This window comes from Ammodytes marinus (assembly GCF_949987685.1).
Source record: "Ammodytes marinus genome assembly, chromosome: 1".
Lineage (NCBI taxonomy): Eukaryota > Metazoa > Chordata > Actinopteri > Uranoscopiformes > Ammodytidae > Ammodytes > Ammodytes marinus.
In genome coordinates this window covers 400496-522391 of record NC_137230.1, presented here as the reverse complement: position 1 = coordinate 522391, position 121896 = coordinate 400496, and the positions used below count along the sequence as shown (strand labels likewise).

The following is a 121896-nucleotide window of genomic DNA, read 5'->3' as shown; positions in this document are numbered from 1 at the left end:
GCTCAGTGTTGAACTTGGTTCTCTACAGGAAAAAGATAAGAAGCTGGCAACTCCAAAAATAACAGAATATTTAAAGTCAATTAGTGACAAAATTTTGATTATTTTTACAGATGGATCAAAAGATCCAGTTAGTGGGAAAGCTGGGTTTGGAATGTATGTGGAGCAGCTTGGGGTGAAGTTTGGTCGGCGCATCTCTAATGGGAACTCGGTTTTCACGTCAGAGTTAATGGCAATCTTATGGGCTTTATGGTGGGTTGAGGAAACCAGATCTAGAGAGGCTATCATCTGCTCTGCCTCTGCAGCTGCTCTGGAAGCCTTAAGAGGGGGGAAATCTAAGGCTAGACCTGACATTATTAGTGAGATTTTAACTGTGATTTTTAGAATTGGGTTTAGGTCAAACATCTCCTTTAGCTGGGTTCCTGGACATGCTGGGGTCGAGGGGAATGAGCAGGTGGATCAGATCGCAAAACAGAGTTTGGGTAGAGAAGTAGACGTTCATATATCACGGGGGAGAGTGGAGCTGAGAGAAATAATTAAAGAGGGTTTAGTGAAGGGATGGCAGAGAGGGTGGGAAAAAGAAAGCAGGGGAAGACACTATTTCTCTTTACAATCCCAAGTTAAAAAAAGAGGTATCTTTTCATTCCAGAAGGGATTCAGTTAAATGGTATAGATTAAGGCTGGGGCACTGTGGGTTAAATCACTTTTTGTTTATTGTTGGAAAACATGTGTCTGGGTTGTGTGAGTGTGGGACACCTGAAACAGTAAAGCATGTGTTTTTTGAGTGCAGAAAATATCGAGCAGAAAGACATTTATTATTTGATAGACTGTTAGGACTTGGAGTTGAGTTTTTTTCTATTTTTTCTTTATTTGGACACAGTGAGAACCATCAACTGAAGTCAAAAGCTATTCTGCAGTTCCTGCACAACACAGGGCTGTATGTACAAATTTAGGACAACGTCTGACCTGTGGAGGGCAGTAATACGCTAAACAGCGTCTAAAATGCCGGAATTCTAGAAGAAGAAGAAGAAGAAGAAGAAGAAGAAGAAGAAGAAGAAGAAGAAGAAGAAGAAGAAGAAGAAGAAGAAGAAGAAGAAGAAGAAGAAGAAGAAGAAGAAGAAGAAGGGGGCGGGGGATGTTATAGTTTCTTGTTCTCGATTGGCTGAGTGTCTGCTGTCCGGGAATATTTTGAAAGTAACTTGGTTGTGCTGTGAAGTTTGCGCCACTGCACTGGTTAACCCATTCAAATTTACTTTGAGAGTTGTGAAGTGGTTCTTTTTTAATTCTTCATGGAGCAAACATCACGAGAAAATCCGTCCTCTCGATTGAGGGAAGCTGGAAACGACATGACAGACGTTGCAGTCGTTGATTTGGAGTCCTACGTTAACGTTGAACTCCACATGGAAAATAAATTACATTTTGAAATGGGGATTGAGTCCAGTGTAAATCAAGGTATGGCATGCCTTTATTTCTTATTGATTGTTAAATCGCTGCAGAGGTAATTAATGTGAGTATGTTCGCTTAGCTTACTTAGCTTTACTAGTTAGCCTACACATAGTCTCGCACAGCCAGACCAAACTACAGCTAGTAGCCAACACGATACCGTTGACGTAAACCGATGAAGCTAGTTGGTGGGTCAGTGTGCGTCTTAACACTTTGTTTTCTGTGTTATCGAACTGCTGATGACAGTGCGTGCTAACTTTTTAAATTATATTTTTTTAACACAGCAATTTACAAATAGGGGGGAACATAGCATGAATTGCTTGATATCAGATCAAACAATTATCCAGAAAACCTTGGTGGAATGATTAAACATTTTCAAATAAAGACGATGATGATTGAAACATTGTAGTTGAATGCTATGCTAATGTGAAAGAGACATTGAAAGAGCTCTCTTCATTTTGTCCATACATTGTAGTGTTAAAATATTAAGCAAAATACCAAACATTTGTCCATTTACGAGTAGCCTATGAACAGTGATGCCGGTGTTGCACCGAGAGTTGCAACACCGGTGTTGCACCGAAAGCTGTGACCTGTCAGAATGTGTGACCCTAGAGGGCGCTGTTCTTATTTCTTAACTGATTTCAATAGACTGTAGGCATATAACAACCCAGTCTCACAGTGAAATGTTGTAATACTTATGTTGGTCCACAGCTGAAAACATAGTTTCACAAAAACAGCCCTGCAATTGAGAGATTATTAAATTGTTTGCTTCCAATTTAAAATGATTGTGCAGTGGAAAAAGTACAGCCTACACATTTCACTGTGATGGGTAACTAGCCTAACTAGGTTGGTTATTCACCTTTAAAAAAAACAATCTGACCATTTCAGTGCCAATTTTGAGAAACTTATACGATTTGTGCAATGGACCAACGTTTTTACATAGCCTATATTTCACTATGAGACTGGGTTAATCAATAAGAACAGCGCCCTCTAGGGTCACACATTCTGACAGGTCATAGCTTTCGGTGCAACACTTGTAACGCGTTACCGGCATCTGACCTCTTTTTTCAGTAACGAGTAATCTAACGCGTTACTATCTCCAAACCAGTAATCAGATTAAAGTTACTCATCAAAGTCACTGTGCGTTACTTTTCCTGTCATTTTCCTTAGTGAAACATTTTACATAACTGCGATTGCGATTTAATGTAAATAAATGTGCGCGCATGTGTCTCTAAACGCTCCAACTGCTCCTCTCGTCTTTTTGGTAGCGCCCCTCGTCTCTGACATGCAGCGTGTGTGTGGTGTCTGTGTGTGTGTGTGTGTGTGTGTGTGTGCAGCAGCATTACGGCCGGTGTTCTGACATTTTCTGCTCCCTCGTCAGATTTTGCTACCTATCAGAAAATGCTACCCTACGTCATGGTAGCGTATAGACAATTACCTCATCAAACGATGCATCCACTACAGAATCACGTTATTTTACACCACTACTCACCCTATGTAGGCCTACACACAGTGTAGCCTACACTGTAGGAATATGGGGAGCATATTTTGATGCTGTTAGTGTTTAATAGCCTAGCCTATATCAAATTATGCTACCCTATCAGAAAATGCTACCTCACGTAATTGGTAGCGTATTTGATCTGTAGACCCATTAACTATCAAATAATGCTCCCACTACAAAATCACGTTACTTACAACACCACTACTCACCCCATGTAGCCTACAATGAAAGCTGTATATTTTTATGCTACTTTATAACGTTATTATAGATTTAGTAGGGTATAATGTGAGATCAATTGTCTCTATCAAATAATGCTCCCACTACAGAATCACATTATTTTACACCACTACCTATGTACACCCCCCCCCCCCCCTCCCACCACCACCAAAGTTCACACATAGAAAAGCCTATAATTTTATTTCTATATTCATCAGCAGAGCCAGTGTCTACATGCTCACAGGTCAAAAGGCACAATTTAAACATATGTGTAGCATAATTACGCAGTTAAAAACATGTTTTGAAGAAAATACTCGGTAGCAAAAAAAGGTAGCAGAATCTGACGGCTGCTCACGCAGGATTGTTATTTTCGGAATGCGCATGGCAGAACCACTAGGGAGCAAAATCTGACGGGTAGCAGAAAATGTCAAGTCACCGGGTCTAAACTGAACTGTGGCGCAAAACAAACGTCCCCCCCCTCCCCCCATGAAATATAGCGTCTGGCGTCTGCTATGGGGATATTTAGGATTCGGGTACGGTGACGTTGAAGAGATAGAAGTGTTTAAAACTTGGAAACGTATAGTCACGTGGCGACCGGTGGCCGCACACACCCAGTCTATCAACACATGAGACATCGCAGTGAAAAGTCAAATTAATGCATGAGAGTGAAGGGCCAAGCACATTTAAGTTTAAAGACACTGCTACTGTCTTTGCACTTTGGAGGAATGCATTTATTTTCATGGGGGGGAAAAGTTTTTTTTTTATTACATTTTTCAAACCATAATTTTTATTATTTTGAAAACAGTATGCCTATAGGCTACTAGCCTACAAGCTTTATTTTATATATTTTCAATGATTCTTAATATGTGCATGTTTTAAATTGAGATATATGGGTTTCAAAACCTGTAAAGTAACGTTTAAAGTAACTTGTAATCTAACTTAGTTACTTTTAACATCAAGTAATCAGTAAAGTAACTAAGTTACTATTTTAAGGAATAACTAGTAATCAGTAATCGGATTACTTTTTCAAAGTAACTGTGGCAACACTGCCTATGAATATGATATTTTACCCAAAATAATAAAAAGGTGTATTACTTGTGTGATGCCCGTGCAAAATGTATTCATAATAACACTATGTAAACGAAGGAATGTTATACATTTGTAAAGTCATCCAGCTGTGGATATCTGACCAAAACGATTTCCTGTATGAACTGTCAAAAAAAATTATGTCCAACAGTTTCCACCTCCGAGGAACAAAATACACAAGGATGCACTTTTAGATTGAAATCTATTATGTAAAAAAATAAATCACTACAGGGGAGATAGCACATGCAATTTTGAAGTGTGTTTCTTTGATTTCAGGAGCAACAGGACAAGTAAAATGAGAGGGAAAAAACAGTATTTCACACATGTTAAGAACTTACTTTATGTGGTGGGTGGTGCGGAGTGTGACTACGCTGCATGTGATGGGTGGGCTCAATAATTAACAGGGTTGGTTATTGCTTGAATTTTATCGATTCCGTTTCTTATTCTGTTTCTCAACGTACCCGCGTTTCGATTCCTGTAACATAAGAAAGTGGTCAAATGTTAATGTAGGCTAACAAAATACTTTAATAATAAAAATATTTTTATTACATTTTTTCTTGTAGACAGGATTAGAAAAATTAAACCTACTGTCACAAGTCCTCTCAGAGCTTTTGGAAACATGTCCAATGAGTAAAAGTTAAACTGAATTATTACCTGAGATAGAGGTAGGGGTGTAGCTATACAAAAGTCACAGTTCGGTACGTACCTCTGTTTTGAAGTCATGGTTTGTTTCTTTATTGTACGGTTTTCAGTTAAGAGGAAAAATGCAAAAAAAAAAACTGCTTGCAACATTAACTAAAATGGCAGCCTATAGGTATTTTTTAGTATAGAAAAGAAAATACTGCTGCAAACACCAAGTTCTCCAACAAATAAAATACTTCTCAAATAAAAGTGCAAGTTCTGCACCGCAATCAACACTAGCCTGAACATTTGACATATTTACGTCATCTTGACGCCATTTAGACCATAATTATGTATTGCGGTACGGTACAGCCTGTTCTGTATACGAGTATGTGTGTTTGTTACACTCCTAGATAGAGGCAATATTGAAACTTTGTCTGGAAAATACTAGAGTCATCAATTAAGTCATATTTTAGATAATCAGAAGTAGGGCTGTGCCATAACATACTGTCCACGATAATACCTGTACGTGTTTACGTGATAAAAAGGGTCATATCACAATTGTGATGTAATGACGTATGACCCATTACATTATCTAACGCGCATGATGCTCAACAACAACAAACACACAGAGCAAGAGCAGCGTGTCAGCCCGGACAGCAACAGTGTTTTCTACTACTGCAATGCATACAATGTCCAGCTGGGTGAAAATAGTAGCTGACCGGGATGAGCAACGTGTCTGTACAAAAATAAACATTGCTTAAGTCTTTCTATAGTCTATTTATTTAATTGCCTTTAAACTTACTTACTCCTCTCCTATCTTGGGCCGCCTGTACATAGCCTGCTAGAGAGATGAGGGGATTTGTGGCAAGCTAAGTTGTTCGATGATATACAGACAGCTTTTTCTCTGGTTTGTTAGTAACAATCAGCTTTTAGCTGCTGAGCTAACGTGCTACGCTTGTGACTGGACAGACACCAGATTAAAATGGTGTTCAAATGTGGCCGGTGCTTTCCTTTTTCTGAGTGTTTAGAAAGAGACGGCAGCTCTTTGTACTTGAAAGTTAAGTTTAAACTTCTCAACAGTTGCTGATGAGAGAAAACCCGAGAGAAGATCCTCGAAAGCTCTTTGTTTAAACTTATGTTTTCCCAACAGCTCTGTTTCAGGCGGTTGAGGAGAGTGAAGAAGATGATGATAATGATGAAGACAACGGTGGCACAGAGAAATTAGGGACTCAACTCCAGAGATGTGAGCGCCATGGAGGAGTGGTTTCAAGTCTTCCAGATACCTTCCAGACCAGCCATCTGCTGTTCTATGAGAGGTTCAAGGCATACCAGGACTATGTGCTTGGTAACTGCAAGCAAACATGCAGTATTCCAAAATATAATAAGATAATAACCCTTCTGTGTCAATGTATTCTTGATTTCAGTCCTTTTATGTACTTGTGTCCATTGTGTATTTGTTTGTAGGAGACTGTAAGCCCTCGGAGGTAAAGCCCTTTACATCAGACTACCTGGAGAAGATGGTGGAGCCGTGTGATTGGTTGGCTTTGTGGTCTACAGATGTCTTTGATGTTCTGGTGGAGGTGAGACCAGCTTTCGTGTGTGTGTGTGTGTGTGTGTGTGTGTGTGTGTGTGTGTGTGTGTGTGTGTGTGTGTGTGTGTGTGTGTGTGTGTGTGTGTGTGTGTGTGTGTGTGTGTGTGTGTGTGTGTGTGTGTGTGTGTGTGTGTGTGTGTGTGTGTGTGTGTGTGTGTGTGTGTGTGTGTGTGTGTGTGTGTGTGTGTGTGTGTGTGTGTGTGTGTGTGTGTGTGTGTGTGTGTGTGTGTGTGTGTGGGAGCCATAGTGACTAACTATGATTGACGGATGTTAACTCCTATCATATGAGCTTTGACGGTCATTTGGCCAATCAGAAACAGTGTTTGTCATTGAGGGGCGGTGACATCAGTCAGTCAGAGCGTCTGCAGGAAAGTTACATTTTTTTTCTCTCCAAGTCATCGGAGCGTTCAAGTAGCCGCAGTACTATTATTTTACCGTGTTAATGTGCCTACTAGTGTTGCCACCCGTCCCGTTTTTCCCAGAATTGTTCTCTTTTTTCACCAGCTGTCCCGGGAAAAAATAAATCTCTCCCGGGACACAATTTGTCCCGTTTTTTTGGGGGAAATGCCAAAACCTCATTTGATTTCCTTCAGTAGTTAAGGCCGTTTCACACGGGCCGAGGCGTTTGTTGCGCCAACTAATGCATTCTCAATGGAGAGGCGAGCGGGGCCGGGCAGAGAGAAAGCGCAAGCGGGCAGGGGCGGTCTCAACGATCTCGGGGCCCCCCCACTTTTTTTTTTTTTTTTAAATAAATAATGCTTGTGCATGCTCCCCGCGAAAATAATAAAAAAAAGATTGTGGAAACCATTTGGTTCATAGATTATTATGAGATAATGGGTCCAGACTCTTAAAGCCCCCCCCCCCACTCCTCCCTATCCCTATTCAACAGATAAAGGGTGGATAGCTACGTTTTATGAACAGTATAGAATTTACACATATAAAGCTTATTACTGTATGTGTGAGGGGGCCTTCAAGGCCCCTCATGAAGCCCCTAAGACAGCAGTGTTTCCCACAGAATTTTTTGAAAGTGTGGGGGGGGGGGGGGGACCCCGGACCCCGGACCCCGGACCCCGGACCCCGGACCCCCCTAGGGTATGCTCCCCCGGAAGAAAATGTTGTACCTTTTAAATGTTAAATGCATCAATCTGGTGTACTTTGAGGAACACTATTCCTATATAAATGGTGATTAAGATGGAGTTTAACACACTTATCAATGGTTAATGGATAAATAATTTTCTATGATACACATTTGAGCCATCAAAAAAATTAAGCAAAGGTGGTGGTTACCTGTGGTTCAAAAGAGTGAACACAAGCGCCCTTTTGTTTTATTAGATTGTTGAATTACTAGTACTCAAATAACTGTGACTACAATCACGAAGGATAGCTCACAATATTCTTTCCAGCAGAGGGTGCTCAAAGAGCGCAGAATGAATTGTGATGGAAAAATTGCAGAAAATAGCTACTTATGAATACAGTCACCAGTGTTGTGCCTGAACGCGTTCAATGAACGTTCGTTCATGAACTCGTTCATATTGGGGGCGAACGTGAACTGAACGTATGTATTTCTGCCTCATGAACGTTTTTGCGAACGCGCTCATTCTGGCGTTCGTGAACGGCGCTCTTACAGTCGTTCAATCGTTCATCGAGTGCCCGATTTCCAAAGAAAACCCCCGCTAAAAGACAGCGTAAACAGCCCTTAATATGTAGCTGAAAAACACCCAATCTGGCAACACATGCCACCACAGCGTCGCACCGCCGCTGCGTCATCAAAATGCGAAACACCGCGGAAAAAAACAAAAACAAATGAATGCAGCAGCACTTACTCAGACCATGGACCTAGCCTCAGGCTATACCCTCTTCTTCGTATGATTGTTACCTACCTCAGATTGTGTTTGTGTTAATAAGTGTGTCAACACATTTTCTGGACTTTGTTGTTAACAGTAGGCCCTACACTGCAGTTTCGAATGGTCTCCTTGAGGGTTTTCCTAGTTTAAGTTGTAGGCTAATTTGTTTGTAGAACCTGCCTGGTATATTTTTCCAGTATTGCTTTCTTTGAATGAAATTTCATGTGAATTGTTTCCAGGTTTGGAAAATTATAAAAATGGGAAAACATTTGCACCTTAAAGCTACAACGAGTAAGTCGGCACGTTGGCGACACCTTTGAACAAAAGCGGTAGTATTTTTACGACGCCAGCTGTCGTGAAGCTCGTGCAGGGGGTGCAAGATTCAAATAATCAGGAAGCAATATAGTGTGTGTCCGTGTGTTGAAAGTGTGAGGGCAGCGGACTCTTTTCGGCTCGGTGAGAGTGGTTAGTGACACAGCATCAACTACACCTGATTGCAATGAGTTGATCCATTGTCACCTCTCACGGAGCTGAACGAGTAGGCTATGTGTCCCCACACAAAGCGAATGAACGAGAGACGGCAGTTAGTTATGGATCACGATGAGGTAATGTGTTTATGTTGTTGTAAATAATGACTATTTCAGATGAATAATGGTCATCTGATGATGCTGGTGAGGCAAAGTAAACTTTGTTTTAGTAGGCTACCGCTCATTCATTTAGGAGTAAACACTGCAGTCTAGGTTCACTCCGTGAAATTGTGTATACGTTGCTTGGCAACGCCCTCCCGCCCGCCTATCACTCTCCCTTTTTAGCTTTTCTTCATTGCATTTTCTTTTTTTTCTTTGATGGTTCAGCCCCGTTAGTCATTATGATGACAAATAACTGTCTCAAACAAGGCTCCCGCGGGACAACGTCTCAATTTGCGGGACGTGTGAAAAGTAATGGAAATGTAATCTGGTCACCCTAGAAGTTAGAAGCCTTGTTATTGAAAGTGAGCCCCCCTTTTTAAATGCGTGTTTTATAATCTGGCATTTATCCGATAGCTGTGAGGAGACAGCAGTCTCCGTTTGTCTGTGTGTGTGTATCGGGCTGGTGGGCTCAGTGGCTCTGTGAAGGTGCAGCCTGCAGTGCTTCAGCGTTTGTCTTACTGTTACTTCAAAATAAAAGCCAACTCACGTTTGTCAAGTGAAATGCTAATGTGAAGCCAGTGAAATGCTTTTAATGTGAAGCCGCAGCCTTAATGCTCTATTTGTTTAACAGTAGCTAACTTAACTGCTGCGCGCTGATCTAAAGATAGTGTTTTTTTAATATAGAAAGCCGTGTCTCTGGCATTACCGGTGGTGACACGAGTTTATTTTGCTAAAAAAACGGCACTTTGTCCCGCATTGTCCCGCACAAACGTAGTCTTTGTCCCACATCTGGTGAATTGGGATCTGGTCTCCCTATCCCCTTCCCTCACCTGGAGTGATAGGCTTCTCAAATCACGTTCCTGCGCCACACTGAAATCTGCAACCAATACGGATATGTGACCATAGAGCATGCACGCGTGAACCGAAAATCGGACTGGGTGTACGACCAGATCAAATGCAGTAATAAAAACTATATAAAAACGTATTTCTTTGCACTGATGGTCTCGTTTGCTGTTAAAGGTAATTTATGATTATGAGAGGAAACATGAGGCTGTTTAAAAGATATTTAAATGTTACTCGTTGCCGCTTTAACCGTTTTTGTTTGAATAATTCTTCATTAAAAAGATCATTCAAACAGCAACTTTTTCCTCATGTTTTTGAGAATATACTGTAGGGGTAAAAGCTGCAGCTGGCTTCTAGTGTGGACTGAATGTTATTGAAATAATTTCTGTCTGTGGTTCTATATGGTATGTGGCAATTATTTAGAAAAATAATAGCCTGCAGCAACATATAAAAAAAAAGAACTATGAACTAGTTCATTTTTGAACTGTGAACTTAGTTCATAATTTTGAATTATGAACTATGAACTGAACTAGTTCATTTTAAAGGGTGTGAACTGAACTTTGAACTAGTTCACGTAGAAAAAGAACTTTCCCAACACTGACAGTCACAGCGCGTGTTGACACCGCAGGGGGAGGGGCTGATTGACTCGGGGAGATTGAAGCCTCGATCCCTCAAGCGGCGCTTTGATAATACGTCCATGATTGAAGGAAATATTGTTTCTTGAGATCACAGCGCGAATCACACGTTAAAGATTTTTATGCGGAAATGCTATTGTTTCCAAGTGAAACTTGCGCATTGCAAATGAAATGTATACATGTATATTTTTAAATAGTAAAATATACATATATAAAAAATAAAAAATAAATAAAAAATAAAGTGAAAGTGAAAGTGTGGCGGGGCAAAATGAAAGTGTGGCGGCCCGCCACGGAATGATACATTAGTGGGAAACACTGTCGCTAATAATGCTTTAGTTTTGCACTTGCTTTTCTATTATTCACCTACTAGTTGAGGGGCCCATGATGATTTATTTCCTTATTTTAGGTGATTCCTTTTTGGACCCTGTTATTGACATGAGTGACTGAGCTCTTTGACAATGCGACATGTAAAGTTACTCATCAGTATTTCTGGTTTAGGGCCCCCCTGGGCCTGGTTGCATGCAATTTTCTTCTCAAAATGCACCAGATTGATGCATTTTACTTTAAAAGGTTGCATTTTTTTCTTCTGGACCCCCCTACAAGGTCCAGGGTTCCCACCTCAGTCTCCTTATATATCCTACTGTAAAAAGCACTGTAGGTGTTTATGGTTATTATAGGTCATTACACTGGTCAGTCTGAACTGGTAGCCTAATAATGCCCTCCGCCCCAAACATCAAGTGTCCCTTTTTTTTCCTAAATCCAAGGTGGCAACCCTAGTGCCTACTCGGTTTATGTGAATCACTTTTTAAATAAATTCACGGAGTTTGCCAACTGTTGTTTTACAGCCATTTGCATTGCTTTATGCGCGCGCTGATTAACAGCCGCGGTTGGCGGATTGTCACTGCAGATTAACGTGTCACCTCAAGTTAATAATGTGCTTTTGTCTATCGCTGTTTTCACGGTTTTTGAATGGTGCGTGGTGTTCTGGCCCACACACATGAGGTGAATGTAGTGATTTTAGCAGATCAGCGCCGAAACAACACACTCACCTGCTTCCTCCACTATCGTCCCAATTTGCACCATTATGTTCCTGCGCACGACTGAGGTGTGTGTGTGTGTGCGTGCGCGTGTGTGAGTGCGTGAACACGAGATTAACTATGATGACAGAGTGTATTCTTATGTGTTATATTGATGGTTGTGTAACAAAGATAAGGCAAATCCTGTTTGCCACAATATAAATAGTTAGTTTATTGTAAGGGAATTTGGTGTGATTGATTTGAGGCTCCATGTTGTTTTCTGTCTTATTTAAAGCTGGTTTTGCCAGCATTGTTAACCGTTTTTCTAAGCTGTTTTTAAAGTTTTGTTTGGTAAATAGGCTACCTACACACTTTGTATTGTAAACGTCAAGAAGGTTGGCTGAATAACTTGTTTTGCTCATTTTACTATTCATCTGACATACAAAAATACAACAGACATTTTGTTTGTACACATTTTGTGCAAACATGCAGACATTACAAAATACAATTAAAGAAAAATTCTACTGTTTTGGTGCAATACCATGCAGACACACTAAATACAAATAATGGACCCTCAACATGTGTATGCACATCAAAGTGCAAATTCAACTTTTTAAAGTTCCTTGGGGGGCTGTGCCTACTGTGATGCGATTAGCCTATAATTCATTTATGGTTATTATTAGCCTACTTGCTTGATTCATTTTTAAATACAGAGGTTATTGGTCATTTTGGAACATGTATTTCCCAATTTAAAACATAAAAATAAAGCAGCATTGAAAATTCAGAAAATAAATCTTGTTGGCCTACACTAGCATGCTGTTTTACAAATAACTCAATAGTTGAAAAATACATGACTAAATGCATTTCAAAGACAGTAACAGTGTGGCACTTCTGTAAACTTACTGAAACCTGCCTGGGCCATCACTCTCATGCATTCATCAGACTTTTCTCTGCGCTGTCTGAGCTGATAGAATAACTACGTGTTTCCACAGTGATGTGGAGTCTTAAACTAGTCTAGCTTGGCACAGCACTTCTTTCTGTTCAGCTAAATATCCCCAAAGAACCGCGCTGTGTTTATTTTCCCCACCAGTTCAATGTGTGCCTTCTTCTGCTAGTTTACCCTCCCGCGTACATGCCGTAGTCATGCTCAGCGCAGCACGGTTGTGCGCGCAGAGCCGCCAACACAGAGCAGCCCATATGCCTCGTTTCCACCAAGTAGAGCAGGTCGGGTCAGAGCGGCTCAGAGCGGGACAGCTCACTTTTAAGAATCCGGTGGCGTTTCCACCGCCGACCCTACCCTTACTTTTAGGGCGTGGTTTAGGCTGGACTGCGATAGCCACCGCCAGAATATGGGTCAAACTATTGGCTGTGGAACAACTGTGGTCAAGCCAGCGGTCTCTCGTTTTTGCTTGGTCAAACCAGCCGCTTCTTTATTTATTCCCCCCGTGTTGTTGTGAGCGTAAACGCACAGAGACGGCTCGGTGCAACTGATGGAGACAGTGAGCGAACAGCGCTGGCTGCGGCAGCTACGTGACATATTGCCTCGTTTCCACCGAGTAGAGCGGGTCGGATCGGAGCGGTTCGGTCCGGGTAGTTTGGCTTTCCATTTGCCAAAAGTTGGGTAGGGTACGGTTTAAGCGCACCTAACTGCTCTGAGCCGCTCCTAATCTCAGTACTCCTCCGTTGGGGTACTAGCCGCCTGAAAGGGTGCCGAAAAGGCGGAGCTACACACTGCCGTCATTTGATTGGTCGAAAGAATCCTTTCCGCCATGTGTAGTCACCTCGGCAAGAGTGAAGAGAGTCTTGTGTTTTGGCGAAAATGTGAGCACAGCACTGTTTATTGTGTGGTGTTTTTCCTCGTCAAAAAATTAATCAGTTGGTTACACTAGTGTCCCACTGCTAGTCACGTAGCTGCCGCAGCCAGCACTGTTCGCTCACTGTCTCTATGAGTTGCACCGAGCCGTCTCTGTGTGTTTACGCCATAGATAGTAAATACACGCTCACAACAACACGGGGGGAATAAATAAAGAAGCGGCTGGTTTGACCCTTTATTATATTATATATGGTTTGACCAAGCAAAAACGAGAAACCGCTGGTTTGACCACAGTTGGTCGAAAAATAATAATTTCCGCCGCGCCGTGTGTAGTCACCTCGGCAAGAGTGAAGAGAGTCTTGTGTTTTGGCCATAGATAGTAAATAATATGGATGTAGCATCCGGGCTGACCTCAGTTATTCACACGCCATCCAATAATCCTGGTTTGTGCGCGTCGCCATTTTGTGAGGGGGAGGGAGATAGCTGACGTATACCTCCGAGGCAAAGTGAGGGACAACGGGCGGAGAGCTGTCACTCAAGAGATCGCGCCAATACATTTTAACCTCCAAAAGAATAAGCGTGGGCCAAAAAAATTCACCCCCCTCAGTGTTGTCATGGAGATATGACCTAAACATACAGACTAAAATGGTTTCGTGGCCCAGGCTGTAAATAGGTTTAATAATGCTGTGAAAACGGCATGTTTAACATTGGAGTCAATGAGAGATGGCTATCTTCTGCTCCCAGCCCCCAGTGGCACTTCCTGGTTACTACAGTTGTGGTCACTTCCTTATTGGATGCTGGTAAAAATCGCTGAGGTTGGGGCTTGGTTTTGGCGAAAATGTGAGCGCGGCACTGTTTATTGTATGGTGTTTTTCCCATGGACCTATAAGGTTTTTCCTTGTCATTAAATGAATCAGTTGGCTACACTGTAGCTGTATCCCATTACAGAGACCACGCACTTGGTAGGATGCAGTCTCGCGGTCTATGAAGGCTATAGCCTATGAAGGCCGATTTTAAGGCCGGTTTTAAGGCCAACAAGCCTTGTTAAATGAGACGGTCTCCGCAGGTCTCGGTTTACGAGCATTTCCGGTTTACGTAACAAGCCGTTACCTTGCGTGACGACTCGCCGCTCCTGTGCTGCCTAGCAACCCTGATTGCTGCCAACGGAGACAGCCCTGTCAACGGAGGAAAAAAGAAAAAGAAGTTGCCTACCAGACGAAAAGAAAAAAAAGTACAAGAAAAAAAGAAAGGAAGATAAAAGTTAAGAAGATGGAGCAACGCGTTGCTGTTTTGTTATTTCTTATTTTATTTTATGCCATCTCTGAAAAAAACGCAATGAATCTTGGGATATGTTGGGCCGCGAAGGATCCATCTGATGCAGCCTTCAAAACCGTGAAACGAAGGCTGCATTTCACGACCGCATATGAGGAGCCTTGCAAGGAGCCTTGCAAATGGGAGAGCCTTTGCGCGCCGCTATGACGCAATCGGTCTTCAAATGCAGCCTTCGTAGGCTGCAATACCTGAATCAAGACACAGCCTCTGTCCCACTGCTACGATGTCACGTAGCTGCCGCAGCCAGCGCTGTTCGCTCACTGTCTCTATCAGTTGCACCGAGCCGTCTCTGTGCTCACAACAACATGGGGGGAATAAATAAAGAAGCGGCTGGTTTGACCAAGCAACAACGAGAGACCGCTGGCTTGACCACAGTTGTTCCACAGCCCGATAGTTTGACCCACATTCTGGCGGCGGCTATCGCAGTCCAGCCTAAACCCCGCCCTACCAGTAAGGGTAGGGTCGGCGTTGGAAACACCACCGAGATTCTTAAAAGTGAGCTGTCCCGCTCCGACCCGACCCGCTCTACTCGGTGGAAACGAGGCAGGCAATAGTCTGAGTAGAGAGAAAAACGCTTTGAGACACATGCGGCCATTTATTTACTGCAAATTGAGGCCTTTCGCGCAGTTATGACCATGAACAAGCACACCTCTCGCTTGCTAGCACATTAATTAAGCGCTAAAAAAAAACATTTACTATATCAGTGATTCTTGAGAACCGGGACAAAAGGCTGTCTTCCATATGTAACTGCTGTTATGTTTAAAACTAAAAATATTTAAAATTGTAGATGTTATTAAGGATTAAGAATAAAATGTCTGGAGCACAATTATCCCCTTAAATTTATTATTATGTCAAATATATGACACTTGTTATCTTCTCATGACGTCCAAAACAGTGTGTCCTCAGAGAAGGTTTCAATCTTTCATATGTAAAAAAAACCTATTAAAAATGTACTTTAATGATTTAAAAATAGCTTTTTTCATCAAAAGCAACACTAAATAATATCTCATATCAATAAAAACAGTTTTTCTTCAACACATGTTTTATAGGGATTCTAAGTGGTGGGACCACTTTACTGTAAGTCAACACCGTCAGACATTTCATTATGTAAAATGTAATAAAATCAGGCGAGGGCAGCTGTCACTTTGAAGGACCTCTTGTCAAATTCTACCTCTGCAGAGTACACTAGAGTCAGACAGGCTCTGATAAATGTTGTAGTTTTAGAATATTTTACATTCCGAATCTTGAAAGTCCTGTGTCACAACCGTGATATGTCAAAACCGACTTACAATTTCTGAGGAAGTTTATTTGAAATTTATTGATCATTTTATTTTCCTGAAGTAGTTCACCTAACATCAACAGAAAAACCAAATGGCACTACATAAATTCCATTTGTTGTGTTTAAGAAACGTTAAATCTGTCAACACCGTCAGACAGGAAATCTGACGGTGGTGATAGGCCAATGACGGTAAAAAAAAACAAAAGCTGGGAGGTTGTGTAGCTTAGTATATGTTGGATACATACATGTAATTTAATATGCCGAAACATAGGGATTGTATTTTTGTCCCACTTCTCAAGAATCACTGTATATCAAGTGTGTGTGTGTGTGTGTATATATATATATATATATATATTTTCTGTAATGTACTGATAAACATTAGACTTTCATATATTTTAGATGCATTACACACAACTGAAGTAGTTCAAGCCTTTTATTGTTTTAATATTGATGATTTTGGCAAAAAATTAAAGAAAAACCAAAAATCCCTATCTCAAAAAATTAGCATATTTCATCCGACCAATAAAAGAAAAGTGTTTTTAATACAAAAAAGTCAACCTTCAAATAATTATGTTCAGTTATGCACTCAATACTTGGTCGGCAATCCTTTCGCAGAAATGACCGCTTCAATGCGGCGTGGCATGGAGGCAATCAGCCTGTGGCACTGCTGAGGTGTTATGGAGGCCCAGGATGCTTCGATAGCGGCCTTAAGCTCATCCACAGTGTTGGGTCTCGTGTCTCTCAACTTCCTCTTCACAATATCCCACAGATTCTCTATGGGATTCAGGTCAGGAGAGTTGGCAGGCCAATTTAGGACAGTAATACCATGGTCAGTAAACCATTTACCAGTGGTTTTGGCACTGTGAGCAGGTGCCAGGTCTTGTTGAAAAATTAAATCTTCATCTCCATAAAGCTTTTCAGCAGATGGAAGCATGAAGTGCTCCAACATCTCCTGATAGCTAGCTGCATTGACCCTGCCTTTGATAAAACACAGTGGACCAACACCAGCAGCTGACATGGCACCCCAGACCATCACTGACTGTGGGTACTTGACACTGGACTTCAGGCATTTTGGCATTTCCTTCTCCCCAGTCTTCCTCCAGACTCTGGCACCTTGATTTCCGACATGCAAAATTTGCTTTCATCCGAAAAAAGTACTTTGGACCACTGAGCAACAGTCCATTGCTGCTTCTCTGTAGCCCAGGTCAGGCGCTTCTGCCGCTGTTTCTGGTTCAAAAGTGGCTTGACCTGGGGAATGCGGCACCTGTAGCCCATTTCCTGCACACGCCTGTGCACGTTGGCTCTGGATGTTTCTACTCCAGACTCAGTCCACTGCTTCCGCAGGTCCCCCAAGGTCTGGAATCGGCCCTTCTCCACAATCCTCCTCAGGGTCCGGTCACCTCTTCTGGTTGTGCAGCGTTTTCTGCCACACTTTTTCCTTCCCACAGACTTCCCACTGAGGTGCCTTGATACAGCACTCTGGGAACAGCCTATTCGCTCAGAAATTTCTTTCTGTGTCTTACCCTCTTGCTTGAGGGTGTCAATGATGGCCTTCTGGACAGCAGTCAGGTCGGCAGTCTTACGCGCCCCACACACATCCTGCGTCTACCTCTGGAGCGCGTCGCGTTACCTTACTGCTGCCTCTCTCGGACTTTTCTCGGACACACATGCAACGTCTCAGCAGCTGCTGCTGCAGCGCTGCTTCTAAAAGCCCTATCTTTCTACATAGAGTTTTCATAGATAATTCCCATTAAAAATGAAGTTATTTCATGTCATCTATGATGCATATGATTTATATTGAGTCTGGACAGTAATCCGTGCGCCCCATTGCCATTTTTTTTCTTTTTTTTTGCCATATTTTCGCTTGTTGGAAGTTTTATTTTGAAGGGGACACACCAGGAAATGGTGAAACTACAGCGAAAACTGCCAGTATGAAGTCAATATGACTCTCAGCAGAGTATTTCAAAAATCACTTTACTGATTTATACGGGAGAGAGAGAGGGGGGTGTGGTCGGGGAAGAAGAAGGCCGTAGACACAGATAGAGCAACGGAAAACTGTTGCGCTCATCATGATCTTTTTTATTTCTTCACTATATTGGATCTCTATATGTGTCATTTATCCAAAAATGAAATGCCAGAACTAATTGAAAATTAGGTTTTAAATCCCTCGGATTTTGATTGCACAATTAAATCGTGAAATAAAGGGATTATTTGCGTATACGACTGAGGGATGTTTTATTTTGAAATAAACACACCGGGTAAACGTGTAACTAGAGTGAATGCTGCTGGTGTGACTGTCAGCAGAGTATTTCTCTTATCAGTTAAAGCACAGAGACGCGAGAGAGACGCGCTGCTCTCAGAAAAAAATAGGCGAGCCTCCTGAGGTGAAGGGGAGCGTCGCTGCAGACGTGCCTCCGACGCGCCTCAGCAGTGCGTCTGAGGTTGGATGTGTGCTCGCTCTACGTTGATTTCACAGTCTGTGACCAAAAGTCAGACGCAGACGCGAGGTAGACGCGCAGTAGAGGTAGGATGTGTGTGGGGCGCGTTACCCATGATTGCGGTTTTGAGTAATGAACCAGGCTGGGAGTTTTTAAAAGCCTCAGGAATCTTTTGCAGGTGTTTAGAGTTAATTAGTTGATTCAGATGATTAGGTTAAGAGCTCGTTTAGAGTACCTTTTCATGATATGCTAATTTTTTGAGATAGGAATTTGGGGTTTTCATGAGCTGTATGCCAAAATCATCAGTATTAAAACAACAAAAGACCTGAATTATTTCAGTTGGTGTGCAATGAATCTAAAATATATGAAAGTTCAATTATTATCATTACATTATGGAAAATAATCAACTTTATCACAATATGCTAATTATTGTATATATATATATATATATATATATATATATATATAATTTCTCACCATATATATATATATATGTATATGTATGTATATATAATTTCTCACCATATATATATATATATATGTATATGTATGTATATATATATATATATGTATGTGTGTATATATATATATATATATATATATATATAATTTCTCACCATATATATATGTATATGTATGTATATATATATATATATATGTATGTGTATATATATATATATATATATATATAATTTCTCACCATATATATATATATATATATGTATATGTATGTATATATAATTTCTCACCATATATATATATATATGTATATGTATATATATATATATATATATATATATATGTATGTGTATATATATATATATATATATATATATATAATTTCTCACCATATATATATATGTATATGTATATATATATATATATGTATATGTATATGTATATATATATATATATATATATATATATATATATATATATATATATATATATATATATATATATATATATATATATATATATATATATATATATATATATATATATATATATATATATATATATATGGTCAGTAGTCAAGACGGGGGGCTGGCGTTGCTAAGGCGGCCTTAGCCATAAAGCACTGGGGGAAACATGTTTTGAAAATGTAAAAGGCAAGTTTCAGTAAGTTTACAGAAGTGCCACTGTGTCTTTGAAATGCATTTAGTCATTTCAAGGGGAAAACACAATGTATTATTTCAACTATTGAGTTATTTGCATGGATAGTATATATAATAGATGTAGCATCCGGGCTGATCTCAGTTCTCCCAGCAGCATCCCTTTTTCTTGGCTTATGCGCGTTGCCATCTTGTCAGAGTTTGACTCCGCCTCACTTCCTCGTATCAAAAAAGGGCATGGACTTAATGTTGGGGGAGGGAGATACTCCCATCTAGCTGACGTACCGTGACGTACACTGAATTAGCAACATTAGCACGACCGCCAGGAGCTAGGCTAACAGCTAACAGCATACCCTCTACTAAATAGCCTACCGGTAGACAAGCTCAGTCACGTCATTCGCTGCCTCCAGTTTGGTCCAACAACCCCAACAGACCTTAACAGTTTCTCAATATCACCTCCCAGCACCTGAGAGAGGGCATTAGAAGCTCATAGCTGAAACAAATGTCTCCTTCTAGTGTTGACTAATGGCTTAAACAAGCTTATCTCAATGTATTTGCAGTAATATTAATTTTATTTTGGTCTTTAATACAGACTGAAAATGTTATTAACAGTTATACATGACAAGTGAGGAAAAATTAAATCTATAAACAGATGAAAACACTAATTTAATAGCCTATAATTTTGAATATAAATACATATATTATATTAAATATTTAGAGCAGGTTTTATGTTAAGGTGCAACAGTTAAATTTAATGATTGAATACACTGTGTGGCTCCAGTAATGTTTTGGGTGGAAGACGGGACCAAAATAGCTCTTGATAGTACCATTTCTAGACCCCTTGCTGAGCTGTTGTAACTTTGCTCAAATACAAAAAAAATATCAGTTTTTTGTTAGTAGTCCAATATCACAAATTTGCTACAGTGGGCTTTACAGCCCATTGGTGGTGTAGAGTAGCTGAAAACCATACTTGAGTAAGGATAGAGATTCCATATCACACATCTATTTTAAAAAAAGCCCAGCAAGGACATGATCAAGAAGTTCAGAGTAAGGTACCATCTTCTGCTCCGCTTCTATACAGCCATCGTTGAAAGCATCTGGGCGACCGTGGCTCAGGTGGTAGAGCGGGTTGGCCAATGATCCAAGGGTTGGCGGTTCGATCCCCGCCCGGCCACCTGTGTCATGGTTGTTATGTCCTTGGGCAAGACACTTCACCCACCTTGCCTGGTGTGAATGTGTATGACTGCTGTATGTTTGAGGAGGTGGTCGGAGGGGCCGTTGGCACGGAATTTATTCATTAAGTTAGGAAAAAATCTACAGAGCAGGAATTCTTCTCCCAGGACGGATAGTACAGAACAAGATATATCACAAAAGATCACAATCAATGACAATTATCACAAGCAGATAAGATGAGGATAGTCTGAATGCAGTGTTGTGCCTGAACGCATTCAATGAACGATCGTTCATGAACTCGTTCATATTGGGGGCGAACGTGAACTGAACGTATGTATTTCTGCATCATGAACGTTTTTGCGAACACGCTCATTCTGGCGTTTGTGAACGGCGCTCTTACAGTCGTTCAATCGTTCGAGTGCCAGATTTCCAAAGAAAACCCCCGCTAAAAGACAGCGTAAACAGCCCTTAATGTGTAGCTGAAAAACACCCAATCTGGCAACACATGCCACCACAACGTGGCACCGCCGCTGCGTCATCAAAATGCGAAACACCGCGGAAAAAAACAAATGAATGCAGCAGCACTTACTCAGACCATGGACCTAGCCTCAGGCTCTACCCTCTTCTTCGTATGACTGTTACCTACCTCCGATTGTGTTTGTGTTAATAAGTATATCAACACATCATCTGGACTTTGTTGTTAACAGTAGGCCCTACACTGCAGTTTAGAATGGTCTCCTTGAGGTTTTTACTATTTTAAGTTGTAGGCTAATTTGTTTGTAGAGTACAACCTGCCTGGTATATTTTTCAGTATTGCTTTCTTTGAATGACCTTTCATGTGAATTGTTTCCAGGTTTGGAAAATTATAAAAATGGAAAAACATTTGCACCTTAACCGTTTTTGTTTGAATAATTCTTCATTAAAAAGACCATTCAAACAGCAACTTTTTCCTCATGTTTTTGAGAATATACTGTAGGGGGGAAAAGCTGCAGCTGGCTTCTAGTGTGGACTGAATGTTATTGAAATAATTTCTGTCTGTGGTTCTATATGGAATGTGGCAATTATTTAGAAAAATAATAGCCTGCAGCAACATATTTAAAAAAAGAACTATGAACTAGTTAATTTTTTAACTGTGAACTTACACTCAACAAAAATATAAACGCAACACTTTGTTTTTGCTCCCATTTTTCATGAGATGGACTTAAAGATCTAAAATTCATTCCAGATACACAATATTACCATTTCTCTCAAACATTGTTCACAAATCTGTCTAAATGTGTGATAGTGAGCACTTCTGCTTTGCTGAGATAATCCATCCCACCTCACAGGTGTGCCACATCAAGATGCTGATCTGACATCATGATTAGTGCACAGGTGTGCCTTAGACTGTCCACAATAAAAGGCCTCCCTGAAATGTGCAGTTTTGTCTCACAGCAAAATGCCACAGATGCCACAAGCATTGAGGGAGCGTGCAATTGGCATGCTGACAGCAGGAATGTCAACCAGATCTGTTGCTCGTGCATTGAATGTTCATTTCTCCACCATAAGGCGTTTCAGAGAATATGGCAGTACATCCAACCGGCCTCACAACCGCAGACCACGTGTAACCACACCAGCCCAGGACCTCCACATCCAGCAGGTTCACCTCCAAGATCGTCTGAGACCAGCCACTGAGACAGCTGCTGAAACAATTGGTTTGCATAACCAAACAATTTCTGCACAAACTGTCAGAAACCGTCTCAGGGAAGCTCAACTGCATGCTCGTCGTCCTCATCGGGGTCTTGACCTGACTCCAGCTCGTCGCCGTAACAGACTTGAGTGGGCAAATGCTCACATTCGATGGCGTCTGGCACATTGGAGAGGAGTTCTCTTCACGGATGAATCTCGGTTTACATTGTTCAGGGCAGATGGCAGACAGCGTGTGTGGCGTCGTGTGGGTGAGCGCTTTGCTGATGTCAATGTTGTGGATCGAGTGGCCCATGGTGGTGGTGGGGTTATGGTATGGGCAGGCATCTGTTATGGACGAAGAACACAGGTGCATTTTATTGATGGCATTTTGAATGCACAGAGATACCGTGATGAGATCCTGAGGCCCATTGTTGTGCCATACATCCATGTACATCACCTCACGTTTCAGCAAGATAATGCACGGCCCCATGTTGCAAGGATCTGTACACAATTCTTGGAAGCTGAAAATGTCCCAGTTCTTGCATGGCCAGCATACTCACCGGACATGTCACCCATTGAGCATGTTTGGGATGTGCTTGACCGGCGTATACGACAGCGTGCACCACTTCCCACTAATATCCAGCAACTTCGCACAGCCATTGAAGAGGAGTGGACCAACATTCCACAGGCCACAATTGACAATCTGATAAACTCTATGCGAAGAAGATGTGTTGCACTGCATGAGGCAAATGGTGGTCACACCAGATACTGACTGGTTCTGAGTCCCCAGACCCCCAATAAAGCAAAAAAATGCACATTTCAGAGTGGCCTTTTATTGTGGACAGTCTAAGGCACACCTGTGCACTAATCATGATGTCAGATCAGCATCTTGATGTGGCACAACTGTGAGGTGGGATGGATTATCTCAGCAAAGCAGAAGTGCTCACTATCACACATTTAGACAGATTTGTGAACAATGTTTGAGAGAAATGGTAATATTGTGTATCTGGAATGAATTTTAGATCTTTAAGTCCATCTCATGAAAAATGGGAGCAAAAACAAAAGTGTTGCGTTTATATTTTTGTTGAGTGTAGTTCAGAATTTTTAATTATGAACTGAACTAGTTCATTTTAAAGGGTGTGAACTGAACGTTGAACTAGTTCACGTAGAAAAAGAACTTTCCCAACACTGTCTGAATGTAGGTTGACTTCAGATGCTTCCAGATGAAGGGCCACACCGTCGCTCTTTCACGTAGAGATCAGGGAGACCAGAGGCACACATTCATTCCTCCACGTTAACCTGGAGGAGGACAAAGAGACAACCACTGAGTCAAACAATACAGAGAGATTCAAATAAAAGTAATGCACTAGACCAGGGGTGTCAAACTCATTTTCACAAAGGGCCACTCTACGATATGATAATCACTCTAAGGGCCAGACTGACATACCTTCTTTTTAATCGAAAAATAAAAAGAACATATCTAAGTAAGTATATAAACTGCGTACAATGGCTAGTTTTCGCTTCCAAATTTTCAGGGGACAAATGATAGGTGGAGGGTATGGGGGTGCTCCCCCCGAAATTTTTTAATGTCAAACACTGAATTTCCTGCATTCTGGTGGATTTTTATCCACCGATCAGTGCCTTTTCGGCATCAATTTATGTTGGAAATGTCTTAATTTCTGTAAAGGAAAAGACAACATTCAGGTTCCTGGTGAAACAAAGGACTATAATGCAGTAAGGCTCTCAGGCATTCTGGATTGAGCCACAATATTTATTCTCCTGGATTTTTCAAAACTTTCTGCATATTCAAAACATATCACATGTTTTGTTTTTTTAGGAATCATGACGCAGCACCATTGTTAGCTATTTATGACACTTTACATTGGTAATGAAATGCCAAGCCACCATTGGAAACAAAAGGGGAGGGCTATCGGCAGCTAGCTAACGTTAGCTAGTTGGCTATATTGTAACTTAAAGCAAAAGTTAGAAACCAGATAATTTTGGCATTAATCCTTTGACACTTGACACAATCAATCATCAATATTAGCATGCTATTTAGCCACATATGTTGGCCTACAGCCCTCAGAAAACTGACAGCTCTTCTTAGATTCATGGCTTAAAATCCTGAGCAGTGGAACTTTCAGCAGACATTCCTAGCTGTAAGCCACGTAAGTTTCCGAACAGTTGGAAGCGTATGCAACGTGCGGATATGGCACAGGCTCCATGAAGAATGAAAAAAAAAAAATATATGTTTTTTTTTTTTTTTTTTTTTTCTTTAGAATTGATTCAAATCGGCCGAATTGATTCGCGGGCCACATCAAAACGTGTTGCGGGGCCTTGACTTTGACACGTGCACTAGACGATCAATAATTTTTTCCAAAAATAACGTTTGGAATAAAGGAAGAAACCGCGACAATTGTATATTTATTTTTGAGTTAATGCAGATGTAAATATGTATGTATATTTATATGTGATAACCGTCGTAATATCCACGGATAACACAGCTGCGGAAACACAGCCACAATAGTATATTTGATTTGAGTTTATACGACAAAAGAAAAATTAGCGCAAACTTGTGAGCATACAGTATCTCACAAAAGTGAGTACACCCCTCACATTTCTTCAAATATTTCATTATATCTTTTCATGGGACAACACTGAATAAATGACACTTTGATACAATGTAAAGTAGCGTGTTTACAGCTTATATAACAGTGTAAATTTACTGTCCCCTCAAAATAACTCGACACACAGCCATTAATGTCTAAACTGCCGGTTACAAAAGTGAGTACACCCCTGAGTTAAAATGTCCAAATTGGGCCCAAAGTGTCAATATTTTGTGTGGCCACCATTATTTTCCAGCACTACCTTAACCCTCATGGGCATGGAGTTCACCAGAGCTTCACAGGTTGCCACTGGAATCCTCTTCCACTCATTCATGACAACATCATGGAGCTGGTGGATACTGGAGACCTTGCGCTCCTCCATCTCCTGTTTTAAGAAGCCCCAAAAATGCTCAATAGGGTTTAGGTCTGGGGACATGCTTGGCCAGTCCATAACCTTTACCCTCAGCTTCTTTAGCAAGCCAGTGGTCGTTCGGAGGGGTGTTTGGGGTCATTATCATGTTGCAGTACTGCCCTGCGGCTCAGTTTATGAAGGGAGGGGATCATGTTCTGCTTCAGTATGTCACAGTACATGTTAGCATTCAATGAACTGTAGTTCCCCACTGCTGGCAGCACTCATGCAGCCCCAGACCATGACACTCCAACCACCATGCTTGACTATAGGCAATACACACTTGTCTTTGTACTCCTCACCTGGTTGCCACCACACACACTTGACACCATCTGAACCAAATAAGTTTATCTTGGTCTCATCAGACCACAGGACATGGTTGCAGTGATCCATGTCCGTAGTCTGCTTGTCTTCAGCAAACTGTTTGTGGGCTTTCTTTTGCATCATCTTTAGAATAGGCTTCCTTCTGGGACGACAGCCATGCAGACCAGTATGATGCAGAGTGTGGCATATGGTCTGAGCATTGACAGGTTGACCCCCAACCCCTTCAAGACCTGCAGCAATGCTGGCAGTATTCATACGTCTATTTTCCAAAGCCAACCTCTTGGTATGACGCTGAAAACGTGCACTCAACCTTCTTAAACTGGGCCACAGGGCAGTATTGCAACATGATAATGACCCTAAACACACCTCCAAGACGACCAATGCCTTGCTAAAGAAGCTCAGGGTAAAGGTTATGGACTGGCCAAGCATGTCTCCAGCCATAAACCCTATTGAGCATCTTTGGGGCTTCTTAAAACGGGAGATGGAGGAGCGCAAGGTCTCTAATATCGACCAACTCTGTGATGTCGTCATGAATGGGTGGAAGAGGATTCCAGTGGGAACCTGTGAAGCTCTGGTGAACTCCATGCCCAAGAGGGTTAAGGTAGTGCTGGAAAATAATGGTGGCCACACAAAGTATTGACACTTTGGGCCCAATTTGGACATTTTTTCTTAGGGTGTACTCACTTTTGTTGCCTTCAGTTTAGACATTAATGGCTGTGTGTCGAGTTATTTTGAGGCGACAGTAAATTTACACTGTTATACAAGCTGTATACTGACTACTTTACATTATATCAAAGTGTCATTTCTTCAGTGTTGTCCCATGGAAAGATATAATGAAATATTTGAAGAAATGTGAGGGGTGTACTCACTTTTGTGAGATACTGTATATTTTATCACAAAAGTGTACCTACGCCATAGGTTTAACAGTCAGATTGCAGTTTTTGCATTTCCTGTCTAATTACACGCCCATTTCCTGGTGCGGTAAGGAAAGAGGAGAGCCTTGTGTGATCATGTCGGCAAGAATGAAGAGTCTTGTCTTAAGCGAAAAATGTCGGTGCCGACATTTTTCGCTTAAGACAAGACTCTCTTCATGCTTGCCTGTTGTGTAGTGCTTTTCCTCTTCATTAAATTAATCAGTGGGCTACACTGTCTCGCTGCTACGATGACACCATTCACGTAGCTGCCGCAGCCAGTGCTGTTCGCTCACTGTCTCTGTCGACTCGCCCCGAGCCGTCTTTGTGCATTTACCGGCGTTATACGCTCAGCAGGGGGGGAATATATTGGAGCGGCCACACAGAAAGTGTGAAAATGCATGACAAGTTTTAACCGCCGTCCGACCGCTGCTTTCAGCAGCGTGAGCGGTGGCTGTTCCAAAATAGCAGTGTACACTGTCGGACCTCTAAAGGCTACACTTTGTCCCACTGCTACGATGACACCATATAGTCACATAGCTGCCTTAGCATAGCCTATGCTTCCAATCCGCGGTTCTAGTCATTCTAGTGGGTCCCGAATCGTGAGGCTTGGTCCGTACAGATTTCGGATCAACCGTGATCCGTTGCACCACTAATTATCTCCATCAGTTTGTTGACACACATCATTATCATTGCTGCTGGCTGAGCCAGAGCCACCTGTTGGATTGACAGGAGGAGCTGGAACGTTACCGGTTAACGATGTAGACCATGGACATGTAGACAGCTGTTCTTCCGCTGAAGGTCCCGCTGCCACGCGCCGGGTGCTGTAAAAAAGCTTGATAGCTTTGGCAGCTTTGATATCAAGTCCTGCCTTTGGTCCTTCTTCTTTTTGATTTGTGACCCGCTCTGGTATGTTCCCTTCATTTTGGTTGGTAGGTTTATCTCGTCTCTCTCTATCTTCTCCAGCTATTTACTTTTTTGGATTTTACGCCACAAACGTGCAGCGTCATGAGCGTTATGTGTAATGGAATAGTCCATGTAGTGCAGACTGAAGTGGGGTGCACGGTTGGCAGAAAGGCTGTCAAAACGTGAGTAATTAGACATCCCGATGATACTATTGTGAAGAGATTTTTTATAAAAAACAATAAATATGGTGCAAAATATAAAGAGGGCATTTTGGGGGCTCCAAAGGGGCTTATGAGGCCCCGGGGCTCCAGGCATTGAGGCCTGTTTTGCCTCAATGGACAGCCCGCCTCTGATTGTGTGGCAATGATAATGAAAATCCTTTTTGCCACAATCTTAATAGTTTATTGTAAGGGACTTTGGTGTGATTAAGTTGAGGCTCCATGTTATTATTGATGCCTGTTTTCCCTCACTCGTTTTCTAAAAATGTTTTTATCAACAAGCTGGTTTTTGCCATTTCACAATTTTCTTTATTACCATTTTTCTTGGTAAATAACCACACACTTTTTATGGCTGACTAACTTGTTTTGCTCATGTTAGTAGTACTCATCTGAACTGAAATAAATGTTGTCTTTCCGTTAGTCTCTTCACAAAAAATACACTAAAATGGCTTCTATTACATGTTCAAATCACAAAAAAATCTTCTGAGGGTGATACCCCCAGACCTCCCTACAGGAGTTTAGTGTACAGATGTCATGTCACCTTCTTCATGGCTTATGACTTTGCACCCCTCCTCACAATAATTGTAGTTTTCAAGTGCAAAATGTGTTTGTATTAAGGGATATTTGTTAAAATAATGTTAATGTAATGGGCAGCTGGATTAGATACGAAGACAAAGATTTTATTAGAAGTACAAATTAAGGCGAAAAATCACACATGCACGATGGGGTACTTTTAACATGGCAACCAGCTTTAGGGGGTACACGAGTCAAAAAGTTTGGGAACCACTGCTGTACACGACACGAATGAGACTTGTAGGACAGCTAGCAGCTATATGGCCTAGTTAGCCAGCTGGGACAGAAATGATAGCGACCGATCACATTACAAGGACTGCACTGATTACCTCAATAAATTATTCAGGCCGAGACACGGCTTGCATTTGAAAACAAGTATCCTGAAACAAGCACTTAACAGTCAACTGTATGATGCTCGTGTTTACGTGCATAGGGATGTACGCAGAGGTGTGGACTTGAGTCATGAATTTGAGACTCGACTTGACAAAATGTTAAGAGACTTGCAACTTGACTTGGACTTTAACATCAATGACTCGTGACTGGACTTGGACTTGAGCCTTTTGACTTGACAAGACTTGCTAATTTCCCCAAAACCCAAAGATTAAAAAATATATTTTTAAGTACCGCTCTGGAGGCTCTGTATCTTTCATCATGTAGGCCTAGTGTAGCGGAGGAAACTGGTGGATGTACCGGTACCGCTCTGATCTGCTTATCACTTGTTTCACTTCAGAGGTGTCGGCCAGAACACCACTTAAGGCCAAACACGTCAGACTATAAGCATGAGACTAGGAGAGGAGGAGTATGGTGTATCCGCTCTTTATTTTCCTTCTTTCACAGGCACAGCAGCATATATCGCGGGAAAAGAACAAAAGCTTACATTCCGCTCATGAGGAGACGTTAGAACAGCTGTTGCTACCCGCGAATTGCGGCCGTTAATAACATCCATAAACTGTAACTTACAACAGCGATCGGGACTGCATGGAACCTACTTAATAACACACGGGTGATTCACATAAACTCAAATAAACACGTTTCAACTGTGGAATGATCGACTACTGCGGCAACATGCACGCTCACACACCTGACCGAGAGAGAGAAGAAAAGGAAACTTACTAAACGGACTCTCCGGCCGACTGACGTCACGGCCACTAACTGACAGCTATAATGTCATCCACACTGAACAAAACACATCTTAACACACTATAAGAAATAACAACACTGTAACCTTTAAACTTTGGGGCCTTTTCTACATGTAGCCTATGTGTGAATGTGCGTGTATGTGCTGTCGGCACAACATCCAATCAAATAAGACTGACGTTGTTTTGATCCGACAGCATTCATCCAATGACATTGCAGGACAACCAATGAAGAGGAAGTGCTGTCAAACAACGTGCCACTTGGAAAAAATTATACCAAAGATAGTAGCCTCGTTTGAGTAGGAGCCGTCTAGCTCAGACTTGCGCAATTATGACGCGCGTCTTGCTGAGCACACAGCATTTTTGCAGCATTTTTGCTGTGCGCTCAGCAAGACGCACGTCATAATTGCGCGGGTCTGAGCAAGACGGCTCCTACTCAAACGAGGCTATTTTTGTTCGGGTATAAAAACTACGAGGTGGTCAACATAAGATAAATTAATAAATGTGTTTATTCTGTAAAGGAGTGGTTTAAAATGAAGACTATTATTGCAAAATATGGGTTAAATGTTAAAAATCACTGGTAAATAGTGCAATTGGGAAATGCAATGTCTGTACAATTTTTTCCACAATTTCAATTGCACTTGTTTTAATAAATAAATATAGATTTTAAAAGCGTACATGACGTGGGTAAATATATTATTACTTTTTGGTTAAAAGGACTCGAAAGGACTCGAAGCTCAAACTGCAGGACTTGGGACTTGACTTGAGACTTGTCAGCATTGACTCTGGACCAGGGGTGGATTACTGCACGGGCACACCGGGCACAGGCCCAAGGGCTCAGGGGGGCCCTTAACCAGAGATACTGATAGTAACTTTTCATGTTGCATAGTCAAAGAGCTAAGTCACTCATGTCAATAACAGGGTCCAAAAAGGAATAGCCTAAATATAAGGATACTCATTAAAATTTAACAAGATAGAAATCATCATGGGCCCCTAAACTAGTGGGGGAGAAATACAAAAGCAAGTTAAAAACAACAGCATTAGTAGCTCTGTCTAAGGGGCTCCATGAGGGGCCTTGAAGGCCCCCTCACACATACAGAAATAAGCTTTATGTGTGAATTCTAAATTGTTCATAAAAAGTAGCTATCCACCCTTCATCTGTTGAAATGGGCCCTTTCCATCATAGAACATGGGTCTGCAGACCAATCTACTGTACTGTTTTTACAGTTGCAGAGTAAAGAGTGCTGCCTGTTTAAGAAAAATCTGAAAACTAATGTTCCTTCGGCATCTCAGGATTTGATAGCCTCTAAAATGTCCTCTCAAAGTGCACCAGATTGATGCATTTTACTTTAAAAAGGTAAAAAGAAATCCGGGGGGGCATGCCCCCGGACCCCCCAACAAGGTACAGGGTCCCTCCAACAGTATCCCAAAGTCCTGTGGGAAAAACTGACTTCCTTAATATGTTTTTGCCATTAATTGTATGTATCTGTGTGGAAAAGTCTGTACCTGACTGGATAGGGAGGAGTGGGGGGCCCTTTAACCCATTGATGACGGCTGCTGCGCGATGCCACATTGCCTCTCCTGCCTGATGCTGCATCGTGCAGCATTGTTACTTTATCTAATTTTCATGGCATGCGCAGCATAGAATGCACTGTCATTGGTTCAGATACACATGAGGTGGGTTTTGTTGATTTTTTTAAGACCACGTGACCACCCAAAAGTTGTGTGGTTTGCCGAAAATCACATCAATCAAAAAAATTAAAAATAAAACAAAATAAGAAAAAAAATAAGCCGGCTGTGTCAGCGATAGTGTATTACAGAACAGTTAGTGGCGTTTGGTGCGCAGAATCAAGGTCCACTATAGGCTACTGACGAAAATCACACTAAATATTTTATATTATTTATTCTTTTTTTTCTCCCCCATCTAATTTTGATGATTTTTAGAAAAATATGTTGGTGTGTAAGCGCTAAGGGAGCATTAAATAAAACCTGTGAACCTTAACTTTTAAATGTATTTTATTTCATGTTTCTATGTGCTACACAGGCTAAGATATTAAGGTTTTGGTAGACTTGACAATTCGTACTATTTTTTCAGAAAACCCTCAGGCATTAAGGACATGCGTCCTAGATTGCCATAGTCATCAATGGGTTAAGAGTTTGTGCCCGGGGGCCCATTATCTCATAATCCGTCTATGCTCGGGACTTGACTCGGGACTTGAGGGCAAAGACTTGAGACTGACTTGTGACTTGCTAAACAATGACTTGGTCCCACCTCTGGATGTACGTGACGCATCCCTACAGCTGACTAAGTGGCAGAGTCACACATCGGGACACCAATCCTCCATTTTAATGGCCCGTACCAATATTCTTGTACTTCTTTAGCAAACAGATACAAGGGGGGTATTTCTTAAACATTTTCCATACGTATTTTTGGCGGTTGGTTCAGTTAATAGCGCAACAACTGCTCGTAATTTCTGCTTTGCTACTTGGCTCCGGAGTCTGGCTTTCTGCCCCATTGACGACCCCGCCCACGTTCAGGAGGTACTATTTGCAGTGTAAAACGACCCGTGCTGCTACCAAAACCAAGTTGAGCTGACTCGAGTTGAGCTACTGTGCGATGGAAAAGAGCCATTAGCAATCTTATCTAGAACAATTTGTCATCAGCTAATATCTACTCACCATCCGCTTCTTGTGTGCACGCTGAAAAAAAGTTGGGTGTTTACACATACAGTGGAGGAAATAAGTATTTGATCCCTCACTGATTTTGTAAGTTTGCCCACTTACAATGAAATGAACGGTCTATAATTTTAATGCTAGGTTTATTTTATCAGTGATACACAGAATATCAAAAAGAAAATCCAGAAAATCACATAAAAAAAAGATAGAAATTATTTTGCATTTCATTGAGTGAAATAAGTATTTGATCCCCTATCAAAACATTGCTTAGTACTTGGTGGAGAAACCCTTGTTGGCAAGTACAGAGGTCAGACGTGTCTTGTAGTTGATGACAAGGTTTGCACACACCTCAGGAGGATATTTGGACCACTCTCTTAGCAGATCCTCTCCTAATCTTTAAGGTTTCGAGGCTGCCGCTTGAGCTTCAGTTCCCTACACAGATCTATTGGATTAAGGTCCGGAGACTGGCTATGCCACTCCATGACCTTAATGTGCTTCTTTTTGAGCCACTCCTTTGTTGCCTTTGCTGTATTTTTAGGGTCATTGACATGCTGGAAGACCCATCCACAACCCATTGTTATGGACCTGGCTGAGAGAAAGAGATTTTCACCCAGTATTTCATGGTACATGGCCTCATCCATAGTTCCCTCGATGCAGTGAAGTCCACCTGTCCCCTTAGAAGAGAAACACCCCCCAAAGCATAATGCTTCAACCTCCATGCTTGACTGTGGGGATGGTGTTCTTAGGGTCATAGTCAGAATTCCTCTTCCTCCAAGCATGGCGAATCACTATGATACCAAAGAACTCGATTTTGTTCTAATCTGACCACATCACCTTCTCCCAAGCATTCTCTTGAAGTTGTTCAGGTGTTCATTGGCAAACTTCAGACGGGCCTGTACATGTGCCTTTCTACAAAATGGATAAGTGACAAGACTTTTGTCAGGGACTGTAATTTTTTTTTTTTTTTTATGTTATTTTGTGAAAATAATGGAATACGGGTTTTATCTACTTGGGCGGGTTCGCCCAAGCCAAGCCAATAGCGAGCCACATTCTACACGTCTTAATAAAGCTTGGCTTACTAGGAACAGAGTGCGGGTACTAGACTGTTGAGAATGTCACAGTGTTGCTTCATTGCAATTTCAAGCAAGAATGGGAAATAATTTACCTTTTCAAAATGTCAACAATTATTGTCCTCAGTTCCCAAATGCTTACTTAGAGTTGTTAAAATAAAGCCTGATGTAATGCGGTGGTAAACATGCCCCTGTCCCAACTTTTTTGAAATGTGTTGCAGGCACAACATTTTAAATTTGTGTATGTACAAAATACAATAAAGTGTATTGGTTCGGGGGCGCCTTTAGCTCAGTTGGTAAGGCGTCCCCCTCCCGGGCCGGGCCCAGGAGCAGACCCGGGTTCGATTCCCGCCCGCGGTCGTTCTCTGCATGTCACTCCCCTCTCTGCCCCATTTCACCTCTGTCTCTCTGCACTATCAATAAAGCATAAAAATGCCCAAAAAATATCTTAAAAAAAAAAAAAAAAGTAAAAAAAGTGTATTAGTCATATGTATTAACAAATATATATGATGATGTATACTGTTCTATATTGAATAAATGTTGAAAAGGATTAGCAAATTATCACATTTATGTTTTTTTTTAACATTTTAAATAGCGTCCCAACTTTTTGGGAATAGGGGTTGTACAAAATAATGAATTTTTTGTCAATAACACTGGTCATGTTAGAACCAGAAGCTGGTGCTGACGACACATTGGTTTACAGAGCACAAAATGAATCGATGATTGACAACATTTTCCTTAAGGGGGCGTGCCCCCTAGATTCTAGAAGGTCCAGCGTCCCCCCCACAGTCTCCCAAAATCCTGTGAGCGAAACACCCTAGTATCCTTAATATTTAAAGTATAAAATAAATAAGAATGACAACAATATTTTTAGTTTAGGCACACAAATGTTGATTCCTTTTTAAAAGTTAACTGTTGGCCCTGAATAGCTGCCAATGATTGCAGGTGCGTGATTTGGACTTGAAGGATCTCAAGGCCTGTGTGAGGCTGGTGCTGCCTCTGCAGTGTGACACCAGAGGCTGTGAGCTGACTGAGGAGGCCATGAAGTACCTGCTGGAGGCCACCCAGCACAGAGTCCCTCTCCAGGAGCTTCAGGTGGTCTATGAGCACTCTGGGGACATGGACCAGACCGCCCTGGCTCTGGAGCACCTTAGGTGAGACTCTGCTGAACTGACCCTGTGCCCCTAGTTTACTAGATTTTTTTTGCAAGTTTCATAACGGTCTGAAAGTCCTTACTTTGATCATTACTTCCATTAGTGCCACCCTTTCCCTTTCTATCTGCAGGTTTTTCTATAAACAGATCTGGAGGCAATGGGATGAGGAAGATGAAGATGATGATTTTGACTACTTTGTTCGCTGTGTAGAGCCTCGTCTCAGACTGTGAGTATATGTATGTATACAGTCCCCTTCAAAAGTATTGGAACAGTTAGGACAATTCCTTTATTTTTGCTGAAGTCTGGAAACATTTAGGTTTGACAACAAAAGATGAATATGAGACAAGAGATCAACATTTCAGCTTTTATTTCCAGGTATTTACACTTGGATCTGATACACAACTGAGAAAATATCATTATTTGTAAAGGAACACCACATTTTTAGGTGAGCAAAATTATTGGAACAGATAGAATAAAATAAAGTGAATAAAACTCCTTTGCTTGCAATAACCACATCAAGCTTGTGACCCATCTCCAAACTTTTGCATTCTTCTTTTGTGATGCTTTTCCAGGCTTTCACTGCAGCCTCTTTCAGTTGCTGTTTGTGTTAGGGGGTTACTCTCTTAAGTCTCCTCTTTGGCAGGGAAAATGCATGCTCTATATTAGACCTGGGCATTTTGTGGCCCGCTGGCTGTCTCTGACTGGCCCGCTTGAGGTCAATGGAAAATTCATGGAATACAACGGCATTGCTTTTATTTTGAAGGCGAGTTTATATTTTGCGAGAGCGTATGCAGCTTACTGGGGTGGCAGTGGCGAAGTGGGTAGGGAGTTTGCCTCTGGAGTGCAGGGTCGGAAGTTCGATTCCCCGCCTACCCACATGTCGAAGTGTCCCTGGGCAAGACACTGAACCCCTAATTGCTCCCGATGGTTCAGACAGCGCCTTGCATGGCAGCTACTGCCATCGGTGTTTGAGTGTATGTATAAAAATGTGTATTGTGAAGCGCCTTGTGACCCTGGTCTGTGAAGGGCGCTATATAAATAAAGCTTACTTACTTACTTACTCTTCACTGGTTGTAAGTCGCAATTCAAAAAAAGGAGAAGAAGCTTGTATGTGCACTGTTTAAGTGCGCTGCCGTGAGCTGCGCTCTGAAAAAAAGTGACTCAGAGAAAGCTACATAGTCAACCTCCGCACTCAGGGATCGGCGCTTGGGTAAGGGTAATTATAGGGCGATAATATCAGACTGACAACCTGCTTGTACGCTCACCTGTCTGATATTATCGCCCCCCCTTCCCAGATCCCCAACGAGTGCAGAGGTTGGCTGTGTGTGGCTCGCCCCTCTCCTACGTGTGTGTGGAGGTGTGGATGTACGAGAGGGGTGCGCGATTTTAACGGGCGAACAAACAGGTAACGCAGGACACACCTCTTTATATTTTAGTGCCTATTCTAATTTTTATTCATTTTTCTATAGAAAATCCATCTCCCAGAAGGCTAAATGATGTCAGCCATTATCTCCAAATTGTAGACTACAAGACATGCAGGACACACAGGAGACAGTTGTTTACAGAGCACAAAAATCATCAGATTTAAACTTCCTCTCAAAGTCTACCAGATTGAGACATTTAACCTTAAAATGTAAATAATAGCCCAATAATAATAATACAAATATAATGGGGGGGGGGGGGGGGAGGGGGCAGGATCAGCTCTGTGGATTGTTTTATCCAGTACAGAGGACAATACAAGTAATAGATAATGAACAAAAGACTATTTGATATAGTCAAAATTTGTGTTGCAGTGTAGGATACTTATTTTTTATTTGTTGTTATTTTCATTATTTTAAAGTCACCATAATGCAGGAAACAGTGGCTTTGAAGCTCACATTTTCTCCCCAAACCCCTCCCTTTGGTTTCGGAATAACAGGTCTCTATAAGTTGGGAAGTATTGTTCACAATTGCTATCGTAAATGTTGATTAAGTGGTATAATGTTGGCATTTTCACTTTTTCTTTGCCATAACATTTACTGCAGTTTATCAAAACCAGACACTTTACTGCTTTTTATAAAGAGATTTGACTTATATTGACCAGAATTGAGTTTAGCCTTTTGGTCCGGCCCTCCACAACAGTCCCTGATTTCTGATGTGGCCCTTTGGGAAAATTAATTTAATTAATAAATTTAAGTGTGGAGATTGACTTGGCCAGTCTAAAACCTTTCACTTCTTGCCCCTGATGAACTCCTTTGTTGTGTTTTGGGTCATTATATTGCTGCATGATGGAGGATATTCCAATCAGTTTGGTTGAATCTTTCTTTAAATTGGCAGACAGAATGTTTCTGTAGACTTCCGAGTTAATTTTCCTGTTGCCGTCATGTGTTACATCATCAATGAAGATTAATGAGCCCGTCCCAGAAGAAGCCATGCAAGCCCAAACTATGACATTGCCTCCACCGTGTTTCACAGATGAGCTTGTATGTTCAGTGTTTCCCCCAGAATTTTTTTTCAGCAGCGGTGGCGTGGTCCCCGAACCTCCTAGGGGGGTCCGGGGGACCCCCCTAGGAGGTGCTCCCCCGTCCGAATTATTTTTGTACCCTTTACATTTGAATGCATGGATCTAGTGCACTTTGAGAGGAGAATATGCACTTATTACTATTTAGATACATGGGATTATTGGTGTTGTAACTTTGCCTTTTGCAGGGTTCAACATAACTTTTTTTTCCTACTGGCCCACCGGGCCAGTGGATCCGAGTTTTACTGGCCCCTTGTATATTTTCACTGGCCCTGCACACACTTTTTTTTCTTCATGTGTCAATAATTTTAATACCTGTATTAGAAAAATAACCATATCTAAAGGGAATATCTATACTGTAACAGTATAGATATTCCCTTTAGATTTGGTTATTTTTCTTTTAGTTAATTATATGAAATGTTGATATTGCTCATACACATAATATAAAACCAGGCAAACATATTGAATTTGAAGCCTACAACTGAAAGTATGTTGAAAGAGTGGGCCAGTATTTTAAAGTCCAGTTGTTTGATGAGTGTTTTTATTCTTGAATTTGGGCAGTTTAATGAATAGTTCACCTGCAGAAGTCATGTTCAAACATAAAAAAAAATAAGAGATGAAGGTCTGATCATTCTTTGTGGTGTGGTAGGCTGTTTTTATTACTTTCTCTATATGCATTAGGGATGTGAATGTGTCAACAGAATAACGGGTTTTCCACTTGCGCTCAAGTTGACTTTAAAAATAGAATAGAAATCCGAAAATCAGTGGGTTATGCCGTTTTTTTAAATGGGAGATTTCACCGTGTACGAGTTCACGTCTGGTCGTGAGCGCGCTGCAGGAGTGTCACTTCTCCATGAAGTATCAGCTTCACATAAGAGTCCGGTGTGGGACCATTTTTTCAAACTATTGATAAAAAACAATGCAGTGCAAAATATGCAGCATAAGTTAAACGCTCGTCTAAGACTATGACGTTAAATCACCTTAAACACACAATGCCTTCGTCCGATCACAGCAGCGTTTCACCGTGTGATCTCGCCAGCGAGTGAGCCGCCGGGCAGATGAACTGTGGTTTGTGGCTAAAATAATAACCGGGGATATTCCCCCCGTTAGCGATTTCAATGGGAAAGACTTCCGCGATCTGATTGAATGTCTCGAGCCTGAAAACACAGTGCCAAACTGCGCGACTATAGAAACTGTACAGTGAGCGGAGTCCCTCCGTTCGTTTCTGTCTACAACCGACACAATCACCGGAGACGCATTCACAGCGTTTAAATAAAGCCTCTCATTTGTATTACCATTGGGGCTTGGATGCAAATACTGTAACATTACGGCGGCAGATAAAGGAAAAGCGCAGTTATCATTTTCTGCACCTCAACCTCTGCTGTGGGAAGAAAGAAAGGGGGCAAAGCAAGTCGATTGATTTGTCGACTCGCAGGCGGACGGTAGGCAGCTCTGCCAACGGAGCGAGAGTGCGCCCGCTTGTTGCTCCGCCTGTAAAAACACCCACGCATCGTTTGTCCACTGACCTTTCATTAAAAAAATATATTTTATATTAGGTTTATTATATTGAGTCTTAAATAAACACTGCTTTCATTCCGACTCTCAACGCGCATTTCAATGAACCATGATGTAGTCTACAAAAAGATACTGAACTGTGATTGGCCAGTCACTGGCCCGGGCGGGCCAGTGACTGGCCAATCAACTTGCCCTGCATATGATTTTACTGGCCCCGGGCCATCGGGCTATACGTTATGTCGAACCCTGTTTTGTGTCTTTATTTCAGGGCTCCTGACTAACCTTTTTTACTAGGAGCACTGGCGCCCCTAACTCAGCATGTTTAGGGGTGCAAGCACAAAATGTAGGGGCACACCTTAAATGGACCTGCAACGCATTTATTCACGTTTCCCAATTTTAACTTTATTAGGCCTACTGATATTGTATTGCCAGCATGTTCTGGACCCCCCTGACAACATACACTCACCGGCCACTTTATTAGATACAGCGGTTCATTTTCTTGTAAACACATATAACTAATCAGCCAATCACATGTCAGCAACTCAATGCATTTAGGCATGTAGACCTGGACGGGACAACTTATTGAGGTTGAAACCGAGCAACAGAATGGGGAAGAAAGGGGTTTTAAGTGACTTTGAACATGGCAATGTTGAGGGTGCCAGGAGGGCTGGTATGAGTATTTCAGAAACTGCTGATCTACTGGGATTTTCAGTCTAAACCATCTCTAGGGTTTACAGAGAATGGTCCGTAAAAGAAAAATATCCACCGAGCGGCATTTGTGTGGACGTAAAATGCCTTTTTGAAGTCAGAGGAGGATGGGCGTACTGGTTCGAGATGATAGAAAGGCAACAGTAACTCAAATAACCACTCGTTACAACCAGGGTATGCAGAATACCATCTCTGAAAACAAAACACAAACAACCATGAAGCAGTTGGGCTACAGCAACAGAAGACCCCACCGGGTGCCACTCCTGTCAGCTAAAAACAGGAAAATGGGGCTACAATTCTCACAGGATCACCAATATTGGACAACAGAAGATTGGAAAATCATGCCTGGTCTGATAAGTCTCGATTTCAGTTGTGACATTCAGATGGCAGGTTCAGAATTTGGTGTAAACAACATGAAAGTATGGATCCATCCTGCCGTTCACCATCAAGCATGCCATGTTCAAAGTCACCTAAACCCCTTTTCTTACCTATTCTGATGCTCGGTTTGACTTAAGTACATTGTCTTGACCACGTCTAAATGCATAAATGCATTAAATTGCTGCCATGTGATTGGCTGATTTGCTTTTTGTTTTTATAAGCCATTGAACAGGTGTACCTAATAAAGTGGCCGGTGAGTGTATGATACAGTTAATTGTGTTTTTGATTTTGCATCACCATGTGAAATCCTTCAGACATTTCCTTTTTTACCCATTTTCACCACAACCCCTTCTACATCAGATTTTTCCTCCTCTATCTCTGCTGACTCCTCTGTAAGGAAAATAGTTATTGACCCAAAAGTAGCTTGTAGTAGCTTGATGACATTATCAACTAATTTGCATAATATGCAATTATGAAAAAGGCTGAATGAATAGAAAATGCAGGTAGTCTACAAATTAACTCCCACTTACATATTTACAAACTGATTTAGGCCTACACACTTTTTTTGTTGCCATATTACTATAAAGTTAGCTTTTTTATCGACCTACATATGCAGTGGCCTACTGAATGTGGACCTATAAAACAATTTACGTGTTTGCAAACGTCACCTGGCAGCTCTGTAACAGAGCGACACGGTGCTGTCTGTCTGGGGGCTGCTGCAGGGGCGGGGGGCTGCGGTGAGGAGGCGTAGACATCAGCCGTTCCTACAAGGCTCTGGTGAGCGTGTTTTTTTTTTTAATGTCGCAAGATGTGTCTGGTCTTTAACAGCTATTGCTGAAAATCGGCAAATACAGCGGAAAAAGTCGCCAGTTGGCAACATGTTGACTTGACGACAGCGGGACACTGAGATGAGAGTAGGTCACGTGATCCGAGCAGTTGTCAGTTGAGTGTCGCTGATCACTCGCGGACTGTCCATTGGCTCTCTCTCTCTGTCTCTCTCTCAAAGCACTAATAATAAAATAATGAAAGAAATGTCGGCAAATTTTTTTGCCCCTAGTTGTTAAAAAGCACTCGCACTGTCTCAAAAAATGCGAGCATTTGGTCACAGGCTGGAGCCCTGCTATTAGGGATGGGAATCGAGATCCGGTTCCTCTTCAGAACCGGTGCCGAGTCAACCAATTCCCTGGAATCATTAACATGCCTGCTTAACGATTCCGCTTATCGGTTCCGCTTGTTGCAAAAGTGTCATGACTTGACACTCGCGCTGCTTTGTTTTGGTTCAGAACGCAGCAAACATGGCGTTGAGACAGAATCTCTTTAAATGTTGGTTGTTTTTCACTTGAAAAGACGACAATACGGCCACTTGCAACAATTGTAAAGTTTCCATTTCGTCAAATGACACGCGCACAAGCACGAGCGCAAGCGAGCAGACGGCGATCGTGACGGTTAAACGTTTAAATGTCCGCTGCCTGTCTAGTCGACACCAGAATTGCCCATTGGACTTGAACATACAATGTGTGAGAATTAACGTGTGTGTAGGCATATGTGTGGGCTAATAAAAGAGGGAGAGAGATAAAAAGGTGAGAGCAGCATAAAGCAAAGCAAAAAGGTTTTCTTGACCGCTGCCTTAAACCCCGCAGTGTTTACTCACGTTCGTCAGCTGGTTTGCTTCTTTTTCCTCCCGTCAGCTGTTCTGCTGCCTTTACGCACGGCGGGTCGAGACGAACCCAAAACAACAAACAGCGGAACTCGGCGGTGATAAGGAAACAATAGTCTACACTTAAGTTTAACAATAAACTTCATAAAGACACACTTCAAATAACGATCTCTGCCCATACAAAAATCACTGACTTGGATAACTTGATGGAGCGATCGATGTGCAAAAACCATCCGGCACATGTCTGATGACGGGCCGTTATATTAATAATAAACAGCGGGCGGGCTTATAAAAAAGGAAGAGAGATAATGCACCGTTTTAATGCACCCTTTACGCACGGTGGTTGAGACGAACCCTACACTAAAGTTAAACATGACACTTTGTAACTACACACTTAAAATAACGATCTCTGCCCATACAAAAAAAAAGACTTGGATTACTTGAGGAGCGACCGATGTGCAAATGTGTCTGACGGGCCGTTATATTAATAATAAACAGCGCGCTTCACATTAGAACAGCATGTACATAAAATATCTCGTATCCTTCCTTAGGACAGTGCATATTAATCAACATGTCAGCCGAGCATCAATGTAAATATGCCAGAGTTAGCATAAATGCTAATTCGCATCCGTAGTCCTAAGGCAAGTCATAATACAATACATCAATATACAGCTACATGAAACAATTTTACACAGTTAATTCACAACTAGCTAAAATACAGTTTTACACTGACACCCAATCAGTATAGGCGGTTAGAAAAGACAAAAGAAACAAAACAACATCAGGAAGAAAAGAAGAGAAAGTTATGCATGAGAATGGTAAATGGACTTGTATAGCGCTATATCTCCGTTTATCACAGACCCAAAGCGCTTTACATTGTTTTTTTGTACACATTCACCCAGTCACACACACATTCATACACCGATAGCAGCAGCTACCACGCAGGGTAGGCTTAGCACTAGGGTGCTAAGCTAACTATCGGGAGCAATTCGGGGTTCAGTGTCTTTCCCAGGGACACTTCGACATGTGGCGGGGAGACGGGGGATCGAACCTCCGACCCTGCACACCAGAGGCGAACTCCCTACCCACTTCGCCACTGCAGCCCCAGAAAAGGTCTGGCTTGCTACTAACCACTCTTTGAGGGTCTTTTTAAAGGTGGTGTAGGTGGTACAGTCTCTGACTTAAGCTGGTAATTCATTCCAGGACTGTGTTCCTCTGATGGACAGGACCATTTGGCCAAATTTGGTTGTGCGCTGTTGTATTTCACAGTCACCTCTAGTTATTGCCCTGGTGTTTACTCTAGGGGATTTTTTCTTTATGTAGTTCTGTAGTGGTGGAGGGGATAGACCGTTTAAAACCTTATAAATTAAACAAACATCCAAAAACTGTTGAAAACTATCAAGGTCCATGATTTTATGCTTATTAACAATTTTACAATAGTGGTAGGATATGGGTTTTTTGACTAGTATTTTAAGTGTTCTTTTGAATAGAGATTTGATTGGTTTAAGGGTGGTCTCAGATGTGTGTGACCATGTTGTATAACAGTACGAGATATGGGCAAAAATCATTGCATGCATATAAGTCTTTGCCGTCTCCATGGTCAGGAAAGGTCTTATATGCTTGAAGTTGGATAAATTAAATGTAATTGTATTTCTAACCTTCTTAACATGCCACTCAAAGTTCAGACCAGAATCAAAAATGACCCCAAGGTGCTTAAAATGATCAACAACTTCAAGCCTTTCTCAACCCACCATGACAGAAGGTTGCTGTCCGCCTGTTGGCCGTTGAGAGAACAACATACAAACTGTTTTCCTTATATTCAAATGCAGACAGCAGCTCTGGAGCCAATGGGACACTGGTACCATAGCTCCTGAAAGCATTGCAGCAGCTTCTTGAATAGAGCTGGCATGGCAGTACAATACAGCGTCATCAGCATATAGTTGCATATTAATATTTCTACAGACATCTGGTAAATCATTGACATACAGGCTGAATAAAACAGGGCCCAATATCGAGCCCTGTGGTACACCAGCAGTACATGTGAGGTATGAAGACAGAGAATCACCAATTTGAACTGCCTGTTTTCTGTCCGACAGGTATGATTTTATCCAACAGAGGGCATTATTTGAGAAATTAAAATTAGTTCATTTAGCAATAAGCAAGTCATGATTAATGGTGTCAAAAGCACGCTTTAGATCCAAAAATACCGCAGCTACAAAGCCGCCCTGATCCAGCAGATTTTTTAAGTTTTCTAGGAAGTAGCAAGTAGCCGTCTCTGTTGAATGAAATTTCCTGAACCCAAACTGCATTGGATTAAGAGTGACATAGTTTATTTAAGTGTTCTGTCAAATTTTTGACGACCCATTTCTCAGCTACTTTTGAAATTATTGGTAAAATACTGGTATTATTATGTACAGAAGACTAAGACTGACATTTCACAGTCTTGATCAACTCACCAAAATCAGCGAGTCTCGCGAAAGATCAAAGAAACCGCGCCGAATATAGTTTTTAGTGCCATACTGCAGCGGACTGCTTAGGGACCGTCGCAAAAGGGCAACGTCTTTTTTTCTATTCTTAATAACTCACTGGAAATTCATCCTATCAACACCAAACCACTTCTGTTGTGTTTATGAAGTCATTTTGTAGTTACCACAACCCTTTGTTTTAAAGAAAAACCTTTGATTTTTTTTTTAAAAAGGGAAAATTATTCAGTGTGTATATTGCATCCATATTTAAGGCTCTTTTTTCAATAGCTCACTGGTTTTTAAAGTTATCAACACCAAACCAACTCTGGTGTGTTCATGAACTCACTGTGGAGTTCCCACAGCCCTTTATTTTCAAGGAAAAACTTTAAAACATTTTTTAAAGGCAAACGGAGTCAGATCATATATTTAATCCATATTTAAGGCTTTTTTTTCAATAGCTCACTGGTTTTTACATCTATCAACACCAAACCAACTCTAGTGTGTTCATGAACTCACTGTGGAGTTCCCACAACCCTTTATTTACATTAATTTTTTTTAAAGGCAAAAGGAGTCAGATCATATATTTAATCCATATTTAAGGCTCGTTTTTCAATAGCTCACTGGTTTTTACATCTATCAACACCAAACCAACTCTGGTGTGTTCATGAACTCACTGTGGAGTTCCCACAACCCTTTATTTTCAAGAAAAAACTTCTAATTTTTTTCTAAAGGCAAAAGGATCATATATTTAATCCATATACAGTCATATGAAAAAGTTTGGGAACCCCTCTCAGCCGGCATTATAATTGACTCTGCTTTCACACAAAAAAGATAAAAGTGGTATGTCTTTAATTTACCAGGAACAGCTAATTACTGGGATGTTTTCCAAACAAAGATTTTTTGAAAAGCAGTATTTAGTTTTATGAAATTAAATAAAATGTGAAAAACTGGCTGTGCAAAAATATGGGAACCCTTGTGGTCTTGCTGATTTTAATGCATGTAACAGCATTTAAAACTGAGGACTTTAAACACAAAGTTGGTTGGATTATGTTGTTAAGCCTTGAACCTCATATAAAGGTCTGTTTAATCATGATAAAAGGTGTTTTAGGTGCCTAAATGCAAGTTCCACTTCTCTTTGACTCTCTGCAGAAGTGAGACAGAATGCGATCATCAAAACAGCTCCCAAAAGATCTTAAAAACAAAGATTATTCATTGTCATGGTTTAGGGGAAGGCTACAAGAAGCTTTCCCAAAGGTTTCAATTGTCAATTTCTACTGTAAGGAACGTTGTCAGGGAATGGAAGGACACAGGCACAGTTGCAGTTAAACCCAGGTCTAGCAGACCAAGAAAAGTACAAGAGCGGCATATGCGGCGGATTGTGAGAATGGTTGCACACAACCCAAAGATCACCTCCAAAGACCTGCAAGAACATCTGGCTGCAGATTGTGTATCTGTACATGGTTCTACAATTCAGTGCAATTTGCACCAAAACATCTGTATGGGCGGGTGATGAGAAGGAAGCCCTTTCTGCGCCCACGCCACAGATACAGTTGCATGGAGTATGCAAAAGCTCATTTAGACAAGCCAGATTCATATTGGAAGAAAATGCTTTGGACTGATGAGACAAAAATTAAGTTATTTGGTCTTTATAAAAAGCCGATGTTTTGGTGCAAATTGCGCTGAATTGTCGCTCCTGTTTTTTTCTTGGTCTGCCATGCCTGGGTTTAACTGCCACTATGCCTGTGTCCTTCCATTTCCTGACAACGTTCCCTACAGTCGAAATTGACAATTGAAACCTTTGGGAAAGCTTCTTGTAGCCTTCCCCTAAACCATGACAATGAACAATCTTTGTTTTTCAGATCTTTTGGGAGCTGCTTTGATGATCCCATTCTGTCTCACTTCAGCAGAGAGTCAAAGAGAAGTGCAACTCGCATTTAGGCACCTAAAATACATTTTATCATGATTAAACAGACATTTCTATGAAGTTCAAGGCTTAACAACATAATCCAACCAACTTTGTGTTTAAAGTCATCAGTTTTACATGCTGTTACAGGCATTAAAATCAACAAAACCACAAGGGTTCCCATATTTTTGCACAGCCAGTTTTTCACATTTTATTTAATTTCATACAACCAAATACTGCTTTTCAAAAAATCTTTGTTTGGAAAACATCCCAGTACTTAGCTGTTCCTGGTAAATTAAAGACATACCACTTTTATATATTTTTTTGTGAAAGCAGAGTCAATTATAATGCCGGCTGAGAGGGGTTCCCAAACTTTTTCATATGACTGTATAACACCAAACCAACTCTGATGTGTTCATGGACTCACTGTGGAGTTCCCACAACCCTTTATTTTCAAGAAAAAACTTTTAATTTTTTTTAAAGGCAAACAGTCAGATCATATATTTAATCCATATTTAAGGCTCTTTTTTTCAATAGCTCACTGGTTTTTAAAGTTTCCAGCACCAAACCAACTCTGATGTGTTCATGGACTCACTGTGGAGTTCCCACAACCATTTATTCTCAAGAATTAAAAAAAAATAATTAAAGGCAAAAGGAGTCAGATCATATATTTAATCCATATTTAAGGCTCTTTTTTCAATAGCTCACTGGTTTTTAAAGTTATCAACACCAAACCAACTCTGGTGTGTTCATGAACTCACTGTGGAGTTCCCACAACCCTTTATTTACAACACTTTTTTTTAAAGGCAAAAGGAGTCAGATCATATATTTAATCCATATTTAAGGCTCTTTTTACAATAGCTCACTGGTCTTTAAAGTTATCAACACCAAACCAACTCTGGTGTGTTCATGAACTCACTGTGGAGTTCCCACAACCCTTTAATTTCAAGAAAAAACTTTGAATTTTTTTTAAAGGCAAACGGAGTCAGATCATATATTTAATCCATATTTAAGGCTCTTTTTTTCAATAGCTCACTGGTTTTTAAAGTTTCCAGCACCAAACCAACTCTGATGTGTTCATGGACTCACTGTGGAGTTCCCACAACCCTTTATTTTCAAGAATAAAAAAAATAAAAAAATGTAAAGGCAAAAGGAGTCAGATCATATATTTAATCCATATTTAAGGCTCTTTTTTCAATAGCTCACTGGTTTTTATAGCTATCAACACCAAACCAACTCTGATGTGTTCATGAACTCACTCTGGTGTTCCCACAACCCTTTATTTTCAAGAAAAAACTTTAAAAAAAATGTTAAAGGCAAAAGGAGTCAGATCATATATTTAATCCATATTTAAGGCTCTTTTTTCAATAGCTCACTGGTTTTTATAGTTATCGACACCAAACCAACTCTGATGTGTTCATGAACTCACTGTGGAGTTCCCACAACCCTTTATTTTCAGGAAAAACCTTTTCCATCTTTTTTAAAGGTAAAAGTGCGTATATTGGGTTCATATTTAAGGCTTTTATTTTGTAATAGCTCCCTTGTTTTATATATATCAACACCAAACCACTTCTGATGTGTTTATTAAATGTCGATATTTAACCTGCTATCGGTGTATGAATGTGTGTGCAATTGGTAACGTGTAAACGGGAACAGGTCTCCCTTGTAAAAGAGTCTCCGGTCTCAATGGGATTTAACTGTATAAATAAAGGTTTAAAAAAAATCATTGTGTAGGTTCCACAGCCCTTTATTTTCAAGAGAAACCTTTTCTATTTTTTTTAAAGGCAAAAGTAGTCAGTGCGTATATTGTGTTCATATTTAAGGCTTTTAGCTCCCTTGTTTTAGTAGATATCAACACCAAACTGCTTCTGATGTGTTCACAAAGTCATTGTAGAGTTCCCACAACCCTTTATTTAAAAAAAAAAACATTTCAATTATTTTAAATGCATAAGTAGTCAGTGCATACTGTATATTGCATTCATCTTTAAGGCTTTTATTTTGTAATCGCTCACTGGTAATTATAGATATCAACACCAAACCACATTTGATGTGTTCATTAACTCATTGTGGAGTTCCCACAGCCCTTTATTTTCAAGAAAAACCTTTAAAAAAAAATGTATGGCATCAGTAGTCAGTGCATATTTTGCATTCATATGTAAGGCTTTTATTTTTTAATAGCTCAATTGCTCAGTTTCCACACCCGTTTGGTTTTCAGAAAAACCTTTACAAGAGTTTTAAACGGAATAATTAATCAGTTTGTAAATTTGATTCTTACTTAAGGTGTTTATTTTTTAATAACTCACTTGTATTTCAACATTTCAGCACCAAACCACTTATTGTGTGTTAATTGACTTTATTTTATTTGCACACATTCATTAAAATATACAACAATACATCATAAAATGTTATGGTTTGTCCTGTTGCGTGTTGGTGAGTCTCGTCTTCTGTGTTACCCATGTTACCTGTCTTTTGCCTTTTTGCCCTTTGCCTTTTGGCCGTCCTGAGTTTTTTTTGTATTTTTTGTGGGGCAATAAATTACCTTTTTCTTTTTAACGTCTGCGTTTGGGTCATACTTGCCTGCCTGCCTACCTCACCATAACATAAAACTCAATAAAATTAAAAGAAAGGAGTGGAAGTTCAGAAACCCTTAGGGGCTTATAAGGGGATCTCAACAGGTCATAAAAAATAAGAAAATATTTACAGGTTAAAACTCAACTTCATGAAAAATACAATATAGTATTAACCTACCAGTCAGAAAAAAAATATATATTTTTTTTTACATTATTTCAATAACTGACATCGATCAGAATATTTATACACTGAGCACAGTTTTTCTTTTAGATGCTTTCTGTATATAGGTAAGTGCATAAGTATTCTATTGTATGACACCTCTGTATTTTAAGTGCTGCCCTCTGGTGGTAAAACGAGGAGCATGCAACAATTATCTCATTATGAGGCCATAAAAAAAATAAAAGTGTTTTCTTGAAAATAACACATCAGAGTTGGTTTGGTGTTGATAACTTTAAAACCCAGTGAGCTATTAAAAAAAGAGCCTTAAATATGGATTAAATATATGATCTGACTCCTTTTGCCTTTAAATTTTTCTTTTAAGTTTTTTCTTGAAAATAAAGGGTTGTGGGAACTCCACAGTGAGTCCATGAACACATCAGAGTTGGTTTGGTGTTGAAAACTTTAAAAACCAGTGAGCTATTGAAAAAAGAGCCTTAAATATGGATTAAATATATGATCTGACTCCTTTTGCCTTTAACATTTTTTTTAAAGTTTTTTCTTGAAAATAAAGGGTTGTGGGAACACCACAGTGAGTTCATGAACACACCAGAGTTGGTTTGGTGTTGATAGCTATAAAAACCAGTGAGCTATTGAAAAAAGAGCCTTAAATATGGATTAAATATATGATCTGACTCCTTTTGCCTTTAATTTTTTTTTTTTTATTCTTGAAAATAAAGGGTTGTGGGAACTCCACAGTGAGTTCATGAACACACCAGAGTTGGTTTGGTGTTGATAACTTTAAAAACCAGTGAGCTATTGAAAAAAGAGCCTTAAATATGGATTAAATATATGATCTGACTCCTTTTGCCTTTAAAAAAATAAAAAAATAAAAAATCTTGAAAATAAAGGGCTGTGGGAATTCTACAATGAGTTCATGAACACATCAGAGTTGGTTTGGTGTTAACTTTAAAAACCAATGAGCTATTGAAAAAAGAGCCTTGAATATGGATTAAATATATGATCCGACTCCTTTTGCCTTTAGAAAAAAATTTGAAGTTTTTTCTTGAAAATAAAGGGCTGTGGGAATTACACAGTGAGTTCATGAACACATCAGAGTTGGTTTGGTGTTGGCTTCCGGCTTAGCGATCAATGGAGTAAGACGTGACTTTGGAAGCTCCTGCAACATTCGCTTAATTATTTAATTTTGGCACATTTTTACTCTTTCTTTTGGTGTGAATTTATTTCCCAACACATTACTTTCGACTTTTTGCCTTCCAAAATGCCTCCTAAACCGAAACCCGGGAGCAATTTACCTCCACAACCACAAAGGCCTGCCGCGAATACGGCATCCCCGCCACACAGTGGCCATGCACGCCCGGACAGAGGCGCTAGCCCCCCGGCAGATATTGCTAGCTCCGGTTTTAAGGACGAGCTGCTCCGCTCCCTACGCAGCGAGATGGCTGCTATTTTCAAGACTGAGCTTCATACAGCTCTGGGCGAGAATTTATCTTCTATCAAGACGGAGCTGCAGGCAGTAAAGTCGGAGTTATCTCAAACTATAACCAACATCCAGTCCGAGGTAAACACTCTAAAGTGCACCGTAGGCGAAATGGAAACTTCCCTCTCCACTTGCACCGACGACGTTGCCGAACTTCAGGCTAAAGTGGACAATATGGCGGCCGAACTCGCAAGGTTGGACAATAAATGTGAGGATCTTGAGGCTAGATCACGGCGCAATAATATAAGGATCCTGGGTATTCCTGAGGGTTCGGCCAACTCTTCCACTACAACGGCCGTCTCTACTCTGCTCAAGGAGGCATTTAAACTTGACAAAGAGCCCCTCCTCGACCGCTCTCACCGCACCCTTCAACCGAAACCAGGACCCGGAGATCGCCCTCGCCCTATTATCGCTCGTCTGCATTATCACACGGACTGTGTCGACATCCTGAGGCGCGCCAGAGCCGAACAGCGGATCAAGATTGGTGATATGGTTATCTCTGTCTTCCCTGACCACACAGCGAAAACGGCCCGAGCTCGAGCCGCTTTTAACGACGCCCGCCGCCAGCTCCGCGAGATACCAGGGATTCGTTTTGGACTGTTCTACCCGGCGCGCCTCCGTATTACGCACAACGGTGCCGAGAGGGAATTCACATCGCCAGAAAAGGCCAAGGCGTTCATCTCAACATTGAGCAAGTAAGAGGACTGTCAAAAGAGTAATGTTGATGTTGCAGTCTACCTCTTAATGGACACTCGCTAATTATTTTATCTTCACACCAATTTAACGTTTAAGTGGACCTGTTTATATGTGCCCTATTGTTCATCACCGACAAGTTTGCAGGAGCCCAAGCTATTCTGCTCCTGTTAGTTCAAAGCTGTAAGTATGTTTCTTACTGATTCGACTCGCTGTGAGTCAGCACTGGGTTCTCCATCGTTTGAGGATGGGGTCGTTGTAAGTGCTTTGGGGTGGGAGGGAGGGAGGGGGGAGGAGGGAGGGAGGGAGGAAGGGGGGGCGGGCGTACTGTGTTTGCTATTTTGGCTGTTATGTCCACCTTGTGTTTACTTTTCTTTTGTCATGCCTTTTTTTTTTTTTTTTTTTTTTCCCTTTTTTTTTCCCCCCTTTTTTTTGGGTGGGTGTGGGGCTCCATGCTCATTGTTTTTCTTTATCTTAACTAATGACTGCTAATACTAGTAATTCGGGAATCCCTCACTTCGGCTCCTCAGTAAGGTTTGTGAGCTGGAATATTAAAGGTATGGGGAGCCCCATTAAGAGGTCGAGAGTATTTGCTCATTTGAAACGTCTAAAACCTGATTTAGTGTTTCTACAGGAGACTCATATGCGTACTAAGGACCAGGTCAGACTAAAATGCCCCTGGGTTTCTGAGGTATATCATTCAAATTTCAACTCTAAAGCCAGAGGGGTTGCCATATTAATTAGTAATAAAATTCAATTTTCAGCTTCCAAAATTATTTCTGATACGAATGGCAGATATTTAATCATCTCAGGTACACTGTCTCATGTTCCCATTTTATTGGTAAATATATATGCCCCCAATTTTGATGACCCACACTTTATGAATAAGTTATTTGAGCGCCTCCCTTTATTGAACAACACCCTGCTTATATTTGGTGGCGACATGAACTGTGTAATTGACCCCAAACTTGACCGCTCTAGTCCCCGCTCCCTGACCCCATCGTCAATGTCAAAGGCAATTTCTGACTTTATGTCAAAAAATGGTTGCATTGATCCTTGGAGATTCCTTAACCCCCATTTAAAAGAATACTCCTTTTTTTCACCAATGCATCAGTCCTTTTCTCGAATAGATTATTATTTTATTGATGCCAAACTGATTTCTAAAGTGAAAGCTGCTGAATATCATCCTATTGTTATTTCTGACCATGCCCCTCTCTCTCTGGATATTCAGCTTTCCCCTCAACCTAAGTATTCTGGTTTATGGAGGTTCAATACCTTACTTTTGTCAGACCAAAAATTCAACAAGTTAATTGCGACCACAATTGATGATTTTATGGCGACCAATCAGAACGAGTTGGAACCTATCTCTTCGTCATTGCTGTGGGAATCACTAAAAGCGGTCTTGCGGGGCCAAATTATTTCCTATTCTGCACATTTGAACAAAACCCGTAAAAATAAACTTCAAGAACTCTCCACTAACATTGGCAATTTAGACCATCAACTTGTTGCCGGCCCCTGTCCTAATTTGCTCAAACGTCGTGTAGAATTACAGACTGAATTTGATCTCATCACAACCACTGATGCGGAGCGTTTGCTTTTGCGCTCACGCTCTACATATTATGAACATGGGGATAAGGCAGGTCGACTCCTGGCTCACCAGCTACGCCGCCAGGGAGCCTCACGTGTAATCGCTCAGATAAAAGATTCGTCTGGCAATTTACATACTGACCCTACTTCCATTAACTCGGTTTTTTCATCTTTCTATTCCTCCCTATATAAGTCGGAGTCATCATCTGACCCCACCGAAACTAATTCTTTCTTAGACAGTCTAAATTTCCCTGTAATAAATCCAGACGTTGCCAAACAACTGGACTCACCACTCACCGTAGAGGAAATCACTTGCGCTATGAAAACCATGCAAAATAATAAAGCTCCTGGCCCGGACGGATACCCAGTTGAATTTTTTAAACAATTTCAGCTTAAACTGGCCCCCCTGTTGCATTCTGTTTACATTGAATCCCTACAGAATGGCTCTCTGCCTCCCACTTTGAGGCAAGCCTCAATAAGTCTGCTTCTAAAGAAAGACAAAGACCCTAAGCTCTGCAGCTCATATAGACCCCTCTCGTTAATAAATGTGGATGCTAAGATCCTTGCTAAGGCTCTGGCCCGTCGTTTGGAAAACATTCTCCCCACTATTGTCTCAGAGGAACAAACTGGATTCATAAAAGGACGCCAGCTGTTCTATAATGTACGCACCCTCTTAAATATTATTTATTCTAAAAGCACCACAACAGTTCCTGAACTAGTTATTTCTGTTGATGCCGAAAAAGCTTTCGACCGGGTCGAATGGGACTACTTGCTGGCTGTGTTGAACAAATTTGGTATGGGTACTATATTCAATTCGTGGATACGCCTGCTTTATACAGCTCCACAAGCCAGTGTCACTACAAATGGCATTCAATCCAGCTTTTTTACTCTGTCTCGTGGCACTCGGCAGGGATGTCCCTTGTCCCCTTTATTATTTGCCCTAGCAATAGAACCCCTGTCTATCTATCTCAGGTCCTCTCCCATTTTCACCGGTGTATCAAGGTCGGACATGGTATTTAAGCTTTCTCTTTATGCTGATGACCTATTACTGTATGTCTCGGACCCAGTTCGTTCTATACCAGCCATCTTATCCTTCCTAAAGACATTTGGTTCATTTTCAGGGTATAAAGTGAATATTTCTAAGTCTGAATGCTATCCTATTAATGCTTCTGCACTACAACTTAATCAGGCTAATATTCCTTTTAAGTTTAGCCCATCTGGCTTCAAGTATCTAGGGATCAATGTAACAAGAACATTAAAGTTACTTTTTTCTTCCAACTTTTCCCCCCTTCTGTCCAAAATCAAATCTGACCTTCAAAGATGGAGAAGTTTACCCTTATCTTTGATTGGAAGAATTAATACAGTGAAAATGAACATTCTGCCAAAATTTCTGTTTTTGTTTCAATGTCTCCCCCTATTTTTGCCTAAAAGTTTTTTTAAAACCATTGATCAAATTATTTCAGGCTTCTTATGGTGTGGAAAGGTTCCCAGAGTCCGTAAATCATTATTGGAGAGATGTAAATTTAATGGTGGTTTATCTCTCCCTAATTTTCAACTGTATTACTGGGCGGCACACATCCACAAAATTACATTTTGGTTTAATTCAAGTGATCCACCATGGTGTAAGTTGGAGGCTCAGTCTTGTTTTTTGTCTTCTCTATTGGCCCTACTTACCTCCTCTATCCCAACCAGCCCCTCTGGCTTCACAAACAACCAAGTAGTGAGTTCCACACTCAAGATCTGGTACCAATTCAGGAGACAGTTTAAATTTACTTCGGCTTCAACTTCAGCTCCCTTACTAAAGAATCACCTATTCAAACCCGCACTCATAGACTCCACCTTTTCTGTATGGCACGTTAAAGGCCTGATATTTTTTAAAGACCTGTATAGAGACGGTATTTTCCGTAGCTTTACAGACCTGTCTTGTGTATATCAGCTCCCTCCCTCTCATTTATTTCGCTATTTTCAAATCAGACACTGTGTCAAATCGCTATTTCCAACCTTCCCCTCCTTACCTACGGTTCAGTTGTGGGAAGAGTTTATCTGTTCCAGCCCCTTTCAAAAATCTCTTATTTCTAAAACGTATAACAAACTCCTGTCCTATGATAACTTACCATCCACTAAGGTCAAGACGGTCTGGGAGCAGGAACTGGGGCTGAACTTAGAGGATAGCTACTGGGAGTTAGCTCTTGACAAAATTCACAAAAGCTCAACTTGCGCTCGTTTGACACTCATACAGTTCAAAGTGATATTTAGAGTCCATTTTTCCAAAGCTCGACTGTCACAAATTTATCCCAGTGTCATCGATAGCTGCGACAGATGTCATTCTTCATCCTGTAATTTAACCCATATGTTTTATTCTTGCCCTCTACTATCTCGCTTCTGGCAGAACTACTTTGATACAATGTCAAAAATACTTTTGAGGACAATAACTGTGTCTCCCCATATTGCTATATTTGGGATACCTGTTGATTACAAGCGTTATACTTCCAAGCACTTAGACATTTTAGCCTTCACCTCTTTACTGGCGAGACGGCAGCTTCTCCTTAACTGGAAGTCAACTAAAGCTCCCTCCAGCTCTCGATGGCTCAGTGATGTCATGTCTTTCCTCAAGTTAGAGAAGATTAAATATTCACTGCGAGGTAACACAGACAAGTTCTACAACAAGTGGCAATCCTTCTTAACGTTTTTCAACTCGCTTTCTTCTATGTCTCTTGACTGATAGGCCCCACCCCACCCCACCCCCCCCTTTTATTTTATTTTTGTATTTTATTTTATTTTGGTGTGCTAATTGTTTTATTTGTGTATTTTTGTATTATTTACATGTTATTGTATTTTAAATATTATTACTATTATTATTATTTTTATTATGATGATTATTACAGCTTGATTATCCCTTCCTGTAATGTTTGTTAAAAAAAAAGAAAAGTCAGAAATATGGCATTTGTTTTGACTCGCTGTCAAGTTGACATTTCTATGTATGCACTGTGCCATATTTTCAATAAAAATATTGAAAAAAAAAAAAAAAGAGTTGGTTTGGTGTTGATAACTTTAAAAACCAGTGAGCTATTGAAAAAAGAGCCTTAAATATGGATTAAATATATGATCTGACTCCTTTTGCCTTTAAAAAAAAGTGTTTTCTTGAAAATAAAGGGTTGTGGGAACTCCACAGTGAGTTCATGAACACACCAGAGTTGGTTTGGTGTTGATAACTTTAAAAACCAGTGAGCTATTGAAAAAAGAGCCTTAAATATGGATTAAATATATGATCTGACTCCGTTTGCCTTTAAAAAATGTTTTAAAGTTTTTTCTTGAAAATAAAGGGTTGTGGGAACTCCACAGTGAGTTCATGAACACACCAGAGTTGGTTTGGTGTTGATAACTTTAAAAACCAGTGAGCTATTGAAAAAAGAGCCTTAAATATGGATTAAATATATGATCTGACTCCTTTTGCCTTTAAAAAAATAAAAAGATAAAAAATCTTGAAAATAAAGGGCTGTGGGAATTCCACAGTGAGTTCATGAACACATCAGAGTTGGTTTGGTGTTGATAACTATAAAAAACAGTGAGCTATTGAAAAAATAGCCTTAAATATGGATGCAATATACACACTGAATAATTTTCCCTTTTAAAAAAAAATCAAAGGTTTTTCTTTAAAACAAAGGGTTGTGGTAACTACAAAATGAGTTCATAAACACAACAAAAGTGGTTTGGTGTTGATAGGATGAATTTCCAGTGAGTTATTAAGAATAGAAGAAAGACGTTGCACTTTTGCGACGGTCCCTAAGCAGTCCGCTGCCGTATGGCACTAAAAACTATATTCGGCGCGGTTTCTTTGATCTTTCGCGAGACTCGCTGATTTTGGTGAGTTGATCAAGCCTGTGAAATGTCAGTCTTAGTCTTCTGTACATAATAATACCATTCTGGAGGAAATTGGTGCTGTTTTCGTGACGCTATTACAGTTACAACCCCGGAAAATAGACGAATGTCGAATATAAAACCAATTTCACCGCACCCGCTGACTTTCGACCATGCGTAGAGCACACCGCAAGGTTTTCCTGACTCGGGAATCAGCGACACTCAATGGCAACACCACGAAAAAAGCTCACTCATCAGAAAAACACACACATTACTGTGAAATGCTTGGCACCCAATAATCAATTCTATGTATACGCATACCTTTAGTTGCAAATAGGGTACTGTATTCTATGGTATGCAGTTATGATGTAGGTTGAATTACTTATCAAGTAGGTCTTAACATGTTTTGGTTATATTTTTAAATTGAATCTTATATCGCTATTCTATAATAATACGGCGGGAGGTGTGTACATGAGTGGCCAGCGGGAGAGCAAATATTCTATATTTTAGGGTGTGTGTGTGTGAAAAGTAGTTTTGTACAAAGTTAAGGCCAAAAATATTTATTAAAACTATATTTCGTTAGATAATGGAACTGGAAGTTTAAACTAATCTGGCGTTGTTGGAAATGTGTGGATCTCACGGGAGGGAAACAATGCTCTGGAATAGACTGTAGGCTGATGCATTGTTTCACTTCTCACAACACATTTTATATAGGCCTACATATAGTCCTACAGGTTCACTAATAAGTTATATTTCATACAGCACAAAGTTGGGCGAAACTGCTTTACAAAGACTATAATGACTGTGCAAATCATGATATGTGATCAGCACGCGCACGCATGTGTGTGATTGTGTGTCAGTGTGTGCCAGTTACAGCGGCGCATGGCACGGGCTTTCTTCCTTCCCAGTCGCTTTTTTTTGCGGCTGGTTACCTCCCTTTTCTCCTCATGTCAGCCAAAATGCCGTGCTTATTAATAGCGTCACAATATTCCGGAGCTATTTAGAATTCACCATTTATGGTAGATTGTGGGACCAAACTGGGAGGTGAAGTGGGAGGACACGGGGCAGAGATCGTTGCACAATTCACCGCAGGTGGGTATTTATAAAGAGAAGATTGTGCCACACAGTTTTATATATCAGATTTTTTTTTTGCACAACAAACTTGGTTTTGTGCAGACGCAATGTTTTGGGATGGATTCTACGCACACCTTTTATAAATGAGGCCCCACGTCTGGGATTTTATTTTGCATGATCTATTGCAGTGTTACTCATTGCGCAGTTATTTGCAGCTCGCATGGCAGTAAAAAAATACTGTGATATGATCATGCAGTTAGTACAGATATTTCATAAAACCATTAAAAACAAGTAGATCTATAACATTAAACCTGTTAAACTAACGTGGCTGCTCTCTTACAAATAAGTAATAAAAGTATCAGTCAACATCGGCATTACAAGGTGGAAATACAGACTAGAAAATATATTTAAACTTGCTCAGCCCTACGCTGACTGACAGCGGGGTTGCCAGATTTGCGGTTTTCATGCATTACAAGGGAGAATGTGCTCTTGGATAGATTGGGCTACTGTGGGGGGGAAAAATAACTCGAGGTCAATAAAAACGTTATGCATACCGTCTATCACAAGCATGCTCACGAATATGGAGTATATTTAATCATTTGCAAAAAATAGATCTCGTTTTATATCGCTAAATTGGAGAAAAAAAAATTAATTGGAGGACACTAACAACCTGGCAACCATACGCATGGTACCGCAACAACGCTAGCTTGGGTGCGATTTCAACATTTCATGCTGGTTATTTAACTGGAGTTATAAGGAATGAAATTGACTGAACATGTGCTGAAAATTGATAGATGTCTATTCATAACCAGTTGGGCACCAGGTGGACAGATACAAAGCTCCACAAACGAGGAAAATTAAGTGTTTTGGCTAAACTGCATATTGCATGTTCACTTTGATCAGACAGCATTCCCAATGTCTCTGAATTATTCCAGAAAATAATAGGCTGCTAAACGGCTCACATAGGACACAGTTGAATTAGCCTCTTAATTTTCCTCTCATAGTGCACCAGATAGATGCATTTACCTTTTGAAAGGTAAAAAAAAAAATGTATTCCAGGGGGGTATTATATGAACACACCCATTTTGATTGATATGTCATTCATAATTTTCATTTACAAATATTTGAATAAAAAGTAGGATAATAATTTATTCTTCAATAGCTTCGATGTTATGTGACCCAGTGTCTCCAAATTATTCCATATAATAGTACACAGTCAAACAACTCTTAATTTTCCTCCAAAGTGCACCAGATTGATGCATTCTGGGTTAAAAGGTACCACATTTTCTTCCGGGGAAGCATGCCCCCGGACCCCCCTAAGGACTGGGTTCCCTCAGTTTCACAAAATTCTGTGGGAAACACTGGTTCAGGAATTGCATATTAATAAGCAGGCATGCTTATGTATGATTGGATTTATAGCTTTTGATACGTTGCGGTGAAAATGGCTCTCCTGTTGACTTTGTCCTGTCAGTGTGGCTATCCTGGAAAAAATTGTGAATACCACTGATCTATTGCATTAATGCAGCATGGTATGGAGACGATCAGCCTGTGGCACTGCTGAGGTGTTATGGAAGCCCAGGTTGCTTTGATAGTGGCCTTCAGCTCGTTTGTATTGTTAGGTCTGGTCTGTCAAGCACAGTAATGCCTCGTTTCTACAGAGTAGAGCGAGTCGGGTCGGAGCGGCTCAGAGTGGGTCAGCTCGCTTTTAAGAATCTGTGTTGTTTCCACCGCCGACCCTACCCTTACTGGTAGGGCAGGGTTTAGGCTAGACGGCGATAGCCGCCGCCAGAATATGGGTTAAACTATCGGGCTGTGGAAGAACTGTGGTCAAGTCAGCGGTCTCTCGTTTTTGCTTGGTCAAACCAGCCGCTTCTTTATTTATTCCCCCGTGTTGTGAGCGTTTTATGCCGGTAAATACACAGAGACGGCTCGGTGCAAGCCTATAGAGACAGTGAGAGAACAGCGCTGGCTGCGGCAGCTACGTGACATCGTAGCAGTGGGACACAGTGTAGCCCACTGATTAATTTAATTACGAGGAAAACTCCACACAATAAACAGTGCTGCGCTCACATTTTTAGCCCAAACACAAGAATCTCTTGCCGGGGTGACTACACACGGCGGAAATGATTCTTTCAACTAATCAACAGACGGCAGTGTGTAGCTCCACCTTTTCGGCTCCCTTTCAGGCGGCTGGTACCCCAACGGAGGAGTACCGAAAATAGGAGCGGCATAGAGCGGTCAGGCTCGCTTATACCCGTACCTTACCCAACTTTTGGCAAATGGAAAGCCCGACCGAGCCGCTCCGACCCGCTCTACTCGGTGGAAACGAGGCATAATACTGTGTTCAGCCAACCAGCTGCTGTTGGTCCACTGTGTTTTACTGTAACAAGTCCAAAGTCAACACAGCCGTCTACCACAAGATTTGAGAGCACTTCATGCTTCCGTCTGCTGAAAAGCTTAATGCTGATTTCCCTTTCAAGCGTGACTTGGCACCTGCCCACAGTGCCAAAACCACTAATACCTGGGTCTGGTTGGCTGAACTTGGTATTAGTGTAATGTCAAGAGGAAGATGAGACAATGAAGGCCGCTATCAAAGCAACCTGGGCTTCATCTCAAAATATTAGAATATTAAAAATGGCCAATCAAAAAAAGGATTTATAATACAGAAATGTCGAAATTTTGAAAAGTATGTTTATTCATCCACTGTGGCTCTGCACACTCTTCACTTTTTTAAATTAAATTACAGAAATAAATGTGCTTTTCCATGATACTCTAATTATGAGATGCACCTGTGCATATCTATCTATCTATCTATCTATCTATCTATCTATCTATCTATCTATCTATCTATCTATCTATCTATCTATCTATCTATCTATCTATCTATCTATCTATCTATCTATCTATCTATCTATCTATCTATCTATCTATCTATCTATCTATCTATCTATAAACGTTTGTCTGTGTCCCTGTGGCTCGCATATCTCTCTGAGTTTTAGTCAGATCGGCCTGAGCTTCCGGATATTGCTTGTGCACGGCACGGAGGTGTGCATCCTTAATTTTGAAGTCTTTTGGACCAAATATGTAGAAGTTATCATATTTATATCATTCTGGCTGCAAATACGTGCGCACACTGAAGGCCACAGTGTGAACGGGCATGAAGTAATCCCCGACTAAACCCCGCCTCCCTCTGATTTGATTGGCCGCTGCGACCAAAACGAGTGGGAGTTGGGAGCTCAGGACACGGCAGGCACAGCCTGTTGCTACTTCCTCATTCCATGAAACCTCAAGTCAACGGTGACTGCCGGGATAACTTCACAAACAAAACGTTCTTAAACCTTTCTACAGACATCACCAACTCATCAAACCTGCCTGCTTCAGTGTTGAAGATCGCACTTTACGCTATTTTCACTGTAATACAGTTAATGTATGCTTAAACACTACTGCGACTGTTATGCTAATTTCAGTTAGCATTTCACACACACACACACACACACACTGTGGGTCTCACAGCTGACAGCTATTGGCAAGTTAACGTTACTTGACAGTTATCCAAACTCTGTCTTACCTTTTAAACTTCTTCTGTAGCTGGCAAATAAACGTATTCCATTCTCCTTGCTAACGTTGCATCCATCCAGCTTATTATAGAAAGACCAAAAGTGACTTTGTCAAGCGACGCGACAGCCAGTTCAATGACTGTCTGTGATCTGTTTCTGTGTCCCACTTTCATAGAAAGGTTACATTTAAGCATGCATAAGCTAATACCTGCTTCCTATGGCCACTGCACTATATTAAAATCTAAAGTGCTGGTTGATATCTGAAAATCTTTTTTGAAAATCTTTTTCCTCAGCTACTACGACATCTTAGAGGACCGAGTCCCAGCAGGCCTGGTGGCAGAGTACCAGTGCTTACTGGAGAACTGCTCTCAGGTCTTCCAGCTGTTCTCAGTGCTGCGCAGCGGCCTGAGCACTGACTCTGACTCAGAGCTAGACAATGTGTCGATGGTGGAGGGCCTGCAGCTCTACGACCAGCTGGAAACCTTTAAACGCAAGCTGCACATCATCGAGAACCCCCTGTTAAGGTAGGAGAAGTGTTGAGATCCTCCATTTCTAAGTAAGCTGCATCATTATCAACATTAGTTCTTCTTTGTCTGTCTCATCCAACCTTGCCTCCATATCTTTATCACATTACAGGGCTCCACAGTGCAAGTGTTTCACTTGCATTTGTGACTAAAACTAACGTTGGAGCGACTATAGTGCAGGGAGGGTGGGACATTCTGTGCATGCGTTAATTGCGTTAAATGAATGCATTCCTTCTAGAAATTAATTAGATAGGGTTAAGAGATTAGAATTCCATGATTGACCAATCAGAACACAGATGTATATAATAAGCTTGAATAATAGGGGATGCATTTCTGTGTAATAATAATGCAACCCCTCAAGTAATGAGAAATTGAGGGAACCAAATGGTATAAAAGGCAAATACAATGGCACAGGTTCACCTCAGGGTTGTCTATTGTCACCTCTCCTATTTATCATGTATACTGAATGCTGCTCAGGAAAACAGTCAACTTGTTAAAGGTGAAGTAAGCGATTTATTTATGTTAATATAAGTGTTAAATTGCTATTTATTCATATAGTGATCACTTACATAATGTCATAAAGCCGATCTCTCAGTCACCCGCTCTGCATGTAATCGGCAAATAAGGGTTAGGGTTAGGGTATCCCGAAACTGATAATCCAAAGAGAGAACGCTACAAACTGGCACCCGTCTCACTGCCAGTGCACGCTCAGAGCGACAGATGGGTGAATGTTTATGCGCCTACAATGGCTGGGCAGGTAAAAATCCTTCCCAATGTCTGTTTTGATGGTTTTTATCATGTTTTATCACACTTACTTATCTGAGATGATGCTAGACAACTCGCTGCTTGAAGACCGCAGTGCATTAATGTGGTGACATGGGGATGAGGGAGGGGACTGCTAACTACAGTCAGTGATAGCAAGTTAGCTAAACTGACCATTCCGCTTACTGAACCTTTAAGTTTTCTGTGCTTTTATCTTTACTCCACGGTTCAGTGTCTGATTATGGCCCTGCATTACCCGAGTTTGTCAAATGGTGTGATGAAAATGATCTTGACCTCAATAGGCAAGGCAAGGCAAGGCAATTTTATTTATAGAGCACATTTCAGGCAAAGGGCCACTCAAGGTGCTTCACAGGGTTAAAATCAAATAAACGCTGAATGCCGCCTCTCCCTGTTTAGTCCTAGCTCTGGGGACTTTTAAAAGACCTGTCCCAGACGACCTAAGGGCTCTGGGCGGCTCATAACGTATCAGCAGATCAGTAATGTATTTTGGCCCTAAACCATTTAAGGCTTTGTAGACCATCATCAATATTTTAAAATCAATTATTTGAGTGACAGGAAGCCAGTGTAAAGACCTAAGAACTGGGGTAATGTGATCTACTTTTTTGGTCCTAGTGAGGACTCGAGCAGCAGCGTTCTGAAAAGTCCTGCTGAGATATTAGCCCTTTAATTCTCGATATATTTTTAAGGTGGTAGTAGGCTGACTTAGTAATTGATTTAATGTGTTTTTTGAAATTCAAGTCGGAATCTATCACTACTCCAAGATTTCTAGCTTGGTGTGTGCTTTCTAAGATAACAGATTTAAGCTGTGCGCTGACTTTTGATTGTTCATCCCTGGCACCAAAGACAATTACTTCAGTTTTGTCGCTGTTTAATTGAAGAAAGTTTTGGCACATCCAGTCATTGATTTGTTCAATGCATTTACTTAGTGCTTGAATCGGACTATAGTCTCCTGGTGATATGGTTATGTAAATTTGTGTGTCGTCTGCATAATTATGGTAGCATAATTTGTTTTTGTTCATAATCTGAGCTAGCGGTAGCATGTATATGTTAAACAGAAGAGGCCCAAGAATGGAACCTTGGGGGACCCCGCATGTAATACTTCAAAAACAAAATAAATTATCGTCGATTTTAGATAACATTGAACATGAACTTAGTGTCATACATGGTGAAGGCGTCCAGATCGTGTCTTAACAAATATCTTGGTTTTTCAGTTTTAGATTGAAAACTGAAATTTGATAGTAACACCAAGTCTGTTGTCAAACAAGGACAACTGAGAAAGCTGAACTCTTTCAATGTCAGTGAGAGGATTTTAAATCATTTTTATTGCTCATTTATTGAAAGTCTTTTAACGTTTTATTTTATCTGTTGGTTCAACGGTTTATCAATTAAGCCTGCATAGCATCGTAAATATTTGTTTCAAGATTATTTGAGTCATGCAAAGAGACCTCTGGGAGAATCAGGTGGTAAAGAAGGCAAAGAACATTATCAGCCAACCTCAGCATGTCCTGTGCCCTCAGTTCTCTGTGATGCCTTCAGGTCGCCGTTACCATGCATCTCTAAGGAGAACTAACAGATAATCAAAATCCTTTATTCCTTCAATTAAGGTACTAAACTCAGAAGTTAGTCATTTCAAAAGACATTCGCCTATAACTTTTTTGTCAGTACCTTTACACATTGTTTTCCACTAGTGCCTCGGATGTCCAGCTGGGTGAAAATAGTAGCCAGCCGACCCAGGGGGTCCGGGGGTATGCCCCCCAGGGAGATTTTCTATTTACCTTTTTTAAAGTGAAATGCATGAATCTGGTGCACTTCAAGAGGAGAATTATGAGGCTAAATCTGAGGAATTTTGTGTGAACTGATTTCTGTGTAGTAGGCCTACTTATTTTTGGAATAACACTGGTTCGGATGAATTAGAAGCTATTGAAGAAAGACACATGGATTTACCATAAAAATATTAAAATAAACTAGAAAATCCCGCAGAGATTTTAAAAGTACGTGGCTGACCCCTACGGTCCAAGAGGCTTTATTCAGGGTTGCCGCGGATCTTGAAAAGCATTAAAAGTCATTAAATTTAAGTTTCAATATTCAAGGCCTTAAATGTCTTAAAAAGTCTGGAATTATTGGGTGGGCGGCATTAAATTTACTCGGGGGCAGAATTAATGAGCTTGCCTTATTTGTTTCATTCTAGTTTTCTAGTTTAATTGTTAGATTTCTATGTTTTTATTTTATCGGTGTTTTATATAGGCTACTTCAAAGATATCCGGCAAGTCCGACACCTACGCTAGAGGCAGTACGGCCGTGTGAGGCTGAGTACCGCATTTAAAACGTAGAAGAAGAATGTGTGTTCCCTGCTTTCGAATTTGAAGTCGGCCGCGGTAGAGCAAAAAAGGAGAGAACGACCCAGCGAAATGCATGCGCAGCTATTATAAATTCAGTGAGAGGTGGAGGGAGGACGACTGGCTGGCTTTTTTCACCCCGCGACCGCGACCACACACTGCCGCTGCTTGTAGGTGCGCAACCACCCGTCCGCTGATGATATAGCTAGGCTACTGTCGCAAATCACACAACACGTTGATTGTGTTTAGTAAACAATGTTTATGTATCTATATTTATAAATAGCTGCTCATCAGACGTTCATTCAGGTCGCGTTGACTTGGCGTGAGCTCATGGAGTGAGACGCGGGTCTCTTTCTGTCACTTTCTTTCTCTCCACACTGCACTCCCTTTCTGACAGCTAGATAAAAACTATTGCCGATCCTCCCATCAATCGCAGATAGTAGCCTACGTTTCCTTTGCCAATCGGTACAACTCTAATACCCCGCGGTTTATTAACCTGAACGCCTGCAACAATACTGTATGGAGAAAAAATTACTTTGCGCAAATTACCGCAGGTCTCGTGAGCATGGATGTAAATCTACAGTGGGCCAACATACATATACGATTTTGAAATTGCAAAAACCTCCCTTGACCTGTGGAACCAATTTTTAAACAGTTTCTGCCATAAGTTCTGAAAAATAAAGTTAATGGACTAAGTTTGTTATTTATTGAATAAGGAATTAAAATATGAAGAACATTCGGATTATTCTTCCCCAAAAAATATCCCATTTTTAATTTAGCCTAATTAAAATATTGTATGCTGCACCTAACACATATTTTCTAAATTGATCAAACTGTTCTTGTTACTCGATTAATCAGAAAATGTAAACCAACCAATTGATACAGTTCTGTAATTGGTTGAAAAGGTGGTAATGATGGGTTTTCAGGTTGCCTTTACAGTGATCTCTTACACTGTTTGTGCAAATTTTTTAGGCAAGTTGTATTTTTGAGGATTCATTTTATTATTGAACAACTACAGTGCTCTCGGTCAATCCAAAATGTTAAAGAACCTAAACCTGAATGTTTACGAAAGTAAAGGTGAGGTTTTGTCTTTCTTACGAGAATATATATATGTTTTGCTATTATTAGGTAACTATTAGTGTGCAGAATTATTCTGCAACTAAATAAAAAAACGAAAATGTTCCCATCTCACTTATTTATTTTCATCTGTTACAGTGAGAATAATAAAACAACTCAACATTTACAAATAAAAATGTCCGACATGTCAAAAAAAATAAATCAGTGACCAATATAGCCACCCTTCTTTTCAATAACTGTCACAAGCCTTCCATTCATGGAGTCTGTCAGTTTCTTGATCTGTTGACGATCAACTTTTTATGCAGCAGCAACCACAGCCTCCCAGACACTGTTCCGAGAGGTGTACTGATTTCCTTCACTGTAAATATCCCGTTTAAGCAGGGCCCACAGGTTCTCAATAGGGTTTAGGTCAGGAGAGGAAGGGGGTCATGTCATTATTTTTTCATCCTTAAGGCCTTTACTGGCTAGCCATGCAGTTGAGTACTTTGATGCATGTGATGGAGCATTGTCCTGCATAAAAATCATGGTCTTCTTGAAAGATGCAGACCTTTTACTGTACCACTGAAGAAAGTATCTTCTAGAAACTGGCAGTAGGTTTGGGAGTTGATTTTGAGGCCATCTTCAACCCGAAAAGGTCCAACTAGCTCATCTTTAAAGATACTAATAGTTCCCTCAAAAGATCAGCTAGTTGGACCTTTTCGTTTTTTATTTTCTGTAATTAGACAGCAGTTGTTAGCTAAAGTGCATTGAATATTTGGTAGTCAGATTTAATGTAACCCTTTACGGAGTATAGTGTAGTTTGTCGATTTCTGTTACCGCGGTATTGGTATTATTTTTTCATTTTAGAGGTCTTAAAAAGGTCTTAAATGTCTTTAAATTTGAACTTTAAAAATTGGCAGATACCATGTTTATTGTAGAGCACCATGAGCTGTACGTGTCTAATACATTTAAATTACTTCAGAGTCATGGGGCGAGGGGTGTGGCCTGTCAATATACATGATAAATAGGAGAGGTGACAATACACAACCCTGAGGAGAACCTGTGTTTGATACAGACGCTCTGGACATTTGTCCATTCACCTGCTGGACCCTTCCAATGAGAACATTTAAAATCAGCATGAGCAAGTCTCTCAATTAAAATATGAGGCTGCAGTTTGTTAAACGCTGAGGAAAAGTCAAATTAAAGGAATGGGGGTTTCTAGATGCTTGTACACAGTATCCAGTATAAAAAGTTTTGCATCTACGCCTCTATCTGGTTTGTAAGCAAATTGCAAAGGATCAAGTTTCCCATTTATAGAAGACACAATAATATTTTTTTAAATCTTCTCAAAATGTTACATTAGAAGTGATGTTTGTGCCACAGATTATACTCATTAAGTTATTTGGATTTATTTGATTAGGGAATAGGTATGATGGTAGACTACTTCCAGATTGTAGGTATCTGGCAAAGGTCGGCACACATCTGGAAGAGTCTGGTAAAAAGAAAAACACTGAGCTGATTGGCACAATAATGCAGAGTACGCCCACAAATAGGTAGCCTGGCACCGCCCGCCTACGTACTTCCGCTAAATTTTCATTTCCCTTCAATTGTCAGTCTGGGTTTTCTCCTGCCAGATTTTTGACCGTCCATTCAGCGAACAGATGGAGTGGCTGAGAACAATGACGTGCGCCAGTTTCAGTTGAAGTCAGAAGCAGGCGCATGACATACGTCGCGACCAAACGTTATGCGATTGGTTGGCAGATCCAATAGTTTTAAACGTCAACAGACACTTGCCTTCAAGTGAGTTAATGTTTGTCAATTGAGCAATTCCAGACCTTCTGTACAAATTAAATGAAGTACAATGGTCTGGTAGGACCAGGCTAACAAATCGCATCAGGACCAGCAGCTTTCCTAAACGTAACCCTCTTAAATAAGGCTCACATTCCTGACGATACACAATCTCATCTAGAGGCTCAAGGGATTTTTTATATAAAGAGACATTTACAGTGAAATCTGACTTTTCAAAGCGGGAAAAGAGTTAAAAATGTTAGGCAAGTTGAAATTATCCACTCCGTTTAACAGTCTTTTTGGTCTCATCGGTGTATGGATTAATTGAGGCCATATTCTTAATTCCTTGCCAGGCTTCTCAAGGGTTTCCATTGCTACACTGCATTTAAATTTGTTGGGCCGTGCAGTTTAGAACTATGCACAACAGTTGGATATACAATTTAAACCCCCAGTTGCTGAGAACATTCCCTTTCCCAATTTTCCCAAGTACTGAAATAGGCTACTGTACATACCATTTATAAAGTTTAAAGCAGTTTAGCAGTTTCATAAAACAAAATATTTAAAAAAATAAAATAATTTGAAGCAGCCCTTTGAAAGCCCTGCCTTACCTCCATCACCACCTCCACAGGTATGTGCTGGGCTACAAAGGTAACACCAGGCAGCAGGGTGTTCAGAGCCGTGGGCCCAGAGACTCTGGTCTGAAGGTGGTCCATGTGGTCACTGCCTCCTGCAGCACCATCCAGCTCCAGTCCCTTCTTACTGACAGACTGCTCATTCTCTGCTCCTCTGAGGACACGGAGATTCAGGTCAGAAGCACAGACAGACACATACACACTTAAATATGACCAGCTGCAATAGATATGTGATAGGCCGATTTTGGATCAGCTTGTTCTCAGTGAAATACCTGGACTCATGAAGCCTGTGTGTGTAGTTTCATAGAGACCCAGTATCCGCGGTGGATTCCTGCCATCAGGGTGACGTGGTGATTGTTCTCCCAGGGATCTACAGTGTCAGCAGGTCCATCTTCTTACTGGACTCCATTACTATAGAAGGTACAACATATTTCATCTTCTTTCCAATTTTATGAATTAAAAAGCTTATACTCCAGGGTCCTCATATTTGCCAGCCCATAGAGCCCTATTGTGAACCTCGGAAATGTTGTGTACCCCAAAAAACTTTTATGTTGAACTTTTACGCAAGCTAGCTTGCTGGGTGCCATTCCCCCTCGTGTCTTCTGCAGTTGTCTGTGTCAAACAATTCCCCTCGAGCTGCGCCCGTGTCGTATACCTCAACAACCATCCTAGTTTCTTTTGATTTTTTAATTACCTCCCAACGGTAACTAGCAGAAACATACAATGCTATGGAAAGCTGACACCCATGCCATTCCGATGGTGTTTTTATGCAGCCTGGAATAATTATGAAAAAATTAAAATGAAGTATCAATATTATTTTGAGTAATTATGTCAGACTTTTGCTGAGCCAATTTTCAAAGGCATAAGGTTTAAAATCCAGGGTCTCCTGCAGAGCTGTATAGTGTATGCAGTAAAATCAAATAAAAACGGTCCTATTTATAATTCTTCTGTGTTTTTTTGTTTTTGGGAATAAATTTAAGTGATTTCTACTGTATCTGAAAGTTGGGTTTTGGGAGGAGGCATCAGCTTGGTGACTTAGATCTTGCGTTGTTTGTGTGCCAGGCTTCGGGCTTCCTGATGAGGTCGTGATCGAGATGAAAACCAAGAGCGACTCATTTGTGGAGTCGACAGGAGCTGATGTCAGACTCTCCAACATCAAGTTCATCCAACATGACGCTATTGAGGGCATTCTGTGTGAGTAACCATGAATCCAGGCAGAAGGGTGTTAGGTTTCGTCTTCACTGATTTCAGACAAGAGTTTAGATACTGAATAACTTTTGGATTCACACCTTCAGCTGTCCACTGTAATCAACACAAACATCTCTGATTCATTGTTAATGTGTTTGGCTCTAACACTGCATTGATGAAGAAACACCATGGACGTATGAAAGGATTAATTCAGAATTCTTGTGTCCATGTTCAGGGTGTGACTTCTAATGTTTGCAGCTTCTGATTCTTTTATGCAGTTACCATCATCTTTATTATTATTCCTATATACAGAAGCGTTACTGTTTATTTTTATTTATTTTTTTAAGATATTTTTTGGGCATTTTTATGCTTTATTGATAGTGCAGAGAGACAGAGGTGAAATGGGGCAGAGAGGGGAGTGACATGCAGAGAACGACCGCGGGCGGGAATCGAACCCGGATCTGCTGCTGGGCCCGGCCCGGGAGGGGGACGCCTTACAGACTGAGCTACTGTTTATTTTTCCTAATATGTATTTTCTTGTTTGGTGTGTGTAAGGTGTGCGTCAGGGGATTCTCAACATGGAGAACTGTGTGCTTCAGTGTGAGACCACAGGAGTTATCGTAAGAACATCGGCCCATCTCACAATGAACATGTGTGATCTGTACGGCTCCAAGGTGAGTGGACTGGAAACTCCTCTGAAGCTTCACTTCACTTCTCTTTAGGGCTGGCCCAAATACCATTTTACAGGCTTCGAATACACGTTGGATTTTCCGAACGAGTATTCGAATACTGTAAAAAAACACCATCAAAACCAACATTAATAATCCCAATTTACTCCCTGAAACCGAGTGTGTGACCCGAGACAGCATGCTGAGTAGTTTGTTGATGCTTTAATAACTTTCGAACGGTAATAAAGTCGGAGTTCCTTACTTTTTCTCCGTGAAAGCGAACAGCTGTTGTTCCGTTCCAAATCAGCTGTCCTCTGTGCCATCGTAACCCTTACATGAGCTTTTCAATTCATCCTGTAAAGGCCAGGACACACCAGTCCGACTCGTTCCGACTACCCAAAAAATGGAGTCGCCGTTTCAGGAAGCTCCAGTCTTCCCGTCGCGGCCAAAAAACACACCGAGACGACTGCTTATTTTCCGTACGCTCTGCGCTTGCGCGGGACGTAATGTCTCCACAACAGCAGGCGGCGCTAATCTGTATTGTGGCCCGAAAAAATACGAAAGCCGGAAATGATGGGACAGCTCTCTAGAGCATAAACATAGATAGAAATACGTATTTATATTTATGGACCATAAGAGCACAATTTTTAGCAGAGAGTGTCGAGCAGTCAACAAGGGTTGATGCATGTGAGTACTCTCAAAACGAAATGAACAAACACATTAAAACGATGGCTAGCTGTTGTTAGCTGTTTGTGCTACCCGCCTCACTTCCGGGCTTCACTGATTCGCTAGCCCTCCACCAATCAAATTGCTCCAAATGAAAGACAGTCGGCCGCCGATTGAACATGAAAGCGTAATGCGGTATTTATTACTTATTACTGGCATTTCAAAGTAGTTAGTTACATTACAATATTACTGTCTTTGAATTGTAAGGCATTACACTACTTTTACATTACTTTTGCATTACTTTCACCAAAATAACATGAAATATGGATTTGGTGTTCTCAATAGATCTTCTTGTGTTCAATGCAGCTCATTACACAGCAGGAGGTGACATGGTATGGCATAATGACTGAGCTAGGCTTAAGGCTAACACAAGTAGGCCTATGCTATATAATATAATGGTCACATTTATGGCTCATGGTGCAATACATTTTATAATAGAAATACTGTATCTTTATGTATTTATTTAGCCTATATTAATATCAATAGAGCTAGAGCCTACTACTGTAGATTGAAAAAGTAAATTGAGCCTCAAAGATTTGTTTCTTGCGTTCTGGCGACTTAAAAGCACAAACAAGTTGTTCAGATCATCAACTTTTGCCTTTTTTAGTTGTTCCAAAGAATCTGCCTTATCATCTTGCCATCTAATCTAAATGATTACAGCCCATTATGTTTGTTTATCGTCTCTCTTGCGTGACATTTTATAATAACAATAGTAGCCTAAATATATATCTCCTTTGCTAATTCAAAGCATCCACTCATTATGTTGGGAGTCGACGTGTGTGTCAGAGGCATGAATCGACAAAGCGATCAACTCTTATTGTGACTTTTTTGCTGCAGCACTTTTAGTGCTGAGGAGAGCTTGCCAACTGCGCTGTCCTTTACGCACCATCATTGCCGCCGTTATGTTAAGATTTCATAATTTGCATCAAAGCAAACCCTTTAGGCGCCGGGTTTTATTTTTAAAAATTCTAGATTTTGACACTTAAATTTCAGAAGGCTCTGGATTGAAAGTGGTTTGAGATAGAGACAAAGTGTAAATAAGACAAATATTGAGAATGACCTAAAGTTTATCTGGGGAGTAAATTTTCCCGTCTAATTAGCATATTATGACGTCATATGGTGGTGGCCAGGCTATTATGTAATTTCCATGAAATACCTGATATTTTGAAAGAGAGTTGAACTTATTTAATCAGATTCACCCCTCCATCCATTTGTAATGATGTCCACTTTGTTGTAAGCCAACAGTTGTAAACTAGAACTAGAACTACACCACAAAACTCATATAAACAGTAGGCGTTTATGATTTTTTTTACCCACCACCATTTTTATTTCCTTTTTTCTTCTATTCTTCATTATTATTATTATTATCATCATTATTATCATTATAATATGATAATATTAATATATATATAATGCTGCGTCGCATGGCTGCACCACTGCTGCGCATGGACGCACCGTGACCGGGGCCGTAGAAAGAGTGAACACCAACTCCCTACTCGTCAACTTTTTGCTTGCCATATCTCTAAATAACTCCTAAATCCAGCAATACCGCTTCAGCATAAATAGCTTCGTGGCACACTATCTCCGATTTCGCACCTAACAACAGCGCGATTCATTTGCAGCCTGGACGCGGAGGTGTGTCACCTCTCTGCTCTGACAGCAGGCAGGGACTCGCTCCGAGGGGCTGCTCCGAGACTGACCGCCTCCGAGTGCTCTTAAACGGGGAGGGGCTCGCGGCAGCATCCGCTGCTCGTTGAGCACAGATTGATACGTGCTTTCACGTCAGAGTCTCCAAACACCACAAAAGTTAATAACTTGGGCAGTGAGACGGAAGCCAGTAGGCTAGCGCATCTTTGGAATCAATTGTAGCAGCAAATCGAGTTTTCTTCTAGCAGTAACATTAGCGTGGGTTTTTTTCTCCTCTGCGAAACTCGCAGTGTTGGCCAATTTGTATAAAAACAACAAACCAGTCAATTTAGGGTTTAAAATGCATTGTAACGCGCGTTTCTGAGCTATGTACCGCGTTACATATTACCATTTTTTGCTGTAATGCCTTACATTACCGCGTTACAGCAAAACGTAATGCATTACAGTAATGCATTACTTCCTGTAATGCGTTACTCCCAACACTGCACGGCACACACCAAACAGATTCGTGTCCCGACCCCCTACCGACACTACGACGGCGATTATCTGGCCGGTGTGTCCTGGCCTTTACATGCATGTTGTCGGGGATTTATAAATCCATACAAAGATCCAATATTGAAAGTAGTTTGTGTCGATATTATATACATTAATGACCGCGTATTCCCATGATGCAAGCCAGTCACTGTTGATGGCCGCTGCATAGCGAACGTACACAAACAGCTAAGCTAACGTTAGCATTTCGCCGAGCTTTCCCTTCCGAGATTGCGCTAATGTTGTGTTATAAAGTTTAGAGAAACACATATTCTATTTTTCCTCTATCTGTCTCTCCCCCTAGTGAGCTTGGTGCCGATTTTTAGTTTGCCTCACTCTGACAACGTCAGGTAGCCAACAGCTGGTATATCACTGGCGCTTTGAAAGGTCAATGGCAAACTAGGTCAAAGTTCAAATAATTGATAATTATTTAATTGAGTGTAACATTTGTATTCTAACAATTGTTCAGAGGTGGAAAGAGTACAAAAATATTCTACTCAAGTAAAAGTATGATTACTTGGATGAAATTTTACTTAAGTAAAAGTAAAAGTACTAGTCTAAAAATCTACTTAAGTAAAAGTGAAAAAGTAGCTGATTTACTAGTTACTTTTTAACAGCGGGAGGGGGCAGGGGTCTCTTCAGTGTTGGGCATTATATATATAGACAAGGGGATATAAATATCAAACTAGTTTTGTTTAATGAATGCAACACTTTTACAAATTAAAGTGCACAAATTAAACAAATCATGTCACCACACATGTATGGATGTATACTGTGTCATTATACTTTAGATAAGCAAATATGGAGCAAATAGTCTGTTAATGTGGGAATTTAACCGGTCTACAGACCTAAACAGACTGCAGCTGCAGTTCTAATAATGTAATTGTGTATAATTGATCTAAACCATGCTCGATTTTGACAAATTATAATCATGATTATTTTGATTGACATTGTGTAATCACAATTATTATAGACAATTATTCATTGATTTAAGAACTGCAACATGCACTTATTTAACATTTGAAACCATGACTTTGGACTTTAAAACATATCCTAATTGAACTGAAAACAAGGAAAATGCAAATAAGTAAAACATATTTTTAATAATTAAATAAAATAAGTGTCAAAATCAAAATAAACCGTTGCAAATGTTGTTGATAGGGCACGTCTTTTGCTAGCAGGAATGTGAGGGCATATTTTATTTATATCTCATGGAGCTGGCTGGATAAGCAAGTTGCATTGTAGGCTACAGTGTTCTTAATTGATGACTGTTGTGGTGGCAAGAGTCAAGGAGCTTTAAACTTCCTGTGTTTTTTATTGCTTGGTCATAGACCACTTGGATTCGACTTAAAGTGAGTAAATTAATTGGTTGTGATGTTTTGAGGTGCAGACGCGGTCGCATATGCCTTTTTTTCTCTCTCTCTCACGGTCGCGCATGTCATCTGACTCGCGTGTCCGCGCGTAACATATCTTGCACATTATTTTAGTCTATTAGTTTTACCTTTCTTCTCGACCAAAGCCTGACTTTCTGCCGTCTACTGGAAGTTTTTCAAAGCTCCCGGCAACACGCTCCGTCTCCATCCTACTCTGCACTGTTAAACTGAAAGCTTGAAACTATCAGGTGAGGGAGGGGCCGATCGCACGGCTGGATGAAAGGTTCGCTGCATTTAAAAGCCTTCACGTCTTTACGTGCGGTACAATGATAGTTTAACTAGGATTATTTAGTTTTAATGATAGAGGGAAGCAATGTTTGTTATCATTTCGTCGCAATGTGTTCTCTCCTCCTGTCGATCATTCACTGTGTTAGTTTCCGGTATTGTGCCGTAAAAATAAAAGCCCCCCGCGATATTTCTTTTCTTTTCTCTCCTTTAGCCTAACTATTTTTTTACTCAGTAACGCAGGTGATATAAAATGTAGCGAAGTACAATACTTCAAAATAAACATACTCAAAGTAAAAGTAAAAGTATAGGTTTACAAAATCACTTAAAAAATTACAAGTATACAAAAAAACTACTCAATTACAGGAACGCGAGTAAATGTAATTCGCTACTTTACACCCCTGCAATTTTTGTATATATAACTTGTATATTTGAATAATATTTTTTGCTGACAACATATATTGCAGTTTAAGATACTAAAAAAAAAATAATATTCCGAATACTGAATTGAGCATCGAATACTAACTTAACAAACGAATATTCGAATAATTCGGGCCAGACCTACTTCTCTTAAATAAAATCCTCTCAAAGATGAGTTGTTGATTCTTCCACTGCAGCTGACTTAGGGCCTGTGTCCACCAAGTGACTTTTTCAATTGATCCCAATGAGAAGCGAGCGGCTCAGCTGCAGGAGGCCACGCAGAGAAAAGGCGCAGCGCCGAGCGTCTTTTCACACAGCGTTTCGCCCTTTTTGTGCGGCCACTTCGAGCGTTTCGAGTTGAAATTTCTCAACTTTTCATAAAAGACGTCACCGGCGCTTCTATCTACGGGCCAATCGGATAGTAGATCTTCGGGACTCGTCTCCTTGGCAACCAAGAAGACGGAAGAGAAACTGGTTTGTGCCGTCTCCGTTTACCCAAAACTGTACGAAATTAGTGACCTAAAATGACCTCACCAGAGTGAGGAAAGCCCGTTGGGGGGAGCAGATTAGGCGGACACTTGAATTGCCGGATTTTTTTCCCCCATGGTTTGTTTTGTGCGCACAATGAGGGAAAGTATTCTCCGTTCGAAAAGACTAGGCCAATCATAATAAAATGTGAAGATTCTTAAATAGAAAACAGTAGGATAAAAAGTAAAACTAGTGTTGCTCATAGGCCTGACAGCGGCAGATGACGATAAGTTTGTCTCCCTCTGCTCACAGCATTATCTCTCCAAGCGCATAAATGCTTGAACCAGGCACTTAAATAATGTGGACACGGGCCCAAACTAACTGCTGGTATACGCCGCCTTTTCTTTATTTTTTATTTTTTATTCTTAACAGCCAGTACAGTAGAATCACACTCGAGACTAAAGCCTGAAAAGGGCTGTCTCTAAGTTTTCTTTTAGTGCCTGCATGCCTTAAAGCTCCCATATTGTGCACATTCACTTTTCCGATGTTTTTGTACATAATTATGGGTCTACGGTGTGCCTAGAGACTGCCAAAGTATAAAAAAAAAGAAAACTCTCTCCTTGTCTCACTCTCCCCCTTTCTGAAACCCTCCACCCCTCCCCCCAATATACTCCAGTCAGAATTCTCCCCGTTTCTGACGTCAAAAACTGGAAAGCCAGAAGCTTCCACTGTGCAGTCCACCCCCCTATTTTTTATTGGTCCACGGCCCCGAGATCCTCTGAAAAAATATTCATTTTTCATTTATTTTTCATTTAACTTTTATTTATCCTCGAGAGACCAATTGAGGGGTGACCCTCATTTTCAATGACGTCGAGTTCAAACAAATTCAAAGCAACAATACATAAACAATATTCAACGCAAATACATCAAATACATAACAGGTGAAGAGAAAAACAATTGAAACATTTACACAGTGGTGAAGATTAAGTGGTAGCAATTAAAATTAAATGGGTGAAAGTACAATATAGCCTAATTAAAACAGTTACAGGTAGAGTTTGGCAGATTTAAAATAGTTTGTTTAAATTGGTTAAAGGATATGAAGTTATTTAGTTTAATTTGTTGCTGTAAGTTGTTCCAGGAGTCAGGGGCACTGAAGCTAAAAGCTGTCTTTCCTAGCTCAGACCGGGCTTGTGGGACATAAAGCATAAGCATGTCAGTGGAGCGGGTCTGATAAAGCCCATCTGAGATTTGCAGCAATTCAGTTAAATAACGAGGAAGCTTCCCGGTCAAGGCTTTGTAAATAAAAACATGCCAATGTGCGTCACGTCTCTCTTTAAGGGAGGACCACCCAACCTTTTCATATAAAAGACAATGGTGTGTGTCATAAGCATCTCCTGTGATGAACCTTAAAGCAGAGTGAAAAACAGAGTCCAGGAGTTTAAGACATGAATGTGATGCATGCCGGTAAACCACATCACCGTAATCAAGGACAGACATGAAAACTGCCTCAATAATCCTTTTCCTACTAAATAAAGGGAAGGTGGTTTTGTTCCTATAAAAATAGCCAATTTTTTGTCGTAGTCGACGAACAAGATTTTTTATATGCAAATTAAAAGTGAGTTTATCATCTAACCAGATGCCAAGATATTTGTACTCTGTGACTCTTTCAATTAAAAATCCATTATTTGTAAAAATATTAAAATCATTCAAATTTGTAGTTCTTGCTCTGGAGAAACACATATATTTGGTTTTGTCTGTATTTAGAACCAGCCTGAGGTCCACTAGACCAGCGGTTTTCAAACTGTGGGGCGCGCCCCCCTTGGGGGGCGCGGGGTTATGGCAGGGGGGGCGCGGATGAATATGTAAAAAAAAAGAAAAACTAAAAAAAAAAAAAAAAAAAAAAAATCTTTTTTATACTAAGATCACGGCATAGCTGGACACAAGTTCTTCTGCTTCGTTCCCCTCACTGCATTTAAATGCATTCAGTAAATTACAGAGAAATAGGTCTCGTTAAAGAAAAAGAGCACCAAGCCCAACCCAGAGGACCCTGCATACATTTTGTTTATTTTAAATTAATATTTTTATGGAAAATCCATGTGTCCTTCTTCAATAGCTTCTAATTCATCAGACCCAGTGTCTCCAAATTATTTGTTCACACAAAATTCCTCATATTTAGCCTCTTAATTGTCCTCTCAAAGTGCACCAGATTCATGCATTTCACTTTAAAAAGGTGAAAAAAAAAATCTCCCGGGGGGGCATACCCCCGGACCCCCCTAGGAGGGTCTGGTTCTCCACTGGCTACTATTCTCCTCCAGCAGGACATTGGAGGCACTAGCGAAAAAACACTGGGTGTGTGAATGACATTTAACTAGTCAATAATTTGGGCAAGTCTGTCTGCCTATCTTTCTCACTCCGATGCACACATGTATTATCCATGCTTAAAGGAAGCAGGATTAAAACACTGGATTAAGATGTTAAAATGTATTAAATGTGTTTAAAAACGCACAAAAATGTTTAAATTTGTAAAATAATTATTTTTTTTTTTTGGGGGGGGGGGGCTCCGCTGAAATTTGTTCTCTGAGGGGGGGCTCACTCTCTCACACTTTGAAAACCCCTGCACTAGACAGTCCTGCAGGGTGTTAAAAGAGCTTTGTAGGTTCTGAATAGATTGGTGCACCGAATCGGAAATGCAATACAGTACTGTGTCGTCAGCGTATAGATGGGCGTGACAGTTTTTTAGCGATGAAACAATGTTATTTATATAAATTGTGAAAATAACTGGACCTAAAATTGAGCCTTGTGGGACACCATTTGTAACAGTTAAAAACTCAGATTGGTATCTTCCGAGTTTAGCTGACTGCTGTCTATCAGAGAGATAATCCCTAAACCAGCTACATGCAGAATGATCAAAGCCAATGTCATGCAGCCTCCGTAAAAGCAAATGGTGGTCAACAGTATCAAAGGCCTTTGAAAGATCAATAAAAAGTGCTGCACAGTGCTTTTTCTTGTCTAATGCTGTAACAATGTTGTCTACAACCAAAGTCACAGCAGAGACAGTACTGTGGCCTGCCCTAAAACCAGATTGGAATTGGCTCAAAATGGAAGCACTAGTTAGAAATGTTTTTAACTGATTATTATAAGTGATTCTAGAATTTTTGCCAGGCATGGGAGTTTGGAAATTGGCCTGTAGTTATTAAGATTATTTTTGTCACCACCTTTATGTAAAGGAATTACGTGAGCTTTTTTCCAAATTTTAGGAACTATTCCAGAGGAGATGGAAAGATTAAAAATATGGGTTATTTGTTTTGATATTATATGTGTCGAAAGCTTGATTGAAAACGGGTCCAAATTGTCCTCTCCCATGTACTTCTTGGGGTTGATGGCGAGGAGCGCATCTACAACAACACTTGTGGGAAGAAGATCAAGGCTGAAAATAGGAGTTTGAGAGACAGACGGTACGTTACTACTGGTTGTAGAAGGTGTACAACCTCCATTTTGAAAGAGTTGACCAGCAGCTACAAAATGTTTATTAAAAGCTAAGCCAATCTCTTTTTGATCATTGAGAGTGTGACCATTTAATTTGATCTGAGTGGGAACTGTGCTAGAATTGTTTTTATTATAGTTCACAGCTTTCCAAAATAGTGCAGGGTTAGAGTAGCAGTCGGAGATTAATTCAAGGTAATATTCGGATTTGGCTTTCCTGACCAGGGCTGTGCACTTATTCCTAAATTGTCTAAAAATAGTCCAATTGGTATTATCTCCAGAGCGTCTAGCTAGAGACCATGCTTTATTTCTTTCAGAAAATAAATCAGACAGTTCACTTGTAAACCAGGGGTTTGATCTATTTTTTACTCTATGCTTTTTAAGGGGCGCATGTTTGTTTATAATTGAGGTGAAAGTATTGATGAAATAGTCTAAGGCTAACTCAACATCCGAAATTTCCGTAGTGAGTTGAATGTCACTATGACGGAGATCACTTAAAAAGGCTTGCTCATTAAAACCTTTAAAATTACGCTTAATTATGATTTTAGGTTGAGATCTTTTTAAATGAATACTTCTGATACAGGCCACTGGGCAGTGATCACTAATCCCAAGCTCAAAAACACCAGCTGAGACTATTTTATTTATTTTATTTGATAGGATTAAATCGATTAAAGTTGATTTTGCTGTTTTTTTTAGATTGGGTCTTGTGGACTCAGTTATTAATTGTGTAAGATTAACGTTGCTACAGATTTCTTTGAAAGGTTCAGAGGCACCAGAAAGCCAATCAACGTTAAAATCACCCATCACAATTACCTCTCTATTTACATAACTGGAGAGCATATGTGCTAGATCGTTTAAGGAGCTAGTTACAGCAGAAGGGGGCCTATACACACCAATTACAACAAAACAATCATTTGACGATAAAGATAATTCTAGCGCGATAAATTCAAAACAATTTGGAACAGAGACAGCATGTAAAAGTGTTACAGAATAACAGGATTTAACATAGACAGCCACTCCCCCACCCCTTGCGTTTCTGTCTATTCTGAATAAATTGTATTCATTAATTGCCACAATAGAGTCATCTGTACTCTTCTTTAACCAGGATTCAGTCAGAATCAAGACATCTGGATCTGCCTTCACCCCCATGTTGTTTCCTTCACCCCCATGTTGTTTGCTTGTCGCTAAGCGACAAGATGCCTGTAGTGCAAGCAAAGCATGCTGAATGTTGCATAATCCACTAATTTATCTTAACCACAGCAGTCTATTAATGCCTCGTTTTTAATAACACAACGGATAGGAAGCTACTTGTGCTTTTTTTCAAACGGTGAAACTGAAAGAAATGTTTTTATTGGTATTTTTGCCTGACTGGTGTATAGCTATTAGCTTTGGGACAAGCATTCAGCTTTTGCTCATAATAACATATTTCTATTCCCCACACCAGTCTGGAAATGCCTCGTTTTTAGCAAGACCAAGTATTGGAAGGTAATAGTGAAGAAGTCTGACTTTGAAGATAATTTTTTCACTGATTTTAGTGATATTTTTAGCAGCTAGCTCCCGAGCTAGCTTTGCAGTAGCCACCATCTTTTGCTGCATTTTTATTGTGAACATGCCGTTTCCATTAGCGTGTGGCTGTCAGTGCATCTGTATGAGCATAGTCTTTCATGTAGACAAGGATCGGTCATGTCAAACTGTTCAAAGTGCGTTACTAGCACTCGACATGGTTCTTCTCACGAGTAGGCTAAACCTAACCGTGCTAACAGGCACAGCAAATACGTCATCATTGTTTACAAACAGACAGAGGGCAAGGCGTATGGCTTCGCTTCCAGACAGGGCGGGGGGAGCTCATAGATTGTATATTTACGAGGGGAGCTGCAGCTCGGTTTCAAAAATAGGCCATCGTGAGATTAGCTCAATAGAGGCATACTACAATAAATGATCTGAAAGTTTTTTTCTGCAAACAATTAAAGAAAAACGTATTAGGGACCACCTAGACCATATAATATGGTGTATAATAGAACAGAAAAGTGTATAATATGAGACCTTTTAAGGTCAGAATCTCTATGCTACATGATTTGATTTGATTTGATTTGACTTGAATTTTTTATTATTGTGTCATGCAGTGCATTATGTGTCAGACACCATTATAAAACACAGACAGACTAAAAACCAAAAATAGATGCTAAACAATAAACAATATTAACATTAACGATATAAACCATTCTGATGTTTCATCCAGGCTTTAGTAACAAAAGAGGCCAACTTGTAAACATTAAAGGTAAACAAACATTCCATCCTGACATCATTATTACTCCAAAATATGTCAGGGTTTTGAGCGAACAGTTCATTTACAAAAGGAACTCTTAGTTCATCATAGAAGGGACAGTATAAAAAAAAAATTGATTTGTTCTCTACTTCTCCTAAATCACAAAGTTCACAAAGTATCTGTTCAAACCCAATCAAATTAGTTTTATTTGTATAGCCCAATATCACAAATAGACATTTGCCTCAGTGGGCTTTAGATTCCATACAGTATGACACCCTGACCTTACACCCCTGTTTAAATCTGCCGACCTCAAGTGCCAGGGGAAGGATTCCCATTCTTAATTGGGCAATCAAGGATCTCTGATTTCTTGGTAATGTTTTAACATAGGATTCTGTTTCATAATTATGTTTGATTTGGACATATGTCCGTAATTTAGGTTTTAACATTATATCATTGAACCCGACAAGTAACTTCTTTCTAATTTTGTTTATGCTGTATGATAAATTATTTTTATAAATATACTGTAAATCGGCTTCTTCAAAGACAGCATGAATCTCCAGGGTTTTTCCTGGTTCAGAATGGGCCTTTGGGGGGTCAGTACGCGGACCGACTTTTTTGGGGTCGCGACTATGTGCAACAGTAAACGCAAACGTTTGTGTATTTTAAGAGGGGTGTGGGTTTGGGAGAGGGCAGTTTCTGTCCAGATAGAGCATTTCAGTCAGCCTGTCAATCACTGTGTTACCATGGAGCTCACTGTAGGTATGAAGTAAAAATACTAATAATGACTAGCTATTTAATAATGTAATTTTTTCTAATTGATCAAAACCATGGAAATTGCAAGAAGGTAGGGCTGCTCGATTATGAAAAAAATCATAATCATGATTATTTTGATTGAAATTGTGTAATCACGATTATTAAAGACAGTTAATCATTGATTTAAGAACATCATGCATTTATTTAACTTTTAACAAGGTTGTTTCTATTAACACAATAACTTTGGACTTCAAACATAGGCCTAATTGAACTGAAAACAAGGAAAATGGAAATAGGCTAAATAAGTGAAAAATATTTTTAATAAATTAAATGTCAAAATAAAAATAACACATTGCAAATGGTGTTGATAGGGCATTTATTTTGCTAGCAGGAATGTGAGTGCATCATATCGGCTATTTATGTCTCAAGGAGCTGGCTGGATAGGCAGTTGCATTGTACATTGTTGACTGTTGTGGTGGCAGGAGTAAAGGAGCTTTAAACTCCCGTGTTTTTAATTCATTTATTGCTTGGTCATAGACCACTATGATTTGACTTTAAGTGAATAAACAAATTGGTCGGGATGTTTTGAGGTGCAGACATTGTCGCATATGCCTTTTTTCTCTCTCTCTCTGGCGGTCGCGTATGTCACGTGACTCGCGTGTCCGCGTGTGACATATCTTGCACATTATTTCAGTTTGTGAGTCTGAAGTCTTTTCAGACAACACAATTAGTTTTACCTTTCCTCTCGACCAAAGGGTGACTTACTGCCATCCTCCCTCCTTCTCTCTGGACCAGCCGATAGCTAAACTATCAGGTGAGGGAGGGGCCGAGCGGAGCGCATAGCAGAAGGGCTATTAATTACGATTATTTTGTTTTCATGATTGAGGGAAGCCGTAATAGTAATCAAAATTGAAATTCAAGTTATTGCCCAGCCCCTCAAGAAGGATGACTTAAATTGGGCTGAATTTGGAGAGGTTATAAATGTCTATATTTATTCTCAAATTGTATCATTTTGGCGCTGGTGATTTTCCTTTGGCGCTGGGCAGTGGCGGCTCCTGACAATAATCTCAGGGGGGGCAATTGTTGCCATGATGGGTATAATGACCCAAAATTAACCTAAATCAGATAGCTAATATTACAATGTCATATTGCATTTAACAGTTTGTTTTTCCTGTTCATCTGGCATAACCACTCTGGCAACATTAGACAAGCATTGTAGGCTACTGTACAGTATTTTTGGACATTAAGTTAGTTAATTTCTTGAATAAAATAATTTTAGCTCTAAAATGATTGAATTATCTGGCTGTGGCTATCACAGATAACTTGTCATCTACCAGTGTGCTCCTCAGATAGGCTTCCTTTAAAAGTTAAGAGACCTGGGGCCTCATTTATAACGGTGTGCGTAGAAACCATCCTAAAACATTGCGTCCGCAGAAAGCCAAAAATGTGCTGCGCAAAAAAAAAATCTGATTTTTAAAACTGTGCGGCGCACAGTTTCACGCAAACTTCCCTTTATAAATACCCACCTGCGGTGAATTGTGCGCAGACGATCTCCACCCCGTGTCCTCCCACTTCACCTCCCAATTTCATCCCACATTCTACCATACATGGCGAATGCTAAATAGCTCCTGAATATGATGACGCACTTAATAAGCACAGCATTTTGACTGACATGAGGAAAAAAGGGAGGCAATCGGCCGCAAAGAAAGCGACTGTGAAGGAAGAAAGCCCGTGACGTGCATGTGCTGCAGAAACTGACACACACACACACACCCGCGCACCCGCACGCTTATCACATATCATGATTGTCGTTGTAGTCTTTGTAAAGCAGTTTCGCCCAACTTTGTACTGTATGCAATATCACGTATTAGCGTAGGCCTACCTGTAGTACTACATGTAGGCCTATATAAAATATGGTGTGACAAGTGAAATAATGCCTATAGTCTATTCGAGAGAATTGTTTATCTCCCGTGAGATCAACACATTTCCAACAACGTCAGATTATAGTTTAATCTTCCAGAGGGGGAATTGTTATGGGAAAGAGATGCGTGTAATGATTTGCTAAATTCATAACATGATTTTATCTAACGAAATATACAATTTTATTAATATCTGTTGGGCTTAACATTGTACAAAACTACTTTTTACTCACCTGTTAAAATTTGCTCTCCCGCAGGGCACTCACGGAAACACCTCCCGACGTATAGGATATTATTATAGAGTAGCGCTAAAAGATTCAATTTATAAAATAACCAAAACATGTAGACCTAGGCTACTTGATATGTAATTCAACCTACATCACAACTGCATGCCATAGACTACAGTAGCCATATATTTGCAACTATAGGTAAGCTTATACATTTTATTGACTAAATATATTGGGTGCCAAGCATCATTTGTCTGTGTTTTTCTGATGACTGAGCTTTATTTCGTGGTGTTGCCATTGAGTGTCGCTGATTCCCCGAGTCAGGAAAACCTTGCGGTAGCTCTACGCATGGTCGAAAGTTGGCGTAGGAATACGCACACTTCTCCGCAAATAATGTTTTCATAAATACCAACGTTTGCCACCGCACATTTTCCCGCACATTTCTTTCCGTCTACGCAAGGTTTTTGTACGCCGCAAGCTTTATAAATGAGGCCCCTGCTCTACAATTAATCACAATAATCTGATTGATTTGACAGTTGTGTTCTGATTAAACAAAAATGGATGCTGGCATAGCATATGTGCAACATTAACAGTGCTAATCATCACGTTGGTTTGGGTTACTACTGTCTACAGCACTTGGTAGGCAGATTTATGTCGGATGGTGATAGCAGCTGTCAGAGTAAACAGTCTATGGATCAGCTGTTGAACGACAACATGACGACAACACATTGGGGCGATCACCCTTGGAACCCATAGATATTGCATTGCGAGGCCTGCAGTTTGAAAAAAAAAAGTTGTACATTGAAGTCTATGAGAGCGCTGGGGGCGATTTTCAACCAGCCCGAAATCGCCCCAGAGTGACGGTACAGAGCACAGACGCTGATTGTACAATGATATTCAGACTTAAATGCAGGTAAAAACTGTATTGAAATCATAAATTATGATTATAAATACATTATTATTATCATCATTATATTTTAGTTTTTTGCTGGTATGGCTGAAGGAGGGCGTCGCCCTATCGCCCTCTATGGGCGAGCCGCCGCTGGCGCTGGGTAAATCCTCTTTGGGGGCCGCCAAAAATGTCTCTATGCAGGAAAAACCCTGATCTCTGCAGCCCATGGAGATTTCTGAACTTTATTCCAAAGGAAAACGTTCTTATTGATCCTGTCATCTGACATATTAATAAAACGATTCCACAGTCTAATCATATCACACTTTCTCCTTATTGTACCAGGAATCCATCCCATGTCACCCTGAGCAGCCAAAGAGGGAACATATTTATGAATACCCAGAAAACAACGTATAGCTCTGTTTTGTACTGCATCTGAAATCCTTCTTTCTTTAAATCCCCATACCCCAGCAGCATAATTCACAATGGGAGAAACACATGCATCATACAATTGAGAGTAATTAGAATAACCAAGGTCTTTACATATGTTTAACCTGTCTGCCAGCTGAATCAGCCAGGAGTTTAATTCCTTTTTCATAATTCAATAATTCATCAAGTGGAGATCTTAGGTGTTTATAAACAGATGTATTTTCTAATTGCATATCAGAAAAAGTAAAGATTTCCCCACTTCAAATTATCTGTCTTTTACTCTGATTTATGGACAGTATTCATCTGCAACTCCAGGTCTGTACTACTAAGTTTAACATTCTGTAAATCATCCTCCAATTCAGCCAGCAGAACATATCATCCGCTTACAACAAAGTACCCACAGTTTAATCATTCAAATGTATACCTAAATTAGCATTCTTGATTTCAAAAGCCAGGTCATTTATATAAAGAGAAAACAAACTAGGGGACAGGACATCACCCTGTTTAACAACAAAAGGGGTTTTAAACAAGTCAGTTTTTAAATCATTTACCTGAACACATGCAACTGGGGAACTATACAGTGACTTTAGAGCCTGATAGAATTTACCATCCACACCTGCTTTTAGAAGTTTTAAGGCAAGCAGATCTCTACTTACCCAATCAAAAGCCTTTTGGAAATCCACAAAACATACAAAAGTAGATTTATTTTCTGCAATTCTTGTCCTGACAATTGTTAAAATTGTATGAAAATGATCAATGCAGGCTCGGGTTCTTCTGAAGCCATTCTGATCATCAACTAAATATTCCTCTGTTTCCAGATACTCGTCAGCCTAGCATTCAAAATACTACTACACAATTTATACACTTTGCTAAGAAGGCTGATTAACCCTGTAATTGAGTGGTATCCTAGGGTCATTCTTAGATGAATTTGGGATAGGTTTGATAATAGACTTATACCACATGGAAGGAACAATACTGTATTTAAAACAAAACCTAAACAAACAGAAAAGCATGTTTAAAAGAGGAGGTGACTTTAATACTTCATTGGGGATATCTTCCACACCTACTGCTTTTTTCAGCTTAGATTTATTTATAGCAGCTTTCACTTCTTCCAAGGTAATATCACAATTAAAAAATAAAATCTTCTCTCTGCTCATATTTCTCTCTAAATTGTCCTTTGATTTCCATGCATCTTCAAGAAAAGCATCTTCAAAAATAGGTGGAATATTACTTCCTGAAAATAAATCAGCAAAATCGGTCTCCCACTTTTTAATTACAAAATCTTTCCTGCATTCCAGGACATTATTACTTAGGACAACCTCCATAGGTATTTTCTGTATTCTCTTTGGGCCTAATTTATTAATTTCCCTCCAAAATTGTTGTGGATTATTGGTTTGTAAATAATCTAATCTCAAGGACTGTCCTCTACTAAACTTCCTTTTGTAGAACCTTAATTTTTTTATCAAATGTAAACTGTGCTTGCCTGTCATTTTCTCTGTTGTTGTTTCCAGTGTTGCCACAGTTACTTTTGAATAGTAACTTAGTTACTTTACTGATTACTTGATGTTAAAAGTAACTAAATTAGATTACAAGTTACTTTAAAAGTTACTTTACAGGTTTTGAAACCCATATATCTCAATTTAAAACATGCACATATTAAGAATCATTGAAAATATAAAAAATAAAGCTTGTACTAGGCTAGTAACCTATAGGCATACTGTTTTCAAAATAATAAAAATTATGGTTTAAAACGATAGTTACGTATGTAACTACGGTTCTATGAGTTCCGGATGACCGCCAGAGGCGGTGCTTATAGCACTGGATGTTCCATCGCGCGCATGCGCAGGTCGAGATCTTTATACCAACAAAGTCACCTGTGACACCTGGGTGACCCCGGGAATGTCTATATATTCCGGAAGTCACCAGAGGTTCTGTTCCAACTGGATCTTCTCGCGGTGTCTGAGAAGTCTGAGTGACAGAGAACTCTGGCGGTCATCCGGAACTCATAGAACCGTAGTTACATACGTAACTATCGTTCTATTTCGTTCCTACTGACCGCCAGAGGCGGTGCTTATAGCACTGGATGACTTATACCAAAAAGGTCACGAAGAGTACTCATCAATTAAGGGCTTGCAGCCATCAACAAGACAGCTGTCATCCCACCGGATGAGGTGCAGCAACATTTACTCTGTAGAGCCGCGCAACGTACATGATGAAGACCATGTAGCCGTGGCGCAAATGTCCTGCCGTGAAATCCGCTTCAAGGCAGCCCATGATGTAGCCATACTCCTGGTAGAGTGGCACTCAACGGCCAAGGCATGGGGAGCCCCTGTGCTCTATATGCATTCAAGACCACATCCACAAGTCAGTGGGAGTGTCTCTGTTTGGACAGGGCAGCCCCCTCCCTGCAGCTCCCATAGCAGACAAAGAGGTATTTGTCTTACGCAAGCTGGTTGTTGCCACAACCTATGCCCTAAGCGCCTGCACCGGGCACCGTGGGTCTGACATTCTTTCTGCACCCCCTGGTGAGCCCAGGGGATTGAAAGCAGCCAACTCGATCGATTGGTTTACATGGTGGGGAGACAATCGTTTGGATAGGAAGGATGGATTTGGCGAGAGCACCACTCCTGACCCTTCTACATGCCAGCGCAAGCACGCCTGGCTTACTGACAAGGCATGGAGTTCACCGACCGATTGCAGTCGCAATGGCAAGGAGGAATGCCGTCTTCATAGACAGCCGCGTCAGATCTGCCTGACTCAGCGGCCCAAATGGGGGTAGACCTAAGGCCCTCAGGACTACTTGCAAGTCCCATGATGGTGCCCTCAGGGGTCATGGTGGCTGAATGAAGCCTCTGGCCTCCCTTCAGAAACTGCCTGACTAGGTAGCGGGACCCTACCGCCTGGTTATCCACCCCTGCATGTGCGGCCGATATCGCAGCCACATAGACGCACAGGGTGGAAGCAGCTCTCTTGCTGCCCAACACAGACCGCAGAAAGTGTAGTATCACTATCACTGAGCAAGTCCATGGGACTTCGCCATGTGCCCTGCACCACTGTGAAAACAACTTCCACCTGTCTGCATAGAGCCATATAGCGGAGAGTGCCCCTGAAGTTAAAAAGGTATGGACCTCTGACTGGACGCAATACGTCAACAGTGGGTCCTGGCTATCAGGAGCCACACGCCCAGCTGCAGCGCCCCGAGTTCGGGTGCCACATGTGTCCGCCTACCTGAGACAGAAGGTCCTGTCTCCCTGGAAGGCACCAAGGTTCTCCTTGAGGAGTTTAGTAACGCTGGGATCCATGGCCTTCCTGGCCAATGTGGAGCCACCAAACGTAGGCTGTAACTGCAACGCTGGACCCCATCCAGTGTTGTCAGTAACAAAAGAATTGTAGGAAATGCATAAAGCAGGCTGACTGGCCAAGCATTAGCCAGAGCATCCTGCCTTAGGGGACTGGTCCTCTCCATCTAGGAGAACCCAGGGGGACAGTGGGTCATCTCTTTGGAAGCAAAGAGATATGCCACTGCCCTGCCATACTTGTCCCAATCATGCCCACCACCTCCGGATGGAGTCTCCACTCCCCGGGGGTGGCCCTTTTCTATCGCTGTGTTCCGGACACCTGGAACTTGGACAGCTTGGATAATGACAATTAGATAATGCTGAGGTCAGCATACTTAGTCGAAGGAAGAGGCTGTACTCCAGCAGCCTCCATTGCATGAAGTGCTGTAGTAGCTGCTGAACGGTAGCTACGCGCTACGGAGAAAGGCAGGCTCGCATGGCCGCCGACTCGAGCACCAGCTGAGCTGTAATGGTGGCAGGGATGCTGCCACACCCTGTTTAATATCCGCAGAGCCAGGGACGGCCCAAACGGAAGAACCCTGAACTGGTACACCTTGCCCAGAAATGCAAAGGGGAGGACCACCTGTGACATTGGGCAGTAGGGACTTGAAAGTAGCATCTTTCAGGGCTATGACACAACCCAGTCCGCCTGAGCGATAGACTGGAGGACCCCTGCAACACGCAGCATGGGGAAAAGGAAGAATCGTGAGGCACTGATTCCACCGTCTTAGTCCAGAACGGGGCGACCCCGCCCCACCTCCTGGTACCTGAACTTCGGTTGAGTAGAACCTACCAAGCATCGAGTAGCACCCCCAAGGACTCTGGGCGAGGGCGGAGGCTGGACGCCGACCTCCTGGCGCCTGAAATGCAGCTGTAGCGCAGTGTTACGGCGCTGTACAGAATGTGCTGAGAAGCATTGGCCCCTTGATTGTCCACCTGAACGTGGTTGAAGCTATTGGCACGGGGTACCACAGAGGTTCCCGGCCTGTAATCAGGCAGAGGTGCACGTTGCAGCGTGCAACTACTGTCTAGCCTGGTCAACCTGAACACTTCGCACCGGGCCTGAAGAGCAGCTGGCCGAACGTCTGGCCTGGGATCACTGGAAGAGAACGGAGGGTCTGTCGACACACCTCCGACTGGGACGACTGCGCCAGCCAACCCTGGCGGCGCGCCACGTCACAGTTGACATCAACCTGCCTAGCCCTTTTTCTTGTGAAGCGACCTTGGGTACCTTGAAAGGCGCTATCTAAATTCAAATTATTATTAGCTCCCTAAGTCATAATGCAAAGTCTGCAGTGAAGCATCACTGAGGGTCCATGCTGAGTGACCAGCACCTGACCCCTGTATGGTTTGCGACCGAGCCAGGACTGTGTGAGAAAGCAAATTCCCAGATGGCCCACACAGGCAGCAATTTCGTATCTCCTAGTAAGGAGGTCGCCTGAAATCCGGCACTGGTGCCGAGGGCAGCGCACATCGGCTCTCAGAGCCTCGTCTGGGGAGACAACCAGGGATGCTATAGCAGGCTCAATCGGAGCTAACCAGTCCGAGCCCTACCATCAGCATTGTGCATGGCTGCCAGAGCTCTGCTGTCACTAGTGTGATGGGAGAGAGCCCTTAAATCTGGCCAGCATCTACGGAGCTCAGCGGAATAAGGCTCAGAGGGAGGCACACAGAAAACGGAGGATTGAGGGCCTGCCGAAAGAAGGCATTCGTGGGTGCAGATGAAACCAGAGCTTCACCTAACCCCCTACTTGGCGAGTCACGGACGGACACTGACCCTCTAGCCGAGCTGCCCACCTGTATAACATTACAGGACGCAGCTGTGGACAGCATGTCATCCCCTGTAGTAGGAAGGATGCCCAGCCGCAAGGTTACTCACTGCCACTGTACCATGAGCTGGTTGGAGGCTAGTAGAAGAGCCTCTACCTAGCCACCTAAGTGCCTGAGACATGAAACTACAGTTCATGCATGGTTTATCTGACAGCGCTTCCCTCAGGTGCTCAACCCTGAGACCTGCAGGGCACTTGTCATGGCCATTCTCCACTGTAGGGAGGCCATGAAGGCGTCACAATTATGGTTGCTTAGCATGTCAGCAATTTAGCAGGCTAGGCTAAATGAATTAGTAGCCTACTCAACCGAGCTTCAGGTGCAAGCAACGGAGCGACACCCCTAAAAGTAACAGCACTTGCGAGCAAATACAGTAGCCTGCGCAGACACGACAACTGTGTGACAGCTACAATAACACAGTGAAGGCAACCTTTGGAAACCTAAGACGCTCACTGGCTAGCAACTAATGTATGCAACCGGGCTTTAGGCGAGAGCAACCGAGCCTCGGTGCGACACCGCCAGAATAATACAGCGGCGGCGCAAAACTATAGCGCCCACTGGCGAGCAAATTACAGTAGCCTGCACAGACACGACAACCGTGTGACAGCTAAAATAACACACTGAAGGCGACTCTTGGAAACCCAAGACGCTCCCTGGCGAGCAACCAACGTATGCAACCGGGCTTTGGGCGAGAGCAACCGAGCCTCGGTGCGACACCCAAGGACATATAAGAAGGGCGATACCGCTAGAATAATACAGTGGCGGCGTAAAACTACGCCCACTGGTGAGCAAGTTACAGTAAAACATGCTAGAATTTAGCCAAAAGTCGAGCCAGCTAAAATATGCATCCGACTAAGGCATGCAACCGGGCCTCAGGCGAGAGCAACCGAGCCACGGTGCGACACCGCTTAGAATAGTACATTGGCAGTGTAACCCTGCCGCCCACTGGCGAGCAAGTTACAGTAGGCTAGGCAATCGAGCTCTAGGCGAGAGCACACCCAAGCAACAACGCGACCTGTCGAGCCAATTAAAATATGTAATCCGAATAAGGTATGCAACCGGGCTTCAAGCGAGAGCAACCGAACCACGGTGTGACACCGCTAGAATAATACAGTGCGGTGTAAAACTATGCCGCCCACTGGCGAGCAAGTTACAGTAGGCTAGGCAATCGAGCTTTACGAGAGCACACCCACACAGTTCAATTGAATTCAGTTTACTTAAGAAGGGGACAGTGCAAATCAATAAACCACATGATCCTACATGGGTTAAAAAATGCTAGAATTAGCCAAAATGCTATTCTCTATCTGTAGTCCCCTGGCAGTGTCAGCGGCTCTTGATTCACATGCTCGATGACAAACTCCGCCGACATTAGTTGTGTTCATCACGTCATATCCATTTATTTTTTTGGGCTAGCAGGACAGTCGGCTAATTTATGCCCAGCTGTGTGGCACTGCATGATAGAGGCTACTTTATAACAGAGACAAATAAATGCAAGTTATAGCTTGGCAACTGAGGCTTAGGGGGCAAACATTACACTCTTGACTCCATTCTGTATGTGTTACCTCGCAGGGGGAGCAGGCCGGGGAGTAGGTGTGTGTGTGTGCAGCAGCGGCAACGCGCCTCCGTTTGTGTCCACTCTGCACGTTCACGTTGACAAAGGAATTGTGTGCGGAGGAGGAGGAGGGCATATTTATTGGGGCATTATTGTCAAACGTTTTTAATCGTTGAGCATGTATAGATGATAATGTCGGCATGGGCCACATACACTGTAAAAAAAAAAAAACAGACTTTCAGATTTTTTTTTTCTTTTTCAAAAGGGCACTTGATTGGGCCAGGGGAAAAGGGCTGGTGCTTCAGCACCACTTCAGGTCTACCTGTGCACGCCACTGATGACTTATAGTAGTTCTGTATACACAATGTTGTCTGTCAGGCCGTCCTCGTGGTCTCCAACGAACACCCTCACACCTCTGGCACGCTTGCCTCTGCTGAAGGCAGTGTAGAGCTGGCCATGCGCAAACACACTTTGGGGCAGGAACACTACAACTCTATCATTTTCCTGTCCTTGTCCTGCAGAAGACATGGGTTCAGGTAATTACTAATCAAATTAAATTGCAAAGTGAAAACGTGGAAATGCAAAATGGAGTTTATGTCACCTTAATTGATGGTAACAGCAAATGCCAGGCGAAGGGGGAACTGTCTGCGGACTACTGTAAAGGGGAACTCCTGGGCCCTGTCATGATGCGGTATCCTCGAAAGGAATACCCGGAATCCCCTGTTAGGGCCGACTGCGACTTCGCACTCCACTGCCCTGTCCATAATTTGGACCACTGTGAGTCTGGTCCCATTTCTGAGGCTGCATCCAGGGCCAGCCTGGAGGTTCCTCAGCAGCTTGTGTCCCTTCAGGGACCGTCCACATTTTCTGCAGCATTTAACAGGTGGTTGGTTCATCTCCTGTGCATAACACATTGTTGCGGTTATTATTACTTTGATCTGTGATGTGATCGTGTTCTTTTGTGATAATGATAGTTGAACATGTTTGTGTCATTGGAAGGTGATTTGCACAATTGTTAATGAAAGGAGAAACATTAAATAACCTCAAATCATATTTACCACGTTAGTGGTAGGGCATCAGTAGGTAAAAAGAGCAGCTCCAAGCTGACTTTCAGCAATGTGTAGACTTGAATAAAAAAAAAGAGAGATTGTGTGTGTGTGTGTGTGTGTGTGTGTGTGTGTGTGTGTGTGTGTGTGTGTGTGTGTGTGTGTGTGTGTGTGTGTGTGTGTGTGTGTGTGTGTGTGTGTGTGTGTGTGTGTGTGTGTGTGTGTGGCACTGGTCAGACACAATGTAGGCCAAGTAAAGGAGCATAATAGTATATTACATGTAGTCAATGCAATGGGCTTGTAATAGGGGTGTGAACGTTTACAAACATTTCTAAACGGTTGGAAGTGAGAAAGTCAGGCAGACAGATAGACAGAGGCAGAGAGGCCTTTATTTCATAATTTAGCTTTTTTACTTCAACTTGATCATAACTGCCTAGTTATTAGACTGACTCCCGCTGTCAACGGCCCGTTGGGCTTACGAGCCGACCAGCTGATCGGATCAGCTGTTTGAGACGGAGATGAAAAGGAAAGTGAAACTGAAGGTGGAGCAGTTAAATAGTTCAATGAATAAATATTGTAACCAAACACAATAATGTATTTTGTTATCTGCTTAGTAGCCTAGAGTAGCTCACATCACCCACCACTCCTTGAAAAAAAAATAATTTTCCAAACAAAAACATTTTTTTTGTTTATTGATTTTTCTTAAACGGTTATATACTAAACGGTTACACGTGTACACACGCACACCCCCAGCTTGTAAGATGCCAAAGTGTACTAAATATGTAATTACAATTGGGTGATTGCAAAAACAAACTACAGCGAAATAAAGCACGGGCTTGTGTGGGGGAGGGGAAGAGGTAGAAGGAGGGTGTGAGGGCGAGATTGCAAATGTGTATTGTCTACCTGAAGACGGCGGTGAATTAAAGCACTGGGCTTGTGTGGGGGAGGGGAAGAGGTAGAAGGGGGAGCGAGATTGCAAATGTTTATTGTCTACCTGAAGACGGCGGTGAATGAAAGCACGGCGGTGAAATAAAGCATGGGGGAGGACAGTAATATTAGGCTACATTTTAAAAAGTATTTTAGCAAGTTTGTCAAAGTGTAGACGTCTTACCAGGGAGAGTATGTCAACGGCGGGTGGTCCATGTAAGCCCAGCCGGCTGCTGGGGAGTGTCGACGGCAGGTCAACTTTACGTCCGGTAAACTCTAACCTGCCGTGCGTAAACTTTATGTCCGTTATCACGTCCGTTAAACTTTATGTCCGTTATCTGGGCCGTTGCTGCTTCATGTGGCAGGTATGTAGCAGGTATGATACCTGCATGCTGCTGCACTGGGCGTTGGCACATGCGCACTGGACGCACTGTGAGACTGCATGCGCACTGGGCGTTGGCACATGCGCACTGGCACATGCGCACTGGATGCGCACCAACTGTCGAGCAACTGGTGCGACTCGCCTGCTATTATAGTAGTATGATGTAAGTGTATTACACTCGTTAAAGGTTACTGTAACATGCTAATTCACCTTCATCTGAACTTTACAAAGAACGTTTAAAACTTCAGACAGAATTCAACCTTCTTTCCTCTCGTCAGGTTGCTGACCAGTTGCTTAGGAGCAGAAGTACTTTTTACGAGCATGGTGACAAGATTGGCAAACTCCTGGCCAATCAACTGCGCGGATTTAGAGCGAAGCAACTCATCCCTGGAATACGGACAGACAGTGGGTGTACAACATCAGATCAGAAATTGATAAACGAAAAGTTCAAAACATTCTATTCAAATTTGTATAGTTCTGATTGTACAGTAGACGCAGCGGTGATGGAAACCTTTTTCAGTAACCTAAACATGCCTTCCCTTTCTCAAGACCTGAGACATAGCCTTGAGGCACCTATTACTCAGAGGGAAATTATTGCAGCAATAACATCTATGCAATCAGGCAAATCTCCTGGTCCAGACGGACTTCCATCTGACTTTTTTAAGAAATTTTCAGCCGAATTATCGCCTTTTTTATGTTCAGTATTCTCAGACTCATTTGACTCAGGTAAACTCCCGCCTTCGTTCTACCAGGCCTGTATTCTCTATCCTCTAGATCAGGGGTTATGGCAGGGGGGGCGCGGATGAATATGTAAAAAAAAAGAAAAACTAAAAAAAAAAAAAAAAAAAAAAAAAAAAAATCTTTTTTATACTAAGATCACGGCATAGCTGGACACAAGTTCTTCTGCTTCGTTCCCCTCACTGCATTTAAATGCATTCAGTAAATTACAGAGAAATAGGTCTCGTTAAAGAAAAAGAGCACCAAGCCCAACCCAGAGGACCCTGCATACATTTTGTTTATTTTAAATTAATATTTTTATGGAAAATCCATGTGTCCTTCTTCAATAGCTTCTAATTCATCAGACCCAGTGTCTCCAAATTATTTGTTCACACAAAATTCCTCATATTTAGCCTCTTAATTGTCCTCTCAAAGTGCACCAGATTCATGCATTTCACTTTAAAAAGGTGAAAAAAAATCTCCCGGGGGGGCATACCCCCGGACCCCCCTAGGAGGGTCTGGTTCTCCACTGGCTACTATTCTCCTCCAGCAGGACATTGGAGGCACTAGCGAAAAAACACTGGGTGTGTGAATGACATTTAACTAGTCAATAATTTGGGCAAGTCTGTCTGCCTATCTTTCTCACTCCGATGCACACATGTATTATCCATGCTTAAAGGAAGCAGGATTAAAACACTGGATTAAGATGTTAAAATGTATTAAATGTGTTTAAAAACGCACAAAAATGTTTAAATTTGTAAAAGAATAATTTTTTTTTTTGGGGGGGGGGGGGGGGGGCTCCGCTGAAATTTGTTCTCTGAGGGGGGGCTCACTCTCTCACACTTTGAAAACCCCTGCTCTAGATTGTGCATCATACCGACCAATTTCACTATTAAATACGGATGTGAAGATACTTGCTAAAATTCTCGCCCACAGATTGGAGGATGTTCTCCCCTTTATCATATCCCCCGACCAAACTGGGTTTATAAAGGGACGCCAATCATTTTATAATATCCGCCGGCAAATGAACATTTTATATTCCCCCAGAAATATTGAATCAGAATGCCTCGCTTCTATGGATGCTGAAAAAGCATTTGATAGAGTAGAATGGAATTATTTGTTTTTCGCCCTTGAGAGATTCGGTTTGGGTCCTGTTTTCACTTCTTGGGTTAAATTATTATATGCATGCCCTTCTGCCTCAGTATTAACAAACAGCCGTTACTCAAGTAGTTTTGATCTGCACCGTGGGACCCGGCAGGGTTGTCCTTTGAGCCCGCTCCTTTTTGCTATTGCAATCGAACCACTTGCGATTGCCATCAGAGGTAACAAACAGATTCAGGGGATATGGAGAGGAGGAATTGAACATAAGGTATCATTATACGCCAATGACTTACTTTTGTTTGTCGCCAAGCCAGCCACCTCTTTACCGGAGCCACTTTCTGTGTTGGAGGTCTTTAGTCAGTTTTCTGGCTATAAACTTAACTTGAGTAAGAGCGAACTCTTTCCGATTAATAAAGAAGCTCTTAAACTTGATTATACAGCTCTCCCACTCAAAGTGGTGACAGACCATCTGAGTTACCTTGGGGTATGTTTTACCAGAAATTTTAAAAACCTATTTAAATCGAACTTCCTCAAATTATTGGATCAGGCGAAGCAAATATTATCGAAGTGGTCTCCTCTGGCTTTCTCTCTCATAGGTAGAATAAATTCAATCAAAATGACATTACTCCCAAAGTTCCTATATCTATTCCAATGTCTCCCCATCTTTCTCCCCAAATCCTTTTTTCAGGCCCTTGACTCTTTAATGATAAATTATATTTGGAATGGTAAACACCCTCGCAAAGCATTTCTTCAAAGACCAAAACAAACAGGCGGAATGGCCCTCCCTAATTTCCAATACTATTACTGGGCTGCTAATATCCGTTCTTTAGTGTATTGGGTGCATTTTCACCTTGACGACTCAGCCCCAGTATGGGTAACAATGGAGTCCAGCGCTGTTAGCCCATTGTCTCTATCTGCCCTCTTAAGCGCCGCACTTCCACTCTCTTCGGCTATTCCCAATAGTAATCCCGTGATTAAGCACTCCCTTCGAATCTGGACCCAATTTAGGAAGAATTTTGGAATGCAGAATTTTTCACTTTTCAGCCCAATTGCAGCTAATCATTTATTTATTCCCTCGACGGTGGATGGTGCATTCAAGATCTGGCATAAAAAAGGCTTAAAATGCATCGGTGATTTATTTATTAATGATCTATTTGCTAGTTTTTCCCAATTGACAAAACATTTTGGTATCGAAAAGACAAATTTTTTCCGATTTCTGCAAATCAGGCATTTTACGCAGAAGTTAATTCCCCAATTCCCTTATAAACCGCCAGCCAATCATGTCGATTTGTTTCTTTCTGTAAACCCCACATTAAAAGGCTCAATTTCTGTGTTTTTCAACCTTATTTCAAAGTTGCATAGCCCCTCTTTAGCAGCTATAAGAACCCTGCGGGAGCAGGACCTAGGCTCTGCCTTCACAGATCACATGTGGGATTCAGTCCTGGATCGGGTACACTCTACCTCCATGTGCGCCCGACACACTCTTGTGCAATTTAAAGTAGTACATCGTATCCACATATCTAAAGCTAAATTAGCTTGTATGTTCCCCGATGTAGACCCGACCTGTGACAGCTGTAAGAGCGCACCGGCATCACTCTTTCACATGTACTGGTTGTGTCCCACCTTGACTGAGTTCTGGACATCAGTTTTTCAAACAATTTCTGAAGTAATTCAGCATCAAATTAAGCCGAACCCTTTCACTGCAATTTTTGGCATTGCTCCCAATTCAGGCTTGCCTAAAGTGAAGCTAAAGGTACTGGCCTTCACCTCTCTACTTGCTCATAGGGCTATCTTACTTAAATGGAAAGACCCTGCTCCTCCTTCCCACTCACATTGGATTAGAGACATTATGTCATGTATGAATCTGGGGAAAATGTGTTGCACTACCCAGGGATCTGAGACTAAATTTCATAAAATATCGCGCTCCTTCCTAGACTACTTTAAGAAACCGACCACAATAGTTGAAGAGTAGCTACCCCCCCCCCCCCCCCCTCTTTAGTTTGATTAGATTTTATTTCTTTGTTTTTTGTTTCATATTGGTTGTTTTTGTTTCTTGAAGTGTGTGTTTCTGTTTCGTTTCTGCTATTTTTAACATTATGTATTATTTTCTTTGTACTAATTTCTTAATGGGGAAAAAAAGGGGAAAAAAGTTGTAATCCATTGTACTGCAATTGCTTTGCTACTTTGCAATCTAATAAAAAAACCTTTGGGGAAAAAAAGGTTACTGTAACTGCTGCAATCGTATGGTTAATCCAATGACAATAGCCGTGACGTCATCATGAAGTTATTTATTTATTTATTAAGCGGTTTGATTTTCGGGATGATGGCTCTGAAGGCCTAGGTGTAAAAGGCACGGCCCGCCACTGCACATGTCAGAGGACAAAAAGTTTTCAGGAAAAGTTCTGCATCTCTTTTTTTGATTGTGAAACTGGTTCATTTTCTTCTGTTATTTGAACTCCAACTTTAAATGTTAACAATAAAAGTGAGTGATCCGGTAAGTGACATCTTTCTCCAATAAGGTTCATACAGGTTGCAGCATTTTGATCTATAAGGTCTGTAGCAGTAATTACTTTATAGGCAAGACAAGACTCAAGGCAATTATGGGGTGTGACTATATAGTCCACCACAGCTTTTCCCCTTACTGATAAGTTAGTAAAATTATCATCATTTAGATTTTTCCTGCCATTCAAAATACAGCATTTAGAGTCCCTAAGAAATTCAAGGAAGGATGCACCATGGCTATTTAGTGACAGATCTAAGTTCACTCTCGGTGGAACATTGTCTAAATCCCCAATACAGTCCTCTTTATCAGAAATACGACTATTAAAGTCGCCACAAATATAAATTGCGTCTGTTTCCAAAGAATAAACTTGAGTTAGTAAACAATTGAAAAACGTGTTACAGTCTCTTCCCCTTACAGATCCTTCTGGGGACAAATAACAGGAAAAAATCACGAAACTAAACTGCAGCTCTCGATGTTCAAACCGTACTCCAATTATGCCGTCCACAGATTTATCCACAACATTTATTTTAAAGCATTCAAAAAGTTGGGGCACGTATAGGTTTGTTTCTGTTGTTTCCAAACCACGTGTAGTCAGTTAACTCAATAACACCATCGCCGGATAAATGTGTCTCATTAAGGGAAATAATACCTGGATTTTGCGAGTGTAATAATAGACGTCGGAGCTCGCAGTTTGTACAGGTCCATCCATTTATATTCCAGTGCACAAGAGACAAACAGGATGAGTCATTTATTACGGGTTGGGCTGCGGCTCCTCAGCGTCTCCATGCTCCGGTGCTCTGCTCTGCAGATTGGACTAACACTCTTTTGAACATCGGGTTGGATTTCAGGTTTTGTTTCCCACGGAGCACTGCCACCTTTTCTCTCACTGAAGCAAAAGCCACTTTCACCGCACCGGGGCCCGGACCTCTGGCTCGCAATCTCTGCATTGCCACTGGCGTCAGGATTTGCTCACAAGCACAGCCTTCTTCAAACACTTCCTTTACTTTTTTTGGGCTAAATCCTCGTCTTCATTATATGGTAAACCCATGATAACGATCGTCACATCAGGGTCATATTTGTTTGGAGCGATGGAGTTGTTTAAATAAATTTTCTCCTCCAGCTGATCCAAGCGTGACTTAATTGTGCCGATTTCCAAATCAATGTTGTCTTGTATTTCTTTAACACACTTCTTTAGTTCACCTTTCAGGATCTTCTCCAGCGACACATAGCCCATCTTCCTTGCTATTTAGCTGTTTTTCAATATTATCCACTTTCATCTCTTTTAGGAGCAGGTTAGTCTCTCCCTCGTCCTTAAAATTGACATAAAAATTTACACATTTTAAGGTGATATTAAAAAACATTTCTGCTCAGGGTTGCTGCGACACTTCACCATCTTATAGTGTCTCTTTAAGGTAAATGGAATTTTCTATGTGTTGGTCATGGTGCAGTATTCCTGTGTGCAGGGGGCTGGTGTTGAGATCTACCCAGGCAGTGTGTGCAGCCTGGTTGGTAACGGAATCCATCACTGTAAGGACGGGATCCTCATCAAGGTGAGGAAGAGGCCACATGGCTCATCCAAACATTCCTGTCTTCACTGTGTGTACCAATAACAGACAAAGAAACAGTTAGGGCAAAAGCTTGTCCCGTTCATTCTCTCTTCATCCCGAGTCAATCGGCTGTTAAATTGGTGCGCACACATTCTCCAGGCTCACACACAGACAGCAGGCTGCAGAGCGACGGACCAAGGTTGTTTGGGGCAGAACTGCCGAAAGAAACGGCTCTACTCGCATCCATTTCATAACATTATTTGCCTAACCAAGTAGGCTTATGAATAACATTGATTACCGCGATGAAGTTAGTTTCAAGTCGGAATTTCGACAGACATTCACCAGCAGTTGGTTGCAGGAGAACGGTTAACACGCCCACCAGCCACAGCATACGAAACCAATTTCAGTATCTCCCTCCTGACTTGGTCATATTAATGAAATAAGAATAAAACTTTTTTTTAACTGAATTGGGATCATGTAATGTGATTAATAATACACTCAACAAAAATATAAACGCAACACTTTTGTTTTTGCTCCCATTTTTCATGAGATGGTCTTAAAGATCTAAAATTCATTCCAGATACACAATTGTACCATTTCTCTCAAACATTGTTCACAAATCTGTCTAAATGTGTGATAGTGAGCACTTCTGCTTTGCTGAGATAATCCATCCCACCTCACAGGTGTGCCACATCAAGATGCTGATCTGACATCATGATTAGTGCACAGGTGTGCCTTAGACTGTCCACAATAAAAGGCCACCCTGAAATGTGCAGTTTTGTCTCACAGCAAAATGCCACAGATGCCACAAGCATTGAGGGAGCGTGCAATTGGCATGCTGACAGCAGGAATGTCAACCAGATCTGTTGCTCGTGCATTGAATGTTCATTTCTCCACCATAAGCCGTCTCCAGCAACTTCGCACAGCCATTGAAGAGGAGTGGACCAACATTCCACAGGCCACAATTGACAATCTGATAAACTCTATGCGAAGAAGATGTGTTGCACTGCATGAGGCAAATGGTGGTCACACCAGATACTGACTGGTTCTGAGTCCCCAGACCCCAAATAAAGCAAAAAAATGCACATTTCAGAGTGGCCTTTTATTGTGGACAGTCTATGGCACACCTGTGCACTAATCATGATGTCAGATCAGCATCTTGATGTGGCACACCTGTGAGGTGGGATGGATTATCTCAGCAAAGCAGAAGTGCTCACTATCACACATTTAGACAGATTTATGAACAATGTTTGAGAGAAATGGTACAATTGTGTATCTGGAATGAATTTTAGATCTTTAAGTCCATCTCATGAAAAATGGGAGCAAAAACAAAAGTGTTGCGTTTATATTTTTGTTGAGTGTATGTGCCTACAACAAGTATTTAGATAAAAAATTACTTTATCTTCAATAGCTTCCATGTCAGGTGACCCAGTGTCTCCAGTTATTCCAGAACATACTAAACAGCTCACATAGGACACAGTTGATTAAGCCTCTTAATTTGACTCTACAAGTGCACCAGATTGATGCATTCTAGTTTAAAAGTACCAATTCTAGTACCAAATTTTGTCCGGGGTAGGCAAACGCTCGGAACCCCTAGATTGTTTCACAATATTCTGTGGGAAACACTGCACAGCTATGACAGAAAAAAACTATCAGGATTTGACCATGTTTATTAACCACATGTTTGACAGAAATAGAAATGGAAGTACACGCCAATGTTGTGCATTGTGACAACAATACCAGCTTTAATGAATCCAGCCACTGTTCCACTGTTTGGACAGGATTATGCTGACGAGCTGGATGTGATGCCTTCCATCACCATGGAGAACAATGTGATCCACAACAATGAAGGCTACGGGGTGATTGTAGTGAAACCCAACTACAAAGTTCCTATGGACACATGTGAAGGTTAGTGAAGCTCTCACTGTCACAAAGAAAAGATTTGGACAAGAAGGCAGAAGGTTTGTTTGCGAAAAAGCACTCGATAACAGGTTTGATGTTCACAGAAGAACCTGCCGAACAGACAGCCGAAGACAAACAACAAGGAGGTGTTCCAGATCCTCTCTTGATCTCGGCAACCAACCTGGCCAGCAGCAGCAGCTCAGCTCATCCCCAGTCAGCAGAGAACAACAGTTCAGCTGAGAGTGTAGCCTCCAACTCAGGCTTGAGGCAGTTTACTCGTCAGCTTAGCAAAAGCAAGGAGACGTCCTGCAGCCGAGTGGTCCAGGATCTAATGGACCATCAGATCTTTGTCTCTATTCAGGGAAACCAGTTCAGACGCAATGGCATGGGCGACTTCGGCAACTTTTTCTACTGACGACTTCAGACTGTCTTGAATGTAAACTCACTCTTCTTTTAATATCCTTCCACTTCATATTTTATATGATTTATTTAGGTAGACCTCAAATTAATATGGCTTATTCACATCTAACATTTGAGGTGTCCTTCAGAGACTATGATGACGCAAGGTGTGTTGTAACCAGTAATTAACAGAATTCTGATTCTGACTTCCACACCAATTTGAATGCTTTTATCTAATTTATTCCTTTGGTCTCTAGATGCCAAGTGTTTTACTTTTTATGCAATATGTGTTTGAAATTCACTCGTCACTTTGAACTCAGTTTTGGTGGTTCGACTATAGATAAATGTAACCTTTAGGGTGGTGGCTTGCTGAAAGCGGTGCACTGTTGGCTCACAAATATATTTCTTTTCTTTTTTGATCATGGGTTGGATTTTTCTTTTTGTGTTTTTATGATATGAAGATGTATTTTCTTGTTGAGGAAGACCTTAAATTTTACATGCTCTTAAAAGAAGTAGGACATGCTAAAATAAACAAAGTATATATATAATAGTTTGATAACCTGATGATACCAATGGGCTTTGGTTTAAATTGATTTTTTTGCTTTCAATAAAAAGTGGCTGTTCGAACCTTTTTATATGTAGTATATAACTTAATTTCACACATTCACACCCTGGGTCATGTTGTGGAAACTGAAATATCAGTTAAATGGAGTGTCATCCAGGTTCACAGCTACTCTCCCAGTAAACCAGATTAACTATGCTGTTTACAATATGCACTGTGCTTGGTTAACATAACTCACTCTGCTGGTAATTAGAACTCACAGGCCTGGGCAACGACATGCACTGTGCTTGTTAACACACTGGGCTGATTAACAGCTGGACATGGGTGGGGAGTGAGAAAATCATCAGATCACAGATCACTTTATAACATGACTTTAACTTGTTGATTGTAACATGCACTGGTTCTCCTATGAAGAATAATTTAGCTCCTAACAAAAGATCAAATATGTCCTCCTTCCTTCACTGACAGAGGTTATTGACCTCTCCGCACCTCTGCTACAAAAAAATCTAAGTATAAACCCTTTTAACAACTAAATGGAATTACACTGTCAGTGGGTGTGCAGGCATTTGACCGATGAGTCACATACTCCAACAAACAGAACAGAAAAGATAACTGCAAGGCTAGCTAAACAATAACCAAGAAACAAGGTCAAAGACCTGACATTTTACAGACTGACCTTTGTTTTATAGAATGTGCAGTTACTAAGTGAATGTAAGTATCTATTTAATATCAAGTGTACACGAATAAATACATGAAAATTCTCATCAACTCACAGAAATAAAACCTCTGCAGTTTTACAAAACTTTGATTAATAAATAAGCAAATAGTCATATCCAGTATACCAATGATGTGTTTATGATGAAAGTTTGTGACATTCAAGGTTGGGAATAATTCTACAGGCTCCTCCCCATGAAGCGTTTTTTTTTTTTTTTTTTTATCTTCCTGTCTGCTGAGCAGTCAGACTTTTACTCAATCTCGGCGAGGGACTGAACATCATAGAAGTGAGTACAAATAACTGTCTATAAGAATATAATTAGTTCTAGCATGGTAGAATACACTGTAAAAGTGAAAACAGGGTTATGGTTACTGCATTGTTGGGGAGAGTGGACTGAGTTGTGCTAGTGGGGAAGTAGTGCCACCCCTTGTTTCTAGAAAACCGTGGAAGAAATTGGAAATGTGACCATATATTTAAGAAGAGCCATCCATTTGACTCATCCTGTAAAGAAGTGAAACACTGGGAATAAGCTCAAAAAACTGTTTTTGCCTTTCAAAGTAAAATGTCCATGATCAAGGTTTTTTGATTATTGTGTCTGAACAATTATAGACAAGTTTGAAAACATTTGACACATGTTTTAGTGCTTTAGTATGCTACACTTTGAGTCTATACAGTTAGCACGATGTCAACCCTAAACTGCTGCATCATGCTAATTATCCAAAATTCTGGGGTTGGGGTGATTTGTGACAAAGGGCCTGGGGTGAGTTATAAGTAAGTGAAATGTATTTATAAAAGCACATTTATAACAGTTTGCACTGTCCAAAGTGCTTTACATAGTGCATTCAGTAGGTAAACAATGAAGGTAAAATAACAAAAATAAAAGACATAAAGCCCATACATCCACATATAAACAAAGATAGTAATGCAGAGGTAAGATAGTTAATGGGGAGGAAAAGCCAGGGTGTACATATGGGTTTTGAGCCTTGATTTAAAGGCAGAAATGGAGGGGGAATCGCATTTGGCAGGTGGCAGTTGGTTCCACTAGCACGGAGCAGCTAGTGCAAAGTACATTTCTGTGAGTTTTAACACTTATATTAACATAAATAAACCGCTTACTTTACCTTTAATGGTGATAAGTCACACTTTGTGTGCTATGTTTTCGTATGGTTAATAGGTCATTTTGAAAGGAGACAAGTTAATTATTATGCTTAGCCTTGCTGTCCTCGCCACTGAAAACCACATGTATCAAAGTGACAGTTCCAGAGCAAGTAATGCCGACTGCATACAATTGATGAATTGACAAGTAATTCAATGAGGTGCTTTAGATAGTCATTGGCCCTCATTTACTAGTGCGTACGCACAGATGTGTGGCATACAAATCTGTGATTTATCAATATTTTCGTACCTGCATTTCTTCGTATTCTGAGAACAAATGTAGAACTTCCTCAGACCATGCATACTCACAAATTATACAGTTTTGACTGTGTTGGTAAACATAACTACACACTTTTTAACAAAATACATAGCGTATTGAAACCACGTTCATTTAAAAAATAGAATATTTTTAACAGTTAAAGCTACTACGAGTAAGTCGGCACGTTGCCGACACCTTTAGGCCTTTGCACACCGGGCGCGTTTTATTCGTGCGATTAATCCGTTAATTAACGAACGTATACAGAGTCAATACAAGCTTCCACACCAGCGCCGTCATTTCGCATCGCGAATTTGCGTTTTTTTTTTTCGAACTGAGTTCGATTTTTCTGGGACGTCGCTTCTAAAGTGAGACGCGACAAAATTCACATTTCAAAACATTCGCTTTTACGTTGCGTTTATTCGTCGCGCCCGGTGTGCAAAGGCCTTTAGAACAAAAGCGGTAGTATTTTTACGACGCCAGCTGTTTTCTAGCTCGTGCTGGGAGTGCAAGAATCAAATAATCAGGAAGCAATATGGTGCGTGTCCGTGTGTTGAAAGTGTAAGGGGAACCGGACTCTTTTCGGCTTCCAGAGAGTGGTTAGTGACACAGCATCAACTAATGCCAGTAAGTGCTAAACACACCTGATTGCAATGAGTTGATGCATTGTCACCTCTCACGTAGCTGAATGAGTCCGTGTCCGTGAGATGGCAGTTAGTTAGTAGTCTAGGATCACGATGAGGTAATGTGTTTATGTTGTTGTAAATAATGACTATTTCAGATGATTAATGGTCATCTGATGATGCTGGTGAGGCAAAGTAAACTGTGTTTTAGTAGGCTACCGCTCATTCATTTAGGAGTAAACACTGCAGTCTAGGTTCGCTCCGTGAAATTGTGTATACGTTGCCTGGCAACACCCTCCCGCCCGCCTATCACTCTCCCTTTTAGCTTTTCTTCATTGCATTTTCTTTTTTTTCTTTGATGGTTCAGCCCCGTTATCAGTCATTATGACTACAAACAACTGTCTCAAACAAGGCTCCCGCTCCCCTTCCCTCACCTGGAGCCATAGGCTTCTCAATTCACGTTGCTGCGCCACACTGAAATCTGCGACCAATGCGGATATGTGACCATAGAGCATGCACGCGTGAACCGAAAATCGGACTGGGTGTACGACCAGATCAAATGCAGTAATAAAAACTATATAAAAACGTCTTTCTTTGCACTGATGGTCTCGTTTGCTGTTAAAGGTAATTTATGATTATGAGAGGAAACATGAGGCTGTTTAAAAGATATTTAAATGTTACTCGTTGCCGCTTTAAAGGTGAAGTAAGCGATTTATATTTATGTTAATATAAGTGTTAAATCACTCTTTAGTCATACAGTGATCACTTTCATAATGTGCGCGTTTCATAAAGCCGGTCTCTCAGTCAGCTGCTCTGCATGTAATCGTCAAATAAACTTTTCGGGGATCCCAAAATTTATATCCAATCACAAGAGAGAACGCTACAACCCAAGACCCGTCTCAATCATGGTCTCACTGCCGGTGCACGCCAGAGCGACAGATGGGTGAATGTTTATGCGCCTACAATAGCGAAGCAGGTAAAAATCCTTCCCAATGTCTGTTTTGATGGTTTTTATCATGTTTTATCACACTTATGGATCTGAGATGATGCTAGATAACTCGCTGCTTGAAGACCGCAATGCATTAATGTGGTGACGTAGGGACGAGGGGACTGCTAACTGCAGTAACTGACAGGAAGTTAGCTAAAAGAACCATTCCGCTTACAGCACCTTCAATTTAATATCCATTGGCCAAATGTATTGAATAACCATAAAATTGATTTGATTTCATCTTCATAAATTATTGAATTAGTCAAAAATATTCAACTACAAAGACTTGCATTATGAGAATGTCCACATTAAAATATAGGCCTAACCGTTTAGTTTATTTTTTTATTATTGTTTGCATTGCTATTTTCTTTCAACTAAAATGTAGACCTAAATTATTCATACCCCTGGCAAATTTTGACTTAAAGTTACTTTTATTCAACCAGCAAGCTTTTTCTTGATTGGAAATGGCTTCTCCCAGAAGATAATAAGACGATGTACAAGAGGCATCATGGGAAAAAAAATCAGCTTTTAATTACATTTTAACAAAAAGTGGCATGTCCAAAATTATTCTTACCCTTTTCAATAATCAATAGAAAAATCCTTTATTGGCTGTAACAGCAATCAAATGTTTCCTATAATTGCTGACAGGCCCGGTTCTAGACAGTCAGATTAGGGTGGGCCTGTAGAAATTTTAGGTGGGCACACTGGGCAGAGAGACCGAAGATGCGCGCGCGCAAGCCAAAATGTTTTGCCCTTGTAAGATCTCTGCGTCTGATTTTTGGCACATTTACTGTGAATTGTGTAGAACACAATATGCAAATACACTTTGAGTGTTGCTGTGTGGGAGATTTGATTCTTGCATGTTTTTTTTCTCCAAAATGTTTATGAATAACATATAATATACATTATATACAACATAATGTATCTTTTTTTTATCGCAGTATTAACTGTAGGCAGCCTGAGCTGATTGAAAAGAAAGCTTTGGGACTGGGCAACCTGGATGGTGGTAGTCCAGAGCTATATACTATACACATAGATATATAGTATTTCCACTATTGGCTCCAATGTCCAGCTGGGTGTAAATAGTAGCCAGCCGAGGTCACAACTCTGGGGGGTCCGGGGGTATGCCCCCCCGGGAGATTTTTTTTTACCTTTTTAAAGTGAAATGCATGAATCTGGTGCACTTTGAGAGGAAGATTAAGAGGCTAAATCTGAGGAATTTTGTGTGAACAAATAATTTGGAGACACTGGGTCGGATGAATTAGAAGCTATTGAAGAAAGACACATGGATTTTCCATAGAAATATAAATTTGAAATAATATAAAAATATTATGCAGGGTCCTCTGGGATGGGCTTGGTGCTCTTTTTCTTTTACGGGACATATTTTTCTGTAATAATAATAATGAATTTGTTTAAATGCATTGAGAGGAACGAAGCAGAAGAACCAGTGGCGGAGCCAGGGGGGGCCGGGGGTGGCCACGGCCACCCCCCGCAGAATCTCGGCCACCCCATTGGCCACCCCAAGCGCCATAGTTTTGACGGCTGTGGAAAAATGCGGAACCTTTCTTACACCGCTAGTACACTGTCGGACCTTTTAGCCGCACGCACACATCATGTAACAGCTCAAGCCTGAATGCTTGTTACTACCATGGTTACTACCATGGGGTTACTACAGACCTGACGCTTCGACTGGCAAGTAAGCGAACCCTTCCATCTCTACTAGTGTGCTCCGCTCTGCCCCGCCCCCGCCTGAACTATTTTGCTTTCAGCGATTGCAGTGCAATGGTTATTCAGCATAAAGTTAAAACACTCGCTCGCCCAAGACTGATGTTAAACCGAAACACAAAAGCCTTGCGCGAGCAAAGCAGTGATTCACCCGGTGAAACATGGGGTGAGACTGTGACTGTGGGTAACGGTGTCATCACCTTGCCGGTAAGAAAAGCTCTGTGGCTTAACGGCTAAAATGATAACCGGCCGCCGGGGATCTCATGTCCGCTAACGTTGTTCAGGGGAGGCTTCCGCGATCGGATTGCATTTCACGAGCATGAAAACACAGCCATGTAGGCATTGCGAACTTACAACGCAACAAGAGGAAATGCCTGAGTGAGCCGCCTGACTCCCTCCGTTAGTTTCAGTACAGCCGAAAAAAATACAATCACCACCTAAACATGGACATAGTTTAAATAAAGCATCTTGTTTTTATGATCATTAGGGCTTTGATGCAAATTCTGAATTGAAATTGAACATTTCGGTGGCAGCTGTGTTGCAGTTTTTTTCATGCTTGCCCATAGGCGTAGATTTGGGGAGGTGGGGCGGGGGTAGGGGGCACAGGGGATGTCCCCCCCCCCACCCAATAATCAGAAGAGATACATTTTTCCCCCTCAAAAAGTAAGAAAGACAACCCTATTCCCCCAAAAGAGGTAAAAATAACAGTTGAAACATAGATATATCTCCTAATTGTTAATACATATTCCCCTATGATTTCAAAATGTAAAGTGTCATAATAGTTCACACTGCTGCTGTGTCATGAGTAGTGAGTCCTAAAAATTTTTTTTGAACAATACAGTAGAGTAAATATTTGAAAGCAATACAGATGCCTGAGAGCCTTACTGCTTTTTATAACATTATATTTACGTCACTGGGAGCATGTTGTCTTTTCCTTAACAGAAATGTAGACATGTCCACCATAATAATTAAATAGGCTACAGAAGGCATAAATAAGTACATTAAAATTCACCAGAATGCACAAAATGGTATGTTTGAAGTAAAAAAAATTCTGGGGGAGTACCCCCAGACCCCCACTTATGTTGAAGCAAAACCGAAGCCCTTGTGCTTGCCACCCAAAAATTATCACTGGCCCCATCCTGGCCACCCCAATGAAAATTTCCTGGCTCCGCCACTGAGAAGAACTCTGTTGTCCAGTTATCTTTTTTTCCACAGACGAGGCTGAAATAGGCTATAGACTATACACAGTGCATGGGCAACTGAGGGCAGCCCCATTTTCAAATATTTTTAAATAAACTCAATACTGACTGTGCATGCCATGGACTTGAACGTGACGTGATCAGTTAACCTCGGATTACCTCCCAGATGAACTGATTCAATTATTAAGCTATTAACTATCTACCAAAACATTGTATTCCTTTATATTTACATAATATGATGTTGATATCAAACACACAAACTAGATTCATACATGACATAATGTCTTTAATCCAGTGTGAGTGGGAAGGAGGAGCAGGATCTTTCCACTTGAGTAATATAGCCCTATGAGCAAGTAGCGAGGTGAAGGCCAGTACCTTCAACTTCACTTTAGGCAAGCCCGGATTTGGAGCAATGCCAAAAATTGCAGTAAAAGGGTTCGGCTCTATTTGATACTGCAGTACTTCAGAAATTGTTTGAAAAACTGATGTCCAGAACTCAGTCAAGGTGGGACACAACCAGTACATGTGAAAGAGTGATGCCGGTGCATTCTTACAGCTATCACAGGTCGGGTCTACATTGGGGAACATACGAGCTAATTTAGTTTTAGACATGTGGATACGATATACTACTTGAAATTGCACAAGAGCATGTCGGGCGCACATGGAGGTAGAATGTATCTGATCCAGGACTGAATCCCACATGTGATCTGTGAAGGCAGAACCAAGGTCCTGCTCCCACAGAGTTCTTATAGCTGCTAATGAGGGGCTATGCAACTTCGAAATAAGGTTGAAAAACACAGAAATTGAGCCTTTTAATGTGGGGTTTACAGAAAAAAACAAATCGACATGATTGGCTGGCGGTTTGTGAGGGAATTGGGGAATTAACTTCTGCGTAAAATTCCTGATTTGCAGATATCGGAAAAAATTAGTCTTTTCTATACCAAAATTTTTTGTCAATTGAGAAAAACTAACAAATAGATCATTAATAAATAAATCACCGATGCATTTTAAGCCTTTTTTATGCCAGATCTTGAATGCACCATCCACAGTCGAGAGAGTAAACAAATGATTAGCTGCAATTGGACTGAAAAGTGAAAAATTCTGCATTCCAAAATTCTTCCTAAATTGGGTCCAAATTCGAAGGGAGTGCTTAATCACGGGACTACTGTTGGGAATCGCCGAAGAGAGTGGAAGTGCGGCGCTTAAGAGGGCAGATAGAGACAGTGGGCTAATAGCGCTGGACTCCATTGTTACCCATACTGGGGCTGAGTCGTCAAGGTGAAAATGCACCCAATACACTAAAGAACGGATATTAGCAGCCCAGTAATAGTATTGGAAATTAGGGAGGGCCATTCCGCCTGTTTGTTTTGGTCTTTGAAGAAATGCTTTGCGAGGGTGTTTACCATTCCAAATATAATTTATCATTAAAGAGTCAAGGGCCTGAAAAAAGGATTTGGGGAGAAAGATGAAAATCAAGGTGAAAATCAGAGCCGGCCCGAGGCATAAGCGAACTAAACTTTTTTTTTTTTTTTAGTTTGTGTGTTTGATCATATTATGCAAATGTGAGTTATCATACAAAAAAAGGAATAAAATGTTTTGGTCTAGATAATTAATCTGTGAGGTAATCCGAAATTATCTGATCATGTCACGGTCACATTCATGCACAGTGTGTATTGAGTTTATTTAAAAACAATTGGAAATGGGGCTGCCCTCAGTTTCCCATGCACTGTGTATGGTCTATAGCCTATTTCAGCCTCGTCTGTGGAAAAAAAGATAGTTGGACAAGAGTTCTTCTGCTTCGTTCCTCTCACTGCATTTAAATGCATTCACTATATTACAGAGAAAAAGAAAAATAACTCCAAGCCCAACCCAGAGGACCCTCCATAATATTTTATTTTATTTTATATTTTATAAAATCCATGTGTCCTTCTTCAATAGCTTCTAATTCATCTGACCCAGTGTCTCCAAATTATTTGTTCACACTAAATTTCTCAGATTTAGCCTCTTAATTTTCCTCTCAAAGTGCACCAGATTCATGCATTTCACTTTAAAAAGGTTAAAAAAATCTCCCGGGGGGGCATACCCCCGGACCCCCCTAGGAGGGTCTAAATCTCGGCTGTCTAATATTTTCGCACAGCTGCACAGTGGAGGGACTAGCGGAAAACACTGGGTGTGTGAATAATATTTCACAAAGATCTATAATTTCAGCAGCGCCGACATTGGAGAGGGGCCCCCTAATCATATTTCGCTTAGGGCCCCCTGAAGGCTTGGGCCGGCTCTGGTGAAAATGCACCCAATACATTAAAGAACGGATATTAGCCGCCCAGTAATAGTATTGGAAATTAGGAAGAGCCATTCCACCTGTTTGTTTGGGTCTTTGAAGAAAAGCTTTCCGTAACCGAGGGTGTTTACCATTCCAAATATAATTTATCATTAAAGAGTCAAGGGCCTGAAAAAAGGATTTGGGAAGAAAGATGGGGAGACATTGGAATAGATATAGGAACTTTGGGAGTAATGTCATTTTAATTGAATTTATTCTACCTATGAGAGAGAAAGCCAGAGGAGACCACTTCGATAATATTTGCTTCGCCTGGTCCAATAATTTGAGGAAGTTAGATTTAAGTAGGTTTTTAAAATTTCTGGTAAAACATACCCCAAGGTAACTCAGATGGTCTGTCACCACTTTGAGTGGGAGAGCTGTATAATCAAGTTTAAGAGCTTCTTTATTAATCGGAAAGAGTTCGCTCTTACTCAAGTTAAGTTTATAGCCAGAAAACTGACTAAAGACCTCCAACACAGAAAGAGCCTCCGGTAAAGAGGAGGCTGGCTTGGCGACAAACAAAAGTAAATCATCGGCGTATAATGATACCGTATGTTCAATTCCTCCTCTCCATATCCCCTGAATCTGTTTGTTACCACGAATGGCAATAGCAAGTGGTTCAATTGCAATAGCAAAAAGGAGCGGGCTCAAAGGACAACCCTGCCGGGTCCCACGGTGCAGATCAAAACTACTTGAGTAACGGCTGTTTGTTAATACTGAGGCAGAAGGACATGCATATAATAATTTAACCCAAGAAGTGAAAACAGGACCCAAACCGAATTTCTCAAGGGTGAAAAACAAATAATTCCATTCTACTCTATCAAATGCTTTTTCAGCATCCATAGAAGCGAGGCATTCTGATTCAGTATTTCTGGGGGAATATAAAATGTTCATTAGCCGGCGGGTATTATAAAATAATTGGCGTCCCTTTATAAACCCAGTTTGGTCAGGAGATATGATAAGAGGGAAGAGCATCCTCCAATCTATGGGCGAGAATTTTAGCAAGTATCTTCACATCCGTATTTAATAGTGAAATTGGTCGGTATGATGCACAATCTAGAGGATCTTTATCCTTTTTTAACAACAAGGAAATACAGGCCTGGTAGAACGAAGGCGGGAGTTTACCTGAGTCAAATGAGTCTGAGAGTACTGAACATAAAAAAGGCGATAATTCGGCTGAAAATTTCTTTAAAAAGTCAGATGGAAATCCGTCTGGACCAGGAGATTTGCCTGATTGCATAGATGTTATTGCTGCAAAAATTTCTTTCTGAGTAATAGGTGCCTCAAGGCTATGTCTCAGGTCCTGAGAAAGGGAAGGCATGTTCAGGCCACTGAAAAAGGTTTCCATCACCGTTGCGTCTACTGTACAATCAGAACTATACAAATTTGAATAGAATGTTTTGAACTTTTCATTTATCAATTTCTGATCTGATGTTGTACACCCACTTTCTGTCCGTATTCCAGGGATGAGTTGCTTCGCTCTAAATCCGCGTAGTTGATTGGCCAAGAGTTTGCCAATCTTGTCACCATGTTCGTAAAAAGTACTTCTGCTCCTAAGCAACTGGCCAGCAACCTGACGAGTGGAAAGAAGGTTGAATTCTGTCTGAAGTTTTAAACGTTCTTTGTAAAGTTCAGATGAAGGTGAGTTAGCATATTGTCTGTCTATGTTCAGAATCTGATCAGCTATTTCAGTTTGTTTCTGTTTTGTACATTTATTTTTGTATGCTGCAAATGATATAATTTCACCTCTCAAATAGGCTTTCAGAGCTTCCCAAATTGTTGCATTGGACACATCAGGGGCCTCATTTATAAAGCTTTGCGTGGGATTCACGTGGAAGCTGGCGTACGGAAGAAATGTAGGATGTACGTGCGAACAAAAATATTCGGATTTATAAAACAGTGCGCACTCACGTCCTACGCCTGTTTCCCTTTATAAATCACAATCAACTCGAAATGTGGCGCAGCCTTTGCGGGCTTCACGTACCGCCCATATTTACCCATACATAGTCATCGACACGCCCGAATTAATATCATTTACTGAGTGCATGAAGGCGGTAGTGGCAATCGCCGACTGAAAGGGAAATGGAAAAATAGACTCCACACGGTGTGGATCACTGCGGTCACCCCGAAGTAGACCTACCCGTTGGAGAAGTGGCGAACAGGGAAAATATAGTTTGGTGGCAGTGTGAGCGTAAAGGCGTCAGAGTGCAGCCTGTGGCGATCTCTGTGAACGCTGTGGCCGAAATAAAAAGAAGTGATCCGACATAAAAGTGGACGCAAACAAGTGCATATCCTCACACAACAGTGTTTGTGCCACGAGCGGGGGGCACTGAGACCCCCCATGAGATACAGATTCGGAGAATTCATCCCGGGGCAGTGGCGGGCGGCGGAGGGTTAATAATAAACTTCACAGTCCCTTTCAAAACACAATTGCGACGTGCTTAAACACAAAGAAAAACACATAGATAAAACGGACTAAAAGCCGTGAAAAAAAATCACAGTAGCCTATGTGATGTAAAGTAGGCTTATCATTAGTGTATGAAAAGGTGCACTCCTGTCTGCCTGAGTGAGTCATCGAGAACAGCGTCAGTGTAAAAGTAATAGGCTGTATTCCACCTCAATATTATCAGAATTAATTCCACAACATGCAGATAGGTTATTCTTTAATAACTGCAGAGCTTATTCGAACGTTGCTATTTTGTTTTTATTTGGACTCATATATCTCCGTTTGTAGGCTATTTAAGATCCTAATTCGTTTTGTTTTTGTTGGTATCACTCCATGGAAAAATCCGTGGAGGCATTTGTTCATTAGTTGTAAGAATGGCTTCATCCGTTTTGCAAAGGAACTCCCAATATATGATAGGCCTACATGGATTATAATAGGCCTATCTGGATTAATTTTACACAAACACATTCGTTCTCGCACTTCATACATGTGCCGACGGAGTCGCCGTTTCTCCTTTCTCCACTTTCTGTGCGTACGCATGGGTCAGAGTTTGCGTGGAGGACCGCACATCTCCCGTCAAGTTTGGTTTTTATAAATCCCAATATTTGCTTAGAAATTGGCGTGCGCCCTCTTCTGGGCGTACGCAACGTTTATAAATGAGGCCCCTGGTGTTTTATTTATTTTCAAAAAAGTTTTAATATGTGTAGAGATGTGTGAAAGAAAACTCTCATCTGTGAGCAACAATGGATCCAGTCTCCACTGCCTTCTTGTGTACTCAACGTCAGAGAAAGCCAGTTGAAGGAGCAGAGGAGCGTGATCTGAGATCACAATACTTTCATAACTACATGACTTTAGGTCTGACCTCAATGAATTATCAACAAAAAAATAATCAATTCGGGTGTAAGTGTGGTGGACATGTGAAAATAATGAATATTCTCTTCCTGTGGTGTATAAAAACCTGTAAGGATCAGAGAGGCTGTAATCAGCAAGAAATGATTTGATATAACCTGCAGATCTGCTAAGAGTGGCAGGTTTGGGGGAAGAGCGATCTAAGACTGGATCTAGATAACAATTAAAATCCCCACCAAGAATAAGAGAATGGGAATTGAGATCGGGGAGTTGAGAAAAAAATCTCTCAAAGAATTCTACATCATCGGCGTTAGGAGCGTAGACGTTAGCCAAGATGACAGACTTATTGTAAAGTTTGCCTGAAACAATAATAAAACGTCCATTTTTATCTGATATAACGTTTGAGGACTCAAAAGGAATATTACTGTCAATAAGGATAGCTGTGCCCCTAGCCTTAGCCCTGAAATTAGAATGAAAAAATTGTCCACGCCAGCATTTACTTAATCGCCCATGGTCAGAGTCATGTAAGTGGGTTTCTTGAAGGAAAACTATTCCAGCCCTGAGCCGTTTTAGGTGGGTTAAGACCTTACCCCTTTTCACTTGGTGATTTAGACCCTTGACATTCCAACTAATTAAATTAAGATTGCCCTTCATCTAGCTCAGTTATAGTGAGAATAGAAAGAGTTACTCCGATAAGAAAAAGAGTAGCAAAATACAGAGGGAAAAAAAACACACAAAAAAAAAAAGAAAAACACAAATTACTGAAAACACAGCAGGTGATAACTTATCAGCTAAGCCCCCAGTTAACACCACCCCATCCCACCCAGAACCCACCCCATATATTGCTCTAAACAGCAAACCCCAGGAGACCCTTACTAGTCTCACAACAGAACATTCCAAGCCTTAACTTACTGACTTGTGCTAGCTTCCCACATAAGTCTTGTGCAATTAACCCCATAACAGCTAGTAACACTATGAACAATCCTGTAAACTGTCAAAATGACAACACACTAAACAAAAAAAACGTGCTCACCCAACAAATTCGAAATACAAAAAAAAAAAAAAAACAAAGCGTGAGTTAGGCAAGCTGTCCAAATGGCAAAAAAAATAAAGAACAGACATGCTTATCTAGCCGTTTTTAAATAGAGATACAAAATAAGATAAATAAAAAAAAAAAAAAGTAAGTGAGCTAGACAATGCATCAAAATGACAAGCAACAAAAATATCACGTTCACCCAGCCAATTTACTAATTTTTAAAAAAGGGAGAAAAAATGCATGTGGCACCGTCAGTCTGAGAGTTTGGCTGGGGATATGAAAAGAGCATTTGTCCAAATTGTATACTCACTGCAGGCAATCGTATTCGAAATACAACAAAAACAAAAAAAAAAAAAAAAAAGGCGAGTGAGCTAGACAATACGTCAAAATGACAAGCAACAACAAATATCACGTTCACCCAGCCAATTTACTCATTTTAAAAAAGGGAGAAAAAAATGCGTGTAGTAGCGTCAGTCTGAGAGTTTGGCTGGGGATATGAAAAAAGCATTTGTCCAAATTGTATACTCACGGCAGGCAATCATATTCACTACGGATTCACACCCAATGTAGATATGAAATTAGATGCTTCAGAGACAGATCTCAGCCACTTTCTCTCGCCGTTCTGTAGAGTGATACGCAGCCTTGCAGGATGTAGCAGAGAGGGTCGGAGACCACGCTGATAAAGATCAGCCAGAACCCCCCTGTATTCAGCCCGCTGCTTCACGACCTCCGCGCTGTAGTCCTCGTAGAACCGTAGCTTGTGGCCGTGATATTCCATCTCGCCCCGTTTACGTGCCTCTCTCATGATTAGGTCTTTAATCTGGTATCGGTGAAGGCATATGATAACGGGCCGCGATCTCTCGCCCGGGCCAGGTTTGGGTGCCAGAGTGCGGTGAGCTCTGTCCAGTTCCGGGGGGAAGAGAGAATTTTATCACCAAAAACCTCGATGAGGAGCTCGGAGAAAAAGGCGGTGGGGCGCGAACCCTCAAGCGACTCCGGCAAGCGACTCCGGCAAGCCCACAATGCGAATGTTCTGTCTTCTGCTTCTCCCCTCCAAATCTGATAGTTTAGCTCTAAGCCACTTGTTATCTTCCTGCAGTGAGGAGCACGTAGCCTCGACTTGCTCCAGGCGTCCGCAAACAGCTTCCGCATTATCCTCGAGATCAGTTATACGTTTCCCCTGGCCTGAAACCACGACCTGGATGTTGTCCAGCTTAGTGTCCATGCTGGCAAACGATGATCTAAACTCAACGGCAATAGATTTAATATCAGCAGCTATCTCAGCGGTTATGGCTGCTCTATTCCGCTCGAGCAGGTCCGGAATGGAAGCCACTAGGTTAGCACCAACGTCAATGCTAACCACGCTATCCGGTGACATATCTGTCTCTGTCTCTGCCGAATCTTTTTTTGCTCGTCTCCTGCCTCTAGGCATTTCTCCGAAACAGTAGCAGTGTTACCGGCAACACAAGCACAAAAAAAAACGATGAAAATAGGGTTTAATCAGTTAGGTCCGAAACATTCAGTGGGAGCTATGAGCTGTCGCACCTACCCCATGCTCTGTAACCCGGAAGTCCCTACACTCCGGGCCACTGTCAAACGTAAATGTGTTTGTCTGCTAACCATTTCTTCACCAATTTTACTGTTTGTTTTGGGTCGTTGATGTATTATTAAAAAATACAAAAAGTTCTGCATGGTGGGAAATCTCAGAGGACGTGGTCGAAAGCCGAAAGTTACACCTGTACTGACCAGGGGCCGGTTTCCCGAAGTCTTCTTAGAGCCTTCTTAACGCTACGTCATTCGTAACCCCTACGTAGAGTTCCTACTTAACATTTTGCCTGTTTCCCGAAACGTTCTTTGCTACGAATCTCTTTCGTACGTCATACGTTGGTAAGGTTGGTCTGGAGCGCCCTCAGAGCCTTCTTAGCTCAACCGTAGGGATGTTTCAGCTCTCACTTGTGTCATTTAACTAATAAATCTGACTGTATTTCATATCAAACGGACACAGCGATGACTGTATTTAATAACAAACTGTTAAAAACGATCCAACTGTATATAGTGTAGGCTATATCACGTATATTTAAAGTAGGCTATTTGTTATTTTAGCAGAATACCATTCACTCTGATTCACAAAGTGTTCAAACTATATGAACAAGTACTTTTTAGTCATCTAACTGACTTGCATTAACTGAATGGATGCGATGTCCGTCAATATGAAAATACTTTATACGTGATACACTATAGTCTGCAGTCGGATCGTTTTTATCAGTTTGATATTTAATACATTCATCGCTGTGTCCCTTTGATATGAAATACAGTCAGATTTATAAATTTAATGACACAAGTGAAAGTCCCTGCGATCGCTGTGGCATCGTCAGAGATAGGCTACAGACCCCCACATATCCTTCCGTTAAAGCACCATGCGTAAAACGGACACAAGTGACATCCCTGTTGCGCATGGAACTGCCACACATTCATGAAGAAAATAATTGCTGGAAACAATCTTAATCTTAATCTCCTCCACTGTTTCTATATTTTCTATATCTTTTTATAAATCAGTATAGGCTATGGTAGTATGTTCGACCATGGTTAACACTAGAACCTCCGAACTGTGTTCCACACGGCTCGTCCGGCTCAGCTGACAGCAGCCGGGCAGAGTGCGTCGGATCCTCCGCCTCAAAACATGTAAACGTGTGAAAAAATTAATTAATAATCAATTAAAGCTTACCTTAAAATAAGTGTGCCATGTTACTGTTTATTGTATTTTAGCTCATTTGGACGCTGTTTTGACTGTCTGTCTTTATTGATAGGCTATTGGCATTATTATATCTACTTTCAGTTTCCTTACTGACCCACCACGAAACGTGATTAGTGCTCTTAAAGATACTTAGATTATAAAACAAGAGGTCCAAAACACAGATGATGATTAAACAAACTAATTTATGACTTTATATTACACTAGAAATGCACGGGTGGCTTTGATTACGCAGCATATAAAGAGAACGCTGGCGCTTCTAGTGTTAAATAAATGTTTCGGCCTAGAAGGATAGCAATCTTTTATTCGCAAAGACTGCAATACGTTTTATAATATAGCCTACTGTTGTCATGCAGCTGCGCATGAAATGAGCAGGAAATGGAAAATCGAACTCTGAGCAATCGATTTCAGCAGTGTAGGCCTACGAACAACGTAAGGAGTGTTTCTGTAGTCGTGGTTCCCCGTTCGGGAACCACGACTACAGAGGTAAACAACTTTGGTAAATCATAACGTAGGAGTCTTCGTAGCTCGCTAAGAGAGGACGTTATCGGGAAACCGGCCCCTGGAGGATAGTGAGAGAGGTGAAAATAATCCCAGGATCACCACTAAGGCCATCCTGGTTAATCTTGGCTCTGCTGTAGGCAACGTCTCATGGCAGACAATCCAACGGACACTGCACACTGCTGGGTTCCTTGGACGCAGACCAAGGAGGACGCCACTTCTCCAGATAAAGCACACACAAGCCCTCTTGGCCTTTGCAAATGTTTATCTCGACAAAGAAGAAGACTTCTGGGGCCTGATTTATAAACGTGGCGTACGCCCAGAAGAGGGCGCGCTACTTTCTAAGCAAATATTGGGATTTATAAAAAGCAACCTTGACGGGAAGATGTGCGGTCCTCCACGCAAACTCTGACCCATGCGTACGCACAGAAAGTGGAGAAAGGAGAAACGGCGACTCCGTCGGCACGTGTGAAGTGCGAGAACGAATGTGTTTGTGTAAAACAGGGGTTTTCAAAGTGTGAGAGAGTGAGCCCCCCTCAGAGAACAAATTTCAGCGGAGCCCCCCCCCAAAAAAAAATCTAAATCCCTGTGTTTTGAAAGATCTTTTAATTATGTAGCGGTTATAGGTGGTTCAGATTAATTCAGCTATTAGAAATTTATCTGAAGATTAATAATACCTTAATAATTTATTAAAGTTCAAAGGGGCACCACCATTTATTTAAGAATGGAAAAATAATAGCAAATTGTCTCGTTTAATCAATGATTTATTCTCAAATGTTGATTAGTTTAATGTTCAGTTAAATAAATCAATATTAATAAATCCTAGTCTCAATGATCATTTCCATAAAATAATGTAATCAAGTAATTACTATTATAAATTTGGTAATATGATCTTAACACTGAAGGCTACAGAATATTTCACTTGTTGATTGTTGACACTCCAATAATATCCACACAAATAAATCACAAACACTTCTGGTTACAATATAAGAACATTTATTTTAACCACAATGAAACTTAAGGTAACATCTGTTTTATACACGCATAAAGCAAATACACTTAGCAAACTTAATCAAAGAAAACGTCTAGAACATTGTTGTCTGTACAGCCATGTACCAGTATGTGTGTGTGTGGTGTGGGTATGTGGGTGTGGGGGTGTGGATATGTGTGTGTGTGGGTGAAGCGAAGTAGAAAAAAGGGAAGGGGGAGTTCCCACGTGACTTGTGACTCGAGGGGTGAGTTAGGAGTCGGTCAGTGATAGGCCTTTCACACCAAAATGAACCAAGAGTCAGTTCCAGGCTGGTGTTGGGGTCAGTTCAAAACTGGTTACAGCCTTATCCCAGTTATGAACCGGTTGGTTTCACATCGACCGGAGACAGCCATGGAGCCGGCAAGAGAGCAACGTCATGACGTCACTGTAAACGTGTGTGTACGTCACCCGACGCCGCTGCTCTTGTGGCTAACGCTAAAGCTACCGCTAGCTTTAAGCACAACAACAGCGGCGAATACGTCTTATTTTTACACTTGTTGGCTCTCGCTTTGCTTTCTTAAGCAAACAGGACCCATACAGCGTATTCTCGCCGGTCAATTTGATCGCTACGTTCGGTAATTATGTTATGTTTACGTCTCGTAGTAGCGGTGTTTTTAAATATGGCGGGCATGAGGTTTGAGTTGCTCTGGTTGGTCAGGATAATCCCTCCCCCAACCGTTCGCGCAAGCAGTTCTTATCAAACCCTGCTCAATCCTGGGGTATGAGTTCCCCCGGTTTTTACGGCCCGGAGCAGGCTCTCTGGCGGTGTGAAACCAAAACACTGGCTCTAACTCCGAACAAGCCCAGAACTAGCTCCGATTTTGCGGCGGTGTGAAAGGCCTATGAGACTAGTGGGTGTGTAGATTAACCCTTACCAAAGGTACAGGGAGGGGCGAAAGGCCCAAAATGGTGGTGTGGTAGGCTAGACTAGGCTATTCTACCTCCAACCGATAGGGGAAGTAACTACCACGAGTACTCAAAATGGCGTCTACTTCAGAACAAAGGACATGAAGAAGGGGGTTTTGGAGGCGGGGGATTTCGAAATCACTCGGCCCTTTAAATTGATTTTACCGCCGATCTTTACACCAATTCTATCTGATCAAGACTACAATTAGGGGTATCTGACGTGCGTGCAGGAAAGGAAGAGGAGGAAAGACCACGCTTGAGCACGGGGGGGAAAAGAAAAGTGTGAGGTTTTAAATACACAGCAGAATTAAACCACACTGCCTTCACTCGCGCTGAGTGAAATGATCAAACAAGCTTTCCCCGTTCTGGTTCTCCGTGGGGGAGGACAAACGGGGGTAATCACAAAGCTTGTTCAAAATAGCAAACACAAACTCGAAAATAAACAGTATTGTTCAACACTTTAAAAAGTAATGATAACTAAAACATCTGCCCAGGTAATATAAAGCCAAAATCTCACTTGGGGGAACACCTAGTGTTCTCTGCTCGTCGTCGTTTGAGGCGGGCAGGCCAATCCTTACCTGGGTTGGCAAGTCTCGCACTAGAGGACAGCAAGACGGCGATCCAAATCCAGGCTCCGGACCCTTGGCGGTCGGGGAGCTAGTGAGTCGATCTCTGCGGTCTTCAGATCGCAGGAAAAGAGGCAAAGGGCACAGCTGACTCTGTGCGAAGGATGGCGGTCGGGGACAAATCGATCGGCTTACGGTCCGTGTCCCAAAAGGCTGGTTTCTAGGTAAAGCGCCTGAGTCCTAGTTCTTCTTCTTGTCGTTCCAACGGAACAGTTTACAACTCACT

The 121896-nt window shown here is 41.2% G+C and overlaps 1 protein-coding gene across 1 annotated transcript; it reads left to right on the top strand.

The window, feature by feature from the left end:
• The first annotated feature begins 1250 nt into the window (after positions 1 to 1250).
• On the top strand, positions 1251 to 102543 carry shcbp1 (SHC SH2-domain binding protein 1). Its single transcript, XM_080026610.1, has 13 exons — positions 1251 to 1449; positions 6018 to 6212; positions 6332 to 6447; positions 34018 to 34226; positions 34357 to 34452; positions 60643 to 60873; positions 67465 to 67642; positions 67768 to 67888; positions 68531 to 68662; positions 69212 to 69330; positions 99597 to 99683; positions 101462 to 101588; positions 101687 to 102543. The coding sequence occupies exons 1-13, from the start codon at positions 1287 to 1289 to the stop codon at positions 101995 to 101997; spliced, it is 2085 nt and encodes a 694-aa protein (XP_079882736.1). The 5' UTR covers positions 1251 to 1286; the 3' UTR covers positions 101998 to 102543.
• The last annotated feature ends 19353 nt before the right edge of the window (positions 102544 to 121896 follow it).

What these genes read in the sequence shown, in the direction of transcription:
- shcbp1 (XM_080026610.1), top strand. Translation starts at nt 1,287, where the DNA reads ATGGAGCAAACATCACGAGAAAATCCGTCCTCTCGATTGAGGGAAGCT. An exon ending in GTAGAGCCTCGTCTCAGACT is followed by an intron (nt 34,453 to 60,642) that starts GTGAGTATATGT and finishes CTTTTTCCTCAG; the next exon opens with CTACTACGACATCTTAGAGG. An exon ending in CGCTATTGAGGGCATTCTGT is followed by an intron (nt 68,663 to 69,211) that starts GTGAGTAACCAT and finishes GGTGTGTGTAAG; the next exon opens with GTGTGCGTCAGGGGATTCTC.